At 43.1% G+C, this 144179-nt stretch overlaps 1 protein-coding gene across 1 annotated transcript; it reads right to left on the bottom strand.

Annotated features, from left to right (window-relative positions):
- Window positions 1-27894: 27894 nt before the first annotated feature.
- Window positions 27895-137977, bottom strand: PLEK (pleckstrin). Its single transcript, XM_030196380.1, has 9 exons — window positions 137892-137977; window positions 84570-84725; window positions 81420-81601; window positions 74900-74991; window positions 55477-55661; window positions 52851-52955; window positions 52093-52176; window positions 35754-35823; window positions 27895-28964 (listed from the first exon to the last, which is right to left on the bottom strand). Exons 1-9 carry the CDS (start codon window positions 137937-137939, stop codon window positions 28825-28827), a joined length of 1062 nt encoding a protein of 353 aa, XP_030052240.1. The 5' UTR covers window positions 137940-137977; the 3' UTR covers window positions 27895-28824.
- Window positions 137978-144179: the final 6202 nt, after the last annotated feature.

The following is a 144179-nucleotide window of genomic DNA, read 5'->3' as shown; positions in this document are numbered from 1 at the left end:
GGCGCCCCGTTCGATTATGCCCCTCCACATCTTTTTCTATTTGCTTTCTTAGCCGCAGCAGCACACTGAGCATAGGGTTTCAACGTATTATCAACAAAGACACCTAGATCCCTTTCTTGGTCAGTGACTCCTAATGTGGAACCTTGCATGACGTAGCTATAATTCGGATTCCTCTTTCCCACATGCATCACTTTGCAGTTGCTCACATTAAACGTTATCTGCCATTTAGATGCCCAGTCTTGTAAGGTCCTCTTGTAATTTTTCACAATCCTCCCGCGATTTAATGACTTTGAATAACTTTGTGTAATCAGCAAATTTAATTACCTCACTAGTTACTCCCATTTCTAGGTCATTTATAAATATGTTAAAAAACAGCAGTCCCAGCACAGACCCCTGGGTAACCCCACATTTTTTAGCACCATATATAGAATTTAGTCCTATATGTCTAACTAAGAAAGTGTGGACCAATATTCCAACATACAATGAGATAGATGCAGGACTGGAGTGGCTGTCTTAGGAACCAGTTGGTAACTGTACATTTAATGGGGATAAACTTCAGGAAATCACTAAAAAACAACCTGTTCAAAAAGGCATACCCTACCGACCCAACATAACTGCCTACACTCTGCAACACAGCAAAATCAAAGCTCGTAATGGACACTATATAACCTCTCCTCTCTTCAATCCCCATTGTGCCTGAACCTTAATCAACCACAACATCACCATGTATTTACATAGTAACATAGTAACATAGTAGATGACGGCAGAAAAAGACCTGCACGGTCCATCCAGTCTGCCCAAGAAGATAAATTCATATGTGCTACTTTTTTATTTGTACTGTCCTCTTCAGTGTTTCTCTACTGGACTTGGCGAACGCCTTTACGGTACTATGTAAGCCACATTGAGCCTGCAAATAGGTGGGAAAATGTGGGATACAAATGTAACAACTAAATAAATAAACTACCCTTCTCCATTGAGAATACTGACCATTTAACCGTACTGTTTTCTATCTTTTAACCAGTTTTTAATCCACAATAGGACACTACCTCCTATCCCATGACTCTCCAATTTCCTATGGAGTCTTTCATGAGGTACTTTGTCAGATGCCTTCTGAAAATCCAGATACACAATATCAACTGGCTCACCTTTATCCACATGTCTGTTCACCCCTTCAAAGAAATGTAATAGATTGGTGAGGCACAATTTCCCTTCACTAAATCCATGTTGGCTTTGTCTCAATAATCCATGCTTTTGAATACGCTCTGTAATTTTGTTCTTTATAATAGTCTCTACCATTTTGCCCAGCTCCGACATCAGACTCACCAGTCTATAATTTCATGGATCTCCTTTGGAACCTTTTAAAAAAAATCGGCGTTACATTGGCCACCCTCCAATCTTCCGCTACCACGCTCGATTTTAAGGATAAATTGCATATTGCTAACAATAGCTCCGCTAGCTCATTTTTCAGTTCTATCAGTACTGTGGGATGAATACCATCCGGTCCAGGAGATTTGCTACTCTTCAATTTGTTAAATTGCCCCATTACATCTTCTAGGTTTATAGAGATTTCATTCAGTTTCTCCGACTCGTCAGCTTCAAATACTATTTCTGGCATCGGTATCTCTCCCAAATCTTTCTCGGTGAAGACCGAAGCAAATAATTCATTTAATCTCTCTGCTATGACTTTGTTCTCCCTGATCACCTCTTTTACTCATCTAGCGGTCCAACTGATTCTTTTCCCGGCTTCCTGCTTTTAATATACCTAAAAAAAAAAAATTTACTATGTATTTTTGCCTCAACCGCAATCTTTCTTTCTACGTCCCTCTTAGCCTTCCTTATCAGTGCTTTGCATTTGACTTGACATTCCTTATGCTGTTGCTTATTATTTTCAGTCAGTTCCTTCTTCCATTTTCTGAAGGATTTTCTTTTAGCTCTGATAGCTTCCTTCACCTCACTTTTTAACCATGCTGGCTGTCGCTTGGTCTTTCGCCCTCCTTTTTTAATATATAGAATATGTTTGGCCTGGGCTTCCAGGATGGTATTTTTGAACAGCATCCATGCCTGATGTAAATTTTTTGACCCTCGCAGCCGCTCCTCTAAGTTTTTTTTCACCGTTCTTCTCATTTTATCATAGTTTCCTTTTTTTTTCAGTGAAATGCTAATGTGATTGATTTCCTATGTATACCTGCTTCAAAGCTATTATCAAATTCGATCATATTATGATTACTGTTATCAAACGGCCCCAGCACCATTACCTCCCGCACCAGATCATGCACTCCACTAAGGACTAGGTGTAGAATTTTTCCTTCTCTCGTCGGCTCCTGTACCAGCTGCTCCATAATGCAGTCCTTGATTTCGTCAAGGAAGTTTACCTCCCTGGCATGCCCAGATGTTACATTTACCCAGTCAATATCGAGTAATTGAAATCACCCATTATTATTGTGTTGTCCAGTTTGTTTGCGTCCCTATTTTCCTTTAACATTTCTGCATCCGTCTGTTCATCCTGGCCAGGTGGATGATAGTACACTCCTATCACTATCCTTTTCCCCTTTACACATGGAATTTCAATCCATAGTGATTCCAAGATGTGTTTTGTTTCCTGCAGAATTTTCAAACTATTTGATTCAAGGCTCTCCTTGCAATGCTACCCCTTTACCAATTCGGTCCACCCTATCACTACGATATAATTTGTACCCCAGTATGACAGTGTCCCACTGGTTATCCTCCTTCCACCAGGTCTCAGAGATGCCTACTATATCTAACTTTTCATTTAGTGCAATATATTCTAACTCTCCCATCTTATTTTTTAGGTTTCTGGCATTCGCATATAGGCATTTCAAACTATGTTTGTTGTTCCTATTTACATCATGCTCAGTACTTGACAGTATTAATTTGCAATCTTTTGTTTGATTTTTATTTTTATTTAAGGACACCTGATCTACTATGGTCTCTTTTGCAACTTCACTATCAGGATACCCTATCTTCCCTGTTTTGGTGATATCTTTGAAAGATACCTTATCCCGAACCATGTGCTTTTGAGCAACTGTCGGCCTTCCCCCAGTTTCTAGTTTAAAAGCTGCTTTATCTCCTTTTTAAATGCCGATGCCAGCAGCCTGGTCCCACCCTGGTTAAGGTGGAGCCTATCCTTTCGGAATAGGCTCTCCCTTCCCCAGAATGTTGCCTAGTTCCTATCAAATCTAAAACCCTCCTCCCTGCACCATCGTCTCATCCACGCATTGAGACTCCGGAGCTCTGCCTGTCTCTTGGGCCCTGCGCGTGGAATGGGTAGCACTTCAGAAAATGCTACCCTAGAGGTTCTGGATTTGAGCTTTCTACCTAAGAGCCTAAATTTGGCTTCCAGAACCTTTCTCCCACATTTTCCTATGTCATTGGTACCCACATGTACTAAGACAGCCGGCTCCGCCCCAGCAGTATCTAAAATCCTATCTAGGTGACGCGTGAGGTCCGCCACCTTCGCACCAGGCAGGCAAGTCACCAGGCGATCCTCATGTCCACCAGTCACCCAGCTATCTATATGCCTAATGATCGAATCACCAACTACAATAGCTGTCCTAACCCTTCCCTCCTGGACACACTTGGAGTCATATCCTCAGTGCGAGAGGATAGTACATCCCCTGGTGGGCAAGTTCTGGCTATAAGAGTACTTTCTACTTCACCAGGGTGATGCTCTCCTTCTAGGAGACCTCCTTCCTCCAAGGTAGCACAGGGGCTACCAGACTGGAGGTGGGACTTCTCTACAAAGTCCCTGTAGGTCTCCTCTATGTACCTCTCTGTCTCCCTCAGCTCCACCAAGTCTGCTACTCTAGCTTCAAGAGAATGGACACGTTGTCTGAGACCTAGGAGCTCTTTGCATTGGGCACACACATATAACTGCTCACAAACTGGGAGAAAATCATACATGTGACACTCAATGCAAAAGACTGGATAGCACCCCTCTTGCTGCTGGACTGCTGATTCCATCTCAGTATTTTTGAGTTTTTCAATCATTTAAAACTTGCTAAAGTATTAAGGATATTAACCTAATATAAAAATGTCTTTTAGTTTACATGGTATATTGTGTGATTTATTTAGTGTTTCTTTCTTAGATGATAATGAAATGTATTTAAAACTCTGTAAGAGCACTCCTTGCTTGTTATCTTAGTTACAATAACTGACTATAAATGAAGAGTTGTCCTAGGAGTGGGAAGACTAAATTAGATCCTGCAGTGCCTGCTAGAGGCTATCTGTTAATGCTGTGGTACAAAGTTGAAGTTTAAAAACTTAGGGGAAAAGACTATGGAGATTAGTTGATAAAAGTAGCTTTTTTATATATTTTTTATTTTGCCTATCACTAACCTACAATTCCTCCTTTAAACCCCAATCTTTAAGTTCCCAAAGCACAAAGCAAAATAGTGTTCACTTACCAGAGAAATGTCCTTTTTGTCTCTGAACTTCTCAGAAAGAAAGTTCAGTGGGACCTTTCCTCTTTATATAGTTTTGAATCTAAAGAAAAATGAGGGGTCTTTGTATCACTCCATGGTACAACCACACCTCGAATACTGTGTGCAATTCTGGTCACCGCATTTCAAAAAAGATACAGTGGATTTAGAAAAGGTACAGAGAAGGGCAATGAAAATGAAAAAGGGGATGGGACGACTTCCCTATGAGGAAAGGCTGAAACGGCTAGGGCTCTTCAGCTTGGAGAGAAGGTGGTTAAGGGGAGATATGATAGAGGTCTGTAAAATAATGAGTGGAGTGGAACGGGTAGACATGAATCGCTTGTTTACTCTTTCCAAAAATACTAGGACTAGGGGCTATGCAAAGAAGCTACAAAGTAGTAATTTTAAAACAAATTGGAGGAAATATTTCTTCACTCAACGTGTAATTAAACTGTGGAATTCGTTGCCAGAGAATGTAGTAAAAGCAGTCAGCGGGTTTAAAAAGGTTTGGATATCTTCCATAAGCCATTATTAAGATGGACTTGGGGAAAATCCTCTGCTTATTTCTAGGTTAAACAACATATAATGTATTGTACTTTTTTAGGATTTTGCTAAGTAATTGTAGCCTGGATTGGCCACTGTTGGAAACTGGATGCTGGGCTTGATGGACCTTCGATCTGTCCCACTATGGCAACACTTATGTTCTTATGCTCTAGATAGTGCCTTTTGCAAGATATGATGGATACTTGCTCTTTGACACTCCAGGGGTCATTGAACAGATATTGAGTCACTTTATTTGAGCTAAGTACTCCTATAAGTAGCTTTGACTGATAGTCTCTCATTTGAACATATTTGGTGACTGTGTGATTCTCAATGTGTGCCTTTGGGGCCCTTTTACTAAGCTGTGGCAAAAAATGGCCTTAGTATGCTCTTGCACGGGTTTTTCCCATGTGGTATGGCAGATTTTCCATTTTTTGTATTAATGGCCATTTACTAATTGGAGGAGTAGTCTAATGGTTAGTACAGTGAGCTGAGAACCCGGGTAACTGGGTTTAATTCCCACTGCAGCTCCTTGTGACCCTGGGCAAGTCACTTAACCATCCGTTGTCCCAGGTACAAAAAACCCCTTAAGATTGTGAGCCCACAAGGGACAAAGAGAGTGTCTGTACATAATATATGTAAACCACTTTGATTGTACCCAGAGAAAGACTGTATATCAAATTCATGAGCCCCTAATGTGCCATTAGTGCACAACCATTAAAAAAATATATTACTGTATGAGCACTTACTGCTGCATGCTTAGTAGGCAGTAAGGGTTCATGTGGTAATTTTGTGCTAACCAATTAGCATGCGGTAATGTAGCTGCACTAACTGATTAGCACAGGAATGCCCACTGGCATGCCCCCTACCAAAAAATTGATAATAATTAGCACATAGATTAGTGTGCACTATATTGGCATTTACCATAGAATGCCTGAGTGCGTACTATGGTATGATTTTTAAGCTGCGTTAGATGCAAGTTAGCATGAAACGCAGCTTAGTAAAAGGGCGTCTTTATTAGGAGAGGAGTCTTTGTTTTGCTCTTTTTAATTTTGACATCCTTTTTCTTTATGTTGGATTGGGATAGGACAAACAGCTGTTATTGCCCGGGAATTATTTATTCCTGACAATGTAATAATTTATAGCAGTAATGAAAAAATTATTCGACTTTATAGGGTACAATATGGTGTTCTCTTTTTGAACTGAAATGGTGACCTATGTGCCTGACTCAGACATCAATGAAAATGAGATTAAAAAAAATGTTCAACACAGGTAGTTAAGATTTAAGATATAAATAAGATCTGACTGGGGGGACACGAGACAAGATGGAGTTAGAGCGGTTGTGCGTACCTGAGCTCCTGACCCTCCACAAACGCGTCTGATAAAGCAGAGCTTTTCCCTGGATTTTTCATGAGGAAAAAAAAAGGGAAACCAGGGTACAATCCTCCTCTAACCCTGGAGGAAAACCTACTCTCCGACAGATGATTCTGGAGACGTTCGGCGTTCATACACTGGAAATGCCGACGCCCACTTTGATTGGATCTGCGCTATCGCTGGTGGATCACAGCACAGAGGGGGCTTCGTTAAGCCCTCCCTCTAACACAGCTGCCCCGCGACCTGGAAGCAGTTCGGTGCTGGCAGAGGAGCAGCGCTGTGAGTCGCCTGAAGTGGAGTTGATCTCCCAAGCAGCTGGAGGAGGACCCGCCGCTACCTCGACCCCAGAAGTGGTGACAACAGTGCCGTAGCGAGGGTGCCTGACACCCGGGGCGGGTCGCCGCTGCGCACCCCCCCCCCCCCCGGATGCAGCACGGGCACGGCGCACCCCCCTTCCGGAGCGCACCCCCCTGAAACGCACCCTCCCCCCCTGAAACGCACCCTTACCTTGCAGCGGGAGGGCTGATCCGCCCCCAGTGCACGTCACTGGGAGCTGCGTCGGCTCTGCTGCTTCCCTGCTTTCTCTGCCCCGGAACAGGAAGTAACCTGTTCCGGGGCAGAAAGAGCAGGGAACCAGCGAGCTGACACCCCCCCCCCCCAGTGGCGTGCACCCGGGGCGGACCGCCCCACCGCCCCCCTTCCTACGCCACTACGCCATGGAAATCGGGGGAAACAGAAAACCTGCTGTGGTGACCATGGATGCCCTGTGGGATGCTATACAGAGACTGAACTCTTCTCTTCTTCAGGTAACAAATTCATTTAAGGAAGAAGTTTCTGATTTGAAACAATCCCAACAATCTATGTCTGGGAGAATTCAAGAACAAGAGGGGAAAACTGAATCACTAGAAGGAGAACTTAAAAAATTACGGAGTTTTGCAGTGACAGTTATTAAGGAGAAGGATATTCTGGCTAGGAAGCTGGAATATTTAGATAACCATGGGAGGAGAAATAATTTAAGATTTCTCAATTTTTCTAAATCACCTCTGATTCCTGCTATAGAAATGTTGAAAAGGTACTTTGGAGAAATATTGGGAGTTTCAATGGAGGGTTTTCCACCCATTGTTAGAGCCCAATATATATCTGGAATTAGAACTCCAACCGTGGAACCTCAACCTGAATTAAATCTAACTGAATTTTTGGAAAGCTCTTTAGAGGTAGTAACAGAACGAACAACTCTTCTGGTAACTTTTGCACTGGAACCAGACAGAAATAATATTTTTGATTATATTTCAGACATATGAATGCAATGTTCTTTGGTGCCAAGGTCCAAATATTTCCTGATTTAACTAAAGACACACAAAAAAGAAGACGTGAATTCTTGGGGTTAAAACCAAGAATACTCGTTTTGGGTGGTACATATATATTAACATTTGCATGTAAATGTTTAGTGTCTTTAAATTTGATAAATCATGTGTTCTTTGATCCGAAGAAATTGCAGGAATTTATAATATCCAAGGAAGATGAATGCTCATACAGGTTAAAAATATGCTGGACAAATTGGCTGCGAGTGTTGGCATCTCCCTGCTCTAACTAATTTGATTTATAAGTTTTTGATTTTGGATATTTCCTTGTATCTTGACTCATTATTGTGGACTAAGTTAGAGGCCAATTTTCCTAACCTTGTTTAAGGGAATAAGTATTTCTTTTTATGTTATGTTCCAGTTATTTCATTGCATTTATGGTAAATGAATGTAATATTGAAAATGTATAAATTGAAAAAAAAGATATAAATAAGACCTTAAGATTCGAATAAATGGTGCAAAAAGCATATGTTAATACTCTTTGGGGCCCTTTGACTAAAGCTTAGCATGCGCTAAATGCTGTGCATCCTATTTTATAACTGTGAGCCATGTGGCACTTATTGCAAGCAAATGTACGTTAGCACACCTTAAGCTTTAGTAAACAGGCCCCTTTATTTCTATTTTTTTAGCTGCCCCAAGTTGATAGGACTGAGACTTCCTCTAAGAGATTTAAAACTGCCCCTCAAAAAACCTATTATTTTACCCAAGCTTTCCCCTCAGTTCATCCTTAGTTTTCATTCTTCCATCTTTCCGTGTTGACAGCTGTGCTTCTCCTCCATAGCAACGTCTTCCTGTTTCACTGTCTTCCATTCTCGCACCTTCCCTTTTGTGCATTAAGTAAATGCAATTGACTCCTGTTTCTAAGGCACGGTAGGCTTAACGTGGGTCTACCATGAGCTAAAAGGACACTACCATGGGAAGCAATGAGACATCCCGTGGTAGTTTCCCACTCAGTGTGCGCTAATCCCGCACTGGAAAATATTTTTCTAGCACAGGAGGCATGCCTGTGTTAATTGGGTAGTGTGGACACATTACCGTGTGCTACCCAATTAGCACGGGAACCCTTACTGACTCCTAAATAGTTGGCAGTAAGGGCTCCCATGGTAAAGGCCACACGCTAATGGGAAAATTAGTGCATGGTCATTACAAATATGGCAAGGCAGCCATTTTACTGCCACGCTAAAGGTGGCCATAGCACGCAGAAAACCCATGTGCTGACACCAGCGCCAGCCACTTTTTAGCATGGCTTGGTAAAGGAACCCCTTAATTTGTATTATAGGCCTTTTCATGTGTCATCCCTTCTTTTCCCCTTTGTATTTTACTTTTTATATTACTGTATTGTAGACTGCATAGATAATTATGTTTTATTTATGCTATATCAAATAAAATTTAAATGTGAAATGACATGTGACATACAGATGAATGGCCTTTTGGACTAAAAGAGAACAATGGAGAGCATGAAATGCTGTGGTAGCCAAAGTTAAGTGACAGAAATGTGGATCTGTGTGAGTATCCATAAGAGTGGTGGGAAGGACATTTTTGGCTTTAATTTGCTGTGCAGGGCCAGATTTATGTATAAGCAAATAAGCTACAGCTTAGGGCCTCACATTATAATAAGGCTGCCATCTGGATCCAGATTCATAGGACAGGGTTGATCCAGTCTTGGGTTTACCCCAATGCCTGCTGGGATGTGTAGTCTTGCTTTTCTTAGGGAAAGCAATGGGGAAATCAGAACTACAAGTCCTGCATGCAACAGGGTAAACACAGGACTGGATCAATCCTATCCTGCGAATCTGAATCCAGTTGGCAGCCTTACATTATACTAAATACTGTACGTAGGGTTGAGATACCTGGATCAGTCAGATAAATGTAAAAAAATAACTAAGGTACTCAAACAATGGTTCTTAAAGTAAAGTCTCTGTGATAACCGCCGTTAAGATCGAGCGGGAACTTATCCAGTGATCCTGAAGCAGATGCGGATTTGAAACGCGGGCCATCGTTGATCACGGTCTGAATCATCAGAGGAATGCAGAGAGAGCATAGACACAGAGACCGGCTATTCACTGAGCTAAGTGTTGAGTTCTTGTTTAGCCAATCTAAACTTAGAGGTTTTGGGCTGATGATGAGGAAGTCCAACTCCTTATAGACTTTTTAATAGTCACGGGGTTTCTCGAGGCCTTTTCCTCTTTACAAGTACTTACTTTAAGAACCATTGTTTGAGTACCTTAGTTATGACATTTATTAGCCTTACATTATATCCAGTTGGCAGCCTTACACTTCACTGGCATGGAAAAATATTAAACCGAAAATTTATTTCCTATTTAATTGTGTGTGTGTGTGGGGGGGGGGGGGGGGCTTCTTAAATGTTACAGCTTAGGGGGCCACATTACAGAAAAATCTGGCCCTGTTGGTGTGGCAAGAGTCTTTATTTTGAAAAGAGAAGCTGTTGGTGAGAAACCTTCCCATTTCCTTGCATGCTATCAGTAGGAATGGTTTGGCTATCACACTTGGGAAGTCCTACATTGTTCAGTCAGAAACTACCAAATGGCACATGCAGGAGTAGGCAGATGAGTGCACCAGGTCCTTCTGAGCCACCTTTTTGTTTACATGACTGGCTGGTCTGGATATTCAAGGGCCCAGTCAGGACAGCAGACCCTCCTATTCACACCATGAAAATGACTGATCAGTCAAAATCAGTGAACTCATTTCCCACCAACTGACAATTAGAAATGACTTTTAGTTGCTAAGGAAATGTATTTTGACTTTTAGTTGCTAAGGAAATGTATTTTGAGGTTTGAGTTAAGTAGTATTTCACCTATTTCACATTGAAAAGGTTAAATATAGATTCTAGGACTACAGACAAAAGAGGGAAAATGCTTTATATGTATTAAACCTATTAGCTATAAAGATGCTAAGTATAGAAATGCCTCATCTTATATTTTGTTTCATTTGCAGCTCTTGCTTTACTTTTGACAATTTACTCAGGTTACAAATGTTTCTAAAAAAAAAATGAGGCACTGATTCAACAAAGTGGAACAGCCTACACAAATGGGGTCAGTGGTTACACTTGACTTCTCATATCCACTGTGATGCTGATAAAGAGATGACAACTAAGATTAAGTACTACAAATGAACCTTTGACCATCAGTTACAACCGCCCATGTTGCAACATTTCTACAAAACTCAGTGAAGGAGTCATAAGGCCAAGAGATAAAGCTATGTACAGAACTGATGACTTGTTGCTAAGGAGTTGCTGACATGTACAGTGGCATCTAAAAAGTGTGCTTTTGTATTTCATTTCTTCTATCTAAAACAGAAGTTAAAATGCAATATACTAGGAGTTTGTTTCAGTGATCTAACATAAGGTACTCTATACTTTCAATATGAATATTCTTTTAGGTTTTTAGTAAGTCCAAAGAGGTAGGAAAGGACCAGAATTTCATCTGATACAGCTGGTAAAGTAACATTTCTTTGTTGTGTTAATTTTGGATTCGTAGATTTTTGCAAATTCTTTATAATGAAACAAAGAATTAGTTAAAGTGGTTTTACACCATTGATATCCAATGTGCTTCAGTTGTCTTTTGAGAAGCCACAGGCAGGGATGATACCAAGGTGCTGTGTGTGCATAGATGGTAAATATCCTAAATGGCTCATGGCTGTTATTACTGCAAGAGGAGCTTCCAATAAGCATTGACTCAAGGAGTGTGAAGACATTTTGGTTTATTATTCTGTATTGCTTTGGTATTGCAGCCTGCTCACTTGATCACCACAGACTGCTCATAAGTACATAAGTAATGCCATACTGGGAAAAGACCAAAGGCCCATCGAGCCCAGCATCCTCTCCCCGACAGCGGCCAATCCAGGTCAAGGGCACCTGACAAGCTTCCCAAACGTACAAACATTCTATATATGTTATTCTCGAAATTGTGGATTTTTCCCAAGTCCATTTAGTAGCGGTGTATGGACTTGTCCTTTAGGAAACCGTCCAACCCCTTTTTAAACTCTGCCAAGCTATCCGCCCTCACCACATTCTCCGGTAACGAATTCCAGAGTTTAATTACGCATTGGGTGAAGAAATATTTTCTCCTATTTGTTTTAAATGTACTACACTGTAGTTTCATCGCATGCCCCCTAATCCTAGTATTTTTGGAAAGCGTGAACAGACGCTTCACATCCACCTGTTCCACTCCACTCATTATTTTATATACCTCTATCATGTCTCCCCTCAGCCATCTCTTCTCCAAGCTGAAAAGCCCTAGCCTCCTTAGTCTTTCTTCATAGGGAAGCTGTCTCATCCCCGCTATCATTTTCGTTGCCCTTCGCTGCACCTTTTCCAATTCCACTATATCTTTCTTGAGATGCGGTGTCCAGAATTGGACACAATATTCAAGGTGCGGTCGCACCATGGAGTGATACAATGGCATTATAACATCCTCACACCTGTTTTCTATACCTTTCCTAATAATACCCAACATTCTATTCGCTTTCCTAGCCGCAGCAGCACACTGAGCAGAAGGTTTCAGTGTATTATCAACGACGACACCCAGATCCCTTTCTTGGTCCGTAACTCCTAATGTGGAACCTTGCATGACGTAGCTATAATTCGGGTTCTTTTTTCCCACATGCATCACCTTGCACTTGCTCACATTAAACGTCATCTGCCATTTAGCTCAAAGACTAAAATACTACAGATTCTTTTAGATTCGTATTGGGTAAATGAAACTCTTTATTTGCACTTTAATTGGAGAGTGTATAAGTCATTACTGTTACTGCATCACAATGATTAAGAAATACACACGCTAATCGAATACATTACTAAAGGAAGGCTATAGAAAGTAAAATAAGAAAGATATATATATATACATCATCACTGGTTAGGGATTACATCATTCAGGCCCTTATCTCATCAGCTGGGGGGCCTGTTGCAGCGAAATCCCGAAGTCTCAAGACCAGGAACAAGTCTTTTCTGCACGATGCATCTATCCACAGAATGAGCCCCAAGGCTCTGCTGCAAAAGCCCCCTTTTTATTAAGCTAAAACTTATCCAAGAATGTACATGAGGTTTCATTCATATGCTCTCAGTTCAGGTAAACAAACCACTGGCCAGGTGGCTTATCTCCCAAACCTCAAACATACCCCGCATCCCTCCTGCACAAGCTGGCTTCAGAGGCATTCCAACCTGTTCTTGAGAGGTGCCTTACCTCATACATTGTTCTTGGGTGTACTTATGTCGCCAAACCTGAGCAATTATCCGGTTCTTCTAAAGTTTGCACCTTGAGAGGTGAAATTTTGCTTTGTTCATCAGCCACTGCGTTGTAAAGGCGTTCTAGAGTATTACCTCTGCAATAACATGAAAAACAGTAACAGTAATGACTTATGCACTCTTCAATTAAAGTGCAAATATAGAGTTTTATTTATCCAATACGAATCTAAAAGAATCTGTAGTATTTTAGTCTTTGAGCAGTCTGTGGTGATCAAGTGAGCAGGCTGCAATACCGAAGCAATACATATTCTTAAATAGTTTTTAGCTGTTTTTATAATTGTTCTGTCCTCATCTATCATCAACTCCTCAGGGGAAAACTTGTCACCAGATAAATTTACTTCTGCATTTTTGACTAAGCCCCCTTCCCCCAACCTTATCCATAAGTACATAAGTATTGCCATACTGGGAAAGACCAAAGGTCCATCAAGCCTGGCATCCTGTTTCCAACAGAGGCCAATCCAGGTCACAAATACCCGGCAAGATCCCAAAAATGTACAAAACATTTTATACTGCTTTTCTCAGAAATAGTGGATTTTCCCCAAGTTCATTTAATAATGGTCTATGGACTTTTCCTTTAGGAAGCCGTCCAAACCTTTTTTAAACTCCGCTAAGCTAACCACCTTACCTCTCCTTTTTCCTCTGCTTCAATCCTCACCCCAGGGGATCTAAATCCATTTGAAAAGCCCTGGCCTGATAATATTGGTGGTACTGATCTTTTGGCATTTAACCTTCCTTCAGCTCTTCTGGTTAAGAAAACATTACACAACATCAGACCCACCACTTCAACTCATTAAACAGTTTGAAAACTATTTGCTTCCTTTTCTCCAATTTATGATCCATTCCAGACTGGATCAGGGATATATGCCTGACTTCTGAAAACAGGCTAGGATCCACCTATATCTGAAAAATACCAAGAGTGGTCCAGCTATTTGTTCTAATCATCAGCCAATTTCTCACCTCCCTTTTACTCTAAATTGACTCAGAAGAGAATTGAATCCCAGCCCTTAACCTTCCTTGAGAAACAAATGCTCTACATCCTCAGCAACTGCTTTTGTCCTAAATACTGCACTAAGACAACCTTACTAGGAATAACTAATTAAATCAAGATGAAACTTGACAAAGGGGAAGCGGTTTTGTTAATATCACTCAATTTGTCTGTCACTTTTGATCTTACAGCTCATAACTTTCTCCTTTGACTTCAAGTGAGCTTGGCCTACAAGGAATAGTCTTAAAATGGTTTCTCAAATTTCTGGAATAATGCTTTAGCTGCTGTTCAGCTATTAACAGGAGCATGGAAATCTGCATGGCAGCAGAAGAACATTAATAATAAAAAATTCCCCCCCCTAATGCCCATGTAGGGGAGTAGCTTAATGGTTAGGGAAGCCTGCTGATAATCAGTGCAGAGATCCAAAGGTTGACAGTTCATCCAACAGGGATAGGAATATATCTACTGTGACTTCCCTTACTCCATCCATTGCTTATTTATAAATCCCATCTTCCAGCTTCCCCTCCTACTTCAGTTCCCTTGTGATTCCCTACACCCCCTCCACTGTCTCCGCTCTGCTGACCAGAATCTACTTACCCTCCCTCCTAGAAGTGTAGCTAGGTGAGTCGCCAGGGGAATAGCCGCTCCTCCAAGCAGACTTCCAATGGTGCCTATTTTTCATGCAATCTGTCATGTTTAAAATATACGCTGGCGTCATTGGCAGTCCGCTCTCCGCTCCTCCCGCGCCATCAACCTGGCTACGTTTCTGATCCCCCCACCCTTCGTTCTGCATCTGAAAACCTCAAGGAACTCCACTTTCTGAAACCATCTGCTGCTCTATATCAGAAACCAACTAACCCTCACTTAATTAAAAAAAATGCTTAAGACTCACCTTTTCTCAGAAGGTTTTTCCTCTATCTTTACCTAGCACTATACCTCTCTCTCTCTCTCGCTTTTCTATTATCTTTCTCCTATTCTCTCTCCTCTGAGCTTCTTTTTAAAATGCAAACTGCTGTGTTGTCTCTGCCATGGCTTATGACATTTGCTCTGATAGTTTGCGTCCAGCATTTTCTGATTAGTGCTACGTGATCAGTGAATTGACACCACACATACAAGTAGGACTTCTCGTTTTGCATTCACTACTTGGTGTATTTATTGACCCCTGATGCAGACGCTTTTTTAGCGTCAAAACACGGCCAGTGTCGGGTCATTATCATTGATATAATAAAGACTGTTGGACTCACGTCTCCAGTGGTGAATCATCTTTTAGTCTCTACTTTTGCCTTCTGTGATTCGTCATCGTAGAGAACTTCTCCTGTTCTATATTTTTGATTAACAGTATATCAAGTGCTATAGTTAAATAAATAAACTGATCGATCGGAACACCTTTCTGTAACCTGAACATGGACTTCCCTTCCTCTTTGGAAATCGGAGTTGGGCATCCATCTTTTGGCCCCCCATAAGCTCTTATCAATCATAAACCTATTGCCCTATATGTTCATGGTTAACAAATCCCTACGATAGCTTCTCTTTGGATACTTGGAGTGACTATTAATAATAAGCTTTAGGACACCCATATCTAAAACTGTAAAAAACTGTTTTTATTTACTAAAAATAATTTGTTCCATTTAGCTGCAGTATACTCACTCTCATGTTAGTTGTAATTAATCTGGACTATTGTAATTCACAGATTAGGCGATCACAAATAGTGCCAAATACACCTTTGAATTTGATTGTAGGTGCTTGAAGATATGACCACATTAAAAGAAGAACATTGGTTACCAATTCTCTATAGGATCTTCATCAAGATTCTAATATTAACTCATCACAGTTATTACTGTAGATAGATTATCAACTTTTTTGGCTACTGTATTTATCCTGTGGTGTCTATCACATTTATTATGATCCAATAACAAACCTACCCATGATTCCCACTTACCCTAGGGTGAGAAAGGAATCAACTAGGCCAGTGGTTCCCAAACCTGGTCCTGGAGGTACCCCAGCCAGTCAGGTTTTCAAGATACCCACAATGAACATTCATGAGAGAGATTTGCATGCAGTGCTTTTTTTTTTTTTTTACAGGAGGTGCATTCCCCCCCCCCCCCCCCCCCCCCCCCGGTACCTTAACATCCTGTCTGCTGCAGTCTTCACCTGGGCAGTAGCAGCGCCACTCAAAGGCTGCCTGCAACCTGCACCGGGACGTCTTCCCTGAACAGCCCCACCCCTCAGTCCCCCTGTACTGTACAAATATAAGGAGATGCAAATTTTAAAAAACTGACATATTTCAATCACTATACTAGGTTAACAAATACAAATAAAACAAAAAAATGGAAAATATGATAATATTTTATTGGACAGGAAGGCAAGGATGGAGGGCTGTTGTGGGAGAAGAGGGCGAGCAGGTCGAGCTGGGGTTGGAAGCGGAACTTCTGTTGGGTGATGGCGAGTGAGAATATTGGGGGTGCTCGAGCACCAACGGAGTCAGCGCCTATGGGCAGAGTATTGACCCATCCAGCATGGTGAAGCTAACTGAAGACCATTTGGCACCCATTCCTTTTGTTTATTCCTTATCACCTCTCTTAAACTACTCTTCCCTTTGGTTCTTCTCTTTACTCCCTTCTGGTTTATGCCCTTCTTTGTAGCTGTATCTATTATGGGTTTATGGTTAGATTCTATATATGAAGCCTATAAAATTGGTGCTGAAAAAAAAAATAATGCTCAACACTGTTCTATAAACCGTACTTAAAGTTAGGTGTAGTTTATACAAAAGCGCTTAGGCCCAGGAATCATGCCTAACTTTAGGCTCGGCCATTTGCACCAGCTGAAACATGGTGCAAATCTTCACGTCTAAATTAGGTGCAGATCCCCCTTATCCTATAATTACATGTATAAATTCTAAGAACACCCTAGATCCACCTATGACCCTCCCATTTCTGCACCCTCTTTTCGGACTCAAGTAAAATTTAGGCGCAGATCTGGTGCCTAAACTTATGTGTGTAACTGCTAATTAAATCGAATTACTGCTAACAATTGTTAGGATGCCAATTATCAGTGCTAACTGGCTCATTATTCAATTAAGTTGTGCGCGCAAATTGGGCATGTGCCCATATTTATGCGGGCAACTCAAACCGCCATATATAGAATCCAGGGGTTACTGTTTATTATACCTTCCATAGGCCAATGAAATTTTCATTTTCCTTGTTTTGATTTTAAAACTAAATTGTAAACCACATCAAATAAAGCTGAAAGACATGAAACCGTTAAGTTAAGGGATTACGCATTACTGCCCAAGGCAGGGAGATATATTAAGGGAAATAAACCAAAGCAAATAAAAATTAAGACCATAAGGGCTAGATTCTATATATGGCACCTAAAAACTCTGCACAGAATAAATTTCCACCTAAGCGTATTCTGTAAGCAGCACCTATATTTAGGCATGGTACATAGAATATGCTTAGTTGATATCACAGGGCTTAAAACTATGCGCATCTATTTACACCAAGGGAAACATGGTGTAAATGCCAGCGTGTAGATTTAGTTGCACAGGGACATGTTCTATAACAGTGTGTGTAAATTTTGGAATGCCCACAAAATGCTAATTTCCCCACCCATAACCATACCCCTTTTTGACTGCACACATTAGAATTTAGGTGCAGTACATTACGGAATATGCTTAGCGAGTTTTTTTTTGCATAAATTCCAATTATTGCCATTAGTGCTCATACAAATATAACAAAAATAAAATTATTGGTCATTAAAACCTATCAATGCTGATTAGCTTGTTAAGCCAATTAAGTTATACATGTTGTTATAGCATACACTTGGATTTCAGCGCAGAACACTAGGCACGCTATATAAAGGCTTAGCTAATGTTTTTTTTTAATGCTGTAAATTTAACACTTGGTTCAGAGATGGATACAATTAATTCATATTTCCAGGGCTAGTGGTAGTCTATGTTACTGTGTCAATGTGGAAAAAGACTTGGAGTTCATGGGTGCAGGCAGGGGTCTTGGACTTGAGTCACCCAGGAACCCAAGGTTCAGAGGCCATGCTGGCATAGCACCATAGAGTAACACCAGCCCCAGTAATGTGCATTAACTTTCTCTGACCTAGGAGTTAAATTTCCAGTGTTAAAAAAGGGCTAAGCTCTGGGGTAGTTTACTCAGGCACTCCTGAATCAGAAGGATTCTTCCCTAGGACCCTCTCATCCACTTACTAATTACTCACACCTAATTACCCCCAACCATCCATTAACCCACTCGTACCCATCTGCCTATATCATTCTCATTCATTAACTACCCCTATCTTAACTACATTCACCTACTTAAAAGCTGCTCCCCCACCCACTCACAAACTATTACATCCACCTATTCCCATCGATCCACTAACCCACCCATACTTACTCAATAGCCAGACCACCCAACTATCCCCAAATATCTAACTCCCCACATCTACTCTCTACCTAATCCCTATCCTAACTGAAGCAGTTAAGTAGGTAGTGACAGAGTGGGTTGGTTGGTAGGTGGGTGAGGAGTGTTAGTGGGTAAATAAATGGGGTGGTCCTGGAGCAGAGACTCCTGGCTTAGGGTTCCTCAGCTGGACCAGAAAGCCTTCAATTTCTTTAATTCAGTGGTTAGAGATGTTGGCTAAACTTAGTTAAAATTCTACAGGTTTTAACTTCCAATGTAAACAGGTGATCTAAGCTTAGCACACAATTTTACTTATATTTTAATGTGCATTTATAATTAGCTCACATTTCGTTTTAACTCGTGCTGTATTTGTGTACCCCTTGCTTGCTGCCATGTGGACTAAATTTTATTGCAAATTTTTACTCATGTTTTATTACAGTGGCCTCTTTGTGTCTATGCCTCTGACAGGTTCCAGGTTTTTAGTTTTGTTTTCAGGACATGTGAAAAGGGAGTGTCCTGATCTTGGAGCAGTCCATCACTGGATTCACATCCCAGAACCCCCACAGCATATTCATTTATTTCCAGTTCTTTCCCTTAATCAGTCATCATACACATTCTTCTCCATGGAATTAGTAGCATGGAATCTTGCTACTCTTTGGGATTCTGCCAGGTACTTGTGATCTGGACTGGTCATTGTTGGAAGCAGGATATTGGACTAGATGGACCACCAGTCTGCCCCAGTATGGCTAGTCTTATGTTCTTTATTAGTACTATAAAGAGACAGACAGATTACTGGTGCTGCTACAATCAGGAGGACAGGGAGAAAAATAGTAGAAGTTTTCTTTTCAAAACTAGATCTCTGTGACTTACTGTCTGTGTCTTGATGCAGTCAATGGGACTTCAAGGCTTTGACTAAGAGACTTGCTCTTTCTGTGTGTGTCTGTGTGTGTCAAGCCTCAGTGTCCTGAGATACTGTAGCTTTGGTCAGTGCCAGGGGTATTTCTAAATAATGCATCTATATATAGGAACCTACTTTTCTTTATAGCAGTGGTTTTTCAATCAGTGTGTCACCAAGAGCTGAGAGGTGTGTCACCAAAAATGTGACAGACAGCTTCTCTTGCTTACTTTAACAATCGTGTGCCTGCGGGCTGGGGAGAACAGAGCAGGGAGTCAGGGACTTGAAATCCACATAACTGGGGTTTTTTTTCCTGCTTCACCATTAATCAAAATGCTCACTGCTACCACCAGCCCTAACTGGAAACCTTGCAAGTCTAGCAGTCACCACCTTTCTTTGCATCATGTTCAGCAATAATGATATATAAGGGATTTTGCTTTTGTTCAGCCATGGACTGTAGTGGTCAATGTGTCACAGATGTGAACATTGTCTTTCAGATGTGTCACAGTAGACGAAAGGCTGAGAACCACTGCTTGGTAGAATAGTAGCATAACTGGGTATATACATGCGTATATGCTTAGATGAACCATCGAGCTGGCATAAGTATGTGTGCCTAAGAGCTGAAGATACGTGTAACTTTTAATATTTTATAAGCTACTAGTAAAAAAAGGCCTGTTTCTGACACAAATGAAACGGGCGCTAGCAAGGTTTTCCTCGGAGTGTGTATGTTTGAGAGAGTGTATGTGAGAGTGACTGTGTGTGAGAGAGAGAGTGAGTGTGTGAGTGTGTGTGTGTGTGTGTGTGAGAGAGAGAGAGAGTGAGTCTGGGTGCGAGTGTGTCTGTGAGAGAGAGTGTGTGTGTGTGTGAGAATGAGAGTGTGTGCAAGTGCGTATGTGAGACAGTGTGAGAGAGAGAGAGAGAGTGTGTTTCACACAGATACAGTATGTGCGAGAGAGAGAGAGTGTGTGTGAGACACAGACTCTCTGTGAGACTGAGTGTATGAGACCAAGAGAGTGTGTGAGTGACTGTGTGACACATAGAGAGTGAATGTGATACAGTGTGAGACATAGAGTGTGTGAGATAGTGTGTGAGAGTGAGGGAGAGAAAGACATTGACTGTGAGAGAGAGAGTATGTGTGTGACAGAGATACCTCCCCCCTCTCTGGTGTCAGGCCCTCCTCCCTCCCTCTCTCTGGTGTCAGCTCCCCCCCCCCCCCCCCCCCATTCTCTTTCTGGTGTCTGAGCGTTACTGTGCAGGACGCTGAGCTGTGGCTGTGCTTCAAGGAACTGACCAATCCTATTTAATAGAATGCACCTCCAACATTCTGAAGCCGAGAAACCTCGTGTGGTTGGTCACTTCTGCTTGTGACGAACCCGGAAGTATGTGATGTCAATTCAGGAGATGGATATAGAGAGCAGGAATGCCTCACTCATGCAGTCAACTTCAGAATGTTGGAGGTGTATCCTATTATATAGGATATGTGTCCCACCCATGCTTCATCTAGAGTCCACCTATGTGCATGTCCGTTTGTAAAATACACATTTTCGCAGATATACACATAGTAGTAGTAGTAATAGTGCATATCTGGCATGTATGCACACGTGTTAGTATTCTGAACATTTGTGTGCATAATTGGCCCAAAAATGTTAGCACTTGTTTTATAGAATTACTTCTACAGTGCCCAGGGGCAGATATTAGCAGGCAGTCTACTACCAAGATTATCTTCTCACAAATTTGTTTTTTGTTACATTTGTACCCCACGCTTTCCCACTCATGGCAGGCTCAATGCAGCTTACATGGGGCATTGAAGGGTTAAGTGACTTGCCCAGAATCACAAGGAGCTGCCTGTGCCTGAAGTGGAAATTGAACTCAGTTCCTCAGTACCAAAGTCCACCACCCTAACCACTAGGCCACTCTTGTTTGCTACTGTAATGACATTGCATTATTTTTAAACTAATTTTTATTGTAGAATATTCCCTAGACTAAGTTTTCCCTTAATCTGGAAGAAAAACCACAGAGAGTGTGAGAGTATTGCAAGGATGTGTTTGTTCATCTCAACATTTCTCATCAGCATTTTCTGTGACAATCATTTTGGAGCCAGCACTTCCGGCTCCTCACCCTTGCTGCCATGCTCATTAGTATTTTAGCTGATTGACCGCTGACAGGAAAGTCTGAGACTTAAGATATAGGCTACTTTTATACATTGTGTTTTCCACTGATAATTCTGAGGTCACTGGTTTATTATATCTCTATGATTCACTTATTCTCTCCAAAAACATTCTCTGTAGCACCAAAGATATAACTATGTGATCAGTCATCCCACATGAGGCCAGAAAGAAAGCCATAATGCATGGTGACTATAAAAGGATTAGACAAATGTAGATGGTATCCTATTTTCCCCTTATTTTTCCAAAAGCTGGAAAAGTATTGAAACCAGAAATGACCCTACAGCCAGACTTTGATTTGTCATTTGGTTTTGCTCTCACACCTTTTTCAGTAGTAGCTCAAGGTGCATTACATTCTGCAGGTTCACTAGGTATTTCCCTGTCTCTGGAGGGCTCATAATCTAATTTGGTACCTGAGACAATGGTGGTTAAGTGACTAGCCCAAGATGACAAGGAACAGCACTGGGATGTGAACCAGGCATCCCTGGATGTCAAATATTGTGCTCTAACCACTAGGCTACTCCTCTATGCTGCAAATTAGTTATAGGAAAATTCAGAAGAATCTTGGTGGTTTTGAAGAACTTTCCTGAGTTAGTGTATTCCTAGAGGTGATTGAAAAAAAAATAGTCTGGTTTGTTTGGAGGGCTGATGTTTTGCTTTGGAACCCAGGGCCGCCGAGAGGGGGGGGGGGGGCAAAATTCTCTCGCCTTCTCCTGCTCCCAGGCTGCTGGCGCCACAGTCCCATCTCCACCTGCCTACCCTCAGCTCACTTCTGTCTGTCGTCCGACACCCTGCATTAAAAAATATCTCTAAAGCAGCAGTGCAGTGCCTTCTGTGCCAAAGTGGCAGATTGCCTCGGGCGGGCCTTCCCTCACTGTGTCCCGCCCTCCTCTGATGTAACTTCCTATTTCCACGAGGGCGGGACACAGTAAGGGAAGGCCCGCCCGAGGCGATCTGCCACTTTCGTACAGAAGGTGCTGCGCCTGCTGTTTTAGAGATTTTTTTAATGTAAATGAAGGGTGTCAGATGGCAGGCAGAAGGGAGCAGAGGGTAGGTAGGTGGAGACTGGGAACTGCGGTGCTGGCGGCCTGGGAGCAGGAGGGGGAAGCAAAAGAAGTAGCGATTGAGGGGTGGGGGCGATCCTTGGGGGGCCATGGTGGTGGCGATCCTGGGGGGGGGGGGGGGGTGGCCTTGCCACAGGCCCGGCTCAGTCTCTAGGCGGCCCTGTTGGAACCAGCATCAGTTAGCCAGCATAGAGACCTGTGTTTTGGACAAGATGTTAACAAGTAGAATCTATTTTCATAGAAGGGTGAAGCTTAATGATCTTTGAAAGGGTGAACTTCTATTCCTATCAGCCAGCGAACCAGTCATCTGATGGACTCAGTAAGTAGGATCACACTGAATTCATTGTAACCATACTAAACTGGGTGAAGGGGGAAGTCATACAGTCATACCAAACTGGGCTGATTTGGTGACTCAGATAGCAAGTGTTACACATAAATATGTTGAAAATACCCAGTTTGATTCCTGGGTTAGGGTTGCTATTCTCCAAGCCACAGGGAGAGTGTCAAATATAATCCCTGGGCCTAAAGAGCTAAGGGTAGATGTTACTCATAGGAAAGTTTACTCCTGCTTAATGGAATCAACTTCTCTCTGAGTAGTGGCATATATGACAGTACTCATGTTTTCATAAATTAGTAAAATCTTGAGGGTAGATATTCAGTGTGGTTTAAGCAAGTAAGAGAATCTCCTGTCCACTTAAACCATACTGAACTATTCAGCCACTTATATTCAGCAACACCTGATTGAGCAGTTCCATTGAATATTGGCTCTGACCTCTGTAGCACTTTAGTTGTCCTGAATCATTGTCATCAAGATCTTTTTTTTGCTGTAAGTACAATTACAGAGGAAGGGGGAGAGGCAGGAGCAGAGGGCGCAGTCGAGGGAGGGGCTTTTACCCTCATGGTCAGTGGTAGAGGATATTCCAGTGTGTAATTTATCTAAAGAATCCTTAACATCCACTAAAATAAATGTACTTAAGAAAGGATTATCTTTTGTGCCAACCTCTGCTTCTGACTCCTTCCAAACTCGAATTGACCTCTTTACATTTTTAAGGAAATTGAAAATGAAGCACTTTTTTCCTAACACAGATGCTCCATCATGTGATCTTTCTATAGTAAAGAATGAATCTAAATGGGTTCCTCCTGGACCACCCGATCTTTTGATTGTCGCATTTAACACACTTGTTTTACACAATATAGATGAGTTAGAAACAAGTAGTTTGAAGCGTCCCTACTACACTCTAAATAAAGACAAATATCAAGCCCTCCACCATTTGTCTAACAATTCTGAAATTGTAATTAAGCCAGCAGATAAAGGTGGGGGAATTGTGGTTTTAGTTAGGAACAAATATGTGAATGAGGTGCTGAGGCAGGTCACTAACCATTCTTTCTATAAACCCTTGGAGAGGGACCCAACAGAGAAATTAAAGAGTGAAATTACTGAAATGGTAGAGTGTGCTGCCCAAATGGGATAACTGACCCCAAAAGAGTGAAGTTATCTTATAGTAGAACATTTGGTGGTTCCAACCATATATGTCTTGCTTAAGATACATAAGTCCACCACAGATCCTCCTGGTAGACCAATCATTTCAGGTAATGGATCTGTATTAGAACCTTTTACACCAAAGATTGAGTCGTTTATTCGTGATTCATCTCATATGATCTCGCTGTTGGATAGTTTTGATGGTGACCTCACTGACTTAATTGTAGCAACAATGGACATTGAATCCTTATATATCAATATCCCTCAGCTTGAAGCATTGCTTGTTGTTGAGAAGATACTAGCTTTACATACTACACATCAATGGATACCTGATAGACTCATTGTGACGTTTGCTACCATTGCTCTTACTGAAAATTATTTTTATTTTGATGCTGGCTTTTAACAAAAAAATAAGGGCAGAATTTGAAAAGCTATATATGGTACTCAACTTTGGGTCGAGGACATATGCCAGCTGAAACCTGGTATAAATCCTGATGCGCAAATTGGGATAAGGGATTTAGGTTTGTTAGGAACTGGGCAACATTCTTGGAAAGGGGGAGCCTCTTCTGAAAGGATGGACTCCACCTTAACTGGGATGGAACCAGGCTGCTGGCACTAACATTTAAAAAGGGAGATAGAGCAGCTTTTAAACTAAAATGGGAGAGAAAGCCAATAGAAGCAGGCAAACACAGCGAAGGTGACACCAAGATGATGCTCAACAGACTTAAAGAGTTCATTTCAGAAGCTTTATTTAAAGTATAATGGACGACACAAATCATGTTTCAGCCACAGAGACCTGTTTTAGGAGTTCCTAAACAATACAGAAAACATATACATAAAAACTATTATAGAAACAGACTATAAAAATATAAACATTAATAAATATAAAACGACAGCAAATACAGAGGAATGATGACACAGGATACAGAAATCATATATAAACCAAACAGTGTGTAGAACAAACACATCCACCCATAGCATTCCTCACCTTAGATGGGTGAGGGAGAAAAAGCTGATTGTCTGTCAGTGAACTAAGAGTACAGGAGGGCATATAAGGAGTGACAAGAGACGGTAAGTATGAGGGAGTAGCGGAGTAAAGAACTGAATATTCCCAGTTAATGGCTAGGAGATAACCTGCTATATCGTGCAATATAGCCAGCTATCCCCGAATATTCAGTGCATCACTGGCTATTCTAAGTGACCATATTGGGCTGAGTAAATAGCTGGAATATCTTTGGCTAGTTTACACGTAACCAGCCAGTGTTGAACATTGGTTTGGCTGGTTAAGTTGAAACCGGACAAAATTAAACCGGATATTCAATGCCAGTCACCAGAAATGGCCCGGCATTGAACATCTAGGCTCAGCACTGACCATGGGAGGCAGCTCGGCTACCTCCCACGGTCTGAATATCAGCCCCTGAGTGTTTAGAAAACTATAAAATAGTCCTTGGACCCAGAAACATAGCCACAGGCAGGCCTGGGCCCGGCCATTTTTGGCTTAGACCCATCCAGCAGCTGGATACACCTCTGTAGCTGGCAAGGAGTGGAGTAGTGGCCTAGTGGTTAGGGTGATGGACTTTGGTCCTGAGGAACTGAGTTCAATTCCTGGCCCAGGCAGCTCCTTGTGACTCTGGGCAAGTCACTTAACCCTCCATTGCCCCATGTAAGCTGCATTGAACCTGCCATGAGTGGGAAAGCACGGGGTACAAATGTAACAAAAAAGCATGCCAGCTTTAGAAGTGTGGAGCCCAACCTGATCATCTAAAGTGCAGTTGTTAGCTACCACCATGAACATGCTCAGTTCTCTGGCAGGCTCTGGATTTCTTTTTGCTGGCAGGGCTTGGGGATCCCTGCTAGCTAAGGTAAATTTAATTTGAGAGGGGCAGGAGGGAAGAAGAAGGAAAAGACAGAGGAGTGGGGCATGTAGTCCCCTCCCCCCCAATGGTCATCATAGCACCCTCAAGAATATTGTTCTGGCTACGCAATGGCTTGGGCTTTGAAGGGAAGTCCCTGACTCTGGAAGTGAGAGTGCATAGAAATAGTGAAAGCCGAAAGATGGCTGGGGGAAATAAATATTTATGTGCACCATTGGGCAAGCACTCAAAGAGAGGAGTGGAGAAATAGCCTAATGGCTAGTGCAGCAGGCTTTGATCCTGGCAACTTGGGTTCAAGTCCTACTGCAGCTCCTTGTGACCTTGGGCAAGTCACTTAACCCTCCATTGCCCCAGGTGCAAAAAGCTTAGATTGTGAGCCCCCTAGGGACAAAGAAAGTACCTGTATATAATGTGTACAGCACTGCATATGTCTAGTAGTGCTATAGAAATTATTATTAGTAGTAGAGTTACAGTCATTAATTCACAGTTCTTTGTGCAATGTTATGAAACCCATATTTTTGGTGTAATGTTCTATAGTTATATGATTATTGTAAATAATTGCAATGTCTATGGCATGAAGCTGTGTATCAAATTCAATCAATCAAATAAACAAGTATTCATAGCAGGTTTATTTCATTTAAATGAAACAAAAACCTTGTGAGTAGCTTTAAAACTTAAAATACAGTAATCAAACACATTTAGGCAGATATCAAAACACTTTTTGGCAAATAATATTCTATTATTGTTGCCTTTACAGTCTCTATATCACGATGGAATCATTTTCTCAATGGGGTTAGGATGTACGGGTTCTCAGTCTCAGTAGAACAAAACAAAATAACATAAAAACAAACAAACAAAACAAGCCAGGAATGGACCAGTCTCAGTTTTTAGCTATTCCTGGAGTACCCCTTAGCCAATCAGGTTTTCAGGATATCCACAATGAATATACATGAGAGAGATTTGCATGTCTCAGTGGCATGTAAATTTTACTGTGGATATCTTGAAAGCCACACAGGCTAGACGATATTATGTACAGCTGGATCTTAGCCAAAAGTCCAAGAAAAAATAGAAGTGAAAAGAAGTTTAAATATGGAATAATATTCAGTGTGGCAGAGGCACATAAGTAGGAGAGTTCTTAATATGTTAAGGCTATCAGATGATACTGCCTGATAAAAATTCCCAGGATATCATTGTTTACTGCAGTGATTCCCAACAGTCTTGGGTTTTCAAGGCATCCACAATGAATATAAGTGATTATTTATGGGCCACGGAGGCAGTACATGAAAATCTATCTCATGTCTCTTTGCTTAATGTTGCAATAATTCAATAATTCATGAAGAATTGAACAAGAAACATATCAGTACTTGACTTTTTTGAAAACAAGTTCAAGCTATTTGAAAAAAATACATATTTATACAAAATAAATTAATACAAAATTCACCTTTTGGAGGTTTTTTAGACCAGTGATAAGATTGGAGACCAGTATGTGCTGGCACTAAAGACATACTCGCTGCCAAGCCGTGACTTTTGAGGTCTTTTTCCTCCAATTAGTTAGAATGTTCAAGAGTATTGGAACATAATATTGAATGAAAATGAATACACAAGAGATTTGAAAATATAATCGTTTTTTTCACCTTATTGATTTACTATAAACATTTAGGTTTTTTTTCCTCAAATAGAGTCTTAGTATAAGTTTTGAACATTAGTTTTGAACATTACCTGAATGTAACACAACTTGAGCTACTACTGAAAAAGGTGTGAGCAAAGTCTAAATAAATAAACAACAATAATAAATTAGTGCAAGGCCATTAATGCAAAAAATGGGAATTGGAAAAATAGCCTTAACACATGGGAAAGATCTGATAAGGGCACACTAAGGCCACATTTTATCGCAGCTTACTAAAAGAACCCGTTAATCACTTAGGTGCTACCTTATAGACTAGTGCCTAGTGCATGTACACGGAAACCAGAAAAAGAAGGAGGTCCAATACTTCCACAAACAAAACAAGAACATCAAAACACACAAGAGTGGAAGAATGCCAGACTGGTCTTTTTGGATCTGGCGTTCTTCCACTCTTGTGTGTTTTGACATTAGTGCATATACACGTCACAGCTGATTATTGGCACCAAGAACACCTGCAAGTGATGTGCACTTCTAGGTACCCATTCAAAGAACTGCCCTGCAAGTTTTCAAAGAATCTCCAATTAGTGAGAAACTAAACACCTATACCCTCGTTTACCGATAAGTTTTAAGCAGTTGATGGGTGTTAAAGCACTATTGCAATTTAAAGCACTTTAAATAACGGAGGCTCCATTATTCTCAGTGAGGCCTTATTTTACTAAGAATACAGTTAACTCACATTAATATGTGTTAATGTGCATTAATGCATGTAGTAAAGGAGGGCCCGTTCCTTTTCAGTTTATGAACACCTAAAACCAGAAGCCTTAATTTTAAGGTTCCTTTTTCTGTTTCTTTATGTACAGACGAGATGTACAGCGTGTAACACTCATTGCTTATGCAAGAATAACAGGCTCAGACAATAGCTGCTAAGTGAAAACAGCAAAGTCATGTTTTATTCATTAGTTCTCTCCAGTGCAGAAAAAGAAGGGGGTTGATTAAAAAAAAAAAAAAAAGCGATTTAACTAGCCAGAAATGGCTCCTAGCCGGTTAAATCACTTGTTTGGGGCTAATGGGTCATATTCAGTGGCATTTAACCAGATAATACTGCTGAAAATGTCTGGCTATTTTGGGGGGTGTTTATCACTTGGCCGCCGGTGAAGTGCCAATATTCAGCACTTAACCAGCCAAGGGAGCTCAGACATGGCGCCGACATTCAATTTCCACGGATAGCGCCGGCAGCAGTCAGCAAAATACTGACTGCTGACAGTTGAATATCGGACCCGGAAATAACTCCTACATACAGACAGGCATGATCTGATAGAGGGAGAAATGGTAAGCTGAAGTAATTTAGTTTCTATTTCCCGGTCTTAGAAACAACTTGAATTGCTTTGATCCACTCTGTCCGCTCAGCTGCTGCAGCAGCCTGAAGGTAATAGTGAATTTCATTTGCTGTAATAATTTCAAACAGGTTGCCTCCAACTTCAGATTTTCTGGCTGAAAAAAATAAATAAAAGAAAATGAGGATGTTTTTAAGTTTTTCTCTGCCATCCATCTATACTTTGTTTCTTTCAAAATCTACAAGCTGCAAATCCAGACTGGCAGACTCCCAGCAAGAATACAGTATATTGTGATTTAGAATACCTGTGGTTGGCAGTCAACTTATGGGTTGGGGTGTTTAATAAAATGCATATTTTCGGCATCACTGCACAGATTGGCAGCAGAACTGAATATAAGTGTAGTACAGTGACCACTGCTGGCTATCCATATACTTCCTAATCCTATAAGAGATGCTAAAAATTATGTGCACAATTTAACTGAATAATGAGCTAATTACAGACCCTCTCAGCTGATCTTCGCTGTACTCTGCATGGCTTCTGTGTGTCTGACGTCCTGCAAGTCAGACGCACAGACACACAGAAGCCCTGCAGAGTACAGCAAAGATCAGCTGAAAGGAGCGCATTTGTGTGGGCCGCGCACGCCGGAGTCAGAACAGAAGACAGCACTTCTGCTGGCGGGGGTTCGGGTGGAAGGGGCCCAGTGACGGGTGGGACTATGGCGCCGGGCCCCCTTGGAGGCCCGGGCCCCGGGAATTTTCTCCCCCCTTTCCCCCCCTCTCGGCGGCCCTGATTATTGGCACTGATTAGATTTAATTGGCATTTAAATATGTAAATTTAGGCACAGGATCCACGCTTAAACGTTACGTGCAATCTGAAAAAGGGGGTGTGGAAATGGGCGGGTCATGAGCGTAACAAGGGTGTTCCTAAAATTTACGCACATTGTTATAGAATAACGGGGATGCACAGCTAATTAAAGTGCATACATTTGTACCTCATTTCAGTTGGTGCAAATGGCCATGCCTAAATTTAGATGTGACTCCTGGGCGTAAGCGCTATTTTATAAAATGTACCTAACTTTAAGCATGGCTGACAGAATAGTGCTTTTTTTCGGTGCCGATTGGTGCCATATATAGAATCTAGCCCATAGCATCAATATTCATTCACTTTAGAGTACATGTGGAGGGGCATAATCGAACGAAAACGTCTATCTCCATGGGCGTTTATCTCCAAGAACGGGTCCGTGAAGGGGTGGACCGAACCGTATTTTCGCAAAAGATAGACGTCCATGTTTTATTCGACAATTTGTGAGCTGGGCGTTTTTGTCTTTCAGCGATAATGGAAAATGAAAGCGCCCAGCTCAAAAACGAATAAATCCAAGGCATTTGTTCATGGGAGGGGCCAGGATTCGTAGTGCACTGGTCCCCCTCACATGCCAGGACACCAACCGGGCACCCTAGGAGGCACTTTTACAAAAAAAAAAAAAAAAAAAGGTAAAAGAGCTCCCAGGTGCATAGCACCCTTCCCTTGTGTGTTGAGCCCCCCAAATCCCCCTCAAAACCCACTGCCCACAAGTCTACACCATTACTATAGGCCTAAGGGGTGAAGGGGGGCACCTACATTGGGTACAGTGGGTTTGGGGGGGGTTGGACGACTAAGCATTAAGCAGCACAATTGTAACAGGTAGGGGGGGGAAGGGCCTGGGTCCACCTGCCTGAAGTCCACTGCACCCCCTAACAACTGCTCCAGGGACCTGCATACTGCTGCCAGGGAGGTGGGTATGACATTTGAGGGTGAAAATAAAAAGTTGTGAAACATCATTTTTTGTGGTGGGAGGGGGTTAGTGACCACTGGGGGAGTGAGGGGAGGTCATGCCCGATTCCCTCTGGGGGTAATCTGGTCATTTAGGGCACTTTTTGGGGCCTTATTCGTGAAAAAACAGGGTCCAGGAAAAGTGCCCTAAATTCTAGCTACAAACGAATAGTTTTTTTCCATTATCGGCGAAAGGCGCCCATCTCTCCTTGGCCGATAACCACGCCCCAGTTCCACCTTCGCCACGCCTCCGACACGCCCCCGTCAACTTTGTACGCTTCCGCGATGGAGTGCAGTTGAAAACGTCCAAAATCGCCTTTCCATTATACCGATTTATTCGTTTTTGTGAGATAAACGTCTATCTCCCGATTTGGGTCGCAATATAGGCGTTTTTCTTTTTCAATTATAAGCTGGATAGCCTGTTGTTTTCTCTCTCTTCTAGGTCCCTCAGTCAGTTTCAATCCTACTTTCCTTTTTCACCGTAAGTTTGGTCCCTGTTCCTATCCTTTCTCCTCTCATCCTTTGATTCTCTTTTTCCCTTCTCTGTTTGATCCTGGGTCAACTTTATCACTTCTCTACCCCTACCATATTCTTGCTCTCTCCATCATGGTTCCATTCTCCATCCTCTTCCTCCTCACCAGTTTATCCAAAGTGTCCTTGCTTCTCTCTCCTCATTCTACCTCGCTTATGATTGTCTCCACTATCCCTGACCTCCACCTCCAGCTTGAGCTATTCTTATTTCTCTCTCTTCTCACGTCATCCCATTCCAGGTGCTCAGGTATCCTTGCTCCTCCTAATCCCAGGTCCATTTCTCTTTACTCTATCTGCACTTTGCTATCTCTGGCCAGCAGGAGGAGTGAGGTATTTTTATCTGATGTGTAGCCACAGGTGGAACCAGATGGCAGGGGCCCACCCACTTTAGGCTCAGGCCCACCCAGCAGCAGTGCACCCTTATCAGAGCTGACGTTGGAGGGGGCGGGCAAACAGGGCAACTGCCCTGGGCCCCACTACTACAGGGAGCCTCCATGGTCTGGCATCTTTCCCTTCTGCTCCCAGCCCAACATTTCTCTCCCTCCCCAGGTCTACTTTAACAGGTGTTTTTGTTTAGAGGGGTCACCAGCAGCGGCAGACAACCCTCTCTGATATGACATCCTGTTTCCATAGGGGTAGAATGTAGCAGGTCAGCCATAGGCTGTGTAAGTGAATCACTGCCTCTGCCAGTGACCCGTCTAAACAAAGCAAATGCGTGTAAAACAGCTCATTAATATGTAAATACTAAAATACAGCTTGCAGTGAGCACTAGGTGCACACCGTAAGCCATGTTATAGTTAGTAAAATAATTCCAGCTAAAAACTGGGATCATTTTACTGCCAGGGAGTTGCAGCCCAATGCTCCCAGACCAAAGGTTAAAGGGGCCACCACCCAGAAGAAATTACAATGGCCAGAGCACCCTCCACCAAGATTATAATCCCCTCTAGAAACCTCCTCCAACCAAATCCCTTAACCTGAATGGCACCCGTAGCAGCCACCTACACCTAGAGGTTTCCCCTCCTCCAGCTGAGCCTGCCCCAAGGCTTCCCAACCCTTCCAAAGGCCCTCCAATGGTGCACCTTAGATATTCCATAGTGATTAGTGATCTGGGCAGGAGCAATCCACAGTTGCTCCTGCACTTGCCAGCACCATCATCCTAGCTGTAGTCTTGTTTCTGTAAAAGGGCCTGGCCACTAGACATCAGAGAATATCTGAGAGGAATGCCTGGGGAGAAGGCCAATGGGGGGGAGGGGCTGTGGGAGGGATAGGGGAAAACCTCAAGGTGGGGGTGGCTGCTAGAGGTGGCCCTTTGGTTTGGAAGCAGTTTGGTTGGGGTGCACTATGGAAGAGGGCCTTAATTTAGGGGGGGGGTGTTAGAAGGGATTATTGTCTTGAAGGTGAGGCACTCTAGCTACAGTGTCCTTCAGGGGTTGCCCCTTTAACAGGTGGCTTGCAAGCACCATTATTCATTTACCACAGAAGTCAGCAACCTGCATTACTGAGATATAGCAGGTTGGTGACTGCTGAGTTAAATCAAGGAGCAGTAAAAAGTTATAACTGAAGCAAACTTACCAGGGCGAAAAATAAAGGGATCCTTTTACTAAGCAGTGGTAAGCACTAATGTGTTCTTACCACAGGTTAAAAAGCACTGCTGTGGGGCGCGCTAAGGTGTCCCATGGTAGTTTTTTGATCGGTGTGTGCTACTCATGTGCTAAAAAATAGATTTTCATTTTTAGCACTAGGGGCGTATCTGGGACGGAGAGTAGGCATGTTCTGCACTAATCAGTTAGCATAGCTGCATTGCTGCACACTAACCAATTAGCATGTGGTTAGTATGTGAGTCCTTACCTCCAACAAAATGGGTGGCAGTAAGGGCTCACACACTAATGGGGAAATTAGCATGTGGCCATTAATAGAAAAAATGGAAAATGGGACCATTTTACCACCATGCTAAAAGTGGCCTTAGCGTGTGGATACCGCAGGCCACTTTTTAACATGGTTTGGGAAAAAAGGGCTCCAAAGTCAGTATATATTGAAAAAATCATTCTAGAAGCTTTTGAGGATTCAGTTACTAGGGATGTGCATTCGTTTGAAATGACATGTCATTTTGTGTCATTTTTACAAATCAAAATGACAGGAAAACACCCTGAAATTTTGGATTATTTGCTCTTTGTAATTAGTGTACATTCTTCCAAAAGATAGTAAGGGGCATTTTCGATATGACGTCTAAATCCAATTTGATTGAAAATATCCAAAAATCAAGAGGAGAACAAAGCATTTTTTGAACTAGAAAAACGCCTATCTTTTTGTTTTGAAAATGGCCATTTCATAGATTTTTGTAAACGTTTTGTGCTCAGTGTGTTTCTTTTGTGACCATTTTCGAAAAAGAAACGTTGAAAAGAAAAATACCCAAAAACAAGCCATTGGGGTGTATGGGCAGGCCAGCATTCTTAGTAGACTGGCTACATAGACATTCCATCAGAACAGTGGGGCACCTCAGGGGGGCTCTGCAGTGGACTTCACATAAAAGGTCCCAGGTACACATCTCACCACTACCCCCTTATATTATATGGGGAGCCCTCCATAACCCATCAGTACACCACTACAATAGCCCTTATGGCTAAAGGTGTCACCTATATGTGAGTACTGTAGGTTTTTGGTGGGGTTTGGAGGGCTCACACTTTCCACAGTTAGAGTGGATTATGGGCCTAGGTCCCCTTCTCTACAGTGCACTGCACCGATCAGGCTACTGCAAGTACCTGCTGCTACTCTAACAGGATTGGCCATAACATCTGACACTGTCATAGAGGCTGGTATGTACTGTTTATTTCACATCTTGGGGGGGGGAGGGTCTGTGACCACTGGTAGAGTAAGGGGAAGTCATGCTTTAATCCCTCCAATGGTCATCTCACCATTTATGGTAACTTTTTGTGAATTAGTTGAGATGGAAACTGCAGCACCCTTGAATGGCTGGCAAGGATGCCCAAGCCGCACCAGTTGAAGAGATCCATTGCTGAAACCCTCTCCCAAGCAGTGCAGCCTGAGCAGTGAAGAAGTTGGTAGAGTGCTTTCCAGTCACTGATGCTTGTACTCCTTGTGAATGCTCAGTTTATGCACAAACTGAGCATGTGCAATGAGTGCTGGTGTTGGTGGCTGGAAATCACACCATTGACTTCACCACTGTTGAGGCTGCACTGAGGGGTGGGGGCAGTTTCGGGCAGCAGATCTCTTCGGATGGCGGGGCTTGGGCATCCCTGTTAGCAAAGGTAAGATTTCTTACATTAGGGGGAAGGGGAGAGCAGAGAGGAAATGCGTGGCTCTTCCAGTCCACCCCTGGGACCCCCCTAAAATTGGGCTGCTGACTTGCCCCTGACTTGAACAAAGTGAAAATTCCTGTAAGCAACACAGGAAACTATACAAAACAAAAAATTTGGGCCTCACATCCCTATCAGTTACCCACTAGTGTGGTGGTTTTGATATTTATCCTCCTTTCATCTCTCTCTCTGTGTCTTCCATTCTCTTCCCTCTCTTATACACTTCCTCCATCCTGTCTTTATTTCTTCCCTTGTATCATTCTCTTCTTTACTTGTTCCATTTTATCATTCTGGATTTTAGCTGGTGAATTCCAAATATCTTCATTTGAAGCAAGCAAGCAAGCAGTTAACAACCTGGATAACTTTCCTCTATAAATAAACTCTTAAGTCAGGTATGTGATCTAGAATGTACCACAAAAATCCACAAAACATTTACAAATGAACAATAACACACGTTCTTTCAGTAATCCAAATAAGATTTCTGACTTTGTGTTGCTGACTTTAGGTTTTACATTGACTCTGTTCTTTACATCTCTTTTGCATTCTGTCTTCCTTCTTCTCATTTTCCTAACACTGTTTTACTGTTTCATTATCCATTTCATTCTTAATACTCTTATTTGAGTCTGGTTAGTTGTTCTTCCTCTTTTTGTGCCATCCTCTTTGGTCTACTTTCTCTTCTTCATCAAGTTCTTTTTTTTAAGTTTGTCTCTTTCTTTCTAACCTCTACATGCCCTTTTTCCTTCCTGAATTTTGTGTCTTCTTCCCAATCTATTTCCACATTTCCTCCAGTCAATTTATCTTCTCCTAGCCGATCTCTGTATCTTCCTCAACTTCCCTGTCTCCAGCTTTTTCCAAATCTTGCATCTCTCTCCTATGTCTCCTCCCCCTTAATCATCTTTCCCTGTTCGGTTTCTTCCTTTCCTCCTTTTTGTGTGTTCTCCTCTATGAGCATTTTTGACTGACTTTGTATTAACTGAAAGCCATTAGCCATGGGGCACATGGACTGTCTCTGCTGTTCTTGTAAGAGTATTGGAAATACCTGGTGGCTTTTGCTAGGTAAATACAAACTGACACATACAATCTGAATTCTCCAGAGAGGTCTACTGGTTCAGGAGCTTACTGTGGCTTAGTTACCTGGCTATCCGAGCATGCAGATGGCTAGAAAATGTCCCTTCTTCTGTATTGATCTTCTTTTTTTGGCACCATGTATATCAAATGTTAACACAAACAGAGTAACACAAGCCTTTTGGTACAGAAAATGCCATAATCATGTTTGCAAAGTTTTCACTTACCATCTGGTGTATCTTCTATAGCAGTCACCACACAGCCTCGCAAATGAATGGCACCAAGTGGATCCTCTCCCTGTAGGAGGCCCAAATAAAGATAATACTGATTGGTCAAAAGTCCAGAACATCTATTTCAACAGTATGACTGGTCTAAATTTATTGAAAAATGTGCTTATTTTGAAACTCTATTTGTGTTTTGGACGTCTGAAAACCAACATTTTGACATCCAAATGAGAGGCATTTCTTAAAATGCTGCGAGGCTTCACTGAGGCATGTGTAAATTTGTTTAGTGTGATTGAGGAAGATTAGTTAAATAGTGGATGTTAAGACATATATTGACAGAGATGATATTGGTAGTTTATCATTTTTATGGTCAGTTTATGTTTATATGTGATATTCAAGAATGGGCTAAAAGCAACAACCTTTGCCTGAATTCAAGTAAAACTGAGCATCTATTGGTCCCTAACAGAAGTGGGAACATCCTGACATCAAAATCTCTTTTGGGAAATATGAACTTCCCCTCAAATCACAAGTCAGGAACCCTGGAATGCAGCTCGATTCAACAAGTACTCTGATCCCCCCTAATCCAAGCAATCTTCAAAAGCAGCTTCTATCACTTGCAACAACTATGCTGCCTGTTTCCTTACATTGAGAAGGCAAGCCTTGTCTCAGTTGTACATGCCATGATAACATCAAGACTGGTTTACTGTAATGCACTCTACACTGGTCTGACTACAAAGGGTCTGCACCAGCTCCAATTCATTCAGAATGCTGCAGCTAGACTAGTAGAAGGCTATAAGCGACATGACCACATCACACCGTTTTTGTAAAATTTTCACTGGCTACCAGTATAATACAGGACCAAATTAAAACTCTGTTTGACCTTTAAGGCCCTTAAAGGAAATGGCCCAGAGCACTTGAAAAACAGGATCTCCCTCTACACACCTCCAAGTTCACTAAGGTCTTCCCAGTCCCAACTACACCCTATCCAAAGGACATCACATGATGTGATACCCGCAAGCGAGCCTTCTCCGGAATAGCCCCCATACTCTGGAATGCACTCCCTTGAAAGCCTTTGCTTAACACAAGACTATCTGTATTTCAGGAAGCAGGTGAAAGCTTGATTCTTCAACCCGGCCTTTCATGGAAGAAATAAATTACACTGGCTGCACACACTATAGCAGGACATGTTTACCTGCTCCTAAGGTCCTCTCAACCTAAGATAATGTTCAAACACCTTTCTGACCTCATTTGCAACTTTCTTTAAATTAATCCTCTTATTTTCTAAATTCTGTTACTCCATCTTATCTATCTATATGTTCCATTTTTGCTTATACTCTAGGCCAGTGATGGCGAACCTATGGCACGCGTGCCAGAGAGGGCACGCAGAGCCCTCTCCCTTGGCACGCACGCCGTCGCCATCGCTGGTCCGCCCACTCTCCCTCCTAGTTTGGCCTTCCTCCCACCCTCCCTCCAACCCAACGAGCAACAGCCCGCATGCCCGTCCTCCCTCCCTCCTTCCCTCCCTCCCAGCACCAGGAACCCCCTCCTCCTAAAATTTAAAAAGCGTACCTCCTCAGTCGGGGTTAAGGCGGCGTGCATTGGCAGCGAAGCGCCTTCGGCCTTCCCTGTCTCTCAAGCTCTGGTCCCGCGGGACCAGAGCTTGAGAGACAGGGAAGGCCGAAGGCGCGTCGAGCGAAGCACAGGCTGGGAGGGAGGGAGGGAGGATGGATGGGCGGACGGCCTGATGCTCGTTGGGTTGGAGGGAGGGCGGGAGGCCGGCCTGATGCTGTCTGTGTGCTGCTGGGTGGGAGGGAGGCCTGATGGTGGGTGCTGGGTGGGAGGGAGGCCTGATGGTGCGTGCTGGGTGGGAGGGAGACCTGATGGTGGGTGCTGGGTGGGAGGGAAGCCTGATAGTGGGTGCTGGGTGGGAGGGAGGCCTGGTTCTGGGTGCTGCCGGGTGCTGGGAGGTAGGGCAGGGGGGAGAGGAGGGTTGCTGGACATTTGTGGCTGGAGGGGAGAGGATGGTTGCTGGACATGGACGGAGGGCATGAAATGAAGAAGAAAGGAGGAAAGTAAAGAAATCAATGGAAAGGAAGCCCTGGAAACGGAGTTAAGAGAACAGATAGAGAGCAGCAGAATCAGCGACTAGAACCAATATGGATAGAAAAACAAAATCACCAGACAACAAAGGTAGGAAAAATCATTTTATTTTCATTTTAGTGTTTGGAATATGTCGAATTGGAGAATTTACATCTGCTGTCTTATTTTGCACTGGGCATACTGGAGCTGTAACAGCTTACAGAAATGATTTATAATGGAAGAAAATCATGTTATTTTTTTCTCCTACACTAGTATAATATTTTCAATGATGTCTGTTTATATGCGCCATGGCTGGTGTAAGGGTTGTGGCTATCATAGGGGTGGAGTCATATGTGGTGACCCCACCCATAATGAGTACCGGCACTTTGCGATAAATAATTCAGTTTTGGGTTGCTGTTTGGGCACTCGGTCTCTAAAAGGTTCGCCATCACTGCTCTAGGCTGTCTATGAAAATGTTTTATTACATATTGTGTGGACACTGTAATGCAGCATACTATTCCATACTTTGTATTGTTGTTTGAATATTTTTACTGCCGTAATTGTCTGTTGCTTATGTTTGACTTATTCTTGGTGTATACTGCCTCAAGAGAATTCCTTCAAAAAGGCAGTAAATAAGTCCTATTAAATAAATAAATAATGTATTTTAGAAGGCAACGGATTCCTGTAGTTTATAATTTTTTTTTCAAAAGTCGTTCTATTAGCTATTTTTGCATGACTAGAGTTTTTAGATAAGTGTGTTTTTATGATATAATTTTGTGGTTTTTTGAGAGTGAAGAGGTAATACTTTTTATTACCAGAGCACATATATGTATTTTTATTTTGATAATCAATATTGCTGAAATTGTAAAAAACATTCCCCCTGTTTACTAAGCTGCACGACAATGCAGACACAGCTGTGTGGCTTAGTAAACAGGGAAGAAAGTTTTTATTCTATAGGCAACTCCTATTGTCATTTGATCATCACTAATGTTTTCCAAGGTTCTGCAACTGTCAGACCTATGAGTTCTTGTACCAAGTAGAGCGCTGCCGAGCCCGGTACTTGGACCAGGTTCTGCTTGGCGGCCGGACAACCCCGGGTTTCACTTGCGCTGACTGCTGTTCCCCAGAGGTTGAGCCCCTAGGTGCGGGCGGCCTGCAGGGCTTACGAGATGGAGCAGGAAGCGGGGTGATGAATGTGACAGCCAGACAGGCAGCAGGCAAGAGAGTGATCCAGGTACATACAGAGACAGTAGGCAGGCAGCAGGTCAAGAGAGTAATCCAGGTACAGGCAAGGTCAGGAGGCAGGCAGCAGACACAAGAGTAATCCAGGTACAGGCAGAGTCAGTAGGCAGGCAGCAGACACAAGAGTAATCCAGGTACAGGCAAGGTCAGTAGGCAGGCAGCAGACACAAGAGTAATCCAGGTACAGGCAAGGTCAGTAGGAAGGCAGCAGACATGAGAGTAATCCAGGTACAGGCAAGGTCAGTAGGCAGGCAGCAGAAATGAAAGTAATCCAGGTACAGCGTACAGGCAAGGTCAATAGGAAGGCAGCAGACACAAGAGTAATCCAGGTACAGGCAGAGTCAGCAACAAAGAACAAAGTAGTGGAGAAGCACTACTGAGCAAGTAACACCAACCAAAGTAGAAGCCGAAGCAAGGAGTCTAGGGAGAGCTCAGCTGATAAAGTGCTGGCGTCTGACATCAGCAGGGAGAAGGGGCACAGCCATAGGACAAGAGCAGGGGAAGGAGGAACCGGAAGACTAATAGGAGAGAAGCAAGGGAAGCCAGGCAGAGGAAGAGCAGACACAGATGGGTGGAAGCAAAGCAATCAAGGAGCCTGGAAGCCAGGCAGAGAGAGAGAGAGAGAGAGAGAGAGCAGAGCCAGGTGCATGGAAGCAAAGCAATCAAGGAGCCTGCAGCCAGAGAAGAACTACACACACGTCTGAGGGCTGTACCAGTCAAGTGTGCGTGTCGACGGGACCCTGTGCAGCCCGAGGACGCTGCTTGCATTGAGGTAGGGGACATGACAGTAATCTGATGTGTTATGTATTTTTACTTTTTCATTCTATTTTATTTTCTATGTATGTTTTGTATGTAATTAATATGTATTTTATGATGTTTTAATTAATTATTTATATTTAGGTATATGGGGTTTTTTAGACCCCTGATGCAGGTTGTAGCTGAAACTTGCCCAAGTCAAGTCTTTCTTCTTCAATAACATTAGGTGTAACATAGTAACATAGTAAATGACAGCAGATAAAAGACCTGAACGGTCCATCTAGTCTGCCCAACAGTCACACTCATTATGAATTCATGATTAAATCAACAATGAATGTGATATTATATTCTTTATCACGAGTCTTTCTTTTTGGTGTTTCTGGGACATAGACTGTAGAAGTCCGCCCGGCTCTATCCTTATGTTCCACCAACTGGAGTTGCCATCAAAGCTCACTCCAGCCTAACCAAATCTGTCTTGTCAATTGCGAGACCAAGACCATAAAAGTCTGTCCAGCACTGTCCTCGGTTCCAGCTACTGAATTTGTCATTGAAGCCCTTTCCAGCCTATCCTAAACTGGATTGCCATATACAGACACAGACTTATAAAGTCTGCCTGGCACTGGCCTTAGTTCTTCACAGCTAGAGTAGCCGTCCAAGTGTCACTCACACAACCACCCCCTGCTGCCATTTAAGGGTTTAAAAAAACTTGGTAGGGCATTCTAGGCATCGACCAACTTCTCTGTAAAAAAGAATTTCCTGATATCACTCCTAAGTCTACCACCCTGCAACTTCAGCTCATGTTCTCTAGTTTTAGTATTTCTCCTTCTCTGGAAGAGATTTGTTTCTATATTAATACCTTTTATTTAAATGTCTGTATCATATCTCCCCTGTCCCTTCTTTCCTCTAGGCTATATATATTCAGGTCTTCCAGTCTCTTCTCATATGTCTTATGGCACAGGCCCCTTATCATTTTTGTCACCTTCCTCTGGACCGCTTCTAGTCTTTTTACATCCTTAGCAAGATATGGCCTCCAAAACTGAACACAATACTCCAGGTGGGGCCTCACCAATGACTTGCACAAGGGCATCAACACCTCCTTTCTTCTATTGGTTACTCCTCTCTCAATGCAACCTAGCATCCTTCTGGCTACGGCCACTGCTTTGTCACACTGTTTTTTTGCTTTAAGGTCCTTAGACACCATCACTTCAAGGTCCCTCTCCCCGTCTGTGCATAGACTATCTCTGCTGGTGGTGTGTGCCCACTCTTATGACAAAAGAGTAATGAAGCTTGGTTCAGTTGTGTTGAGGCTTGTAAACTGCTAATAAGGTCCTCCCATTGAGTAATGTATTACATAAAATTAAACTTGAAACGTAAACATAAACATGTAGTTCCTGGTTGCCCTTCATAGACATAAACATGTAATTCCATATGGGTGACCAGGGCCTCCTACCATCTACATCAGGTCCTGGAACAGCTCCAGAGGCTGAAGAAGAAACTGCACACCTCTTGCAGCACCAGGTGTCCTGAGGACCATCACAGCTGTAACTAGGATCAAGCTACCTAAAAGTATAGCTTAGAAGCCTCAGAATCTTTGAATATTCCAGCACCTCACACTTCAAAGACTGTAAGTGTCAGTCTTCTTTAAAACACGTGAATGCTAGTTGTTACACTATTATTAGGAGAATGCCGAAAGGATATTCACAAGATTAAACTTGAATTCTCAACCAGGTCACCTCCACCTCTCCTTCCCTTAGTCCATTCTCTCAACCCTTCAACCCCTGCCTCCTTTTCTGAAATCACTGAAGAGGAAACTACACATCTTATTTCCTCCTCGAAACTAACTACCTGTTCCTCTGATCCTATTCCCACCCATCTACTTAATACTATCTCTCCTACTGTCATCCCTTTTATCTGTCATAGCCTCAATCTTTCACTGTTCACTGCGACTGTTCCTGATGCCTTTAAACATGCCGTGGTCACACCACTCCTTAAAAAACCTTCATTGGACCCTACCTGTCCTTCCAACTATTGCCCCATCTCCCTCCTCCCTTTCCTATCCAAGATACTTGAACATGCTGTTCACCGCCATTGCCTTGACTTTCTTTCATCTCAAGTTATTCTTGATCCACTTCAATCTGGCTTTCGCACCCTTCATTCAACTGAAACAGCGCTTGCTAAAGTCTCCAATGATCTGTTCCTGGTCAGATCCAAAGGTCTCTATTCTATCCTCATCCTTCTCGATCTATCTGCTGCTTTTGACACTGTTGATCACAGCCTACTCCTTGATAAACTGTCCTCACTTGGATTTCAGGGTTCTGTTCTTTACTGGTTTTCTTCTTATCTCTCCCAGTGTACCTTTAGTGTATACTCTAGTGGATCCTCCTCTACTTCTATCCCACTGTCAGTTGGTGTACCTCAGGGATCTGTCCTGGGACCTCTTCTTTTCTCCATCTATACTTCTTCCCTTGGTACTCTGATCTCATCCCATGGTTTTCAGTATCATCTTTATGCTGATGACTCCCAGATCTACCTCTCCACACCAGAAATCTCAGCCGAAATCCAGGTCAAAGTATCAGCCTGCCTGTCTGACATTGCTGCCTGGATGTCTCAGTGCCATCTGAAACTAAACATGACCAAGACTGAACTTCTTATCTTTCCACCTAAACCAACCTCTCCTCCTCCCCCATTCTCTATTTCTGTGGATAACACTCTCATCCTTCCTGTCTCATCAGCTCGTAACCTTGGGGTCATCTTCGACTCCTCCCTCTCCTTCTCTACACATATTCAGCAGACTGCTAAAGCCTGTCGTTTCTTTCTCTATAATATCACCAAAATTCGCCCTTCCCTTTCTGAGCACACTACTAGAACCCTCATCCACACTCTTATCACCTCTCGCTTAGACTATTGCAACTTGCTTCTCACAGGTCTCCCACTTAGCCATCTCTCTCCTCTTCAATCTGTTCAAAATTCTGCTGCACGACTAATATTCTGCCAGTGTCGTTATGCTCATATTAGCCCTCTCCTCAAGTCACTTCACTGGTTCCCTATCCGTTTCCGCATACAGTTCAAACTCCTCTTATTGACTTATAAGTGCATTCACTTTGCAGCTCCTCAGTACCTCTCCACTCTCATCTCTCCCTACATTCCTCCCCGGGAACTCCATTCACTGGGTAAATCTCTCGTATCTGCACCCTTCTCCTCCACTGCTAACTCCAGACTCCGTTCCTTTTATCTTGCTGCACCATATGCCTGGAATAGACTTCCTGAGCTGGTACGTCAAGCTCCATCTCTGGCTGTCTTCAAATCTAAGCTAAAAGCCCAACTTTTTGATGCTGCTTTTAACTTCTAACCCTTATTCACTTGTTCAGAACCCTTATTTTATCATCCTCACTTTAATATTCCCTTATCTCTTGTTTGTCCTGTTTGTCTGTCCTAATTAGATTGTAAGCTCTGTCGAGCAGGGACTGTCTCTTCATGTTCAAGTGTACAGCGCTGCGTACGTTTAGTAGTGTTTTAGATATGATAAGTAGTAGTGTTGCAGGAATTACCACTATTGTTAGCAGAATCTGTGGTACTTCAGGAGTCAAACACCACACACCAGAATGAGAGAGAAATCTTCTTTATTTGCCAGCAAACAAAGTAGGACATCAGCTCTAGCTCTCTCTGTGTCTTGTCCTTCTGTGTCTCTTCTTCTGAGCTCTCTCTCTGTGTCTCCTGTCTTCTCCTGTCTGTTGTCTCTCTCGTCTCAGCTCCTTCTCTTCTCAGCTCCTTCTCTTCTCAGCTCCTTCTCCCTTGTAAGCTGCTTCTGCTCTCCTTTATATAGAGTCCTACACCCTTCTAGCCCCCCTTTCTCACCAGATGGTAAAGAATAGATTGATTACCCTGTCTTGAACTAATTATTACTTACACATTACTTAAAAATATCAGTTACATAGGTTTGAGATATTTCCTAAACTGACCTATGACCTGGGGCCTCTCAAACTAGACAATGTGGCACCTATCTCCTGCATTTTATTATTATTCACATAATCAGATTCCCGGTTATAGCTTAAAATACTAACCGGACTCTGGCATTCATTAAGGGGTCAAGGGGCCAGTCTTGCTTAATGGCACACAGACATGATTTGTTATTACTTTCAGAAGACCAGTCCTACACTTAGCTATAATTCATCAAGGAGAAGAGAGTTGACTTTCACTGACCTCTTTCACCTAGCTAGGACTGTGGATAATTCAAACCAGATGATGACCTCTTAAACTGCAGACAAATCTCACTTGAAAGTCAGTGTTACGTCTGTGGCCGTGACCACCCTCAGACTTACCCTGTTTCTGGGAGTCAGTGGCTGTGCTGGCTTTTGCTTGTCTCTGTGTCTGTCTCTGTCTTAGTTTCTCTCTGGCTCTGTGTGCTGATTGCCCTACTGAACCTCACCTGTGTGGGCTATGCCTTTTCCAAGATGGCTGCCGCCGACTCCTCTATGCCAGTATCCAAGATGGCTCCCGCTGGGCTGACTTCTCTGTGTGTCAAGCCTCTGTTTGGATGCAAGGTGATTGCTGCAGCTTGTGCCCCTGGTGTGGAAGGGCTTTATTAATCACTTAGAGACTACAGCCCTGCCCTTTGCATTGTTCATTTAGGGCCCTGGTGTATAGAGTGCTCTGTACACTGTTTCAGTGTTGGCTCTGTGTGAGTTTCTATGTTTGACTAGATAGCTTAGGCACCGTGTGGCTTGTTAGCCTGTGTATAGCTTTGCTAGTGCTCTGTGTTTGTTTAGACTAGCCAGCTTAGGCACCGTGTGGCTTGTTAGCCTGTGTATAGCTTTGCTAGTGCTCAGTGTTTGTTTAGACTAGCCAGCTTAGGCACCGTGTGGCTTGTTAGCCTGTGTATAGCTTTGCTAGTGCTCTGTGTTTGTTTAGACTAGCCAGCTTAGGCACCGTGTGGCTTGTTAGACTGTGTATAGCTTTGCTAGTGCTCTGTGTTTGTTTAGACTAGCCAGCTTAGGCACCGTGTGGTTTGTTAGCCTGTGTATAGCTTTGCTAGTGCTCTGTGTTTGTTTAGACTAGCCAGCTTAGGCACCGTGTGGCTTGTTAGCCTGTGTATAGCTTTGCTAGTGCTCTGTGTTTGTTTCCAGTGCATGACTTGTTAGCTTGGGCACAGCTTTGTTGTTAGCTGGTGTATAGCTTTCAAGTCTCCTGAGTGTGCGCTGTGTATGTTTCTTGTGTATGACTGGTTTGCCTGGGTATAGCGTTTCTATTAGCCTAGGTACAGTTTACTAGTCATTTTGTTTAAACCTGCCGACTGCCAGAACCCGGACAGTCCCTGCCTGTCGGCCTTGCCTGCGCCTAGGTGCCAGGGGGCACTCCTGGATCTTCATTCCTGCTGTTCCTGCTTGCAAGTTCCAGTTCCGGGTTTTCCTGTAAGTCCTACCGGCTGCCAGAACCTTAGGGCTTAACCCTCGGGGAAAGGTGGTCAAGCGTAGGTGAAGCCTAGGTCCAGTGTGTTCCAGTCCAGCGGGTTTCACTCCTGTATGTTCCAGTCCTGTGGGGCCCTCCAGTGTGTTCCAGTCCAGGGGGCTCCACTCCAGTGCGCACCCGTCTGGTGCGTTCCAGTTCCGAGTGTTCCGGTGTAGAACTCCAGTCCGGGGTTCCGGTCCAGTTTTGTCTCATCTCTACCTTGGAGGTGATCTTGCCTGCCACTGCCGCTCCACGGTAGTGGCCCATGGGCTCACGAACCCAGTGCTCTCGGGGAAGAAGCCTGACAGTATGCCAAGGTCCTCGAGCACGCGACAGAATGCAAAGGCCATGAGCCCGGCAAGAACCCCCACCCAGCCGACCCAGCTGGGGTCCAGCTCCGTCATTGTTCTTGATCCTTCTATGACTCTTCGTCAGTATCGTGGGAAACTGTTGTCTCATCCTGTTTTGAAGAAGACCCCTGAAGCGGCAGCTGAGAGAAAACGAGTCCGGTGGCTTGGAATCACTGAAAGCCCAGTTTCAGATATGGACCCTTTCATCACGCTCTCAGAGTATCGCCGCAGCCTTGTCCTGAATCCAGCTTTGTGGGATACTCCGGAAGCTGTCGCTGAGAGGAGACGTCTTGGGAATTCCATGCTCTGGGCCCAGCAGGGGTCCAGTCCCGTTCAAGCAGCGCGCCTAGACAAGCCTCTGAATCCAGTCCGAGCAGCGCGTTCAGTCAAGCTTCAGAGTCCAGTCCGAGGGACGCTGCTGACCGAGCCTCCGATGCCAGTTCAAGTGGCACTTCCACTCAAGCCTCTGAGTCCAGTCCGAGGGATGCTCCTGACCGAGCCTCCGAGTCCAGTCCAGATGGCGCTTCGAACCGAGCCGCCTATCCCAGTTCAGGTGGCGCTTCCATTCGAGTCTCCGAGTCCAGTCCGAGGGATGCTTCTGACCGAGTCTCCGATTCCAGTCCAAGCAGCGCTTCAAGCCAAGTCTCTGCGTCCAGTTCAAGTGGCGCTGTCTACGGAGTCTCCTAGTACCAGTGTGGATCCCAGTTCCAACCCCATTTTTGAGCTGGATCCGTTTATGACGCTCCAGGAGTACCGGGTTGCCCTTTTGTCTGATCCAGCCTTGAAGGATACCCCTGAAGCTGCCGCAGAGAGAAAGCGTGTCTCCTGGCTTGGGTTTGAAGAAAACCCAGTTTCTGCTATGGATCCCTCTACCAAGCTGTTCTTTTACCGCTTCCAACTCCTCTCGGAGCCAACCCTACGGGATACTCCTGAAGCCCAAGCTGAAAGAAGGTGGCTTAGTAGTCCCGGACCGAGTTGGAGTTCCAGTCAAGATGCTGAGTCTGGAGCGAGTTGGAGTTCCAGTCAAGATGCTGAGTCTGGAGCGAGTTGCAGTTCCAGTCAAGATGCTGAGTCTGGATCGAGTGGTAGTTCCAGTCAAGATGCTGAGTCTGGATCGAGTTGCAGTTCCAGTCAAGATGCTGAGTCTGGATCGGGTTGCAGTTCCAGGCAAGATGCTGAGTCTGGATCGAGTGGGAGTTCCAGTCAAGATGCTGAGTCTGGATCGAGTTGCAGTTCCAGTCAAGATGCTGAGTCTGGATCGAGTTGGAGTTCCAGTCAAGATGCTGAGTCTGGATCGAGTTGGAGTTCCAGGCAAGATGCTGAGTCTGAATCGAGTTGGAGTTCCAGTCAAGAGGCTGAGTCTGGATCGAGTTGCGGTTCCAGGCAAGATGCTGAGTCTGGATCGAGTGGGAGTTCCAGTCAAGATGCTGAGTCTGGATCGAGTTGTAGTTCCAGTCAAGATGCTGAGTCTGGATCGAGTTGCGGTTCCAGTCAAGATGCTGAGTCTGGATCGAGTTGGAGTTCCAGGCAAGATGCTGAGTCTGGATCGAGTTGGAGTTCCAGTCAAGATGCTGAGTCTGGATCGAGTTGCAGTTCCAGTCAAGATGCTGAGTCTGGATCGAGTTGCGGTTCCAGTCAAGATGCTGAGCCTGGATCGAGTTGGAGTTCCAGTCAAGATGCTGAGTCTGGATCGAGTTGTAGTTCCAGTCAAGATGCTGAGTCTGGATCGAGTTGTGGTTCCAGTCAAGATGCTGAGCCTGGATCGAGTTGGAGTTCCAGTCAAGATGCTGAGTCTGGATCGAGTTGTAGTTCCAGTCAAGATGCTGAGTCTGGATCGAGTTGGAGTTCCAGGCAAGATGCTGAGTCTGGATCGAGTTGCAGTTCCAGTCAAGAGGCTGAGTCTGGGTCGAGTTGCAGTTCCAGTCAAGATGCTGAGTCTGGATCGAGTTGGAGTTCCAGGCAAGATGCTGAGTCTGGATCGAGTTGCAGTTCCAGTCAAGATGCTGAGTCTGGATCGAGTTGGGGTTCCAGTCAAGATGCTGAGTCTGGATCGAGTTGCAGTTCCAGTTACAATCAAGGGGTTGATTCCAGTCCGGGTCCAAATCCCGGCTCAGTTTTGGATGCCAACCCAGGTTTCAGTTCCAGATCTGCTTCTGTTCAGACTTCTAGTTCCTGTCAAGACTGGGATGCCACTTTGGGCCCCAGCCCAGCTTTTGATGTCAGCTGGGGTAGTGGCTTCAGCCTTGCTCTTGCCATTACACGGAATTGCCAAGAGGTCCAGGACATTGTGAGTTCCCTCTGGGAAGGGTTACTTTTGAATTTTGTTCCTCTTGATGCATCCATGTTCCTGAGGTTGCCCCGTGGTGATTCGAAGGAGCCTCCTGGTCACAGGTGCTACTTTTGTCTGCCAGTTTTGAACTTCCTTGTGACTTCCAGTCCAGTGATCTATGTCTGGCTTTTGAGACCCATCAGGAGGTTTCACCATAGTTACCCCTGGACACCTGAACTCCTCAGGGAGACCGAGAGGGGGGTCTTGAGGAGGGGGTACTGTTACGTCTGTGGCCGTGACCACCCTCAGACTTACCCTGTTTCTGGGAGTCAGTGGCTGTGCTGGCTTTTGCTTGTCTCTGTGTCTGTCTCTGTCTTAGTTTCTCTCTGGCTCTGTGTGCTGATTGCCCTACTGAACCTCACCTGTGTGGGCTATGCCTTTTCCAAGATGGCTGCCGCCGACTCCTCTATGCCAGTATCCAAGATGGCTCCCACTGGGCTGACTTCTCTGTGTGTCAAGCCTCTGTTTGGATGCAAGGTGATTGCTGCAGCTTGTGCCCCTGGTGTGGAAGGGCTTTATTAATCACTTAGAGACTACAGCCCTGCCCTTTGCATTGTTCATTTAGGGCCCTGGTGTATAGAGTGCTCTGTACACTGTTTCAGTGTTTGCTCTGTGTGAGTTTCTATGTTTGACTAGATAGCTTAGGCACCGTGTGGCTTGTTAGCCTGTGTATAGCTTTGCTAGTGCTCTGTGTTTGTTTAGACTAGCCAGCTTAGGCACCGTGTGGCTTGTTAGCCTGTGTATAGCTTTGCTAGTGCTCAGTGTTTGTTTAGACTAGCCAGCTTAGGCACCGTGTGGCTTGTTAGCCTGTGTATAGCTTTGCTAGTGCTCAGTGTTTGTTTAGACTAGCCAGCTTAGGCACCGTGTGGCTTGTTAGCCTGTGTATAGCTTTGCTAGTGCTCTGTGTTTGTTTAGACTAGCCAGCTTAGGCACCGTGTGGCTTGTTAGCCTGTGTATAGCTTTGCTAGTGCTCTGTGTTTGTTTAGACTAGCCAGCTTAGGCACCGTGTGGCTTGTTAGCCTGTGTATAGCTTTGCTAGTGCTCTGTGTTTGTTTCCAGTGCATGACTTGTTAGCTTGGGCACAGCTTTGTTGTTAGCTGGTGTATAGCTTTCAAGTCTCCTGAGTGTGCGCTGTGTATGTTTCTTGTGTATGACTGGTTTGCCTGGGTATAGCGTTTCTATTAGCCTAGGTACAGTTTACTAGTCATTTTGTTTAAACCTGCCGACTGCCAGAACCCGGACAGTCCCTGCCTGTCGGCCTTGCCTGCGCCTAGGTGCCAGGGGGCACTCCTGGATCTTCATTCCTGCTGTTCCTGCTTGCAAGTTCCAGTTCCGAGTTTTCCTGTAAGTCCTACCGGCTGCCAGAACCTTAGGGCTTAACCCTCGGGGAAAGGTGGTCAAGCGTAGGTGAAGCCTAGGTCCAGTGTGTTCCAGTCCAGCGGGTTTCACTCCTGTATGTTCCAGTCCTGTGGGGCCCTCCAGTGTGTTCCAGTCCAGGGGGCTCCACTCCAGTGCGCACCCGTCTGGTGCGTTCCAGTTCCGAGTGTTCCGGTGTAGAACTCCAGTCCGGGGTTCCGGTCCAGTTTTGTCTCATCTCTACCTTGGAGGTGATCTTGCCTGCCACTGCCGCTCCACGGTAGTGGCCCATGGGCTCACGAACCCAGTGCTCTCGGGGAAGAAGCCTGACAGTATGCCAAGGTCCTCGAGCACGCGACAGTCAGACAAAGATGTATCACTGAATTGAAAAGATATTCTACATAGAAATAGAACTTATTAATTAAACAGAATAAAACATATTTTAAAATAAGCAGAAATCAGAATTCCTTATAAGACAAAATCTAAATTATCAAAAATATCTATATCTAAACTATCTTCTTCTAAACAGCGTTCAGTCTAATCCTTTAAACTGCCTGTGAAACTGTCCAGTATGCCTTGCTCAGAATGGCATCCAGATGTGGTAAATAATACCTATGAACAATCCATCACTCAAAAAGGGACAAAGAAAGTTTCATTTCTCACTGACCTTTCTAACCTCTAGTCTAGCAAAAGCTAGACATTTGAGCAATCAAAACCAGATGGCATTCCATCACTTGCAGGACTGAACCAAAATTAAACAGAATTAACAAATTTGATTTCTTTGTCCAGGCTGCCTCAGTAGTATATTCTAACAAGGAGAAAACTCTTCAAGTAATTGTATCAACAGGGGAGAAACAACAAGTGGCAAATGCATAAGTACAGCGGGAAATACAAAATGTTACTCCAGGAACCATTCATTGATCAACATGGACACATGAATTGTTAAGAAGAGGTGAATGGAAGCCTAAGAATGAGTGATTGATAATTGCAGCCCAGGAAAGTGGATTATGGGCTAGATGGTTTACAGGAAGCACTGAAAAAACTGGTGCAACAGACATCTGTAGATTCTCTAAGAGCTAGAAACAATTACTCATCTTGTGGCTGGCTGCAAAGTGTTGATGGCAGAAACCTTTTATATAGAAAAGCACAACAAGGTGGTGTGTCTCATTTATTGCAAACTCTGTAAGTATTATAATATCAGTGTACTGGAAAAGCATTGGGATCATGACCCTAGCAGAGTTGTGGAAAATGAAGAGGTTATGATCACCTGGGACATCCCCATCCTGACTAATAAAAAGCTGGATACCAGAAAAATGGATATAGTGGTAAAAGAGAAAAACACCAGAACGGCATTGATTATAGAGGTGTCGGTCCCAAGTGATTACTCGTTGCATTGTGTGGAGAGAAGGTAGATCCTCAAGAACTAAGAAATGCAGTCTGAGACCAATCAGATGTGACAGAAAGATATGTAAATGTTTCTCATCATTTTGGGTGCTACAGGCTTGATCAAAAAGAACTTCCACGCGTACCTAGATAAGTTGCCCAAGATACATATTACATCTTATGAACTCCAGAAAGAAGCTCTCTTTGGCACAATGTAAGTACTATTGCGAGCGTTAGCAGTAAATTTGAGAGACTGAGATCATACTCCACATACCCTAGCTTATGAGTGAGGTTCATTCCTGTCATGTAACCCATTTGGAGAAATTGACAAAAGAGATAAAGAGACATTGTAAAAACCATTTTGATTGCTGCCTCTGCTATTGTTACTCTCCTAGTTATGTATTTAAAAAAACAGCTTTTGAGTAAACTCACCATTTATTTATTTATTTGTATACATAGGTTTTCCAAAGGTATTTTTGTGTAAGAAGTTTGTCTAAAATGATGTTGTTGCTCAATACAAAACATTTTTAATGTTTTCAATAAACTATGAATAAGATTTCACTGTAAGATTTCACTGGGAGGTTTTGGATCCAAGGTGGCAAGTGATTGATGTTGTTATGCAGTAGGCTCAAGGGTTTGAAATAGCTGAGTGCTATAGGAGACCGAATAGCCTGGCCACTGATATAAGTCTGATGCCCTTGGTTCCTTTTTTCCCTCCTTTTTTCTTTTTCTTTTTCTGTTGTTATTAGTCTCAACATCATAAGATCTATTGTTATCTGTTCGTTTTATAAGACCTACTTAAGCTGGCCTGGTTTAAAGGTCAACACCGGACCTATAATAAGCAATCAGAAGGGTTATCCCAACTTCAAGAGTCCTCAACCAAACCATCCAAAAAGGGGCAATTTTCAAACTGCCCATATTAGTACAGAATTTGGGGGTACAATATACTAATTTTTGACAGGACCCCCCCCCCCCCACACACACACACACACACACACACAGACATCTTCCCCTGCATTTCTTTTGTAAATATAAATGTGCTAGAAAGGTTAGTATGTCGATGGAAGTTTCCAATCTGTGTAATCCTCCCCCCCCCCCCCCCCCCAAACATGCATTATAGACCTCCTCCTACTGAAGCTAAAGTGTGTACGTTTGAGAATGGGCCATTTTCAAATAACCAATTCACATGGGAGGAGCATATTTTGCACAGGTAAATGGTTCTGAAAATTACCCTCATCTTGTATCTAGCAGTAGCTATGTTCTTCAATAGTGTGGGTAAGAGGAATAAATCCTTTTTGCTGTGCTTTTACTAAAAGCATGCCCCTAGTTGATCGGTGCAGTCTGGTCTTAGTTCTGCTTCGGAACTATTAAGATGAACTTGTATTTCCGCAGTGAATCTTACCCCAGCAGGATCATAATAATGCATGTATGCTGGATCATCCCTCAGAACAAACTTTCTGACTTTCCAGTTTTTCCTCCGATGCCCCTGTGAAAATAAGTAAAAAGGTAACCAGGTTTTCTTATGTATACATCTAAAGAAAAACAAATCAAACAGAGCTATATAGATTAACAAATCATTAGGCTTCAAATTTTTTAGGTTTGCATTGACCGTTGCTATAAATTGTCATGGAATACCAAGGCTATTCCAATGGTGTTTGAAGTCTTAGGCAAACTTTCAGCTGTACCCCCTCCCACCTAGGGGTGGCTCTAGACCCTCTTCCACAATGTGCAGCAGCTCTCCTTCCCTTCCGTACCTCCCCTTCCCAAGGTATCCGGCATGAATGAGCTGAAAAGCAGGCATTGAGAAATGCTGAGCTGCTCAATCATAGCACCTTTTTCTACTCTAGATGTGATTGAAATAGGTCTAACCAAGGACTTCCTTCTTTTTAGACTTGGACTTTTCTTCCTGTTCGGTTATCGCTGTTGGACATTCTGATTTTGGGCCCTCCCTAGTCCTCCCCAAAACATGCCCACAACAAGCACCCTTGCTATTTGGATGTACTGCAGTGCTGAACATTCCTTTTTTGCCTTTGTAAAATCCGGTTTGGGATGTTTCAAGCACATGGACATCCATTCGAGCATTTTGAGACATCCATAAGCTTCAAAAATAAGTGCCATATTGTTTCAATAAACATACATACATATAACAAACACACTGACCTGTTTTAACAAACATCCCTGTTTGACTACCGTGCCCCGGAATTCTTCCTTTTGGATTACATCCTCATCACTGGAATTTCCATCACAGAAGAATCCACTGTCTGGCTGTTTAAACATAAACAAGCGATCACAGTTACTAAACCATGGAGGGGTTTGCATGTTCTCATATAAATATGTTACTTTGAGGGCAAAACATTTTTCACATGTAAGCTGATGTTTCACAGTGTTAAAAATTCTACTTGAAAATTGCTCCCATTCAGTGCAGGTAAAAAGGGCATGGCTAGGTCATGGGAGGGAGAATATCAGGCTTATTTTCAAAAGAGAAGGATGCCCCTCTTTCGACAGAAATCGGAAGATGGGCGTCCTTCTCCCAGGGTCGCTCAAATCGGCATAATCAAAAGCCGATTTTGGGCGTCCCCAACTGCTTTCCGTTGCGGGGACAACCAAAGTTCCCGGGGGCGTGTCGGAGGCGTAGCGAAGGCGGGACTTGAACGTGCCTAACACATGGGCGTCCTCGACCCATAATAAAAAAAAAAGACGTCCCTGACGAGTACTTGGACGACTTTACTTGGTCTTTTTTTGGATACGACCAAGCCATGAAAAGGTGCCCGAACTGACCAGATGACCACTGGAGGGAATCGGGGATGACCTCCCCTTACTCCCCCAGTGGTCACTAACCCCCTCCCACCCTCAAAAAAATAGTTAAAAAATATTTTGTGCCAGCCTCTATGCCAGCCTCAAATGTCATACTCAGGTCCATCGCAGCAGTATGCAGGTCCCTGGAGCAGTTTTAGTGGGTGCAGTGCACTTTAGGCAGGCAGACCCAGGCCCATCCCCCCACTCCCCCGTTACACTTGTGGTGGTAAATATGAGCCCTGCAAAACCCACCACAAACCCACTGTACCCACATGTAGGTGCTCCCCTTCACCTGTAAGGGCTATGGTAGTGGTGTACAGTTGTGGGTAGTTGGTTTTGGGGGGGGGGGGGTTGGGGGGCTCAGCACACAAGGTAAGGGAGCTATGTACCTGGGAACAATTTCTGAAGTCCACTGCAGTGCCCCCTAGGGTGCCCGGTTGGTGTCCTGGCATGTGAGGGGGACCAGTGCACTATGAATGCTGGCTCCTCCCACAACCAAAGGGCTTGCATTTGGTCATTTCTGAGATGGGCATCCTTAGTTTCCATTATCACCAAAAATCAGAAACGACCAAGTCTAAGGACGACCATTTCTAGGGACGACTTAAATGTCAAGATTTGGGCGTTCCCGACTGTATTATCGAAACGAAAGATGGACGCCCATCTTCTTTCGATAATACGGGTTTCCCCACCCCTTCGCCGGGACATCCTGCGAGGACATCCTCAGGAAAACTTGGGCGCCCCTTTCGATTATGCCCCTCTATGTGTGTTGATTTCATTGTGCAGTCCCTGTGGGTACCTTAATGCATATATTTTGCATATATTCTGACGCTGGTGAAAAGTCCAAGGGGCCCTTTTACTAAGCCGCATAGGCGCCTGCATGTGCCCAACACTCATCAATTTTGAGTTACCACCTGGCTGCCATGTGGCCCTTGCGATAGTTTCATTTTTGACACACGTCTGCTAGGCGTGCCGGAAAATATTTTTATTTTCTGGCACATGGGCAGTAATCGGGCAGTAATCATCATTCTATGAATGTAGACCATTACCACCCGGCTACTGCATGAGACCTTACTGCTAAGTCAATGGCTGGCGGTAAGGTCTCAGACCGAAAATGGAAACGTGGCAATTTTCATTTTGCCGCACATCCATTTTCGGCAAAAATTTTAAAAAGCCATTTTTTACAGGTGCGCTGAAAAATGGTTCTGCACGTGCCCAAAACAAGCGTTTAAACTATCGCAGGCCATTTTCAGTGCGCCTTTGTTTTTTGCTGTACCTTTAGAAATATGTGCCTTCTTATGCATTTTTTAACACTGTGAAACATCAGCTTACATGTGAAAAATGTTTTGCCCTCAAAGTAACATATTTAGGCACATATTTCTATGTGGAGGAGTAGCCTAGTGGTTAGTGCAGTGAACTTTGCTCCTGGGGAACTGAGTTCAATTCCCACTGCAGCTCCTTGTGACTCTGGGCAAGTCACTTAACCCTCTATTGCCCCTGGTACAAAATAAGTACCTGAATATATGTAAACTGCTTTGAACGTAGTTGCAAAAACCTCAGGAAGGCAGTATATCAAGTCCCATTTGCTTTTCACCAGGCATGTACCTTTGTCTGCATTTTCTTGAAGAATTTCCTGGAGAGGGGGTTAGATCAGGGGAGGCTTTGATATGCGTGGTTTATTATTTTCAAAGCTACATATGTTTCATTGGGGAAAGTATCCAACAAAAAATAAAGTAGGCACAGATCTCTGTGGGTATTTTTTCCTTGGGCAATTACAAAGCAAATGTACATGTGTCCTTTTCTGTTTGAGAAATGGTGCAAAATCTGCTGGTCAAAGTAGCCACAAACTCTGCATCTCTCTGCACAGTTTTGAAAATTGAGCTCTATTGTAAAAGTGATTCTTGCTTTTGCAGTTTGTATGGTTGTGCCAGGCATGTTTATACCTTGATGATTAAACAGTAATGCAATGGGCTCCATTAATGTGAGTACTCACAAAGTAATAATATGAATCCGAACGGTCAAGGAAAGTGGTTTCTGCCAGTCCTTGGGCAGCATTCTTAGATATATCGTCTGCAGGCTGGAGATAACCTTCATTTAGCAAAGCAGATGATAGCATAAGACCTTCCTGGCGATTTCTAACAGAATTGCTTGACAGTAGCCAATCCACCACACAGGGACCTAATCACAAGAATATGCAGAAACATCCACACAATGATTTGAAGACAAACAAAAATTGATATGACAATTCAATGAGCATTTGCTAAAACATTTTCAGTGCTGATAATTGATTGATGAACTCTATGTTATTAACTTCCTCTACAATAGGCAAATAATCAAAAAACTTCAGACAGCTCAGAACACTACAGCTAGACTCATATTTGGTAAAACAAAATATGAAAGTGCTAAACCCCTACGAGAAAAGCTACACTGGCTCCCACTTAAAGAGCGCATCACGTTCAAAATATGTACCCTAGTTCATAAAATCATTCACAGAGAGGCCCCAGCCTACATGTCGGACCTACCACCTAGGAATGCTAAAAAATCATCCTGCACATTCCTTGATCTTCACTTCCCCAACTGCAAAGGGCTAAAATACAAGTTAATGCATGATTCAACCTTTTCCTATTTGAGTACACAATTCTGGAACACGCTGCCGCGCAACCTAAGAAGGATCTACGAACTAACCAACTTCCGCAAACTACTGAAGACCCATCTCTTTAACAAGGCATACCACGAAGATCAACAAATGTGAACTCCTACTCACATATCCAGAATTGTCTTACAATATTTGCTTGTTACACTACTATCATGTTTTATCATTATCATGTTACCCAAGATCCTTTTGCAATACCAAATGTCAATCTTCTTATATACTTTTCACTACTCATGATGTATTGTAAGCCACATTGAGCCTGCAAAGAGGTGGGAAAATGTGGGATACAAATGCAATAAATAAAATATTGGCGACGTACACTGCCCTGAAAAGCCAGAACACAGTAACTCAAATTTTTGTCAAAACTAAGCAAATTTGCCAGTTGTCCTGTAGTCACTGGGTATTTCTTAATATGGAAGCTATTTAACATTTGGATACATTTTCAAGCCTGTGACAAAACTCCAAAACACAGTCCCCCCCCTCCCCCAATACTCAGCAAGTGGTGGTGAGCAATTTGCTGCTCCCTGCTGGCATTATTCGTGGATATTCAGTGTTGGGCCCTGTCTGAGCTTCAGCATTGAATATCCAGAGCTTTTTTTAACCAGATAACATACAACCAGTTAAGTCAATAATCAGCCCTTGATCGCTTAAACCAAACCGCTTCAAGGTAGGACTGCTATTGATGTGGCTTAATTTAGGGGCCCTTTTACTAAGCTGTAGTAAAAAGTGGCCTGCGGTAGTGTGGGCACATGTTTTTGGTGTGCAATGGGACATTTTTGACCGCATCTGGGAAAAAGGGCATTTTTGTAATGGGCTGGGAAATGAATATGTGCTAAAATTAAAACTAGCATGTGTCTATTTACGGCCTAAGCCCTTACTACCACCCTTTGATCTAGCAGTAAGGGCTTATGCACTACATGCATGGTAACCGTTCGGTGCACACCAACTGCCAATTACCGCTGGAAACGCCACACGTAGTAGAAATTTTAAAAACTTTCTACTGCCAGAACGATCATGCACCAAATCGGAAATTACCACCAGGGGGGGCGCTAGCCTGGTGGTAGTCTCATTTTGGCATGCGCTGCACATGCGTAGGCCCTACTGCAACTTAGTAAAAGGGACCCTTAAGCAGTTTATTTATGCAATGAGGGGCTGAATATCGACATTTAACCCCAGTCTGCCCCTGGAACATCAGGTTAGTTGCTGTTGAATTCGGTGCTAAGTAGTCATTTTCAGTGAAGATCACTGGTTAAGTGCCGTTGAAAATGACCAGATAGCCGCAAACAATTTAACCAGTCAGCAGCCTTTTCTGGCCACTTAAATTTTTTAAGTATCGGCCAGAGTATCTCTTGATAAATGGGAGCTAAGTTAAGCCAGAAAACAGTACTGTATTAGTTTTGGTCAAGAATTATATCATGGGGATTTATTCAAAGAAATCAGATTTTTTTAAACTTTTCTTATATTTGCATTCTCAAAGGTTACTGTGTTTTGACTTTCAGGGCAGTACAGTAGTAGAAACAATAATAAATACAAGAAATAAAAACCACCCATTTCTCCTACACTTCTTGTGAGAGCTGATTCTACAAACTAGACCTCTGGTATCAAAATACTGAGTGAGTAATATCAGACCTAAAACAAATGGTGTTTTTTTTTAAATGCTGGTTGCTGCAGATTTTCTTATACCTGGATATTTTGTGCCAGGCCATTCTCGGATGCTGGCACTGAATATCTGGGTATGTGGTAGCTGCCAGAAGCTAGTGAGAAAACAAGAAGGCAAACAGTCTACTAGATCCAACGTGGAATAGAAAGAAAAGCAGACCTTGTGAAGAAAATCAGTCATTATTGGTTCATCAATACTCCCAGGATTCACACACAAGTGCCCAACATGACCATGTTTTACCAAAATTGGCTGCGTCAGAGGCAAAGAAAACCAGCTGGTGTAAAACTTTAAATTTCACCAACACTGGTAATATGTAAGCCTCCTCCTGGGTCAGTTTACAACCAAACTAATTTCATAGACAGAAAGGAATGAGAAATAATAGAGGAGAGGAATGTCATAGAGAGAGGATGGAGAGAGAAGTCTATGTTGTCCCCCATCATTGGAAGGTCACCATCATGCTGAACTTGTTGTACCTTGAAAGCTATGGAGAAGAGATGGGTGGATTTAAATCTTAGATAGGATAACCACAAAGAGCAGTGGTGCACCTAGTGTATTTGACACCCAGGGCTGATCATTTTTTAACACCCTCCTCCAAAATCCAGTACTAGGAATACTGAGAATACAAAATTCAACAAATGCAACTCAGGACCTACAGAGCAGTTCTACCATTTATTTATTTTATTTATTTGTTACATTTGTATCCCACATTTTCCCACATATTTGCAGGCTCAATGTGGCTTACATAATACCATAAAGGCATTCGCCAAGTCCGGTAGGGGACAAGTACAAAAGATGTTATAGTGGGATAGGGAGATAAGATTCAGTCAAGTTGGGTTAGGGTAGAATGCTGGCTTGACAACCCCATATCTCAACTGCTGATTTTCGACGGGCCCGATACGTTTCACCCATTACAGGGCTTCATCAGGAACCAATCAGTTGTTGCACAACATCAGGAGTATCGATTTCAAGCTGACTATACTTCTCTTGAAACCGGCCCATGAAAGATCAACAACTAAATTCAGTTATAGAATGTCCAAGAGATATAGAAACTAAAATAAAAAAGGAGTTAGTTTTAGGCCATTTGAAAAGAAAACATTTATGAATTTTAAACTCTCACCTCTGGGAGCAAATAAGAAGTCAGGGGAATTTAGATTAATACTAGTGTGCATGGTAAAAATGTCCATGCCATTTCTTCTGGCCTTTTCTGTCATTTCATTCATTTTGTTTGATAAAAATGAAAAAAGCAAACAAACAAAAAGGACTCTACTGATAACACCCTCGCCCTTCCCCCGCCTCTCCCATGTCCTCCCACCTACATCCCCAGATTCTGTTTATCACATTATAGTCTTTGAAGGGGACAGAACCTTTGAAATAGCCACTATGGAGGAGATTCTATATATGCTACTACTACTACTTATCATTTCTATAGCGCTACTAGACATACGCTGTACACTTGAACATGAAGAGAAAGTCCCTGCTCGACAGAGCTTACAATCTAATTAGGACAGAAAAACAGGACAAATAAGAGATAAGGGAAAGGGAAAGGGAAATTGGACTTGATATACCGCCTTTCTGAGGTTTTTTGCAACTACATATATGGTTTACATATATTCAGGTACTTATTTTGTACCAGGGGCAATGGAGGGCCAAGCGACCTGCCCAGAGTCACAAGGAGCTGCAGTGGGAATATTAAAGTGAGGATGATAAAATAAGGGTTCTGAACAAGTGAATAAGGGTTAGGAGTTAAAAGCAGCATCAAAAAGGTGGGTTTTTAGCTTAGATTTGAGAACGGCAGGAGATGGAGCTTGACGTAACCGGCTCAGGAAGTCTATTCCAGGCATATGGTGCAGCAAGATAAAAGGAACGGAGTCTGGAGTTAGCGGTGGAGGAGTAGGGTGCAGATAAGAAAGATTTACCCAGTGAATAGAGTACCTGGGGAGGAGTGTAGGGAGAGATGAGATTGGAGAGGTACTGAGGAGCTGCAGAGTGAATGCACTTATAAGTCAATAAGAGGAGTTTGAACTGTATGTGGAAACGGATAGGGAACCAGTGAAGTGACTTGAGGAGAGGGCTAATATGAGCATAGCGACATTGGTGGATTATTAGTCGTGCAGCAGAACTGTGAACAGATTGAAGAGGAGAGAGATGGCTAAGTGGGAGACCTGTGAGAAGCAAGTTGCAATAGTCTAAGCGAGAGGTGATAAGAGTATGGATGAGGGTTCTAGTAGTGTGCTCAGAAAGGAAAGGGCGAATTTTGCTGATATTATAGAAAAAGAAACGACAGGTTTTAGCAGTCTGCTGAATATGTGCAGAGAAGGAGAGGGAGGAGTCGAAGATGACCCCAAGGTTACGAGCTGATGAGACAGGAAGGATGAGAGTGTTATCCACAGAAATAGAGAATGGGGAAAGAGGAGAGGTTAGTTTAGGTGGAAACATAAGAAGCTCAGTCTTGGTCATGTTTAGTTTCAGATGGCGGTGAGACATCCAGGCAGCAATGTCAGACAGGCAGGCTGATACTTTAGCCTGGATTTCGGCTGAGATTTCTGGTGTGGAGAGGTAGATCTGGGAGTCGTCAGCATAAAGATGATACTGAAAACCATGGGATGAGATCAGAGTACCACGGGAAGAAGTATAGATGGAGAAAATAAGAGGTCCCAGGACAGATCCCTGAGGTACACCAACTGACAGTGGGATAGAAGTAGAGGAGGATCCACCAGAGTATACACTAAAAGTACACTGGGAGAGTTAAGAAGAAAACCAGGACAGAACAGAGCCCTGAAATCCAAGTTACCTGCTAGGCAGGTACTAAGTAATCCTATTTCAGTTACCTGTTATTTATTTACCAATTGCACCTTTTCTGTTCATTGTTCTAATTTTTCATGACAATAAACATTTTAGTTTATTGCCGCTGCTTGTCTAGACTAAGAATCCTGGTGGTTTGTATGTTGGGTCTACTACTTATCATTTACAATCTTTAGGTGCGCTACATAGAATGCAGGGGTATATGGCGCCTAAAAAGCAGCACTGAAATCAGTGCCAACTAAGCGTATCCTATAATCAGTGCCTAGATGTAGGTGCCGATTGTAGAACACACTTAGTTCATATACCATAAGCAGTAACTTCTACGAGTCACATAAGGGTGTACCTAGGAAAAGGCAGCATCTTAAACATTGCAGTGAGCACTAGAACATCAATACACCTATTGTAAAACTACAACCAGCCAGAATAGCACAGGTGCTGCACAGTCAATGCAAACAGAAGACCATGTCTTTTCATAGATACGAATAAACCCTAATTCACTATAGAATAAGTAACCACAAATTAAAAATAGAAATATTTAGACAAAAATTAAATTGAACCCCCAAGAAGCCAGACTTTGCATACAATGCAACATCACAGAAACAGGGATTGTGATGTATGTCCCCTAGTATTATGCAAAATATAAAGATAGCAGGTGCAAATTTAAAAAACTAGCAAATATCAATCACACTTTACAAATTAACACATATAAATAAAACAAACATGGAAATAAGATAATACCATTTATTGGACTAATACATTTAGCTTTCAGAGGCCAAAACTTCCTTCCTCAGGTCAATACAGTATAATGCGTTACAGTATCCTGTCCTGACCTGAGGAAGGGGATTTTGGACTCCGAAAGTTAGTCAAAATATATTAAAATTAGACCAATAAAAAGATGACCTTATTTCCATTTTCTGTTTATAAACATTTAATAAATCAGCTACAATACTACTTTATCCTAAAGAAAAAAATTGTTATATCTACCTTTTCTGTCGCTTGTTTCTGCTTTCTTCTTTTCTTCACTCTTTCCCTTCCATCCAGTGTCTACATTCCCTCTCTCTCTCTCTCTCTCTCTCTCTCTCTCTGCCCCTCCATCCAGCATCTGCTCTCTCTCCCCCTTCTATCCACCATCTGCCCTGTCTACCCTCTCTCTCCCCCTTCCAACCACTGTCTGCCGTCTCTCTCCCTTCCATTCAGCATCTGCCCTTTCTCTTCCTTCCATCCAAGGTCTACCCTCTCTCTCTCTCCTCTGCCCCTTCCATCCACCATCTGCCCTTTCTCTCTCATCCATCCAGGGTCTGCTCTCCCTCACTCTCCCTTCCATCCAAGATCTGGCCTCTCTCTCTCTGCTCCTTCCATCCACCATATACCCCTTTTCTTTCTTCCATCCAGGGTCTTCCCTCCCTCTCTCTCTCTGCCCCTTCTTCCATTCGCCGTCTGTCCTCTCTCACTCTTCCATCGATAGTCTGCCCTCTCTCTGTGCCTTTTCTTCCATCCACTATATGCTCTCTCCCCCCTTCCATGTTTGCCCTCTTTCTCTCCCTTCCAACCAGTGTCCCCACTCTCTCCTTTTACCTGATCCAACCCTTCCCTCCCCCAATATGCTGCTGCTCCTGCTCCAAACTAGCAGCAAAAACAAAAAAAAAAAGACTAAAAAAATATCAAGATCCCGGGGTCATACCTACCTATGACTGCTAGCTCTGCTCAGAAATTGTAAGTGCCATCAAAGGGGTGGGATCAGCAGCCACAGGTAGTGCAGACTCACAATCTTCCTGATTTTATTTGCTACCACTGCTGCTAGTCTGTGGTGTTAGCGGTTGAAGAAATGTGCAGGATCGGTCAGAGGAGAGGCTGGAGGAAGGCATGGGACTGCCAGCAGAGAGGCAGTAGCGGCAGCCCGAAGAGCAAGAGCAGAGCACCCTCTTTTGATTTGCACCCAAGCCAGACTGCCCCCACCGCCCCACCCTTGGTGCGCCACTGACAATAAGGAAAGATATTCCATAGAGCAAGAGGCAGAAAAAGGCACTTTGGCAGCCTCAAAGTGGGACTAGAAGACTGAGGAAATAGAAAGATGATGTTCCATCTCAGAACAGAAGGATCTGGAGGCAGTGGCATAGCCAGGAATTTTTGATAAGGGTTGCATCTGCATTTTCCTCCCTTCTCCCTCCCACCACATCTCTCTCATCCCTTCCCAGCCCCGCAAGGATCTGGCAATTTCTTCTCTTCCCACAACTCCTTCCACGCCCCCACCCCCACCCCCATGTACCTTAAAATCACTTCCAGTCTTCACCTGGGCAGGCCAGCAGCAGTGGTACTCACAGGCTGCCTGCAGCCTGCACCAGGGCTTTCTCTCTGAACCGTCCCACCCTTCAGAAAACAGGAAGTTGTGTCAGAAGGGATGAGATGGTTCGGAGAGAATATTTTAATAAGTGAAAGTACAGTGAAAAACACATAAGAAATATACTTAAATGAAAGTAAAATAGTTATTGCCTAATATAATACTTTTTGACTAAAAAGTAAAAGTACCAGAACTACAATGAATACAACTATTGTTAACATTTTTATCCCAACCACTTTATTACTGTGCAACTCAATCCACTTTGCTTTTAGTAAAACTAAATTTTTTGAAAATGACTGTCACTCATATGAGTGCATTTGTGAGTCATTAATCTAGCACAGCTAAAATCATATTCAACAACTGCACTAGCAGAAAGTGGATTCTTCAGTCTGATAAAAAAAAAAAATTCCTTCAAATCAGGCCAGGTTGCAATATTACTGATGTCTTCTGACTTGGTCTGCAGGTATTGCTCAAGAAAATTTCTGTCTGAAACACTTGACTTCTACATAGCAAAGAGTACTTTATCATCATTAGAAGTAGTGCTGTCTAATGCATCACTTGCATCTTCGTCTTTATCTTCGTTATCATCGTCCTGCTGTCTAATTACAAAGAAAGCTTCCACAAAGTTGGAATCATTGTCTGTTGTTGTTCTAACAATTTTTCATCTGATGGCAAACTTTGAATATCTTCAAGATCTGATGCAAGAACATCAAACGTGTGGGAACCCTATAGTCTTAAGGACAGACAAACAGTCTTCCTCTCTAGAAACTCTATCAATACAGTAGACAGTCACCCCAATGTAAAATTTTCCATGGAATGATCAGCACTTCGTTGCAATAGAAACATATGTCTGTTCACCAAGAATTGTACCAGATTCAGCTTCATCTCCACAAGTGGAGGAGTAGACTAGTGGTTAGTGCAGTGAACTCTGATCGTGGGGAATTGGGTTTGATTCCCACTGCAGCTCCTTGTGACTCTGGGCAAGTCACTTAACCCTCCATTGCCCCTGGTACAAAATAAGTACCTGAATATATGTAAACCACTTTGAATACAGTTGCAAAAACCTCAGAAAGGTGGTATATTAAGTCCCATTTCCCTTTCCCTATTTGAGATTCTACATGGAATGTTGTTACTATTGAGATTCTGTTGCTACTATTTGAGATTCTACATGGAATGTTGCTATTCCACTAGCAACATTCCATGTAGAAGTCTGCCCTTGCAGACCAGCAAAGTGGCTGCACAGGCTTCTGTTCTGTGAGTCTGATGTCCTGCACATACATGCAGGACGTCAGACTCACAGAAACAGAAGCCTGCGTGGCCGCATCGCTGATCTGCAAGGGCAGGGCTTCTACATGGAATGTCACTAGTGGAGGAGTAGCCTAGTGGTTAGTGCAGTGGACTCTGATCCTGAAGAACTGGGTTTGATTCCCACTGCAGCTCCTTGTGACTCTGGGCAAGTCACTTAACTCTCCAAATAAGTACCTGTATATACTATGTAAACCACTTTGAATGTAGTTACAAAAACCACAGAAAGGCAGTATATCAAACCCCATTCCCTTTTCCTTCCCCTTTCAAAGTGACCCAACTCATCACTGTTTTGTTTGGCTGGAGACCAGTAACCAGTTCAACAAACACAGGCAACTCCACTGTTCTTGCAGGCTATATTCACTGAAAAGCAAAATTCAAGATGAGTTGATCCACTATTTATGTGATGAGGTTTGCAATAGCAAAATCCTGTTCCCAGTTTTGCTGTTTCATTTGGTTTACTGAGGAATTGTCATTTCCATCTCACTTCCGCTTCTGCTTTTGCTTTTAAGTGTAAGCATTTGATGTAACTGAGTAAAAGTCATAAATATTGGTGACATTATTACTTCAGCAAAAGTAGCAAATGTTATCCCGTACTTCTTTACAAGTAAAAGTAAAAAAAACCTTTTTATTTAAGTACAATAGCTAGTTACACTGATTTTTGGAGATCTCTTCTCATGGTTTCTACCCCTCTGGGGTGTCCACTCTGTTGGCTATCTTCATGTCATCCACAAAAAGGCAAACTTTTCCTTTTAACCCTTCAGCAATGTCTCTCACAAATATGTTGTCTATTAGATTGTAAGCTCTTTGAGCAGGGACTGTCTTTCTTCTATGTTTGTGCAGCGCTGCGTATGCCTTGTAGCGCTATAGAAATGCTAAATAGTAGTAGTAGTAGTAGTCAGCCCCAGTACCAACCCCTGAGGCACTCCATTACTCACCTTCTTTCCTCCAAGTGGATTTCATTTACCACCACACTCTGTCATCTGTCAGTCAACCAGTTTCCAATCCAGTTCACTACTTTAAGTCCTATGTTCGACCCTCTCATCTTATTCATGAGTCTTCTGTGAGGAAATGTATCAGAGGCTTTGCTGAAATCCAAGTTGATTAAATCTAGCACATGTCCTTTATCCCAGTGGCGTAGCAAGGGGGGGCGGGAGGGGCGGTCCACCCCGGGTGTCAGCTCAGGGGGGGGGGCTCCCTGCCAGCTCCCCCCCTCGGCGAATCGACACCCCCCCCCCCCCGACCAGCTCCCACACCCTACCTTTAAAAAGAATATTGGGAGGCGAGGCGCAGCGCCTGCCCTGCACGTAAAAGAAATGTGGACCGTCGGGTCTTCCCTCGCTCTATCTGTCCCGCCCTCCACTGACGCAACTTCCTATTTCCGCAAGGGAGGGACAGACAGAGCGAGAGAAGGGCCGACGGTCCACATTTCTTTTACGTGCAGGGCAGGTGCGAGGTGCTGCGCCTCGCCTCCCAATATTCTTTTTAAAGGTAGGGTGCGGGAGCTGGTCGGGGGGGGGGGTGTCATCATGTTGCACCCAGGGGGGTGCAACGGCGAACCTCCCCGCCCCGGGTGGCAGCCCCCCCTGCTAAGCCACTGCTTTATCCAATCAAAGAAATCAATCAGATTCATTTGGCAGGATTTTCCTTTCATTGGATTCTAGAAAGTTAACTATCTTTTCTTTCAGCAGCAACTCCATTATTTTTCCTACCACTGACATGACACTTACTAACCTGTAGTTTTTTTTGCTTTTGTGAAAAGGGACCACATCAGCTTGTCTCCAATCACGCAGAACCTCTCCCGTCTCTAAAGATCTATTAAATAAATCCTTTAAGTGGTTCTGCCAGGATTTATGTGAGCTCCCTCAGTATCCTGGGATGTATCTCATCCGGCCCCATAGCTTTGTCCACTTTCAGGTTTTCAAATTGTATATAAACGCTTTCTTCCATTAACGGTGCTATATCCCCTCCATTCCCAGATATACCCTCAGCAGCCGACCATGGTCCTTTTCCAGAATTTTCTTTCTGAACACCAAAAAGAAGTATTGATTTAGCATGTTCGCTTTATCCTCATCACTCTCCACATTGCTATTCTCAGCATCTTTCTGTCTTACAATTCTTTCCAAGCTTTTCTCCTTTCCTCAATATATCTGAAAAAGGTTTTATCACCTCTGTTCACATCTTTAGCCATTTTTTTCTTCCACTTGTGCTTTTGCTAGCTATATTTCCCTTTTCACCTCTTTGAGTTTAATCTGGTAATCTTTTCCATGAACCTCTTGGTGCGTTCTTCTGTATTTCTTGAATGAAGCCTCTTTTGCCCTTATTTTTGTGGCCACTTGATTGGAGAACCATATAGACTTCCTGTTTCTCTTGTTTTTATAGCAACTTTCAGCTTGGACCACTGTGCTTCCACTTCTCCTATGCCTACCCATGCTGTCAGCTCCTTCTTCAGGTATTTCCCCATTATGTCAAAATCAACATGTCTGAAATCCAGTTCTTTGAGATTTGTGCATCTGCCCTCTACGCTTTTGCTCTAATATCAAGCCATATTGTGTATGATTACTGTTGCCTAGGTGGGCACCCACCCGGACGTTGGAAACATTTCCTCCATTTGTGAGCACAAGATCTAGCGTCAATCCTTCCCTCATGGGTTCCATCACTATTTTTCTGAGCAAAGCGCTTTGACAGATATTCACGATCTCTCTGCTTCTTTCCAATTCTGCTGATGGGATGTTCCTATCTACATCAGGCAAGCTGAAATCTCCCAGCAATAGCACCTCCCCTTTCATTCCAAGCTTATAGATATCTTCAATCAGATCCTTGTCCAGTGCGCCCTTATGCAAATTTTTACCGCAACAGTACACACTGTTCCCTCTAAGCTAAGCTGGAGTCCTCCACCTACAGCCCTGCCAGTAGGGGGCAGGGGGGGGGAGGAGGAGGCTGTTTCACTATCACATTTTCAATTTTCAGAGACAGGCAAGTTCTGCAGGACTCCAGGGAACATGCTTGTCTCTAGAGATTGAAACAATATTGAAGCACCACCCTTAACTGACAGCAGTGCAGTTGGCAGACTCCCACTCAGTTTAGGGCAAGTCACTTAACCCTCCACTGCCCCTGGTACAAAATAAGTACCTGAATATATGTAAACCGCTTTGAATGTAGTTGCAAAAACCTCAGAAAGGCAGTATATCAAGTCCCATTTCCCTTTCCCTTCCCTTTAGAGGGAAGTGTGGCCATAAAAATGGTCATTTTGTATTAATGGCCATGTGCTAATGTTGCCGTTGTGCATGGCCATTAAAAGTTTTACTGCATGAGCACTTATCGCCACCCATATTGTACTCAGTAAGAGGTCATGTATTCCTGCACTAACCAATTAGCGCATAGGCGGTCGGTGGCCCAACTGTTTGGGGAGGCTAGAGGGGGCGGGGTTAGGGGTGGGGCCAGGGGTGGAGCTTACATCCATAATTGTCTGACAACACAGAAAAAAATAAGTAAAAATAAAATAGTCACAATTAATACCTTTTATTAAATTTAGATATTAGATATGTATCATATGTCAAAGAATAAAGTGGTTTGTTCAAAGCAACTGCAAAACACTATGCACAAATTTGTACAAAAACACACTCAGAACCTTACTGTACCCTAAATATTACACTGGGCAGACCCTAATACACAAATATACCACCCATACAGAAAATGCAGACCGTCAACAATATGAAACAAGGGATCATAATATCACAATTCTCATGTAGAGCCACAAAACACCCTTTTAGGGTGGATAGTGTTCACAATGAGCTCCTTTTATGAACGACTATATGTAGATCCTTCAAGAGGTAGTGTGTCATGATTTAGGCTCTACACCCTTTCTGATGTTTTGGTGCCACCTCAGTAAGGCCAACACACAATCTCTCTACTGCAAAACCCTATATACAAATTTGTACAAAAACACACTCATAACCTTACCAAACCATAACAGCACTAATTCCAAGGATAGGACGAGCTACAACCTTATGCGTGGAAAGGCAGCACTATAATTACACCGGACTCTAAAACCAGTACACAACCAAGTGAAACAAAAACAAAATAAAAAAGGCTGCAAATACTACACGCTAGCAGAATACTGCATCTTGATCACACATGAAAAACACAACAGATATGAAGGCAAAATACTGAATTCATCCTCTGCTGCCTCCCCTCTTCTCGCCTCCCTTTACTCCTACCCTCTCTTCTCCCAACCTACCTCTCCCTTTCCCTCCTCCTCCAGCCTACCTCTCCCCTTCCTCATTTTTCCTCCAGCCTGCCTCTCCCCTTCCTCATCCTTTTTTTCTCTACCTGCCTCCCTTCTGCCTTCCTATCCCAACCTGCGTCTCCCCTAACTCTTCCAGCCTCTCTCCCAGCCTGCCTCTCCCCTTCCTCATCCTTTCTGTCCTCCTCCAGCCTGCCTCTCCCCTTTATCACCCTCTCCCAGCCTGTCTCTCCCCTTCATCTCCAGCCTGCCTTCCTCCCTCTTCTTCATCCTATCTGAGCGTCTTCTACTCCCTCCCTTTTCATCCCTACTCTACCCCTTCTCAGTTTCCCCCTCCCTGGCCCCCCCCCCCCCCCCGTCAAGTATTTTACGTCATACATCCTTCCTTTGTGCCCCACCTACTTCTGGGCATGGTATCGCCTTGTCCCTTTCTGATTGGTTGGTTTCTGTGGGCCGTCGCTTCTGAGTGGTTGTAGTGTGCTGATAAGGAAATAGGTGTGTGCGCCGCGTGGGAAACACCTTTGAAAGTTTGACAGAGCCGGTAACTTGGGTTCCTTCCCGCGTCAATTCACTTCTGGTGCTCATCTTGACTAAGCATGAACTGCGTTACCGTGCCCGAACTGCTACCCGGCTCCCCCAGCAAGATACGGGGTCAGATCCAGGTGAGGTCAGGTCGGGGACCGGATGGTGCTGAGGAGCAGCTGTGAGGGGGGGGCGGGGCACGTGGATGGGTGACGTGCAGGTCGGACCACGGGGCCTCGTTCCCGCCTCCCTACAGTCTCTGCGCTGTAGTTTCGGGCATTGGCCAGAGCATGTAACAGCCCCAGGCACAGTTCCGCCTCCTGGATACCCGGGGTTCGCTGAGTTACTGCTCTTTCTTTGTGTTGATGCTGTGGTGGGTGCATCGTGCTCTGGATACCTTGGGGAGGCAGCGGAGGCTTATCGGGTCGGCTTGCGGCTGGGAAGGCTTAGCCTCCCCAAGCCTCTTATACCGGGCGCCTATGAATTAGCGTGCAGTAATGCAGCTGCACTAACTGATTAGCACATGAATGCCCACTCTCCACCTCCTGACACACCCCTCAAAAATGTAGAATATGTTTAGTGTGCCCTAACTTTGGTAGCATACTCTTGCAGTATGCTATTATAAGTTGCATTAGGCACACATTAGTGCTGAATGCAGCTTAGTAAAAGATCCCTTATTAAAGTAAAGTAAATATAGAACATTATCTAATGGAAAAAACACATTTTTATGTGGATCTCTTGCACACTATCCAGCTTATTTTCAAAGGAGATTGCTGGCCATCTTCCGACACAAATAGGGAGATGGCCGGTGATCTCCTAAAGCCGGCCAAATCGGTATAATCGAAAGTTGATTTTGGCCGGCGCCAACTGCTTTCCATCTCAGAGCTGGCCAAACTTCAAGAGGGCGATTCGGTAGGGTAGTGAAGGCGGGACGGGGTCTTGCTTTGAGATGGCCGGCTTCGCCCGATAATGGAAAAAAGAAAGTCGGCCTTGATGAGCATTTTGTCGGCTTCACTTGGTCCCTTTTTTTTCAGGACCAAGCTTCAAAAAGGTGCCCCAACTGACCAAATGACCACTGGAGGGAATCGGGGATCACCTTCCCTTACTCCCCCAGTGGTCACCAACCCCCTCCCACCCAAAAAAAAACCAACAATTTTTTTGCCAGCCTCTATGCCAGCCTCAAATGTCATACCCAGCTCCTTGACAGCAGTATGCAGGACTCTGGAGCAGTATTTAGTGGGTGCAGTGCACTTCAGGCAAGTGAACCCAGGGCCATCCCCCCCTTACCTGTTACATTTGTGGTGGTAAATGTTAAGCCCTCCAAAACCCCCCAAAACCCACTGTACCCACATGTAGGTGCTTCCTTCACCCCTAAGGGCTGTGGTAATGGTGTACAATTGTGGGGAATGGGTTTTGGGGGGGGATTTGGGGGGCTCAGCACCCAAGGTAAGGGAGGTATGTATGTTGGTGTCCTGGCATGTGAGGGGGACCAGTGCACTACAAATTCTGGCCCCTCCCACAACCAAATGCCTTGGATTTGGCCGGGTTTGAGATCGCTGGCCTTGGTTTCCATTATCGGCGAAAACCGATGCCGGCCATCTCAAACCCGTCCATCTCTGACATTTGGCCGGCCCCAACCGTATTATCGAAACGAAAGATGGCCACTCATCTTTTTCGATAATACGGTTGGCTCTGCCCCTCCCTGGGGCCATCCCCGGAGACGGGCGCCCTTAGAGATGGGCGCCACCGTTCAATTATGCCCCTCCACGCCCACTTCTATTGCGTCCCTAAAATAGGGGTTTTGTAGGTCCTGTGCTAATTTTTCCATTAGCATGCAGGAATGGCAAAAATATTAACGTGGGAGCAGTCACTGCCTCCTATTTAAGAGTGAAACATGCTTCCGCATTAAGTCAGTGTTATCCAGTTAGCACATGCTAATGTGAATGCACTAGATGGATAAGACTTTCACACCTATTTCCTGCCAATGGCACACCCCATCCTGAAAAATTAGTGCACGCTGACAGGCAAATTACCACAAAACACTTTAACGGTAAGACTTTTTTCCCCATGTTAAGCATGCATTAGCACTTAATGTGGTTAGGTAAAATGTTCTCTACATTTGGAAGAGCCCAGGTATTTGCAAGATCTTTTGGATAAGATGAACCACCAAGGTCATTACGTTCCTCCCAACAGGGTTATTTGGTTGTTCCTAGTGGACTGAATTTACAGTCCACATGCAAGTGGTCATTTGAAAATTGTGGGACCTAAGCTGTCAATAGTCTCCATCTGGAGTTAAAGTATATGCAATTATATGTGAAATTTAAAAAGCACTTAACAACATGGTTTTATAATAAGACGTTTGTAATTAGAATTAAAATTGGGGTAGGTAAGATTTGTAGGTTAATTGTAACTTACCCTGGGCTCATATAGTGAAACATGGCATCACATTAGTAAGTATGTACTTTCAAGGCCAAACTTAGTCTCTTTTATTTAATAATTTGGATTTTGGATTTAATTCAAGCCTTTTTGCAGTTGTAGATCAAGGTGAGTTACATTCAGGTACACACACTAGGTATTTTCCTGTCCCTGCAGAGCTTCCAATCTAAGTTTTTGCCTAAGGCAATTGAGAGTTAAGTGACTTGCCCAAAGTCACAAGGACCCAAAGCAAGATTTGAACTTGACTTCCTTGCTTCTCAGCCCACTGTTCTGACCACAAATTATGCTATTCCTTCATCTTACATTTCTTTTAATAAGTGTTCTGTTCTCTTCCAAAGCAGGCCACTGTCTAAGTACATAAGTACATAAGTAATGCCATACTGGGAAAAGACCAAGGGTCCATCGAGCCCAGCATCTTGTCCACGACAGCGGCCAATCCAGGCCAAGGGCACCTGGCAAGCTTCCCAAACGTACAAACATTCTATACATGTTATTCCTGGGATTTTGGATTTTTCCAAGTCCGTTTAGTAGCAGTTTATGGACTTGTCCTTTAGGAAACCGTCCAACCCCTTTTTAAACTCTGCTAAGCTAACCGCCTTCACCACATTTAGCCAATGGAAGTGTTGGAAAACTTACAATAATACCTTTCTTCCTATGTAAAAGCTTTCCTTTTTCTTCTTTTTGATATTGCTGCACTCTTCTCTAATTTGATTAAAGATAGCATCTAAGTTAGTGAAGGAAGGGGACATAACATGGCTACCATGGGCTAGCTTAGCATCTGAGGCTGGCTCTAGGATAATCAGTGCTCTGTCTGAAAACTGAAATTGTTTTCCCAACCCCTAGCCCTCGACAAGTGAGAAATACCAGCATCACTCATGCATTTTGTGCAGTCTGTTCAGTGATCTCTCAAATTTGGTAGGGATTGCATGGGGGGGGGGGGGGGCGCTTTGTAAAAGGGGCCCTCAATGAAGTTACATGGAAATACTTTCAAAACAATTAGGAGGAAATATTTTTTCACTCAAATAATAGTTAAACTCTGGAATTCATTGCCGGAGGATATGGTAACAGCAGGTAGCACACCTGGGTTTTAAAAAGGTTTGGACAAGTTCCTGGAGGAAAAGTCCATAGTCTGTTACTGAGATGGACATGGGGGAAGCCACTACTTGCCCTGGGATTGATAGCACAGAATGTTGCTACTATTTGGGTTTCTGCCAGGTACTTGGGACCTAGATTAGCCACTGTTGAAAACTGCATACTGGGTTAGATGGACCATTTGTCTGACCCACTATGGCTATTCTTATGTATGTTCTTATCTTTGATTCTACAGTGAAGTGCTATTACATTTGATATGTTGAGTAACTGGGTTAGGAACCAATAGGCTGCAAAGATGTCAATTCTACAGTGCAATGCTATGAACTATGGTTATAATTAATAGGGATTCTATAATATAGTGCTATGGTGCTATTAGACTTTTTAAATGAAAGTCAATCTGGGGTACAATCATCTTCTTTAATGTTATCTTTCATGTTTGTAACCTGGGTCTCACTTCTACAACAGCACCCTTGGGCATCAACTAGCTCTCAGGGTCAGGTACCCTTGAGCCAGGCCACAAACAAACAAGTCTTATCTCCTCTTAAGCTAAGCGCAGGCTGGAGCTTATCTTACTCTGGTAGGCCATAGGATTTTAAACCACTTTCAGTCTTTGTTCTTTTATTCCCCAAGGTCTCTTGTACAGATGGGCTCCATTCACACCAATAAACCACTCCACTCCAGGAGTTTTAAGAAACAACATCAACTTTACTTTACGTTGAAACAGGTCTTTTTAAAGCAATTTTAAACCCCTTTTTTAGTGCCATGCTGCAAATTGAGAGACATAGATCACACTAGTTTTCTATTTTTTATCTACAAGGACTGTTTTTTTTTTTTAGATGTTTTAGACTGTATTTTTCAGTCATTAAGAAAGGGGTTATTTAGTACTACAAATAGTGGACAGGATTCAAGATGGAGGACTCCTGCACAGATGTGTGAAGCTGTTGCTCTGCCATTTGTGACTAAAAAGCTGCTAAGTAAGTTTAATCCTCTGTTTTATCCTCCTCCATTTTACCCTATCATTCCAGAACTCCTCAGGAGTTGTATAACCTGCTGCTCCATTTTTTATAAGCATATAGAGCTCTTAATTCATGTCTTTATTTATGCAATTCCTTTAGGTCATCTTGGATGCTCAGTTTTACTGGTTACCTGGTTAGGTATGCTACTGTTGTTTTATTTGAGTATATGATTTATTAATTATATTGGGCACCTTTTACATTTTTATGGACCCTGGTTACTAAGCTGTGTTATAGGCATGTTAATGTTTTTAACGTATGTTAACCATGTACGCACGTTACCAGTGTATGCGCCTACAATATCCCTATAGGCACCTACACGGTTAGAATGCAAGCTAATTGTATGTGCGTTAAAAACGCTAACGCACCTTAATAAACAGGGCCTTATGTGTCTTATTTGTATATGTTCTTCACCCAACGCGTAATTAAACTCTGGAATTCGTTGCCGGAGAATGTGGTGAAGGCGGTTAGCTTGGCAGAGTTTAAAAAGAGGTTAGACGGTTTCCTAAAGGCCAAGTCCATAAACAAGTACTAAATGGACTTGGGAAAAATCCACAATTCCACGAATAACATGTATAGAATGTTTGTACGTTTGGGAAGCTTGCCAGGTGCCCTTGGCCTGGATTGGCCGCTGTCGTGGACAGGATGCTGGGCTCGATGGACCTTTGGTCTTTTCCCAGTGTGGCATTACTTACGTACTTATCTCTTTTTCAGTTGGTGTTTCTCATGGGATTACAGTGTTCCTCTGCTACAGCGGACTTTCTTTGTTAATCCTCAGCACTTTCACCATGAACACTCACCCTTGGGGCTGGGCTTCTCACTCCCTTAGCTCACTCCAACCCCCCAGTGATTCTGAAGGAGGGATCTCTCATCAGGTTAGTAATCCCCATTATAATGGAGGATTACATGCTATTCTCCTGATTGTCAACTGGAAGCCACATTGAAACGAAACTTGGGATACAAGAATGAATAAATAAACAAATAAAAATTCTCTATGAAATTGTGAATTGCATAACAAAAGTTATGACCCTTTTTCTCCATCCTTATACCTTGCTCTCATCAGGTTTGATTGGAAAAAATGACACGGGGGCAAATGGAGTGCCCAGCTTGACTGCAAATGCTTAAGTTATGTATTTATGGAATGTATTAAGAATTATTCTATACTGCAAATCTCAGCATTCTCTGTGGTTTCCATTGAAACATAGACATCATTACATATGAGTAACACAATTATTTCACTACATATATAGTCACACTAAAACTACAGTACAGCCGCATGTTTACAGTTCAAAACCTAAAATTCATAGTTAGGACAGTTGAAAAGACAAATGACCAAATACTGCCATTACCTGTAAAGCAATGATTAAACATTCTTTTGTCTTTTTCCAGCTTCAGTTCTTTTATTCCACTGTCAGGATCCTTCATCTTCATGTATAAAGCACTGTGCATGAAAAACAAACGTGGGATTTATGAAGCAGATATCGTTCTGTAGTGTAGGCAGTATGTTTCACTAAGAGGGGCATTTTTGATATGACGTTTAAGTCCAACTTTGTAAAATGTCCAAAATCCGAATAGGAAATAAGGCCATTTCGAAAAAAGAGAAAGCTCTATCTTTGGACACTTTGTTTTTTTGGTCCATTTTTGAAAAAAACCCCGAATAAGTGCAAAACAGAGAAAATCAAGCTATTGGGATGAAGGAGGAGCCAGCATTTTTAGTAGACTGATACCCTAGACTTCCCAGGAAAGCAATGGGGCACACTAGAGGGCACTTGTGTGCACTTCATGAAAATGTTCCCAGGTGTCCATCTCACCTTTGCTCCCTTATCTTGTACCCTGAGCCCTCCAAAACTCACCCAAAACAGACTGTCCCCCCACTGCACACCACTACAATAGCCCTTTTGGGTGAAGGGGCACCTATATGTGGGTACAGTAGAGTTTTGGTGACTTTGGGAAGGGTCACAGTTTCCACCACACGTGTGACAGGTAGAGGGAGATAAGGACCTGGGCCCCCCACTGTGTACTGCACCAATCACTACACTACTCCAGGGACCTGCATGCTGCTTGAATAGACCTGACTTTAACATCTGAGGCTGTCATAGAGGCTCATAAGACATATTTTTATTCACATTTTTGGGAGGGTGGGAGGAGGTCAGTGACCACTGGGGGGTACTGGGGTGTCTCCCCCGATTCCCTCCAGTGGTCATCTGATCATTTAGGGCACCTTTTTGTGCCTTATTCATTCTGAAAACAGGTCTAGACCAAAACATCTTGATTTTAGTCCTGAACATTTTTGTTTTTTTCCATTATGGCTGTAAAACGTCCGAATGTTAGGTACGCCCTAATCCCACCTTCGAAACATCCCAACACGTCCCCTTGTGATTTGGTCACACTGCAGACGAATTGCATAGCTAAACGTCTACAAGATAGGTTTTGAAAATACCAATTTGGACGTTTTGAGAAGAAAAAGGTCCAAATGGTGCTTTATGACATTTTTTGGATGTCTTTCTCTTTCGAAAATGAGACCCTAACCAGCTTATAATTGAAAAAGAAAAACGCCTATATTGCGACCCAAATTGGGAGATAGACGTTTATCTCACAAAAATGAATAAAGCGGTATAATCGAAAGCCGAATTTGGACGTTTTCAACTGCACTCCGTCGCGGATGCGGACAAAGTTGATGGGGGCGTGTCAAAGGCGTGGTGAAGGCGGAACTGGGGCGTGGTTACCGGGCGATCAGAGATAGGCGCCTTTCGCCGATAATGGAAAATAAATATGCGTTTTTAGCGAGAATTTAGGGCACTTTTCCTGGACCCTGTTTTTCCACGAATAGGGCCCCAAAAAGTGCCCTAAATGACCAGATGACCACTGGAGGGAGTCGGGGATGACCTCCCCTGACTCCCCCAGTGGTCACAAACCCCCTCCCACCACAAAATATGCCATTTCACAACTTTTTATTTTCACCCTCAAATGTCATACCCACCTCCCTGGCAGCAGTATGCAGGTCCCTGGAGCAGTTATTAGGGGGTGCAGTGGACTTCAGGCAGGTGGACCCAGGCCCATCCCCCCCCCCACCTGTTACACTTGTGCTGGTAAATGGGAGCCCTCCAAACCGCCCCCCAAACCCACTGTACCCACATGTAGGTGCCCCCCTTCACCCCTTAGGGCTATAGTAATGGTGTAGACTTGTGGGCAGTGGGTTTTGAGGGGGATTTGGGGGGGCTCAACACACAAGGGAAGGGTGCTATGCACCTGGGAGCTCTTTGACCTTTTTTCTTTGTTTTTGTAAAAGTGCCCCCTAGGGTGCCCGGTTGGTGTCCTGGCATGTGAGGGGGACCAGTGCACTACAACTCCTGGCCCCTCCCACGAACAAATGCCTTGAATTTATTTGTTTTTGAGCTGGGCACTTTCATTTTCCATTATCGCTGAAAAACAAAAATGCCCAGCTCACAAATTGTCGAATAAAACATGGACGTCTATTTTTTTCGAAAATACGGTTCGGTCCGCCCCTTCACGGACCCGTTCTCGGAGATAAACGCCCATGGAGATAGACATTTTCGTTCAATTATGCCCCTCTAAGGCTCCTAGCGACAAAGCATATAACCGGGTTTTCACTCACATAATTTTAGCAGGAGAAACTATCCTGGTAGTTTGTCTTGAAAGTGCTAAATAAGTACAAAAGGACTTGTGTTCCTTTAGACCAGTGTTTCCCAAGTCCAGTCCATGAGTACCCCTTGCCAGTCAGGTTTTCAGGATATCCACAATGAAAATGCATGAAAGAGATTTGCATATAATGGAGGCAGTGTATGCAAAACAAGTTCATACATATTCAATGTGGATATCCTGAAAACCTGACTGGCAAGGGTACTCCAGGACTGGATTTGGGAAACACTGCTTTAGCCTTTTTAAATCTGTGCATGGAGAACAGCAGCAGATATACGTCACAAGTGGACATCAAATGGTAGCATTTGTACAGCCCCCTGATTCATGAATCTAGCTATGATATCCTGCTGAAATACCTAAAACTTGTTCATACAAATTTGAGAAAAGAAACCTCCGTTTTCAAATCAGGGGAGAGAGTTCCATAAGGTTGATATTTAGTTAGCTAATATATTGTTAGCTATTGGTTAACAATCTAATATTCAGCCAGCCCAAGTAAGTAGTATAGGACTAAATTCAATATATGATGCCTGAAAAATCGGCACAAAAAAAAACTTTCCGCCTAGGCGTATTCTATAAAACGTGCCTAGATTTAGATGTGGTTTATAGAATACGCCTTGTAGCCATGCCTGTGTTTAACTCTTGGTGTGTCCATTTACGCCAAGTAAACCTTGGTGTAAATACCAGCGCCTAAGTATGTGTGGAGCAGGTGTATTCTATAATCCTGCGTGTAAATGTTTGGAATGCCCATGACCCACCCGTTCCATGTCCATGGCCAAGCCCCCTTGTTGGGAGTGCGCATTAGAATTTATGCGCACCACTTTACAGAATAAGCTTGGCAAGTTGTGTGTGTAAATTCTAATTAATGCCAATTAGTGTCAATAATTGTTAAGTGGCAATTATCATTGCTGATTGGCTTGTTAAGTAATTAAACTGCACACACAAGTCCAGAATGTGATTGGATTTGTGCGAGCAAGTTAGGTCACACTATATAGAATCCGGCGAATAGTGAGTAGATGCAAGATAGCAGTCCACGTGGACAGAACCTGGGCGGGACATGGGAGGGGCTGCCACTTATACACACACTGCTGCATTGAAGTGACTACAGTTGCACCAGGTCTACGGCTTGTGTAACTGTCTGCATGTGAATGTAATACACACCAATGCTGGGTAATTCTAGTATTCTATAATGGAATCTGGGTACCCAGATACCACTATAGAATAGACTCTCATCATGTGGTATTGGGACACTTGAATGTAGGTGCCTACCTGTAGAATTGCCTCCTAACTGGATAACATTACTCAGACAGTACTGAGTATCAGTACTAACTGTGCCCTCAGCATGCCTCTTCTCTCCCCTCCCCCCCCCCAATCTCTTTTGATTTCAAACCACTTTTTTTGCAAATATACAATTATGAGGTTCCCAACAAAATACCGCATAAAGGAATGTTTAATTGGTAAATAAACAATGCTGGGCTTAAGCTTAAGGATCTTTAACTATCTTCTTCCTCCTTCTCCTCAAACCCTTCCCATTTCAACTGGGATACCTTCAGAACTAGAGGACTCAGTCTCTAAAAGAATGAAAACACACGGCTCAGTTTTTTAAACTGCGCAGCCAGTGAAGCTGCAGCATTTAAATAAAATCTGTATATTTAGTGCTGCTAAGCAGTTAACATTGGTGTTATCCAAATAGTGCCATTATATACACCGCTGTCCAGATAAAGCTAGCACAGCAGTTTTGATTTCAGCAATTTTGCTATCTTTACCTTACAGTTATCCAGATAGTGCTTTAATTATCACTGCTGACCAGATACATTTTATCTTCGCCCAGGGGCAGACTGACAATGCTCTGGGCCCCAAGGCAGTAAGGGCCACTGGACTCCCCCAAGCATCTCCTGTGTCCCACATCTGTACACTGCCACCCCCCCCCCCCCCCACACACACACTCACACACTAGTGCACCCTCCCTGGTTCTACCTTGAAGAATCCTGGTGATCTAGTGGCCTCATCAGGGGCAGCAAAGATCCCTACACTTGCTCTGCCTGATGCCACCGTGTTTTCAAAATGGCTTCCGAGACTTTCTGTGGTATCCTTTTGTGAGACTGCTGCACGGAAGTCTCAGCAGCCATTTTGAAAATGCAGCAGCATCAGGCAGAAGAGCGGCAGTGGGCAGGAAAGAGTGGGGATCTTTCCTGCCCGCGAAGAGGTCACTAGACCACCAGGGCCCCTTTAAGGTGGGACTGGGGGGGGGGGGGAGGCTGTAGTTTGCAGGGGAGGGGAAGAGCCTCTGGGCCTCCCTAAACTGGTGACATCTGGATAATATATCATATATATTAAGGTACATATATCTCACTATGACTAGTAATAAACGTGTTTACCATACATTCATTCATACTACTAATAACTATTTTTGGATTCTGTTATAATTTTTGAAGGGTGCTCAGTTCGCACATCAGTCAAATAAATAAACGACTTGCTGAGTCAAGAACCATGACTGCACTACTTATGTTCTTTTAAACATGCAGACCTACCACTGCCGTCTGCACTTATCAATGATAATCCATCATATTGCCCAGTGGTATCCACAACCACACAATATTATTATTTATTATTTATTGTATTTGTACCCCACATTTTCCCACCTCTTTGCAGGCTCAATGTGGCTTACAGAGTATGGAAATGAAAACGTCGTTACATGATTTAAAAAAAACAGTCAATCATAAGCTGAGGTGAATAAAACCATGCAAATAATAATAATGATTAGCCTAGCCCAGGAAAAGCTAAATAGGTTAAATATGTTCAACAAATTCTATTGATAGCTTAAACTCTACATAAATCAGTTCTTATCAGAAACACACTGCGACTAAGCCAATCACTGTACTTTTCTTGCAACTATTCAATCAGTCAAGAAGAAAGGTCATGGAATGCCACTAGTACAAATAAACTGGTACACAGGAATTACTTAGTCCAGTTCTGGATAGCGCTACATGAAGGGAGAGCGCCATGTTTAGAGTCCAGGGCCATGATAAATAAGTTTATGGGATGTTCAACACTTAGTCCTCTGAGGAATCTTTGAAAGAAAGTGACACGGAGAGTCCCATTGGGAATTATATTTAAAAGCTAAGTGCTCTGTTGAAGTATCCTTTATACAGAGTTTTGAGTTGTCATTTTGGCAATATAAAATTGGAAATCAAGATGTGAGATAAGTGCACGATTGGATAAAAGATAAGAAAAGATATTTAACAAACAAGGAGGTTTTTAGACCAATGAGAAAAATGGGCACTAAGATTTTCTGCTTTTTGCCATGATCAGGACATTTGCGGTCTTTTTCCTCCTTATTATTTTTATATTTATCTTTATTTTCATTTTCACAGTGATTGAAGTGAAAACATATCTCCTTCTAGAAGGAAGTAGTTAGAACTAATTTAGCTTCAGCTTGATATTGAAACTTTAAGTGAAATTTGCTGAAGATTGCCTTGTTAAAGTATTTCAAATATCAGCCCCTACATTTATTTAAAGATTTTACATAGAAAAGAGATATATCAGAGGTCCAACTTTAATGCCTTACTGGCCTTCGTTATAATTAGTTGACTACTTTTCACTCCAAGTGTGTCTGACTGAATTTGTAGATACCCTAAATACAAATAGTTATAACCACTGGAGGCTTTTACAGTTCACAACAATTTTCTTAAGGTAAAGTCCATGCAAAAGTTTAGATTTCATTGTAAATATTCTTCTCTGATTCATACAAGTTTCGATATGTAACTTTGCTATATGTTTATCAGTAATCAGCTGGCTTTGATTCTTTAGCTCATCTGAACATTCCAGTAACTTTGAACATACAAAATTCTTCAGCCAAAAATAGTAAATAGGGGGGAAGTTATCAATGTGGGTGTCCGATAAGATGGATTATTTTACCACAAATTGCCCTATTTTAGCGCAGTTTCATTTTATGCAAAACGTCTGTGCTAAGATTGCATGATTTGAAGTAAAATACACCATCTTAACAGAGGCTCAAGTTGATAATTTCCCCCCTGGCGTGCTTTAAAATTTATAAGCTCAATTACACATGGCCTTTGCTGATTTTACACACATTATCACAGTTATGGAGCCATTTGCGGTTTTGTGCGTTACTCGCAAAGGCTGCTTTTTCCAAGCAGCTGCCAAGCAAACATTTCTAAAGAAAGGCAAAATGAACAAAAACATACAGACCCCAAGTTGATTGTTTCAGGTAGCCTAATAGATCTCCTGGTAGACTTCCGAGCAAACTTTTGACCTCCTTCGATGCACTTAATCGCTCTTTTGATATCTCGCACCCAGGCATCCCTCTCCTCCAGGTAGGATGCTTGGAAATAATGATCTTGCTGTTTTACTGTGCTGAGCTTGAAGACAAGCTAAAACAGAGTGGACATACCATGACACTGTAAGCAAACCACAGGCAATAGATCCAGTGCCCAGAAGGAATGCAGGGAATTACTTTATTTATTTAAATTTCTATGAAATGTCTGATTAAATTACAACAAACAAATTAAATTCTGTATAATCTTTAGTTTTACAGTAGAAAGATGAGACACTTTCATTTGCAAGTGCTTACACAGGGCGTCTTTTACTAAGGCACGTTCACGTTTTTAGCGCACACTAAAATTGTGGGTGCATTAAATGTTAGAGACGCCCATAGGAATGCCTTAGTAAAAGACCCTCAAAGTGTGGGGTAGATACGAGAGCAGACCAAAAACATCAAACGGTCAGAGCAGCGCAATATTTATTCTGAACAGACGAATAAAAACAATGCCCGATGTGGCCACATTTTGCCTAAAAGTAGGCTGCATCAGGGGCATGCAACTGTCAAACAAACATAATTCAAAATACAAATCAAATTTTTAAAAGTACAAATTATATAACAACAAATACAACTCAAAACATAAAAAGTTCATACATGAATAGAAGTTAAAAAAAAATTTGAATAACTGTTAATGACTATAAAGAGACAAAAAAAAAATGTACTTTCAAAAGTGCTTTTTGTAATAAAGAAAATATGTCAATGTGAACCTTAACAATGATATGACGAACAATCAAGTATAATAAAAACCAACTGAGTGTTATAAAGTGCAATAATGCGCCAAACGTGGATTTGTGCTTATATAAGAACCAATAAAGACTTACCTAGAGGGAAACAATAAAACACCCTTCCCTCTAGAGCTAACAAAATTGGTAAATATAAAAATATGCAAAAAAACAACATGATTGATGAAAATTCCTATAGAAACACAACTAATAATGACATGAATTGTGCCTTAATTGCTGGCAAAAAATACTCACAGCCAAAGCAGTCACAGCAATCTTCCACACAGGTTACTGGTAAAATGAAACCAAGCTTAGTGTAACAAGGTTATAGATACTCCGCCCAATATTTAAAACAAAAAGGCCGCTAAAACAGCACTTAAGTGGCTATCCAGCATTATTCAGTGCTGGATAGCCGGCAATCCAACATTGAATATCGCCAGATAGCGGCTTAAAGATAGCCGGTTATATTGTGCGATATAAACAGCTATCCCCCGATTTTTAAAACCCGACCTGCCAAATTTGGCAGCCATATTTGGCCGCCAAAATAGCTAGAATAACTTTGGCTGGTCTCACTTTAAGCGGCCAATGCTGAGTATCAGCGTGGCCAGTTAAAATTGGACCAGCCAAAACTAAAACCAGATATTCAATGCCAGTCACCGGAAACAGACTGGCATTGAATATCCGGGTTTAGCACGGATTGCGGGAGACAGCCCAGCTATCTCCTGCGGTCTGAATTTCGGGGCCACTGTGTTGGTGTCAAAGATTAAAAATGCAAGAGTGGAAGCCAAGATTCAACAGCCATTTTATTCTTAAAAACAGATACAGTCTTCGCATGCAGTATACAGGATGCACTTCACTAAGAATCTCAACACAGGCCGTGTTTCGGCGCATATGCCTTCATCAGGGGACCTCAAGAAAAGATAATAACAAATGTATAAAGGTCAAAACCTATATTTGGACACTTGCTAAAGTGGAGCCAAACTACGTACAAAAGGGAAGAAAAGAAAAATGAAAAAGAAGAAAAGTGTGATCTGTATAAATTAATAAAATAAAATAAACATAAATGTATGTGATCTATGGAAATACAAAAAAGTGATGTGCTAAGAGATTCAAGGGAAGAGCAGTGAACAAACCACAGTGAACATAAACTTGTCTGCCAATGCAGAAAGGGTAAAAGCAATGAAAAGTAATCTGTGTCGTCTGAATAAAATCTGTATGTGCAATTATAGTGTAAAAAGAACCATACATAAATAAGTAAAACAGCTACCTGTCAAAGTGACATAATGCACAATACTGCAAGCTGATATCATACATAAAACACAAGGCAATGAACTTATCTGTGAATTTAAAAAAGAGAACAGGCAGGAATGTGCTCAGGTGTATACCATATAAAAATATGTAATTAAGGTGAATAATAACCTAATAAAATATGAAACAATGAGAGTGCAATATGCTATATGAAGGTCTGAATAGTTTTTACTGTGAACTCAAAAGTAAAAACATAAACCAGTAAAAATATTGTAGAAAAGGATGCATCACAGCGCCAAATCAGCTCTTCCCTCAAGCTGTGGTAACTCAAAACCACACATTAGTAACTCCTGTGGTAAATGAATAATACAGCTTGCATTAAATTTTGTGAGCTGCATTATTTATGGAATAACAATGCTAGCTTTGAGTTTGTGCTATTTTCCTTCCCTGGGAGCACTAGGCCACAAGCATGCAGTCCAGTGCTCCCAAGCACCATCTTAAAGGGGTCAGAATTAAAATATTTTACTTCTTGGACCCACAACCAATCCTCTCCCCCCACCTTTCCAGCAAAGATCACTCCTTATCAGAGTCCCACACATAGACCTCTGGATTCTATATAGGTTGCCTAATGTTGGGTGCCAAAATCTGTATGCAGATCCAGGATTCATGCACAACTTAATGAGGAAATGAGCACCAATTGGCTAATTGGTACTTGATTGAAGTTATACGTGGATCTCCCCTGCACAATATTCTATAACTTGGCACCTAACTTTTCCCACACAAAACAAAAGAGGACATGGCCATGGGAGGGTCATAGATGGGTCATTGGTATTTCCAAAATTTAGGTGCCAATCTGCACTTAACTTTGGGTGCTAGACTTACATCTGTTTCTATCAGGTATAAGTCCAGCCTACAAAGTTAGGTGTGACCTGCTCGCTATGCCAGTATTCTATAAATATCAGGCACCCTTTATAGAATAGGGGCTCAGTGTGGATCTTTTCAGTGCTTAACTTTCGGCGCTATATACAGAATTCACCCCAAAGTACTTACCATCCTTTTAACAAAATCCTGACAGGGACTATGAATCGTACTTCCTTTCAATGGGATCATTCCTTTTGGACTGTTATCATTTTTCTTCTTGTAAAATTCTAACCCATCTTCCTGTAGGACCACCCACATTGGCTTCCATGTATTGAACATGCTACCCTGCAATAGACCAAATGTCAAGATTGATTATAGGGGTGTTTGCCAAGTCCATATTTTCCAAAAAGCAGCAATCAAGCCAGACAGAATAGTCAGAACAAATGTTTATGTAATTTGATTATTTAATAAAAAAAATGAATTATATTCCAGTTGGTTTTATTTATTACTTTATAGTTCATTATTATTATTGGATTTGGATTTTGCACACACATTTTTCAGTAGTAGCTCAAGGTGATTTATATATATATTTTTTTTGTTACATTTGTACCCCGCGCTTTCCCACTCATGGCAGGCTCAATGTGGCTTACATGGGGCAATGGAGGGTTAAGTGACTTGCCCAGAGTTGCAAGGAGCTGCCTGTGCCGGGAATCAAACTCAGTTCCTCAGGACCAAAGTCCACCACCCTAACCACTAGGCCACTCCTCCACTCAATGCCCCGCTATTCAGGTACACTGGGTATTACTCTGTCCCTGAAAGAGTCAATCTAATTTTGTTCCTGAGGCAATGACTTGCCCAAGATCACAAGGAGCAGCCCATTGGGTCAGTCCATTGGGCTAAAATTACATTCAGCCAGTTTACAAGAAAAAAATCAGCAATCTACCACCAGAAACAAAAATTAGACTGAGGAGTAAAAAGTCAAAAAGGAGAACAGAGGTAAGAAAATGTTAAGCAGGTGGCATGACCTTTCTGCACCAGAGCCACTGTAGAATCTGAGTTGAAACAGCCAGGTTTTGACAGCCTTTTTAAACTTTGAGAAAGAGGATTTCTGAAGAATATAGAGGGGCATTGAGTTCAGAGAGAGGGACCTAAGTAAGAGATGGATAAAGCATGGGAAATATCCAGACAAGGGCATTAATGTGTGTCAAGAAGAGTAGGAAAGCCTCGGAAGGGCAGAGATAGTGAGAAAGGATACAAGGCCTTGACAGATAAGAGGGTAAAATGGCATCTCCAAGTAGAAAATATGGTGAACCATAATAAGAATTCTGAATGTATTACATGCAGAAACAGGGAATGAGTGCTGTGAAATAAGAAGTGGAAGATGTGATCATAGAAATGGGCACCAAGTATGAGTTTAACAGCAGTGTATTGGATAAGTTGGAGTAATTTGAGAGAGGACAGAGGAAGACCATTATAAAGCATTAATCAAGGTAGGATATAACCAAGGCTAGAATCAGAGTCCAAAGGTGGTCGAATGTAAAGAAAAGCTTAAAAAAACAAATTTAGCATTAAGATTACACCCTAGATGTGGAGAGTGTCCTAAAGGGCCAGAGGAGTTCCATCAGTTGATGTAGGTGCATTTGTGAGCACAAGTGCAAGAAAGGAGATAGATTTACGTTCGGAAACATTAAGAAAGAGGTTATTATCTCGTAACCACTTACTAGCTACCTGAAGGCAGGTCTGAAGAAGGGAGATATCAGCAGAAGTGGAATTGATAGTTAAGAGAATTTGGATCTCATCTGCTTAGAGATATAGACTATATCCAAGTGACTGAATTAGAAGAGGGAAAGGAGTTAGAAAGACGTTAAGGAGGCTGGGGGTGAACAGAGAACCCTCAGGGATGCTGCAGGAGATAAAGTGCTTAGTAGAGAGAGAAATCTGAGGAGACCTGGAAAGAATGGTGGTTAGGTAGAAGGAGTGTCAGTTCAAAATGGTAACATGAAGCCCAAGATCATGTAAGTAACATTGCATAGTTGACCAGCTCAAAGACTGATGGTAGTTCTAGAGCAGTGTTTCCCAATCTTTTTGTGCCTGTGACCCCATGACTGCAGCCAAATACAAGTTACTGAATAATAGTGTACCTATGAAAAGTCCACCTAGGTTGAAGCCCCAAAAGTAAGTTTTGTGACCTCATTTGGGGTCCCAACCCACAGTATGGGAAGCTGTGGTCTAGAGAAACAAGATGAACAGAGTTGTTAATGGATGCTCAGGTTTCCTTGAGCATGGCAGTATCAAAGGCACAGATTAACAACTTGACTGAACAGTATCTTTTTTTCTTTTAGGACTACACTTGAAGATGTATCAAAGGCACAGATTAACACCAGCACTGGTCCAGCATTAATTGGCTCTTGCACCATTGTTAGGTTCTGAGCATTGGCTGAAAAAAATACATGGCTTGTTCACCTCAAATGGTATGCTGTGTTGAAAAAAATGTTGCAAGAACAATTAGTTATCTATCATAGTGTTTTCCAACTTCTTCAAGTCAAGTACCCCGTAAGTCAAACAAATTTCAATCGAGTACCCCCAAGCTCTAATAAGCAGAGATTTTGAAATGGACATTTTCAATGTTCAAAGGGCTCTAGTACATGAAACAAAGTGTGCATCAAAGATTAGCACAAACAGCATTTAAATGTAGTCAGATGTTATGGCCAGATGCATTAAACTTAATGATCCAGCAACATGGTTTTTAAACTAGTTCTAGCCGGTTTAGCGTGCAAGTAGTAAATCGGGACATGCACAAAAGGGTTCTCTGAGCCATTTTCCTGTCACAGTAGCAGCTAACAAAAACAGAATGCAAAGCTATTATAATAAGTTAATTACTATTATAATGTGCATGCAATGCGATGCACTACAGTTTCCGACCCCATACACAAAAACAGTCCCTACCTTTACCGTGGAAATTTTAACGGGAGGTCTGGACCTACTGGTTCTTCATTATCGCAAGTAGAAGAAGGGAAGAAACAAGGCAGAGAAGATGGAGCACAAAAAAAAAAGTACACCAGCTTACAAGCAGCGTCTTTGCGTGTATGAAAGCCGTGCCATGATTCTTTTCTCAAATGACATTTTAAACTGGCAAGAAATTGGGGGGGGGGGGGGGCAGTAAATGTAAAGCATAAAACTAATGGTGACTTACCAAAAATGCAAGGAAGACAAGGATCAAACAGCCTCTGCTGGTAGTCAGCATCTGCCATGCTTAGAAGCACAACAGAGAGGGACTAAACCAATTGGACAGTGTCAGCCTGGGATGTCCCGCCTAGTCACTACTGGAGGGGGACACCAGGAAGTTTGGATCCAATCAGCTCACAGCTATAGAGTGATGTCATCAGGGAAGCTCTGGAGGGAGGAGGAGTTGGGACAGCAGCCAGCCAATGAGAGTCCATCTTCAGGGAGATGGGCATTCCAGGATGTCAGCTGGCCAATAGAAGGAAGCAGCAGGAACAGCTGGGGGTGGAACCAAGCCCTGATGTTGATTCCTCAGAGCTCAGAGCCGAGAACAGCAGCGAACATATTCTAGGCTTTTTCCACTTTTTCCCAGCAGCGGGGAGGCAGGGAGCCCCAACACAGGTCTGTCCATCCAAAAAAAAACGCGCTTTTGTGCTTGCCTCCAAAAAAGGGCTACAGACCATAAATGAGGTAATTTTATAGAATGTTGCCTAGATTTATAAACCTCACCTAACATTAGGCACTGTTTATAGAATGCACATAGTGGCCGTTCCCATGACTAAAATTTAGGCGCAGCCATTTTTCACCAAGTAAAACCTGGTGTAAATGCCCACGTCGTAGTTAGGCGTGGATCAGGCATATTCTGTAACAGTGCGCATAATTTACAGGAATGTTCATGACCCCTTCCATGCTCCTGAGATAAAAGGAAAACCAGGAGGACTACACAGATTGAACAGGAGACTTTATTCTTAAAAGGACCCAACACAGCACTGTGTTTCGGTCAAGTACCTGCCTCAGAGGTCTTTTCAAAAAGTCCGAATGGAACCTTGCTCTGTTTAAATCAAAATGATACATGCAGTCTTTAGAAAGACACGGTAATTAAAAAACAAAAGGATCCAAATCCAAACACAAAAAGGTAATGAGAGATGCTATTCATTAGAGGTAACAATAGGAGTAGCATCTCACTTTACCCCTTTGTCTCATGAGGGGAAGCAGGACAGACAATGTGCAGAGAAAGCCTTAAGCTGGTGGGGGTTGGAGACCCCCGCCAGTCAAGGTATGTGGGGTTGCGGTGGGGCAGGGGTTGTGGCAGGGGGGGCAAGCCAAACTGTGTTCCCCCTCCCCCCACACACACACAGTTTGGGCTCCGGACTTCCCAAACGTTGAGGTCTGGCTACGCCGCTGGTCCACACCTAATGTTACACTAGTTTTCCTTAACAGCAATCAAGCTTGTAATTGCTATTATAGGATCTGCATCTACTGCGCTGTATCCCAGCGCCTAACTTTAGATGCCCTTTCTTGAATCTACTCTTTAATGTGCAGTAACTGCAAAAACTTAATGCCCTATTATGCATTAGCGCTGTCTCTTCATTTTCAAGTGTACAGCGCTGCGTACGTCTAGTAGTGCTACAGAAATGATAAGTAGTAGTAGTAGTAGCTGGCCTGGGAAATTCAGTTCAAAGCACTTCTCAGCACCTGCTGTAACCACATATATGCTTTTACATACCGGCCTCTAAATATAGATTTAAATTGAAGTGTCAATATTTTATTCAAAAGCAAAGAAAAGATGATTTGTGCAGCACAACGCGAATGCTCTTATTGCAAACTTTACAAAGTAACTTCACATGAAAGGAACCACAAAGAAAAGGGCACACTTAAAAAGCAACTTCCTAAAAACGGAACTTCCTTTTTTCACTTTGCTTTCATTTTTAGTCCTTTTATATATACATAAATGATTTATGTTGTGTAAAATGTAATGAATCCACTTATAATCCTGATAAAAGTACATAAATAGCACTCTTTAGATCTTACAGTTCACATTATTTGCATTAATGGAAGAAACTTAGAACCTAGAAAGTACAAATGAAAAATATACAGATCTTGTATCTCTATCGTAAATCTTTTGTTTTATGTAAGGGTCCTAAGGAAACCTTAATAAGCAGTGTGCCCGAATAGAAGGACTATGCTAGACAGTGTAGGCCAGAGGAAGGTACCATTGTTCCACAACACCGCCACTGGAGGTTACTGCAGTGGTTTATCAAGTTTTAAGTGGGGGATCACTAGCATTATTCTAATTTTTTTAGACTCAGAAGAAAGCTAAGACAGTTCAAGAGAAGAAAAATGTTTAATTACATTCTCTTCTGTAACAGATCTGCAGGGTGAACACCTTAATGATGGAACTTTGGGGTCCTTACAGAGAATATCTGCTAGTACACTGTTTATGCTTATATGTATTTCTAAAGCTGCTTTTTCCAACTAGTGGATCAAAGCGGTGTGCCAAATAATTAACTTCATAAAAAGTCATAGAAAAGAATGCCATCATAAGACAGAAAAAAAACTCCATGCACTAGACCAAACTACCATATAACAAAAGAAAAAAAAGCAACAACAAAAAAAAAACATTCAGCCAGACCTGCAAAATATCTCTACCCTAATCATGAACCAAATGCCAAAGTAAAAAAGTAAGGCTTAAGTGAAGATTTAAAATTAATAAACGATTCTTCACTGTGGATCAATTGGGGCAAGTCATTCCATAAACGAGGGGCCAAAAAATAAAATGCAGAATTTTGTGTAGATTCAAATTGGGCCTGTTTTGGGCCTGGTAAAACTAATCTATGTGAATCCAAAAACCTTAAATATCAATAAGGAGTATATGGAATTGTTACACAGGATAGACAGGAAAGAGAATTACTATAATAGAATCTTTGCATAAGCCATAGAACCTTAAACCTGATTGAAAAGAAAAAATTAAGAACCAATGCAGGTTACAAAACAATGAAGAAACAAAAACGACACACCCTACACAACAAACAAACTGCAGAATTCTGTAAAGTTTGCAGACATTTTACCTGTGAAGATGAAATATCAGCATATATTGAGATAATAATCAAGTCTGGATATAACAAAAGCATTGAATGAGATGTGCATAGTGAAAAAATCAACAAAATCCCAAATTGAACGGATACACACGAAGATAAAAATAATCAAATTTAATAACATTTAAAAACCGAAGGAATGAAAGTGCAGCATCCTTTTAGGGGAAAATGAGTTCATTTTTCCTTTTTGCACTTTTTTTCTTTTTATTTTTTTTGGGGGGGAGAGATTTTTCATATATTCCTTCTTACTGAATGAGAAAGAAAATGCCCAAGAACTAGATGAAAGCCTGAGGGCCCCCCGTTTACTAAGGTGTGCTAGTGTTTTTAGCGCAAGCTAAAAATTAGCCCACACTAACACTAGAGACACCTATAGGGATATATGGGTTTCTCTAGCATTAGTGCACATTAATTTTTAGCGCACGCTAAAAAATGCTAGCGTGCCTTAGTAAACAGGATGCTTAGTTACTCCAGGTTCTTGTTCCATTCAAAAAGGAGCCAGATAGCTGAATTTTTTGGAAGTTAGGGGCCTGGGGCTTTTTTAAGGCTAGAGGTTGTCCAGTGGTATTGGAAACCTGGAAGTTCACCCCTGTGTCTCTCAGGCTGAGGGATTTGGTGCTGGCATCACTAAGGAGTCTAGTTTAGTTTATTCAGATCTGCTATACCGCCTTTGCTAACTTGCAGATCAAAGTGGATTACAATCTAAAAGCCAAAGAATGGAAAATGAAAAGGAACTACAAAACTGAAACAGGAAAGAACAGTTATTCATACAAAATCATCCAAACCAGGTAGAAATAATAATGCAGGTATAGAGGATATGAGGCAAGGCATAGTGAAAGGGGAACAGAAAGTCAAAAGGTCAGAGAGTCAACACAATCAAAGATAGACCACAGTCAACCTAGGTGAGATCAAATGCAAGATGGAAAAGTCAAGTTTTTGAAGCAGTCTTAAATTTTGCCATTGATGATTCAGCTCAGATGGATAGATGCAAGGAATTCTATAAATAAGGAACATCAAACAAAAAGACATGGTGTCTTGTCATTTCCAATTGAGCCTGTTTTGGACCAGGGAATTAGATTGTAAGTTCTTTTGAGCAGGGACTGCCTCTTTGTGTCAGGTGTTCAGCGCTGCATGCGTCTGGTAGCGCTATACAAATGCTAATAATAATAATAACTAAGAGATGATTGTTCAAAAAAGGCAAGCGGGCTGGGGAATATGGAATCGTAAGAGATGATAAATAAAGAGGTAAGCTAGTTTGTGCATAGTAAACTTTGCATATACTTTTAGCTGCATTTGAGCAGGCCAATTTTCAATTACATCAACTGATCTCAGCAGATGGCTTTGACTACTGCCCTGCCCATGTTTTTACACTGGAAGGCAGAACACTGTATCCGGGCAGCATCTGTAATATTTCCCAGGCCCTCATTTTACAGTATCTCGTTGCGGCAGAGAGAAGGCCCCAGAGTGGCTGGACACTCACACACACACACAAATATAAAGAAGTCTCCCAGGTGGCTATATCTGACAGTTGTAAGCAGTGCGCCAGAACAAGTGATTCCAGCTTGATTGTATATCAGTGCTTATTTACATTATATGGATATTGACTGGTAATGTGAACAGACAGTGCAAACATACTGTACACTAAGGAGCATGTTTATTAAAATGCAAATCTTACAGTGTGGAAAGTGCAAAGCCCTTGTAGTAAATGTAGGGGGTGGGGCCAGCATCTGTCCTGCATTTATTATCCAGGGCAGACAGTTACCATACTGGCCCATGTTACATGTCTCAGCAATCAGCACAGATGTACCTGCACTATCTGCCAGGGCATGTAACAAAATGTTCTGCAGCACACAACCCAACCCTCCCCCACCCCGAGTACCCTTTCGTAGCAGAACCCTCCCAGATTACCCTCTAACAAGTCAGCCCCTCCAAAGATCTCTCATCAAGCCCTTCCTCAAGGACTACACCCCTAATCAAGCTCCCTCCTTAAGGACCAAACCTGACCCTCCCCCTAGGCCCCTCCCCTCACGACTTACCCCGGGGTTTTCCTGATACTCTAAGGGACTGGGCAGGGGCGGTCCCTCTATAATCCTGGCCTGAAGCCACTCCAGGCTCAAAATGACAACTATGACCCCTAGAGGTAGTCTCACGGTACTACCACTAGGGGTCAATCTGCCATACAAGGGTTAGCTATGCCCAGGTCTTCCAACCTTCACAATTTGACTTTAGAGTTGATACAAATTTTAGCTGGACTACTGTCCCTGTATTATAAAACAGAGCAAGAAAATATATGGGTTGATATTCAACTCGCAGAAGTCATAATTTTTATGAATGGTGGTTATTGCAGGCTTTTATTCCTGGATATTCAGTACTGGGCCACACCCAGATAATGGCACTGAACAGATGGGTATAATGCGGCCACTGACAATTATCTGGGTACCATATTATAGAGCAGATCTTAAGCACAGAACTCAAGTGTTATACATTTAGGGCTTCTTTTACAAAGCCGCGCTAACGATTCCTATGCAGCAAATGATAGGAAGCCCATAGGAATTGAATGGGCTTTCTCTCATTTGCCATACCGAGAATCGTTAGCGCAGTTTTGTAAAAGAGGCTCTTATTGTGCATAACATTAGGGGAACATTATTGCACAGCGTGCGTATTACACTGCCGACAGCAGTTTTTCCTCCTCAGTTATTCTTAGCATTCAGCATATCTCCATAAAACCAGGTCCTTTTGGTTTCCTGTGCCATTACATTTCATAAAAGCCTTTATGACACTGTGGGATTCAATGTTATTTAAGGCAATAAGGGTTGGTTATGACACAGCAAATTAAAATGAGCATGAGACTAAACATATATTTGATAACAATAATTCCACAGAATAAAAAAAATATACCCACCGCAAATTAGATGAAAGTACCATGTTAATATACATTATCCAGGGCCAGAAGGGGCCCTGTGCTTGCTAAAACTGAAGGCTGCATAGGTTGTTGGTAGGGTCTAGGGTCCCCTTGCAAATTTGTGTCCTGAGCCTCAGTATGTCTAACATCAGCCTGCAGTGAGAAGTCTATCTATAGCAGTATTTCCCAACTCCTTCAAGCCAGGTATCCCTAAGTCGAACAAACTTTAACCAAGTACCCCCGAGCTCCGAGCAGCAGAGATTTTAAAATAGACATTTTATTGTTAAAAACAATTAACTAACTAGGCAACATACATCACAAACATGGGTCACTGCAACTGGTATATAGACCACAACACAGTTGGCATGATCTGTTATATTTCGCTCTAATACAAACTGTTACAAACTGAGTAAAAATGAACAATAAGATTTAGATGGGGCCTATGCATTAAAACAGGAGAAAAGAAAGCGTTCTACAAAAGTTGCCCACAGTGACCAATCCAGTTCTCATCTTTTCTTTGGTGAAATGAAACAAGAAATCTGATTGGTCTCTATGGGCAGGTTCTCCACTTTTGTTTTGTTTTGGGTTTTTTTTTTTGTTTGTATTTTATAAATAGGTCCCAATGAACCAAGACACCTTTCTATGCATATACCAAATGAAAATTAAAAATAAACAGCACATAGCAGTAATGACCCAGAAGTAGAAACTGTCTTCAGAACATGCAAGGAATGCATCCACAGCCACTTAAACTGAAAGTGTGGACTGTCTTAAGATGTGGTGAAATATAGGCACATATGTTTGCTTTTACAGTTTTAATGGGAGATCTGGGCTTTTTGGTTGAAATAAGCATTCTGAAATCTCGGTTTCATGGTACTGATTTCCACAAGCAGGCCACTTTCCAGACAGAAGAGGTTTCTCATTATACATTTGAGAACTATTAGATAAGATGGTTTCACATAAAGTACGTTGAAGCAAAAAGAAGAAGCTCTTTAAGAGCCATTTTTGTTATCTGTGGGTATTCCAATTTCTGCATCTGCATAATTGTAAAACTGCTGAAGAAAGGAAATGAAATAATTGAAGAGGAGTCGTTCTGTTGGCTGTACCCATAAACATTTATAGTTGAACAACTCGCTTACTATGAGAGGAACAAGCAAGGTTCACACCCAACAAATCTTGTATAGATCAAATTTTCACACTGTGCAGATTATTAGAAAAGTTTTTGTGAGTATAAAATCCTAGTAGTTACAAACTTTGTGGATTTTGAAAACATATCTAACAGCATCGACAGTGATAACTGGTGGGGTATGATGAAATCATATGGAATACTTGCCAAGTTCATCAGAGTTATTGAAACTTTGTATGAGAACAGTGAATGTCGTGTTAGGGTTACACAAATTGATTTAAAATAGTAACTGGAATCAAGCAAGGCTGTATTCAGCTTAGATATGGTCTGGTTAACATGGAATGCAGTAGGAGTTAAAAATACAGGAATCACATGGCTTGAAAACATAGAGGACTTGGATTTAGCAGATGATGAGGTCTTGTTGGCGAGTTCTCTTCAGGCAGATCAGACAAAGGAAGATAGATTAATGCATTTTGGTGTACAGATTGGGTTAAATATATCTAGCAAAAATACAAAGTTTATGACCATAAACATAGCCGATTACATAGGAGTCAAGTTATAACAAGTTGAACTAGAAAAAGTGCCAGAATTCACCTATTTAGAAAGTCTGGTAACAGACAACAACACTAAAAAAAGACATTAAAATTAGAATTGGTAAAGTGGCATCAGTTATGAATGAATTGGGTAAAATCTGGGACAATAAGGAGTCCTTTTACAAAAAGGCGCACTGAAAAGTGGCTTGCAGTAGTGTAGGCACGGGTTTTGGGCGTGCGCAGAATCATTTTTCAGCGCGCCTGTAAAAAAGGCCTCTTTTTTGCTGAAAATGGACGTGCGGCAAAATCAAAATTGCTGCATGTCCATTTTGGGTCTCTGACCTTACTGCCAGTCATAGACCTAGCGGTAAAGAATTTGGGCAGTAAGGCCTTACATACGTCAGATGCCACTTGGCGTGCATCCGCTACGTGCATCTGAAAATAAAAATTATTTTTCAGATGCATGCCAAAAATGAAATTACTACAAAAGCCATGCGGTACTCAGGCGGTAAGTCCATTTTGGCACGCACTGGGCGCACATAGGCATCTGTAGCTTAGTATAAGGGGCCCTAAGAAACTAACAACTGAAACAAAGATACATGTGCATTAGAGCACTGTGATACCCATTCTGTTATACGGTACAGAAACCTGGCCAGTAACAAAAGAGACTAGATTATTTTATTTATTTATTATTTATTAGGATTTATTTACTGTCTTTTTGAAGGAATTCACTCAAAGCAGTGTACAGTAAGAATAGATCAGACACGAGCAATAGGCAATTATAGCAATAAAAATGTTCAAATAACAACACAAAGTATGGCAGTGTATACTACTTACAATGTCAATACAATATGTAATAGAACATTTTAATAGAAGGGTATAGCAAACATGGAACATATAGGTAGGATAGTAAGAAGAATTAGAAAGTAAGGTGCCTAATTTAAAGAAAACTGCACACGAGGTCAGAGAGATGGTTAAATATTATTGAAGAACAACAAAAACTGGCTGCAGTATATGCTAGAGTTATTGAGAGTAAACTGATACTACCAACCACAGGACTCTAGCGAAACATTCTTACATAAATTGTGCCTATGTCATGCTCTGGAGAAAAGCCCTCAGAAACCAGAGGCTTGAGGTTTTAAGCGTAGTTACGTTGTATGGTTTTTATACGTAACAGACGCTTGAGTTCTATCATAGGGCATTAAAAACTTCACAGTACGATTAAGTATGTTTTTTACTCTTAAAAAATATTCTAATCAGCTTCTATGAATCAAATTGAAAATTGACCCTGTCGGCAGCATCAAACTTTGTGAATATTGACAAGTTTGCACTTAGCTTAAATGGCCGTATGCAGCACTGTCTTTTATATGTTTGACGGGGGCAACCGTTTCACCCCAGAAAAAAGGTTTCTTCAGGAACAAAGTGCTGAATTAAGATGCTGAGGGTCTAAAAAGACAAAGATTAGTTGTTAAATATTTCAAAATTTGAAGTCAAATGTGTACATACCACAACAACCCGAATATTGCAGTGGAAGCGTTCGAATATTTAAAATGGTGCCTCAGCATCATAGAATGAACAGCTGGTTTAAATAAGTTCTTCATTTAACTGCTCAAAAAATCACGTAAATTGCCTGAAGCAGTCAATGATTTAACGTGTTAATAGAAAATGTACCAATCTATAGAGCTGTTCAAACCGTTTGGTTCAATTTATGTAAGAATGTTTCGCTAGAGTCCTGTGGTTGATAGTATCAGTTTACTCTCAATAACTCTAGCATATACTGCAGCCAGTTTTTGTTGTTCTTCAGTAAAGAGATAGCAGTATGTCCCACAACCCTTGGAACACAGCCTTCAGTTTTTCAAATGAGCAAGCAAAGATCTGCTCAGCTTCCCTTCAGATTTCAGCATTGAACAACATGGTTCAACAACCGACTCTGGATGGAATGAGATCACATTAAAGAATAAGAATATCATCAAAATAGAGTTAAACAGTGGTCTCCTGATTGAATACTGTAAAAAATAAAGAATTCCTAGGGGCCTTTGTGTAAACAAAGCTCCACAGTGATTCATTGATGATAAAGAATTTGTGGCGAAATGGAATAGAATACTCAACAAGTGTTCACTTGACCTCATGCTACTTATTATAGAAAGGAGTCAATCCTGCTTAAACTCATTAAAAGAAGAGCTTGATTCAGAATTAGCTAAACTTAAAAGTAACACAGCACTCACCGACTTTGAGAAACAACACCAAAATCTCAAGGAAAACATAGAAAAGTTTCGAGAAAATATCAAAAAATCAAAACTCAAAAAATTTGCAAGGGACGAAAAAGATTATGTTACTAACAATGTGTATCCCTGGATGCAAGCATATGAGTCTGAAATCGTACAGACAAGAAACAATTAAGATTCTATGATTCCTCTTCTTCCAGCAGCAGTGATGATTCAATAAACAATGGCGGGAGAGCAATCAGAAGAGGACGAATGAGTCAGAGAAACAGACCCTGGACTCAGTCCCAGAAAGAAAGCCAGTGGTAATCAATTTATCCAATAGAATTTTGACATCTACAGAAGAATCTATCATATCCAAAGGCCTCTCTTTCGTTCCTTCTCTCCAATTCAACGAGTTCCAAATCAGCATTGACCTAGAGAAATTCATAAGGAAATTACAACTCAAGTTGTTCTTCCAAGATCATGCTGAAATCAATGACAAAACCATCATCAAGCCAAAATCTATCTGGAAACCACTAGGTACGCTAGAGCCTGCATTACAAACCTTCAAATCAATGATCTTAAAAGATCTAGACAAGTCTAAAAGGAACAACAGACACAGTTTCCACAAACAACACAATCTCTCCAAATCAGAGCTGGAAGCTTTGAGGACATTGCAGAACGACGAGAATATCATCATAAAGAAACCTGACAAAGGAGGGCCTACAGTCCTTCAAAACCAGAGTGACTACTTGAATGAGGGTCTACAGCAGCTAAATGATACAAAATTTTATAAAAAGTTATTGTTGAATTCAACTAAAAGATTACAATCATTAATCACTAGAGTCACCAACAAAGAACTACATGAAGGCATCATTACAATAAGAGATAACAAATTTTTGAGCTGCAACAATCCAACTGTACCAGTAATGTATTTTTTACCAAAAATACACAAAAGACTCATCAATCCTCTGGGCAGACCGATTCTGTCCAGTAGAAATTCTGTTTTGGAACCTCTCTCTACATACGTAGATGTTTTTTTGAAATCTGAGGTTTCCAAAAGCCCATCTTACATTAAAGACAGCACACATTTTTTATGCAAGCTGAAGGAAGTTGACCTTGAACAAAGCCAACTATTAATGGTAACCCTTGATGTATGCTCACTTTACACTTCCATCCCACAAGAAGATGCTATCAGGCTTATTTTCAAAAGAGATCACCAGTGATCTCCTGAAACCGGCGAAATCAGTATAATCGAAAGCCGATTTTGGCTGGCTTCAACTGCTTTCCGTCGCAGAGCCCTAAGGGGTGAAGGGGGGCACCTACATGTGGGTACAGTGGATTTTGGGAGGTTTTGGAGGGCTCACATTTACCACCACAAGTGTAACAGGGGGGGGGGGATGGACCTGGGTCCACCTGCCTGAAGTGCATTGCACCCACTACAAACTGCTCCAGGGACCTGCATACTGTCAGGGAGCTGGGCTGGCATACAGGCTGGCAAAAAATGTTTTAATTTTTGTGTGTGTGTGTGGGAAGGGGTTGGTGACTACTGGGGAAGTAAGGGGAGGTGATCCCCGCTTCCCTCCGGTGGTCTTCTGATTAGATGGGGCACTTTTTTGGGACTTGGTCCTAAAAATAAATGGACCAAGTCCGGCCAGTGAAATGCTCGTTCGAGCTGGCCTTTTTTTTTCCATTATAAGGGGAAACCGGCCATCTTGTAACCACGTCCCGCCCCACCCTGCCCCCTTCCCGCCTTCGCTACCCTACCAACACGCCCCCTTGAAGGTTGGCTGGCGCTGCAACAAAAAAGCAATTTGGGCCAGCCAAAATCGGCTTTCGATAATACCGATTTGGCCGGGATCAAGAGATCGTCGGTGATCTCCCGATTTGTGTCAGAAGATCGCCGGCGATCTCTTTCGAAAATAAGCCTGTTGGGCACCTACAAAGAATGCATACACAGCACGTACCAAGGCAAGCTATGAACTAGAAACAAAGAGGTGCAGAAAGGCCAAGACAAACATGATATCAAACAGTTGAAAAATACCTCACAGAGCTGGATATCAATTGGTCAGAAGCAGTTGATGAAATACAAGATGCGTCTGTCTGCCTTAGGCACCGACTGGCTCAAGAAGACATAATCCAATATTCAGCCCATGGTGGGCAGAATTAGTCCCAGATGTTCAATGCTGGGCCATGTCTGGGCACTGGCATTGAATATCCAGCTAATTCTTTAGGTGCTAGCTACTGGAGTTTATCCAGGTCACAGCTAATATTCAGAGGAACTTTCCTCCACATATCCATTAGCAGCTCTAATAAAGAAATTGGAAGCTTTCCTATATGTTGGCCAAAAACTGCAAGATTTGTGTAAATCAGTACGGTAAAGGATATGTACAATAATTGGATTTCACCAATGCCCCCCCCCAACCTTTTCTCTGCCCCAAAACAATCTACTTTTTTATCACCATAACATTGGGCAGGTAAAGTTATTAAGAGTTTGATATACCACCTATGAGCAAAGCTTTCAGAGAGATTTATAGTAAATCAAAATTAAAGAAATGAGAAAGAGTAGATAGATGGAGGCATAGGTAAAGAAAGAAGAAACTTCATCATAAAATAGGAAAGAAGGGGAGGAAACAGGGAATGGGCATTCCAGTGTCCATGTCACATCCCATCATAACTTTTTAGAATAAATTCACATGGATTATTGAATTGGAAATGACGTATGTCAGTAAGAGATTTAAAATGATGCTGTTGGCGTGTGACGTACCAGCGCCATTTTGAAATGCATAAGTTGAAGAGCATAGTATGTGAACCATGAATTGGGTTTAAATAAATGTTTCTTTCTTGAATTTGAGCTAAGATTTTATTTCTCACAGAATGAGTGTGGTATGATACATGGAGGGGCATTTTCGATATGATGTCTAAGTCCAACTTTGGACATTTTGCTCAAAACATGGAGTGGCCTAGTGGTTAGGGTGGTGGACTTTGGTCCTGAGGAAATGAGTTCAATTTCCACTTCAGACACAGGCATCTCCTTGTGACTCTGGGCAAGTCACTTAACCCTCTGTTGCCCCGTGTAAGCCACATTGAGCCTGCCATGAGTAGGAAAGCACGGGGTACAAATGTAACAAAGATAAAATAATTCAAGTGGGGAATATAGCCATTTTCAAAACAGAAAAACATCCATCTTTTTTTTTCCAACAATGGCTATTTTCTAGATGTTTTTGTGCTCTGTGCGTTTATCTTTTGGTCTATTAAAAAAAAGAAGTCCAAGTGAAAAGCGCACAAAATCAAGCCATTGGAATATAGGAGGAGTGAGCATTCTTAGTAGACTGGTCACACAGACACAGGAGAGCAATAGAGCATCCTAGGGGGCACTGCACTGGACTTCAAATAAATGCTCCCAGGTACACATCTCATTATCTTATCTGCTGAACCCTCCAAAACCCACCCAAAACCCACTACCCCCTAGCCCTTATGGGTGAAGGGGGCACCTATATATGGGTACAGTGGGCTTTTGGTGAGTTTTGGAGGGCTCATAGTTTCCACCACAAGTGTAACAGGCAGGGGCGTATCTGCGTGGGGCGACAGGGGCCTGGGCCCCCGCAGATTTTGCCCTGGCCCCCCCTCCCGCCGCCAGCCCTCCCCCACTGCCATTTCTTACTTTTGTGCCGAGGTCCGCTTCCTCCTGCGCCTTTAAAAATATTTCTTCAGCTGGCGGGGGACCCCAACCCCTGCCAGCCAACCCGAGGTGACGTCTTTCAAGTTCTTCGTCCGCCGTGGCCAACATGCCTGAGTTGAGCGGCTGAATCCAGTTCAGAGTCTGACGTCGTGCGACGTTTGAACGTCGTGCGACGTCAGACTCTGAACTGGATTCAGCCGCTCAACTCCAGCACGTTGGCCACAGCGGACGAAGAACTTGAAACTTTCAAGTTGAAAGACGTCACCTCGGGTTGGCTGGCGGGGGACCAACTGAAGAAATATTTTTAAAGGCCCAGGAGGAAGTGGACCTCGGCGCAAAAGTAAGAAACGGCAGCGGGGGAGGGCTGGCGGCGGGGGGGGGGGTGGAGAGAGTCGTTGGTGGCGGTGGGGGGTCCGGTAATGGCGGCAGGGGGGGCTAAAATGTCCCCCCTCCCTCTGGCTCTGGCCCCCCCTACCGCCGGAGGCCAGATACGCCTCTGGTAACAGGTAGGGAGAGGTATGGGCCTGGGTCCACCTGCCTGCAGTGCACTGTACTCACCACTAAACTACCCAGGGACCTGCATACTGCTCTAATGAACCTGAGTATAACATCTGAGGCTGGCATAGAGGCTGGTAAGTAATGCTTTTAATCACATTTTTGGGGGGTCAGTGACCACTGGGGGAGTAAAGGGAGGTCATCCCTAATTCCCTTCAGTGGTCATCTGATCATTTATGGCACATTTTTTGTGCCTTATTCGTTATAAAAACTTGTCTAGCTCAAAACGTCTCAGTTTTAGTCCTGGATGGTTTGGTTTTGTTCCATTATGGCTGAAAAACATCCAAGTGTTAGGAAAGCTATAAGTCCACCCTTAGCACATCCCTAACACCCCCCCCCCCCCCTTCTGATTTGAATGCACTTCTGATGGACTTCATGGAAAAATGTCTAAAAATTGGTATCAAAAATACCAATTTGGACGTTTTTTGTGAGAAAAACATTCAAATGCAGATTTATGCCACTTTTTGGACATTTCTCTGTTTTGAAATGAGCCCCAAAGCGTAGTGCAGTTGGAAGCAGCACGGCCCCTGAGGAAGCTTTTACGAACGTAAAATGGTGGCCCCATTGAACATAAAAGATATGTGCTGAATTTTCCATGGAGCATAAAATACCACCACTAAAAGTTTGAAATTCTTTATTTAGGGGTCCTTTTACTAAGGTGCGCTGAAAATGGCCTGCAGTAGTGTAGACGCATGTTTTGGTGCGCACAGAATCAAAATATGCCTTTTAAAGTTTTTTTGCCAAAAATGGATGTGTGGCAAAATGAAAATTGCCATGCGTCCATTTTGGGTCTGAGACCATACCGCAAACCATTGACCTAGCGGTAAAGTCTCACACGGTAACCAGGCAATAATGACCTACGCATGTCAAATACCACTTGGTGCATGCCCAATACGCACGTCCGAAAAAGATTATTTTTTGGACGCGCATATAGGACACACACCAAAGATGAAGTTACTGCAAGAGCCATGCGGTAGCTGAGCGGTAACTCCATTTTGGCGCACGTGGGGTGCGCGTAGACGCTTACGCGGCTTAGTAAAAGGGCCCCTTAATGTTTGTAAGATATAGAATTTAAAGTTCACAAAAAGAGGGTGGCATAACATAAGAAGTGGAGTTTTTGAGAACAATGATGGAGACAGAAGTTCCAGTATTTTTAAGTTCTGGCATGACCCCCTTGAGTGGGCCTCTGAGGTCACTTTCTCCTTCAAGAAATGTATATAAGTAGCAAGGAACAACCTGAACTACAGGCCTCAGATTCAGAGAGAGCCAGACTCACAAAAAAGCTAAGAACTGTGGACCTGGCAGGGAAATGACTGCCAGAGGCTCCTCTTAAAAGTAGAAGCAGACTAGCCCACCAGGAAAAAGAGTGGGGTCAGGTACACACTCAGGGCAAGGTGGTCTTGGCAGCATGCTCTGGGCCAGGTAGCCCATGAGAGCATGCTCAGGGACAGGACAGGTGGCCCTTGGGAGCATGCTCAGGCAAGACAGAGAGCTTTTGAGGGCACAATCAGTGTCTGGGGCCTGGGGATGCAATTGGTGCTCAGGGCTTGACAGAGGTAATAGGCCCCTGGGCATGCAATCAGTGCTCAGAGCCGAGTGAAGCAGCAGAGTCTGGTCTGGCCAGGCCAGGCAGTCTCAGATCCTCTTTGGACATCCAGAGGACATAAGCCAGATGGTGTGAACTGAAGACATGGTGAGGATGGACCTCCACCTCTGTATGGTTTCTCCTACGCCCCCCCCCCCCCCCGGGGGATGGACAGAGGGACAGACTCAATAAAGGGGTAGGAAGATATAGTTAACACTGCTACTTTGATAAAAAGACTTAATGAAGGAACAGGGAGATATACTTGAAGCTGCCACATTGGTAGAGATTGACTGGCTCTAAGAGTACAGTTTAAAGGTTGCTTAATAGGTTGCTCATCGAATATCTTTCATCAGGAATGCTTAATTAGTTGCTTACCAAACAACGTCTCATAAAGTAAATGTCTTATTGGTTTCATATAAAAAGTAAGTTGTAAATCGTTAAACTGTTTCCTCAGCTCAGCCATCCTTGTTCACAGCAGCCTTTTTGGGTTTCCTGGTGGGAAAGGAGGGAAATCCCACCCACTTTGGGTTTCTCACGTGGAGGCACCAGGCGCCAAGCGTCCTAGGGACTGACAGAGTGTACTCAAAGGAGATTCCTGCCAGGTCAGCCTTGGACCCAGGGATATTCACAAAGGGTCATTACAATCAGTGCGTTTTTTTCTAGTGTAAAAGGTCCGGTACTCAAATGCCAGGCCACCTTTCAGGAGTGGGGTGATCACTGAGGGACCCACCCCACAATGGCCAGGCCCCCTGCAACCAGTCACAGAATCTATGACCAGGCAGAATTGGTGTGTAGGGCCTGAACTCTTTCATTCAAACTTGGGGACCATGGGTCAATTTTAGTAGACAATGGAAAAGGTGCCGGTACTCAGTACCCCCAAGTACCCCCTCAAAAAAAGCCCTGATTACAATAATATTACTGATCTGACTTCTTCCGAATTTCTTACTGCCTTTTGGTATTGTTCCCAATATACCACCACTGCCCCTCATCTCCATCACCATAATCACCCCTTTCCCTTGCTACAGGCCTCTATTCTTGGATTCATATACAGCAGGTCTCTCTATATGCTTCTCCAATCGACCTTAATTCTGGCCATTTTCTTTCTATAACTTAACCTTTTACTCTCTATACTCCCAAAAGTTGCCTTTCCTGTGCTCTTTCATCTGTTTCCTGTCTTTGATACTCTAAAACATGCCATATCTGTGATGTTCAGTTTTACTTCTTATTGCACAAACTGAGAAGCACAAGAAGTTCATTCACAGACCTCCTGATATACATGAAACATTTTTCCTTTTTCCTTTTAAAAGCAGTCATGCAGTGATGAAACACTTCTGTTCCACCCTGCCTGTAACTGAAGTTTAAATAGAGTACAAATGACTGAAGAATGGCCCCTTGTCAGGAAATACTGTGGCAAGTGAGGGCTGCACCGTGAAAATGCACTAAGAATTTACAGAACTCCACACATTTAATAAAACCTGGTTTTGGATGAAATTTCTGTAGTGTACAATACTGTTGTAGCTCTTTTTTTTTAATTCCTAGTTTCCAGAAATTGTTAAATGACAGATAATATGAAAGTAGACAAGTCATAATTATTGCACTTCCCCCTGCCCCAGGATGATAAGAGAGGAAGGTTTATCACATGTATGATGAGAAGTTAGGAGAAATCAGTTCCCAAATCCAGATATTATTAGGGGCTTAGGCAGACCTGCCATTTTGGGTGGTCCCAGAGTTAACCTGGGTGGGCCCTTCCCACCCCCACCCCTAGCCCTGTATATACATATAATATAGTGGGGGGTTTTTAATGACTCGATGTCTGCACGTATCTCTCTGAACCCCCTCCCCCAGTTCTACCTCAGAGCCGTTGCCCGTTGCAATTCCTATAGGCAATCTGTGCCGGCCCTGCAGGCTTCTCTCTACCACACCCCCGCCAATGAAACAAGAAGTGACATCATTGAGGGCAGGACATGATAGAGAGAAGCCTGAAGGCTGGCACAGGATGCCTATAGGCAGGGCCGGTCTTAGCAAGTGCGGGGCCCTATGCAGACCAATTTGGTGGGGCCCCATCCTAGCCCCACCCCCACCATTGCCCCGCCCCACCCTAGCTCCACCCCATTGATAAAATTATTCCATTTTTAGAACATTTTTTATTTATGAAATTTCAAATAAAGACAAATGAAGCTAAACTTGCACAAAAAACTGATTGAAATAATAAGTACAATGCTATCATGAAACCTCCCCTCCCCAGAAATTATTCAGTTCAAGTCCACTACAATTAGTAGTTCCAATTCTCATAACAAAGGAGAATAAAGGAAAAATATTAAGAAAAGATTCAGTACTTTCAAATTCCCCTATTACTCTGTAACCAATATATGCAATAAAATAAAAATGAAATGAAAAGATATACAATAAAATAAAGTGATATGTAAAATATAATGTACAATATAAAAACATATAGACCACCAAGGTATTAAAATTGTTTTAAAATATATACCACAACTCTCTGACTCAAGAAGACTCCGACTCTGTCATCCATAATTGTCTGACAACACACAGAAAAAAAATAAGTAGAAAAAAAAAGTCACAATTAATACCTTATACACCAATATACCAGCCATATGGAAAATGCAGATTATCAACAATATGAAGCTAGCAAGGGATCATAATATCACAATTCTCATGTAGAGCCACAAAACACCCTTTTAGAGATAGTGTGTCATGATTTAGGCTCTACACCCTTTCCGATGTTTGGTGCCACCTTAGTAAGGCCAACACACAATCTCTCCACTGCAAAACACTATACACAAATGTGTGCAAAAACACACTCATAACCTTAACAAACCATAAACAGCACTAATTCCAAGGACAGGATGAGCTACAACCTTATGCGTGGCGTGGAAAGGCAACTGTAATTACACCGGGCTCTAAAACACCAGTGCACAACCTAGTGAAAAAAAACAAACAAAAAGGGCTGCAAACTATACGCTAGCAGAATACTGCACCTTCCTTGATCACACCTGAAAAACACATGAATGCAAAATACCGAACTGGAAAGTTACCTCAAGAAGTCAGACTCAGTATGTAGCAATACTACAAAAATTAAAACTTACATGAAAAATATCACAGATGCACATTTCCAAAAACTAACATATTCCAATTAATAAATCCTGAATAAAATAGTTTTTTCTACCTTTGTTGTCTGGTGACTTTGTTTTTCTGATCATGCTGGCTCAGTATTCGATTGTGCTGCTATCTGTCCTCTTAACTCCATTTCCAGGGCTTCCATTCCATTTATTTCTTTACTTTCCGCCTTTCTTCTTCATTTCTTGCCCTACATCCGTAAGTAAAAGCTGGGTCCTCCGCAGACTTGACTGTCCAGTGGATCCAGCTTCTGCCTATTTTCTATATCCATGTGCACTTTTTCTCCTCTCTTCCTTTTCCCTCACCTCATCTCCTTCCTCACTCTTCCCTCGCCTCCATCCATGTCCAGCATTTCTTCTCTCTCCTCCATCCACCCATGTCCAGCGACCCTCCTGTCCCCCCTGCCATCCATCTATGTCCAGCAACCCCCCCTGTCCCCTCTGTCCTCCTCTGCCATCCACCTATGTCCAGAGACCCCCTCCCCTCCATCCACCCATGTCCAGCGACCCTCCTGTGCCCCTGCCATCCACCTATGTCCAGAGACCCCCCTCCCCTCCATCCACCCATGTCCAGCGACCCTCCTGTGCCCCCTGCCCTCCCCTGCCATCCACCTATGTCCAGAACCCCCCTGCCATCCACCCATGTCCAGCGACCCTCCTGTGCCCCCTGCCCTCCACCTATGTCCAGTACCCCCTCCCCTGCCATCCACCCATGTCCAGCGACCCTCCTGTCCCCCCTGCCATCCATGTCCAGCAACCCCCCCTGTCCCCTATGCCCTCCCCTGCCATCCACACATGTCCAGCGACCTTCCTGTCCCTCCTGCCATCCATGTCCAGCAACCCCCCCTGTCCCCTATGCCCTCCCCTGCCATCCACACATGTCCAGTGACCCTCCTGTCTCCCCTGCCATCCATGTCCAGCAACCCCCCCTGTCCCCTATGCCCTCCCCTGCCACCCACCCATGTCCAGCGCCCCTCCTGTCCTCCCTGCCCGCCCCTGCCATCCACCTATGTCCAGAAACCCCCTCCCCTGCCATCCACCCATGTCCAGCGACCCTCCTGTCCCCCCTGTCATCCATGTCCAGCAACCCCCCTGTCCCCTATGCCCTCCCCTGCCATCCACCCATGTCCAGCGACCCTCCTGTGCCTCCTACCCTCCCCTGCCATCCACCTATGTCCAGAAACCCCCTCCCCTGCCATCTACCCATGTCCAGCGACCCTCCTGTCCCCCCCACCATCCATATCCAGCAACCCCCCCTGTCCCCTATGCCCTCCCCTGCCATCCACCCATGTCCAGCGACCCTCCTGTGCCCCCTGCCCTCCCCTGCCATCCACCTATGTCCAGAAGGGAAGGCCGGCCAACGACGAAGCAAGTTTTCTTCTCTGAGACGCGAGGCACCGGCACCGCCGCTTGGAGGGTTTTTTTAAATGCTGGGTCGGGTCAGGTGAGGTGCGGGCGGCAGAAGAGGGTCGTTTGGCGGGTCGGGGGGGTCAGACGGGAGATGTCTCAGGTGGCTGGAGGGAGGGGGAGCAGCAGGAGAACGAGGAGACTTGCGTCGCGGGACATGGGTGGAGGGCAGGCGAGCGTGGTCGGCGAGGCAGAGGCGAGGCACGCCGCGCGGGGCCCCCTTAGGCGCGGGGCCCTATGCAGCCGCCTCGGTCGCCTCTGCCTAAGACCGGCCCTGCTTGGAATTTTCTAGTGTCAGATTATGTAGGAGACTATGAATGAGACAAATATCACTATGAATCTTTTATTCAAAGCTCCTTGTTAATAGCCTCCCAAATGTGAATTTCATACACAGGACGAGGCTCTAGTCATACTTACTTATCAAGCTACCTACATAAATAGTTAAAAAAATTGATAAGTACATAAGTACATAAGTAGTGCCATACTGGGAAAGACCAAAGGTCCATCTAGCCCAGCATCCTGTCACCGACAGTGGCCAATCCAGGTCAAGGGCACCTGGCACGCTCCCCAAACGTAAAAACATTCCAGACAAGTTATACCTAAAAATGCGGAATTTTTCCAAGTCCATTTAATAGCGGTCTATGGACTTGTCCTTTAGGAATCTATCTAACCCCTTTTTAAACTCCGTCAAGCTAACCGCCCGTACCACGTTCTCCGGCAACGAATTCCAGAGTCTAATTACACGTTGGGTGAAGAAAACTTTTCTCCGATTCGATTTAAATTTACCACACTGTAGCTTCAACTCATGCCCTCTAGTCCTAGTATTTTTGGATAGCGTGAACAGTCGCTTCACATCCACCCGATCCATTCCACTCATTATTTTATACACTTCTATCATATCTCCCCTCAGCCGTCTCTTCTCCAAGCTGAAAAGCCCTAGCCTTCTCAGCCTCTCTTCATAGGAAAGTCGTCCCATCCCCACTATCATTTTCGTCGCCCTTCGCTGTACCTTTTCCAATTCTACTATATCTTTTTTGAGATACGGAGACCAGTACTGAACACAATACTCCAGGTGCGGTCGCACCATGGAGCGATACAACGGCATTATAACATCCGTACACCTGGACTCCATACCCTTCCTAATAACACCCAACATTCTATTCGCTTTCCTAGCCGCAGCAGCACACTGAGCAGAAGGTTTCAGCGTATCATCGACGACGACACCCAGATCCCTTTCTTGATCCGTAACTCCTAACGCGGAACCTTGCAAGACGTAGCTATAATTCGGGTTCCTCTTACCCACATGCATCACTTTGCACTTGTCAACATTGAACTTCATCTGCCACCTGCACGCCCATTCTCCCAGTCTCGCAAGGTCCTCCTGTAATCGTTCACATTCCTCCTGCGACTTGACGACCCTGAATAATTTTGTGTCATCGGCGAATTTAATTACCTCACTAGTTATTCCCATCTCTAGGTCATTTATAAATACATTTAAAAGCAACGGACCCAGCACAGACCCCTGCGGGACCCCACTAACTACCCTCCTCCACTGAGAATACTGGCCACGCAATCCTACTCTCTGCTTCCTATCTTTCAACCAGTTCTTAATCCATAATAATACCCTACCTCCGATTCCATGACTCTGCAATTTCTTCAGGAGTCTTTCCAAAGGTTTAATGGTATACCACCAAGCATTTATTTTTTGATAAACAATGTTGCTCTAAATCAGGGGTGTACAAGTTCAGTGCCTGAGGGCCTCAGACACAGGTTTTCAGGATATCCCTAAAGCATATACATGATTGCAGCCCTTGAGGACTAAACATGTGCACCCCTGCTATAAGTAAACCCTATAATTTGTTACCCTATCAACGGGATGGTACTAACAGTCCTCCCCCTTTTCATATTTTTCTGCATGGTGCCTATGATTGATGTCTGTAGTGCTGCAGGAAGGTGGTTTCCATATACTGAGCTATGATATTGTCACCGCAGCAATCTCACTCCTGAAATGACATTTGAAGGGCACTTCTGTAGCAGTCCACCTATACATAGGCACAGACCGCCCCCTCCCCCCCCCCCCCCCCCCCAATATTCAAAACCATTTATCTGGCCAGGAACAGCACCTGATCGGTTAAATGGTACTTAGTCAGCTGTCTGGCAATATTCAGCAGGAGATAGCTGGCTGTCTCCTGCTAAGTTTGGCGGCCACCAAAATACCAGGTATATCTTTGGCTGGTTTAAACATAACTGGTCAGTGCTGAATATTAGCTTGGCTGGTTATGTTTAAACTGGCCAAAAATAAGCCAGATATTCAATACTGGTCACCAGAAATGGCCTGGAATTGAATATTTGAGCTCAGAACTGACCGCAGGAGGCAGCCCAGCTGAATATCAGCTCCAGAGAGGGCATTGATGGGCAAAGAATATATGGCTGCCTAGAATGGACGTGCCACACCAGCTCTGGAATTGCAGTCTGTACTGGCCCCAACCTCAGAACCCTTGACATGGCAGTCCCGGTGAGATAGGATCCGTGGCATATCCGGATCGACATTGGTTGCCGAGAGTCGAATACAGCTGGTGTAAGTGTGTGTGCCTATGTTCCAGAGATACGTACTTAACTCCTAGGGTTGTAGTTATCAATGTGGGGCACACAAATATTTTGATCAAGATCATTTCCATTTGATAGTGCAACCTTTGATTTTGAGTACGTTGGATTATTGTAATATTATGTATTTAAGTGTTCCAAAACTACTTCTTAAGCAATTGCAGACCATCCAGAATTCTCCACCTCGTTTGATTTACTTCTTGAAAAAGTCTGTCAGTGTATCTCAGTTTTTCATAGAGTCATTGGTTACCGGTGTATGCTATAGTTCAATTTAAATTTTATTGTCTCATTTTTAAAGTAATCCGTGGATTAGCCCCATTGTATCTTTTAGGTCATTTTACTTTGGTTTTAAAATCTACAGCTACCAGATCAATAGCCTTATTTACTTTTCCTTCTGTGAAAATATTCAAATTATTAGACACCCTTTTTCTTTTCAAGCAGCACGTCTTTGTAAATACGTTCAGACTTTTCTACTTGCCTCTTCAAGCTATTTTTCAATTTCGGAAAGATATAACAACGCATTTATTTCAGAAATTTGTTCTGCAATCTAGTAAATAATAAAGATTAGTAATTTTTTTGTTTTCTTTTAAGTGAATATGTACATTTTTGTTAACTATTGTTTGTAACTTCCTGGACATGTCCAGCTTCTTGTGTACTGAGATGCACTTTGAACCACAAGGTATAAGCGGAATGCAAACTACATCGTTGAGGTTAATGCTATTTTAGCACAGGTTCCATTTTATGCAAAGAGATCTAATTTCTAACAACTGAGGTTAACAAAAAAGACATGTCTTAAAGGTAGTTTCCTTCTTCATGGTGTATATGTTACACATGTATAAGTTATACAGACTCTGCCCATGTATACACCCACCTGCAAACCAGAGATATGCAAGTACTTACAAAATACCACCTAGGTGGCCCATTGGCCATATATATGCATATATGCCAGCATTCGTTTGATATTTTTTATTGTATTTTGAAATAATTACCAAGAAAATCTTTGTGGAAATTACAGCACAGAATGTAACAGAGGCAGAAAGTAAAAGAAATACCTCAAATACATAAGAAAATATGAATTGTGCATATTAGCCCACCACAAGGAGAATCCAAGTGAAGCAATTCTAGAAGAAGACGGAATACTTTAATGACTAATACAAGAAAGGTGTAAGATCTTCACTATTAATCTATTAGTCCTGATATGATGAGATACCACACGCTGGAGATCAAGAAGACACAGTTCCTTTCCCCTCTAAGAAGAACTGTAACTGGGAGGGCGCAAAGTAAACATATTTCACATTGTTTAAGAAAATTAAACATTTACAGGGATAGCGTAGTTGAAATGTAGTACCAAGTGCCAAAACCTATGAACAATATATGAGGAAATTTTTGGCCCCTTTTACAAAGCAGCGGTAAGCCCAACACGGGCTTACCGCTCGCTAAAAAGGAAGTACCGCCGGGCTACTGCAGTAGCCCGACAGTACTTCCCACCCTCAGTGCGCCATATCAGGCGCTACAAAAATATACACAGATCTCTAGGCGCGCTATATAGAATCCGGGGGTAAGCTCTGACTGTGAATATTCAACAGGAGATAACCAGCTATCTCCCACTGAATATTCACAGATAGCTGGTTCCTGGCCAGTTAGATAGCTCTGAAGATCGGGTGGCCTGTATTTAGCTATCCAGATAGCACGCTGAATATCTCTACCATCTGGATAGTGTCAATGCTGGATTCTCTTCAGCCACAGCAGCCAGCATTTACAAAGAAATCACTGACCACCTCAGCTGAATATTGACCAGTGTATTTTTCTGCCAAGTGAGTGTATGAGAGCCATATCTTTTATCCCAAGAAACCAAAATTAGATTGATGCTGTGGCAAATACGGTTGACAAGCACAGAAGAACAAGGATCCTTCGCGCAGGTAAAACCAGGCAAACACAGCGAAGAAGACAATGAAGATAATGACAAAACATCCAACGGACGCATTTTTTTTTGTGTACTTCAGTGTACCTATGCTGTTCAATTGAGACGAGTTAGGCTGTGTGAGTGTTTGTTTCTTTCTTATCAGTTCACTATTCACAGATGCTCTAGTATTTTTCAGAAATCGCAAAACTTACAAACTACAGGGACTCCAGAAACAGGTCTCTGCGGCCAAAACACGATTCATGTCGAGTCTGGTATTTTTTGTGAAATAAACTTTTAATGTAAACTCTTTGGAGTCCGTTGGATATTTTGTAATCTTCATTGTCTCCTTTGCTGTGTTTGTTTGCGTGGCAAATACGGTGCCATGCTATGATGCCACTTGAATTGTTAGTAAGCAGAGCTCCTGTGTTACCTGCAAAGGGCTCTCCAAAACATATTTTATATAACTACACGGACGAAATTAAAACAGGATCAAAAAGAGAATAAAGTAAGACAGATATGACTGGGAAAAGAATGATATTAGCAATCTGTAGTATTGGCATACTGGAGAGACAGTAAAAACTTGCATGCAGTCAGTAACAGAACATGTAACTAGTTCACGGGGTGCCATAAAAACCTCATTCCAAAAATAAAAACTCAGTCTAAAAATAGTAAAGTAAAAATTAACACCTCCAGCTATAGTGCTATATTCAATTTACACAACTGGCAGTCGCAAAGGGGAGAACAAAAATGTTTGGGTGAACAAAAATAACAGAATACACTGCCTTAAAAGGGAGGTGAACACTAATAGGCAGATACTGAAGCACTGTGGGCTTCTCTGCTCTGAGCTGCAGAATGCATGACCTCTATGATCCCTTTTTCAATGCACAGTATGTTGGTTCCCCACAGAAAAAGGCAGCAAACTGCATTGAGGGCCTGTGGGCTGTGACATCCGTTTAAACTGGTGTCAAGAAGTCAAAAACGTCTGACCACACTTCAGTCACAAACAGGTCTCATTAGCATACAAGATTCAAGAAACCTTACTAGCCACTCAATCATATCCCCCCTCAGCCATCTCTTTTCCAAACCGAAGAGCCCAAGCCTCTTTAGCCTTTCCTTATATGGGAGGAGTTCCATCCCCCTTTATCATTAGACTTCTTTTATTTATTTTTATTTTATTTGTTACATTTGTATCCCACATTTTCCCACCTATTTGCAGGCTCAATGTGGCTTACATAGTGCCGGAGAGGCATTAGACGACTCCGGTGTGAACAAATACAATGTGATTTGTGGTAAGATAGGAGTTCATGTGGCAGAAGCCACAATAGGAATCGTAGAGTGGAAAAGTTGTGTTATGTTCATTACGTGCTTTAGTTTTCTTGTGTAGCCGAGATCAGGCATTTAAGTTGGATCGGTTTAAACAAGGTGGTTTTTAGTGTTTTCCGGAAGTAAAGGTGGTCGTACGTCGTTTTCAAAGCTTTTGGTAGTGGTTAGGGTGGTGGACTCTGGTCCTGGGGAACTGAGTTCAATTCCCACTTCAGGCACAGGCAGCTCCTTGTGACTCTGGGCAAGTCACTTAACCCTCCATTGCCCCATGTAAGCCGCATTGAGCCTGCCATGAGTGGGAAAGCACGGGGTACAAATGTAATAAAAATAAAATAGATACTATTGGAGATTCTACATGGAATGTTGCTACTATTGGAGATTCTACATGGAACATTGCTATTCCACTAGCAACATTCCATGTAGAAGGGCTGCGTAGGCTTCTGTTTCTGTGAGTCTGACGTCCTGCACGTATGTGCAGGACGTCAGACTCACAGAAGCAGAAGCCTGCGCGGCCACATTGGTGGAATAGCAACATTCCATGTAGAATCTCAAATAGTAGCAACAGTGGAGGAGTGGCCTAGTGGTTAGGGTGGTGGACTTTGGTCCTGAGGAACTGAGTTTGATTCCCACTTCAGGCACAGGCAGCTCCTTGGGACTCTGGGCAAGTCACTTAACCCTCCATTGCCCCATGTAAGCCGCATTGAGCCTGCCATGAGTGGGAAAGCACGGGGTACAAATGTAATAAAAATAAAATAGATACTATTGGAGATTCTACATGGAATGTTGCTACTATTGGAGATTCTACATGGAACGTTGCTATTCCACTAGCAACATTCCATGTAGAAGGGCTGCGTAGGCTTCTGTTTCTGTGAGTCTGACGTCCTGCACGTATGTGGAGGACGTCAGACTCACAGAAGCAGAAGCCTGCGCGGCCACATTGGTGGAATAGCAACATTCCATGTAGAATCTCAAATAGTAGCAACAGTGGAGGAGTGGCCTAGTGGTTAGGGTGGTGGACTTTGGTCTTGAGGAACTGAGTTCAATTCCCACCCACTTCAGGCACAGGCAGCTCCTTGTGACTCTGGGTAAGTCACTTAACCCTCCATTGCCCCATGTAAGCCGCATTGAGTCTGCCATGAGTGGGAAAGTGTGGGGTACAAATGTAACAAAAAAAAAACCCCAAAATAAAATGTAGGAGAAGCTGCTGCCCACTCTCCTGATAAGAACTGTAAAATACAACAGCTTCTGTCGCAGGACTGGCTGTAAGTTTATTTTTCAAATTTATGGCTATTTGATGAGAGTCGGCATGTGAGGCTAAAGTGAGGCAGACTATAGTACTCCAGCGTGTGGTTCTTTTCTAATCTTTACCTCCCAATAGCAGGTGTATTGATGTTTTAGCATCCATTGTATTCATTTTCAAATATTGTTTTCTTTATAGATAGGGTTGTCACTGCCTGAGTCCTGACCCTAATGCTATATTAGTATGTAGGTTTGTTACAGAGATGCTCACCCCCTAATTTGAGTGCTCAAATTTCTGACTAGAGCAGAGGAGTGTGGTAGCCGTGTTAGTCCACTCTTAAGGTTATCAATAGAAATCAAACAAAATAAAACATGGAAAAGAAAATAAGATGATACCTTTTTTATTGGACATAACTTAATACATTTCTTGATTAGCTTTCGAAGGTCGCCCTTCTTCCTCAGATCGGAAATAAGCAAATGTGCTAGCTGACAATGTATATAAGTGAAAACATTCAAGCATTACTATGACAGTCTGACAGGGTGGGAGGAGGGGGGTGGGTAGGAAGTATGCATGGGGACATCAAAGCATATCATTGATATTCTAACAGGGTGGGTGTGGATAGGTGAGGGGAGGGTGATCAACAGAGACATACAGCTTTATGGTTTACAATAGGCTAGGAACCCCAGATCCTTGTTAAGTCCTTTCTGTTGGGTGTTAAAATATTCAATCATTCTGACTTCAAAGGTCTTACGTTCTTGTATGGTTTTAAAGTTACCTTTGAGGATTCTCACTGTGAAGTCACTGGTACAGTGTCCTGGTCCTGTAAAATGTTGACCAACAGGCGTGGGAACCCTGCTGGCACCAGTATTGTTCATATGATGTCTATGTAAATTGAATCTTGTTTTAAGCATCTGGCCTGTTTCTCCAATATAGCATCCTTCGACTAGAGCACAAATTTGCATATGGAAGTAATAGAATAAAGTCAGTTGTATGTGTAACTTAATTCAGTAATTGGTACTAATTAAGAAAAGGGATGGGATTTGATATACCACCTTTCTGTGGTTACAATCAAAGTGATTTTCATATTATATACAGTTACTTATTTTGTACCTGGGCCAATGGAGAGTTAAGTTTCTTGCCCAGAGTCACAAGGAACTGAAGTGGGAACTGAACCCAATTCCCTAGGATCAAAGGGCACTGCCCTAACCACTAAGCTACTCCTCCACTCTCAGTTAGCCGTTGTGCATATAACTGCCCTTAGCTGGCATTGTGTAAATTGCATACTCAAATTCCACAGCATGCAAATTCAATGGAGGTGTGGACGTGGGTAGGGCACAGGCCGGTCAGGGCATGTCAGGCACATATACACAGGGGTTATAGAATACTATCATTTGCATGTCTAGAAATAGTAAGGCATGAGCATTTACGCCAGCCATCGAGCTAAAGTACTTGTAGCTAAAGTTAGGTAAATAAATGTGGGCTTATGCTAGTTTCCTATAACAACAGTCGCGCATTCAACTGCCATTACAGAATTTGCCCTTAGCACACAATCCCCTGGTGCATAAATTTTGGCAATCTTATGGGAATTTACCACACAGTGTGTCAATGCAGGGTTTTTTTTGTTATTTCAAGTAGAGGAGTGTGGTAGCGACCTTCGAAAGCTAATCAAGAAATGTATTAAGTTATGTCCAATAAAAAAGGTATCATCTTATTTTCTTTGCCATGTTTTATTTTGTTTGATTTCTATTGATTTGTTATTTCACAAATTGTTTGATAATGGACAGGGCCGTCGAGAGACAAAGCCAGGCCTGGGGCAAACACCCTCCCCCCGGGCCTCTCCCCCCAGGCCTGCTTACTTGTCTCTTCTCCTGCTGTGCTTTGCTGCACAGGTCCTTCTTCATGCCGTGTCTAAACAGGAAGTACTTCACACAGGAGGCGGCACCCAGCAGGAGGAAGGGCCTGTGGCCGGCAGAGCAGAGTTAATGTGATAGCGTGATAACTCTGCTCTGCAGTGCACAGGAGCAGGAGAGCCATGCCAGCACCAGGCGGGCTCCCCTTGGAGGCCGGGCCCTGGGGAATTTTGCCCCCTTCCTTGGTGGCCCTGGTAATGGAGGAGAATTTGTGTTCCTGTAATTGAGGGAACACCAGAATCTGAGCATTGCGTTTTGGAGCATTTCTGTGGCTACGGAGTGCCTCTTTCTACTGTTTTTATTCATATTCTGTACAGTTTTGAGGTAATGGTGGATCTCAGACTTCACTACCATGTAGGAAACAGGATGAATATTCTGTTGAGGTTGAAAATAGTCAGTTATCTTTCTAGCTTAATGGCCCTTGGTGCTTTTTCTTGTGGTGTCTTCAAGTATGTTCTCTGATACATTTTGGAGTCCTCTCGGTAGGAATCAATAAAGAAAACTCTAGATGTCACACACATGTAAACATGCACAGAAGAAGCCACGCACTAATGAGAAAAAGTTCAAAATCACTTAGCAAACTGCAGTGTAGGAGTGTAGGAGGAACTGCTGGCATGCAAAGTCATTGTGAGTCAAAATGTTATGAAATATCTCTTGTCACCTACACACTCTTCATTCTCTGTTCTTGACTGATTGCTGTTCTGTCCATGAAGAGATAGAAACTACAGGACCTTAGCTATGCTATCCTCAACTCCTATCATAGCTACACAACCAATTTCTACACACCACCATAGGGGAAATAAGAGGCGATAAAAGGAACACTGAAGTCTCAATGGCTACACATAGGGACTTCATCACTGTATCACATACACCATAGCACTCCATACATGGCTTCCTCATTAATGGGTACAACACATAGAACATTGTCTTGCCAGAACCCAGGATGCAGTACACCATGGAGCTCATTTTCAAAAGAGAAAAACATCCAAAAAGTGGCATAAATCTGCATTTGGATGTTTTTCTCACAAAAACGTCCAAATTGTTTTTTTCAAAACCAATTTGTAGACGTTTTTCTATGAAGTCCATCAGAAGTGCATTCAAATCACAAGGGAGCATGTCAGGGGCGTGTTAAAAGGCAGGATTTGGACAATTTTCAGCCATAATGGAACAAAACAAAACCGTCCGGGACTAAAACTAAGACGTTTTGAGCAAGACCTGTTTTTATAATGAATAAGGCACAAAAGGGTGCCCTAAATGACCAGATGACCACTGACGGGAATCAGGGGTGACCCCCCCCAATACCTCCCCAGTGGTCACTGACCCCCCTACCACCCCCCCCCCCCCCCCCCCCCCCCCACAAATGTGAATACAAATATGATTTAGCAACTTCTATGACAGCTTCAGATGTTAGAGCCAGATCTATTAGAGCACCATGCAGGTCCCTGGAGTAGTGTAGTGGTCATTGCTGTGCAGTGCATCAGGAAGTGGGGGACTCTGATCCCTTTCTCCCTCTACCTGGCACATTTGTGGTGGAAACTGTGAGCCCTCCAAAACTCACCAGAAACCCACTATACCTACATATAGGTGTCCCCCTCACCCATAAGGGCTATTGTGTACAGCTGTGGACAGTGGGTTTTGGGGGGCTCAGCAAACAAGATAAGGGAGAAATGGTGAGATGTGTACCTGGAAGCATGTTTCTGAAGTCCACTAGAGTGCCCCATTTATCTCCTGGGATATCTGAGAGACCAGTCTACTAAAAATGCTGGCCCCTCCTACATCCCAATCGCTTGATTTTCAACGTTTTTCTCTTGGATATTTTTGTTTTCAAAATGGACCAAAAAAACAAAACATCCAAAGCACAAAACCTTGTTAGAAACGTTTTTTCTAAAACAAAAGATAGATGTTTTTCTTTTTGGAAAATGAACTTCTATCTTTTTCAGATTTTGGACGTTTTTGCAAAACGTCTGAAGTCGGACTTAGACATCATATCAAAAATGCCCCTCTATAACTATCATCAAACAGTGGGAAAGTGATCTGTATAATGGGCAGCACTGTATACAGGGATTCCTGACCAGAGTCATATCCATCACAGTGCTATATGTCAGGCAATAGACAGATTTGTTGATGCAGGAAGGTATACTGCCGCTCACTCCTTCCAATACTGTGTAAAAAAAAACCCCCAAAAATAACAACCTGGGAGTAGCAGGCAGAACCATCATAAGTACATAAGTACATAAGTAATGCCATACTGGGAAAAGACCAAGGGTCCATCGAGCCCAGCATCTTGTCCACGACAGCGGCCAATCCAGGCCAAGGGCACCTGGCAAGCTTCCCAAATGTACAAACATTCTATACATGTTATTCCTGGGATTTTGGATTTTTCCAAGTCCATTTAGTAGCGGTTTATGGACTTGTCCTTTAGGAAACCGTCCAACCCCTTTTTAAACTCTGCTAAGCTAACCGCCTTCACCACATTTTCCGGCAATGAATTCTAGAGTTTAATTACACGTTGGGTGAAGAAACATTTTCTCCGATTTGTTTTAAATTTACTACACTGTAGTTTAATCGCATGCCCCCTAGTCCTAGTATTTTTGGAAAGCGTGAACAGACGCTTCACATCCACCTGTTCCACTCCACTCATTATTTTATATACCTCTATCATGTCTCCCCTCAGCCGTCTCTTCTCCAAGCTGAATAGCCCTAGCCTCCTTAGTCTTTCTTCATAGGGAAGTCGTCCCATCCCCGCTATCATTTTAGTCGCCCTTCGCTGCACCTTTTCCAATTGTACTATATCTTTCATGAGATTTGGCGACCAGAATTGAACACAATACTCAAGGTGCGGTCGCACCATGAAGCAATACAACGGCATTATAACATCCTCACACCTGTTTTCCATACCTTTCCTAATAATACCCAACATTCTATTCGCTTTCCTAGCCGCAGCAGCACACTGAGCAGAAGGTTTCAGTGTGTTATCGACGACGACACCCAGATCCCTTTCTTGGTCCGTAACTCCTAACGTGGAACCCTCCCCTCCCATCTCCTCACAGCACTTAGAGAATTTTCAGTCCCCCCACCCCAAGGCATTGGAACTCTGTCAGCCTCACTCTCATCACCCAGAAAAGAAACAAATGTTTATGTTTTACACAAAACAATAAATATTCTTTATTCGATTTCACATGGTGAGGGGGGGGGGTCAATTCTATAAGGGACTCTTTTGCTAAAGCTTAGTGTGTGCTAAGTGCCACATGTCCCATTGCTAAACAATAGGATATGTAGCATTTAGAAGAGCACGCTAATATCTGTAAACATATGCTAAGTTTTGGAAATAGGGCCCTAAGTGAGCACCTCGTTTTTGGCATACTGATATAGTGCCTGGAGCACCTATTCTACAATGGCATGTGGGTGCCCAGACTCCATGATAGAATACTAGATTGAGTAGGCGTCAGCTTGTGTTCGATGCCAGCATTACCAGAGTGAGGATCTATTTTCTTGTGTGATTTCTAGTATAGATGGAGCTCTTTTCATTTAATGCTATTTTTATTGTGCACTGCCTTGGCCTCTATAACTTTAGCAGTATATCAAGAACAAACAAGCTGTAAACTATAAAATTTATATGCCAGAAGGTACACCAGCCATAGACTCAGTGTAACTATGAGCACATAATGCAGCGAGGGCGCATGTAACTTACCGACGGCCGTCCTGCATGGAAATACACAGAAAAGGAGTACTAAAGGGGAGAATTCTATATATGATGCTATAAAATTGGCAACCATACAAAGTGGAGGAATGATCAATCCCTATGTTTGCCAGCAAGAGAGAAACCAAGGAATAGGGTAAATTGGCTCTTCCAATGATAGTTAAAAAAAGTGATCTTTATCGGAACAACTAAAAAAACTCGACACAGTTCCTGTGTTTCGGCATCCAAATGCCTGCTTTAGGAGTCTCGTGATGTTCGTTGTTCAGAGATAGGCAAAATTTTCTGAGATCACATACAACTTTGAATGAATAAAGTAGATCCAAAGTCCATGAGAATGCATAAAAACAGCTATCAGCTAAACGCTTTTCTCTTGATAGAAGTTTTTATGCATTCTCGTGGACTTTGGATCCACTTTATTCATTCAGAGTTGTTGTGATCTCAAAAACTTTTGCCTATCTCTGAACAACGAACATCACGAGACTCCTAAAGCAGGCGTTTTGACGCCGAAACACAGCAGCTGTGTCAAGTCTTTTGAGTTGTTCCAATAAAGATCACCTTTTTGAACTATCGTCAACCTTGCTATAAAATTGGCGCCAAAAAAAGCGCTATTCTATAAACCGTGCTTAAAGTTAAGCACGGTTTATAGAATAGCGCTTACACCCAGGGGTCTCGTGTGAATTTAGGCTTGGCCATTAGCACCAACAAAAACATGGCACAAATATCCGCACCTAAATTTATACATGGATAATTATGTGCATAACTTAAAACCACACCCCCAAAATGCCAATGAACCTCCCATTTCTGTGTTCCCTTTTTTGGGCTGCAAGTAAAATTTAGGCATGGATCCCGTGCCTAAATTTACGCACATACATGTCAATTAATTCTAATTAGTGCCAATACTTACTCATTAAAATACCAATTATTGGTACTAATTAGCTTGTTACGTGATTAAACTGCACATGCAACTTGGGTACAGGCCCAAATTTTACACACGCAATTTTTAGCACTTTTTATAGAATTAGGGGGTGAGTGTATTAAGTGCACTATTAGCTATTTTATAAGGAAGTGCCTAAGTGCCTTAGGGATCCTTTTACCAAGCTGCGATGTTTTTGTAAAGATCTTTATGTATGTGAATTTGTAATCCACTTAGAATGTAATGAAAATGCAGAATATAAGATTTTATAAATAAATAAAGTACTAGCTCGTGTTTAACACAGCTTAAAGGGCTTATCGCAGGGCACGCTCAGGTGTCTGCAGAAAGTTCTGCATTAGCGTACGCACACCCATACTGCCTACAAAATAGGTGGTGGTAAATGTTTAGTGCTAATATTTTTTTAATGGCCGTGTTCTAATGGCAACATTGATTTTATGTATCCTGAAATAAACCAGGAGGTTGATTTTAGTACACATGATGGTTCCAATTAAATGAATGTTGGATACTATTAAATGTATATGTTTTGTACTGTACATGTAATCTTTGTTACGGCTATTTGTATATGAGAATGTGTTTGATTTGCTATATATACGTTTTATAATGATTATGGTTCCTATTATATATGCATGTATATGTATGTACATATCATGTTTCAAAAATTTTTATGTTTAATATAGACCCCTGACGCAGGTGCTGGGCACCGAAACACAGACCGTGTCGGGTCCATTTAAGTACTGTTTCATCAACGTATATCATTAAAGACTTGATCCCTTTTCTTTAGAGGCCCTTGCTGCTTTTTGTTTTGTTTGTTGGCTTTTGCTGTGCTTTGCTCCCGCTCTCTGTTATACTACATGTGCTAATGGCAACATTAGCCACAGCAGCGGCTTTACAAGAGATGGAATGTCCGCATTTACTTATGAGCACCGGCAGGGCGTGGAAATCCCCCTGATGAAGCCTGGGGGGTGAAACGGGTCCCTGTAGGGACCACCTCTGCTGCCTAAGCTAAGTGTTCTTCTGCTGTACATAATTAGAAGCTTGAATGACTTCAACAGTTTTTACATGCAAATGAAAAATTTATAAAAAAGAATACGTATAGCACAAAGACATGATTGTTTTGTGAAGAGAGCACAACAAGAGATACTCTGTGTTTTACAGGAGGTTTTCTGACCAATGAATGAAATTGTGAGCTGTATTTATGAAGTAGCTGGTACACTTGAAAGAACCAGTGATTATATCGTCGACCACAGCCAACTGTGGTCCTTTTCCTCCTATTTTTACTTTTTATTGTTTAACATCAAAGATATGTATTTTTCCAAAGCTAGAAATTTGCATTGTTTTGGCTCCTCAAATATACAATCCGAGCTTTTGTGGTGAGAAGTAAGAAATTGTTTTTCCACTTCTGGTTGTTTGGGTTTTGGTCCATTACAAGTACATTTTTTCTCTGTTTGTCGATTTTTACTGTTTGTAACATTAGTGTGTGGCCATTAATAAAAAAAATTTGAAACTCAGCCATTTTATTGCAGTGCTAAACATGGCCTTAGCATGTGGGAAAGACCCACGTATGGCAGCGCTAAGGCCATTTTTTGTGTTGCTTTGCAAAAGGGTCCCTTGATGTATAGCTGTATGCGGGGGGGGCATGCACATGACGAAGCATGAGAGGGACAAGGGACAAGGGTGTGTCTCCCACTTATATGCATAACTTACATGCATTCATTGCATGTTGCACTTCGGTGTGCTCATTTACACCTGCTATTGACCTAACTAATGTGTAAGATTCTACTTCTTGCTTTCAAAGCACTCAGAGTAGGTCTTCCAGATTATTTAGCAGCATTAACAATTCCGTAAATCTCATCTCAGGTACTTTGATATATTAATGATTACTTATAAGTTCTCCCAGGCCCAAAACAAGCACAATTAGAAAGTTCAATTAGCCACTAGGTCTTCGTGGTATCTCCTCTTTAAGGGGGGTCTTTTACTATGCTGCGTTAGTGTTTTTAGCTTGTGGTAGAAATCAGCTAGCGGTAAATGCCAAGATGCCCATAGGAATATAATGGGTGTCTCACGTTTATCGCCAGATGATTTCTACCGCGAGCTAAAAACGCTACCGCGGCTTAGTAAAAGACCTCCTAAAAAATTCAAATTGGAATTCAAAACCTGGCTTTTTGGTCAAGCATTTAATACCTGATTCACCCGTGTGTGAAGATCTTTCTCTCTGGAGTGGCGCTGCTTAAATGTTTTTTTCTTATTTAAGGGTACTTTTTCAAAGGTGTGCTGAAAAATGGCCTGCGGCAGTGTAGGTGCAGGTTTTGGGCACGTGCAGAATAATTTTTCAGTACACCTGTAAAAAGGCCTCTTTTTTTGCTGAAAATAGACGTGCGGTAAAATCAAACTTTCCGCGCATTCATTTTGGGTCTGAGACCTTACCACCAGCCATAGACCTAGTTGTAAAGAATTTGGGTGGTAATGACCTATGCGTGTCAGATGCCACTTGGCGTGCGTCCACTACCCGCGTCCGAAAATAAAAAATATTTTTCAGACGTGTGTAGCAGACGAGCGCCAAAAATGAAATTACTGCAAGAGCCACGTGGTAGTTGGGCGTTAACTCCATTTTGGCATGCAGAGCCGGTAGTGGGAGGCGGGGCTGGAGGTTGGGAGGTAGGGATAGTGCGGGGCAGACGTATACAGTCTGTGCCAGAGCCAGTGGTGGGAGGCGGGACTGGAGGTTGGGAGACAGGGAAAGTGCTGGGCAGACTTATACGGTCTGTGCCAGAGCCGGTGGTGGGAGGCGGGGATAGTGCTGGGCAGACTTATACGGTCTGTGCCCTGAAGAGCATAGGTACAAATCAAAGTAGGGTATACACAAAAAGTAGCACACATGAGTTGTCTTGTTGGGCAGACTGGATGGACCGTGCAGGTCTTTTTCCTGCCATCATCTACTATGTTACTATATTGGGCACGCGTAGACACTTACGCGGCTTAGTAAAAGGGCCCCTTAATTTTAACCCTACCTGATTGTTTTTTTATAGCATTTTCTACTGTATTATTTCTAGAAAGATGATTGCAGTCTATTTCTCTATGTGTGTATGAAGTTTGTTATCCTCTATGTATGTATGAGTTCTTTTGCTATCCTGTAAATACTGTAATTCTTTTCTGTTTTTCATGACTTTGTTTTTTACATTGTACACCACCTAGCTGTGCCTGTCAGTGATGGGCGATATAGTAAGACTAAATAAACTATAAACCATAAGCCCCAATGCAGCTTTAAAGTAGCATTCACTAATGGAATCTGGGGACTCAGATGCCATTACAGAATAGATGCCCTGCTACGGTGCTGCCGGCACTGGCCTCTTCGCTGTACTGCGTCCCGCCTTTGAGGAAACAGGAAGTTATGTAAAGAGGTGGGCCGCAGTAGGGAGAAGAGGCCGGTGGGAATTGCTGCTACTTCCATTGCTGCCTTTTGGAAATGAAAAAAATAAGTTAAACGTGGGGAAGGGGGTTGAGGAGGGAAGGGGAAGTGTCACTTCCTGGAGAGTGCCGCCTAAGGCCTCCAATTGGCTTAATGGTAGGACTGCCACTGTTTCGGAGAGTGATTATCAGAAGGATGTATTAATAAATAGAGTGGAGGGAAGTAGGCATGTTGGGTGGCATGTGAAATATTTGTACAGTACGAAAGATCTGAAAAAAAGTTGGTTTAGGTATACAGTGTGGGGAGAAATAACTGTCAAACCATACCTTTAAAAAAACTCTTTGCAGATATATTTCCTTATTCCACTTCAATAGAATCAGACAGAGTAGAAGGAAATAGCCTGAATCTCATGATTTTCCATGCGGGGGGAGAGTAGGTGAAGAAAGATTTACATGTTATTTTTCCAGCCATAGAAAATAATAGGAGCTTTGTGGCTGCAAATGCTTCAAGGAAGTGAATTAATCCTGCGCAAAACGGTGGGTGAGTAACCCATTTCTGGGGTGTAAAAACAGAAAATATATTCTAGATCCTGCATGGTCTGAATATCTTCTGTGCATTGTTCCAGCTAAGCTGAACAGGAATCCTCTAACTACAGTCCTGCCAGTGGTATTTCAGTATCAGATTTTCAATAGTGAGGGGTAGGATAGCTCTGCAGGACTCCAAGAAACCTGCCTGTCTCTAATGATTGAAAACAGGATATTGAAGCACCACCACCCCATCCCCCCCACCCCCCACTAACAGCAATGCAACTGGAAGACTCCTGCTCACCTTAGGAGGAACAGTGTGGTTGTATGGGGCCTATCCGGATAGCTTTTTTGTCTTTCTGAAACATCCTGAATATAGACCAACATCACCTTCATATATTTACTTTCTATATTCCTCTTCTACTCATGTGGAGAGTAATTTTATGACAGGTTACCTAATTTGAGTGCTCAAACAGATGACTATCAGGTGAATTTTCAAAAGATAAGGGCGCCCATCTTCCAACACAAATCTGGAGATGGGCGTCCTCAAATACTTTCCGTCACAGGGACGACCAAAGTTCACGGGGGCGTGTCGGCAGTGTACCGAAGGCAGGACGGGGTGTGCTTAACATATGGGCGTCCTCGACCGATAATGGAAAAAAAGAAGGGAGTCCCTCACGAGCATTTGGCCAACTTTACTTGGTCCCTTTTTTCACGCCCAAGTCTCGAAAAGGTGCCCGAACTGACCAGATGACCACTGGAGGGATTCGGGGATGACCTCCCCTTACTCCCCCAGTTTTCACCAACCCCTTCCCACTCAAAACAGAAAATTAAAAATCATTTTTTCCAGCCTCTATGCCAGCCTCAAATGTCATACCCAGCTCCATCACAGCAGTATGCAGGTCCCTGGAGCTGTGATGAACTAGGGCCGATACCGGGTGACCTGTATGGTCTGTGTCTCATATATGGCAATGTGGTTTAGGATGGGCTGGAAAGGGTTTAGACAGCAACTTTAGTGGCCGGAACATGAGGACAGTGCTGGACAGACTTTTACAGTCTAGGTCCCGCAAATGAGAAGATTAATAGGTTGGAGTGGGCTTAGAGGGCAACTCCAGCAGCTGGAACATAAGGATAGGGCCAGGCGGACTTCTATGGTCTATGTTAGGGTGGTGGACTCTGGTCCTGGGGAACTGAGTTCAATTCCCACTTCAGGCACAGGCAGCTCCTTGTGACTCTGGGCAAGTCACTTAACCCTCCATTGCCCCAGGTACAAATAAGTACCTGTATATATAAGCCACATTGAGCCTGCCATGAGTGGGAAAGCGTGGGGTACAAATGTAACAAAAAAGAAAAAAGACCATAATCAAGTATAGAATGTCACATTCATTGTTGATTTAATCATGAATTGATAATGAGTGTGACATTTGGGCAGGCTGGATGGACCGTTCAGGTCTTTAACTACCGTCACTTACTATGTTACACCTTACTCGTAAAACAGTTTATCACCTTTCTCACTTCTGCAGATGATGGCAGGTTGCATTCTAAGATAGGTTTCTTTTCTTTTCTTCTTTTTCAAATTTATTTACTAACACCGTGTGTTCAGGTTCATGGAAAAAAAGAATAGAAAAAAAATAACATAACAGGAGGTCTTCGACCAGTGATAGATTTTGAGGGCTTAATTTGATGGTTAGTGACTTGATTGACAAAAGCTTCTGAGGTCTTTTCCTCCTAATTAATAGATATTTTGATCAATATGCCATTATGAAAAGTAAATAAGGCACATGTTTCACCTTGTTTTGGTATATTTTTTTGCAAATATTGTGACACTCGGATTTATTATTTATTTGATTATATTACCAAGTATATAAATTGAGTCCTGCCATCGCCTAGGGCTCTGTTTACTAAGCCACGCTATAGGTGCGCTATTGTTTTTAGTGCACGCTAACGCTAGAGACACCCATACCCACAGAAATAGTAAACATGGCCCCTAGTGCTGAAAATCAGTGCTAAGCCCCTAACTTCTTTTCCCTGCTTGGGCTAGAAGCCATATACAATCTAAGGTTCCAATAAATGTCCTTAAATAATCTGGGGGATTGACTGGGTTATGACATTTGTGTATTTCTTGTTGTTCATTGAATCATATTTGTCTGACTATAGATCATATATTGAAAGCTATTTGTAACAGGAACAAATTATACCTGTATACTTATCAGTGTTGTACAGCACTGTGTACATGCAACACTGCTATAAAAATACTATCTATAATAAAGCCGCAGACAGGGGCGAACTGACCGTTTGGGCAACTGGGCAGTGCCTGAGGGCCCAGAGGCTCTGCCTGGATGCCCGCCATTCTCCCACTGATCTCCTCATTTCCACACACCAGGGTTTAAATCTTTTATTTACCTCCGTCGAAGCGGCCGCGTCAATGAAAGCCCTGCCCGTCTCTAGCCTTCCCTTTGTGAGTTCGTTCCCTCAGAGTCCCGCCATCTGATGTCATTTCCTCTTTCCGCGAGGGCGGTACTCGGAGGGAACGAACTCATGAAGGGAAGGCTAGAGACGGGCAGGGCTTTCAATGACACGGCCGATTCGACGGCGGTAATAAAAAAGATTTAAACCACGCAAGGTGGCACTGTGGCAGGAAGAAAAAGGGGGATATTGGGGGAGAAGAGGGCTGGCAGGTGGATATGAATGGGAGGGGAGGACGGGGTCGAAGGAGAATCACTGGATATACATGGGAGCAGGAGGGGAGGATGTGGGTGAAGGAGAATCGCTGGACATGGATGGGAGCGTGAGGGGAGGGCAGGGGAGAGAGGAGAATCGCTGGGTAAGGAGGGGTGCAGGGTTGAGAAGAGAATTGCTGGGTATGGATGGATGGATGGAGGGGGGCATGGGAGAGAAGAGAATTGCTGGGTATGGATGGATGGAGGAAGAAAGGGGAGAGAAGAGAATTTCTGGATATGGATGGATGGATGGAGGGCAGGGGAGAGGAGGGTTGCTGGACATGAATGGATGGAGGGGAGGGCAGGGGAGAGGAGAGTTGCTGGACATGGGTGGATGAAGGGGAGGGCAGGGGAGAGAGGAGGGCTGCTGGACATGGGTGAATGAAGGGGAGGTACAGGGTGACTGGGTAGGACAGATGATGGGGATGGATGGAGAATGGAGTGGGGTGGGGGATCAGATGCTGGATGGAAGGGAGAAGAGATGGGACAGATGCTGGATGGAGGGGGAAGGGAGGACAGATGCTGGATGAGGAGAGAGGGGACAGATGTCAGATGGAAAGAGGGAGAGGAGGGACAGACACTGGATGAGGGAGAGAGATGGGACATATGCCAAATGGAAATGGGAAGAGGAGTGACAAACACTGGATGAAGGGGAGAGAGGGGATAGAAGCTGGATGGAAGGGGGAGAGAGGATGCAGATGTTGGATGGAACTGGGGAGAGAGAGGGGCCTGAGTGGATGAAAGTGAAGAGAGAGAGGGGCCAAATGCTGGATGGAGGAGGGAGAAAAAGAGGAGAGACTCTGGATGAAAGTGAGGAGAGAGAAGGGTCAGATGCTGGATGGAAAGGGGGTGAGAGGGGGCAGACGCTGGATGGAAAGGGGGAAGAGAGGAGGCAGATGCTAGATGGAAAGGGGAGAGAGAGGGGGCAGATGCTGGATGGAGGAGGGAGAAAAAGAGGAGAGACTCTGGATGAAAGTGAGGAGAGAGAAGGGTCAGATGCTGGATGGAAAGGGGGTGAGAGGGGGCAGACGCTGGATGGAAAGGGGGAAGAGAGGAGGCAGATGCTAGATGGAAAGGGGAGAGAGAGGGGGCAGATGCTGGATGGAAAGGGGAGAGAGAGGGGATAGACGCTGGTGAGAGTTAAGAAGAGATCGAGGAAAGAAGAAACAAAAGACTGGGACCAACACAATTAGACAACAAAGGTAGGAAAAATGAATTTTATTTTTAGTTTAGTATAAAGTAGTGTGGTAGCTGTGTTAATAAAGAAAATGGAAATAAGATGATATCTTTATTGGACTAATTTTAATACATTTTTGCTAATGTTGGGAGACCCAGCCCTCCTTTCTCATGTCAGAACAGAATATCTTAATAGTACACTGTCCTGACCTGAGGAAAGAGGTTTTGGCCTCTGAAAGCTAACTAGAAAATATATTTGATCGAATAAATTGGTATCATCATATTTTCCATTTTTTTGTTTTATGTGTATTTGTTAACCTATAGTATAGTGATTTGAAATATGTCAGTTTTTGAAATTTGCATCTGCGGGCGAGGGAGTATCAGCAGCGCAGCGGGTAGGAAAACACTGGGATGGTGGGGGCGTTGGCTGCGGCGGTAGGGGGGCGTCGGGCAGTGGCTAGGCTGGTGGCCCAGACCACTCTCAGTCCGCCACTGGCTGCAGACATGTTATGGCCATTATTTGTTTGTGATACTGATTTTTAGATTAAATGGGTTCTGGTGGAAGGGTGTGAGGGTCTATGTTAAGCCTTCATTTCATTAACTAACACAATAAGGGAGCAAACTCGTTTGTTAAATTATCTCTGAATAAAATGAAATACTTTATAATTGCTTTTCTTTCACAAATGCATACACGTTCAACCGAGAATTCTGACTAATTCATAAATCTAATTTCCAAGTTCAAGTGCTTCCTGAAACCTCAGAAGTTTTCTGTATTTCCTTTTCTTCTTCCTGGGTTATTATTATTGTTTGCTTTGTTTATAATCTCAGCTAAGCTTTTTTTTTTTCGTACCAGTCTGAAATTATCTTGTTTCTTTCTCCACTTGATACCTCCCTTCATTCTCAGTCTTTATCCCAAAGCAAGCCTCATAAGTCACAAGGAGAGACAGCTGCAGATGTGAAAAATCTTCACTGTGCATTGGCAAGATACGAGAGGGTTTTCCAGTTATGTGTCTGCTAGTCCAGAGCTACATAAGAGCATAGACTGGATTTACTTAGCTGGAAAAATAAAAGAACAATGTGTGTCTCACCCAGTAATAGGAATATGTTTGGGACATTACACTTCTTTTGCTTGTTTTTGAATCAAAGGCTTGGCAAGTGATAGGAACCACCTAGTGATATATCATATTTGAGTACAAAGAAAGGAGGAACGCAAAAGGCTTGTCTGTGGCCAGTGTTCCCTCTTAAGCTGAGCAGGAATCCGCCATCTGCTTTGCTGCCAGTGGGGGGGGGGGGGGGGGGGGGGGGTGATGCTTCAAAATTCTGTTTTCAATCACTAAGGATAGGCAGGTTCCCTGGAGTCCCACAGAGTTTAGCTGTCCCTCATTATTGAAAATGTGCTAGTGAAACAGTACCCCCCCCTCTGGCAGGGGTATATATGGAGGACCCCCGCTCACCTTACAGGGAACAGTGTCTGTGGCTTGCATAATGCCCATGGAGAAAATTTAATCTAAAAAGCCATGGCAGCCTCTGGCCTAAAGTAAAGGCACATACTCCCTCATTCTATAACAGGTTGCTTAAATTTAGGGGCCTTAACGCATGTGCAAATTTATAGAATATTGCCATCTACTCGAGTAAGTGTTTGCTTATCTTTGCAAATGGCAGCTGAAGGCCAAACTATGATTCTATAATTATGCGCTCCAGTGACATAGCTACGGATGGGCCTGAGTAGGCACAGGCCCACCCATTCTTGGCTCAGGCCCACCCAGCGGTAGCACCCCACATCAACATCTCTCCTCCTCTGTGGTGTCCCAGCATCTGCCCGCCTATTGCTGAACCCTGCCCCTCCCCGGTGTACCTTACAGGCATCCCTGGCGCCTGCAGTGATTCCATATTGCTGCCTACGCCAGCCCTGCAGGCTTCCATCAGCCGTCCCGCCCTCACTTTTATTATTTCCTGTCTGGCAGGACCCGGCTGATGGAAGCCTGCAGAGCTGGCACAGGCAGCAATAATTGAATCACTACAGGTGCCAGGGACACCTGTAAGGTACACCACGGAGGGATGGGGTTCAGTGACTGGCTGTCAGATGGCAGGACGCTGCAGAGGAGGAGAGATATTGATGTGGGTAGGTGAAAAAATATATAATTTTTTTTATATCTTGGAGGGGGGGGGGGCAATGGAGGTCCGTGCTGTGCCGTGGAAGGGCCCATCTAAGTTAGCTCTGGGCCCATCCAAAATACTGGACTGGATACGCCACTGATGTGCTCAAATGGCATAGCGCATAATTGCTAGAGGGACATTCACAGGAGAGGAACATGGGCAGGTCCAACAATTACACGGGAAGCTTACTAAGAGGAGGATGTTCAAATGTCACCGTTTACATCCACGTACATAAATAGACACCATTGAACTTACCAAAAGTGGAACAGTGATCAATGCTCAAAGGAAATCGCATGCAAATGAGATACGCGGAAAGTCTATGTGCAGCTCGGTAGAGAAAGCCTAGCACAAGTGCAAAACAGTCTGGCAGAATGCGTCATTGTTCTGAGCATGCCCAATAAAAAAAAGCAGAATGGTAACAACTGTGCATCCAAAGTGCATGTCACAGGCGTGCACTGCAAAATTACACCATAAAGCACCGAAGTGTAGTAATATGCCACAAATCCACTTTAAAAGCCAGTACTTTCAGCATATCGGCCTCTTTGCTGTTCATAATAGTCAGCTGACGCATGCATAGACAGATGTCATATGCGTGCCTCAACTGACGTCATATGTGTTCATGAGGATTGATTTGTTGTTTGTTTATTGTTGCACGAAAATGCTGCATGTGGAACACACACATATGGTACATTTACAATACACAGGACATTTCCCACACATGCTCAGATACTTTTAAAAAATGCAAGCACACTGCTTTCTGACAGGCGGAACACACATATTTCCCACTCATGGCACATTTCCCACACATGTGCATGCAGAGACTATTACGAAATGCTTGCAGACTGCTCCACTGAGAAGTTGCCCTTTTGTAATGACAGCTAAGACCTGCCAGAAAATTTTGAACAATACAGGTAGGCGCTCCTTTCTGTGCATTGCTCAGAAACGTTTGTGCATCACACAGAATGCTCATTTTAATACAAATGAGCTTGTTTTTATAGAGTTGCATAGCGTTTTTGTTCACTGCTTTCAGCGAGTGGTAAAAGCAGTGAAGAGACCCTTTTAGGCTTATTTTTGAAAGAGAAGGGCGCCCATCTTTCGACACAAATTGGGAGATGGGCGTCCTTCTCCCAGGGTCGCCCAAATCGGCATAATCGAAAGCCGATTTTGGGCATCCTCAACTACTTTCTGTTGTGGGGACAACCAAAGTTCACGGGGGCATGTCGGAAGCGTAGCGAAGGCGGGACTGGGGCGTGCCTAACACATGGGCGTCCTCAACCAATAATGGAAAAAAAGAAGGGCGTCCCTGATGAGCACTTGGGCGACTTTACTTGGTCCATTTTTTGTTATGACCAAGCCTCAAAAAGGTGCCTGAACTGACCAGATGACCACCGGAGGGAATCGGGGATGACCTCCCCTTACTCTCCCAGGGGTCACTAACCCCCTCCTACCCTCAAAAAAAACCTTTTAAAATATTTTTTGCCAGCCTCTATGCCAGTCTCAAATGTCATACCCAGGTCCATGACAGCTGTATGCAGGTCCCTGTAGCAGTTGTAGTGGGTGCAGTGCACTTCAGGCAGGTGAACCCAGGCCCATCCCCCCCTACCTGTTACACTTATGGTGGTAAATGTGAGCCCTTCAAAACCCACCAGAAACCCACTGTACCCACATGTAGTTTGAGCCCTTTTGAGCTACTTTGTTTGAAGAATTGCGTTGCATAACTGCTTTATATGAACTGCTGAAATTTTTGAACCTTTTGTTTTGTTTTTTTTGTTTTGAATACTATGCTGTTGAACTGCTATGCTTCTTGAGAAATGCTGTGGTAGGAACTACCTTTGGAGGAGCAGTTGACACAAAGGAATTACAATAAAGTATAATGATCTGACCTTGTGGATTACCGTGTGCTCTTTGGCAGTGGATTACAGCACACAGCTCAGCTAAAGGGCCGAGGGACTCAAGAGTCTCCCAGTGCAGGAGACTTTTCCAAGAGTCTCCTGGTGGTGGAGACCTTACAGTTTTCATTATCGCCGAAAATCGGGGAGACCATCTCTAAGGACAACCATCTCTAAGGTCGACCTAAATTTCGCGATTTGGGCGTCCCCGACCGTATTATCGAAACAAAAGATGGATGCCCATCTTGTTTCGATAATACGGGTTTCCCCATCCCTTCGCCGGGACATCCTGCGAGGACGTCCGCAGGAAAACTTGGGTGCCCCTTTCGATTATGCCCCTCCTAGTGCATTAGGCTCAAAATAATGGCTAAAACCAATCTAAATGAAACGCAATCCCAGTTTGCTTTGAGCATCTCCCTCTTGCATGCATAAATGTCACATTGAGGTGCTCAGAGTTACACATAGATCTGTTGTAAACGTTGGCACTTTCGGGCACGATGATGCTGGATTATGCTAGTATTTCATAAGGGCTCTTATATAATAAGCTCACTACCTGCGCCATTATGATGCCTAAATACTCGTACCCTGTTACAGAATTGTCTTTATGCCAGGGGTTCTCAATCCAGTACTCAGGACACACCTAGCCAGTCAGGTTTTCAGGATACCCACAATGAATATGCATCAGATAAATTTGCATACCAACTTTTAAAACAAATAGGAGGAAATACTTTTTCACTCAATGAATAGTTAAGCTCTGGAACTCTATGCCAGAGGAGGTGGTAATAGCGGTTAGCGTATCTGGGTTTAAAAAAGGTTTGGACAAATTCCTGGAGGAAAAGTCCATAGTCTGCTATTGAGCCAGACATGGAAAGCAACCGATTGCCCTGGGATTTCTAGTATGGAGTGTTGTCATGATTTGGGTTTCTGCCAGGTACTTGTGACCTGGCTTGGCTACTGTTTGGAAAACAGGATACTGGGCTAGATGGACCATTGATCTGACCCAGTATGGCTACTGTTATGTTCTAACTTATATTCCACTTCGTTTTTAGCAGATCACAAAGTCACATTCATAATATAAAACAAAATAGACATACACAGAGCATGACACCATTACAAATAAAATCAGTCTGGCATTTAACTAAGCGGCACCAATTCCTTACTCATCCCCCCTGCTGTAAGCTTGCATAAACAGCAATATTTTAAGTTCCTTTTTAAATTCTTTAAAATCTGTGATGTTTCTAAGTCTTAAAGGTAATCTATTCCAGTAAACTGGGCCAGCAACATTAAAAAAAAAACCCTATGTCAATATTCATCAGACCGAATAATCTGATGGGATGGCCTATCAAGTAAGTTTTTGGTTCCTGATCTCAATTATCAATTTGTCTGATAAATATGCAATCTAGCTGCCAATATCTCTGAAACTTGCTGCTTTAAAATCTTAAATGCCAGACAAACGCCTATGTTTACTAGGCAGCGCTATGGGCGTGTTAGCGTTTTTAATGCGTGTAAATGGTTTACGTGTGTTAAACACTAACACGCCCATAGAAATGTATAGGCGCATTAGCGTTGAACACGCCTTAAATTTTACAATTTTTATCAACTTGCTCATTCATGAGGCTGGGACAAAGAGAGAATAAATACAATAGTAAGCCAATGACACCTCCCTTGACAAAGCTGGCGGGCGAAATGGGTCCCTGTCGGGAGTATCGGCACTAGGTGTTCAACAGCCGGACTGACATAGAAGCTAAGTGACTTTTTTTCACTCAGCATAAGTGGATTTTTTTGAAGTTGTCATGAATGAGCAAGTTGATAAAAATTTTAAAAATTATAAGAACTGCTAAAGGACGGAGGAGGTTTTTGGCCAGTGATGAATGGAGGTCCGGTGAGTGCTTTAAAGTTATTGGGCAAAAAGTAAGCTCTAACACCCAGACGGTTTGAGGTCTTTTAGTACATAAGTACATAAGTATTGTCATACTGGGAAAGACCAAAGGTCCAACAAGCACAGCATCCTATTTCAAACAGTGGCCAATCCAGGTCACAAATACCTGGCAAGATCCCAAAACAGTACAAAACATTTTATACTGCTTACCCCAGAAATAGTGGATTTTCCCCAAGTCCATTTAATAATGGTCTATGGACTTTTCCTTTAGGAAGCCGTCTAAACCTTTTTTAAACTCCGCTAAGCTAACCGCCTTTACCACGTTCTCTGGCAACGAATTCCAGAGTTTAATTACATGTTGAGTGAAGAAAATTTTTCTCAGATTCGTTTTAAATTTACTACATTGTAGCTTCATTGCATGCCCCCTAGTCCTAGTATTTTTGGAAAGCGTAAACAGACACTTCACATCTACCCGTTCAACTCCACTCATTATTTTATAGACCTCTATCATTTCTCCCCTCAGCCGCCTTTCCTCCTCTTTGTTCTTTTAGCTGTTGTCTTTTGTTCTCCTCCTAGCTTTGAAAAGTAAGAATGTCTACAGTTTAAAGATTACATGGTAAAAAGTGGCCTCAGCACGTGGGGCAATACCACGTGTCAACACTACCGCAGGCCACTTTTTACCACAGCTCTGTAAAAGGACCCCTAAGATTCTAAAATAAAAACTTATAGCAACACATCCCTACCCAGACTCCTCAATTTCTAACAAAAGCGTGAGAACCCCACTAAGACGATATCTAGCATTTGATCCCTGGGATCCCAGTAACTAGGCCAGATTAAGGCATAGGCAAACTAGGCATCCCACAAGTTCGGGGGGGGGGGGGGGGGGGGCCCACACAAAATATCTTAATGCAGTCCTGTTTTTACCCTTATTTCCACTCTGGAGTCCATATTTCTGTGAGTTAAGCACCACCCAACAACTTATGTTCCACAGGTGGAGGGGAAGGAAAGGCAATTGTGGTGCTTTGTTTTCTGCTGCCAATAGTGAGTTTATTTATTTAGATTTTGCTCACACTTTTTTCAGTAGTAGCTCAAGGTGAGTTAAATTCGGGTATACTGGGTATTTCTGGCCCTGCAGGGCTCATAAGCTATCTAAGTTTGTAGCTGAGACAATGGAGGGTTAAGTGACTTGCTTGAGATCTCAAGGAGCAGCAGTGGGATTTGAACTGGCCCTCTCTGGATATCAGGACCACGATCTAACCGCTAGGCCACTCCTGCATATAGATGATATCACATCATGGTGACATTGACTCTTCAGTGATGTGTCATTCCATTAGCATCACCACAATGTGATGTCGTAATTGTGTGCATAAGTTGCCTAGGGCTCAATACAGTGGCGTACCAAGGGGGGGCGGTGGGGGCTGTCCGCCCCGGGTGCACGCCGCTGGGGGGGTGCCGTGCGCCTGTCGGCTCTTCGTTTTCATGCTCCCTTTGCCCCAGAACAGGTTACTTCCTGTTCCGGGGCAGAGGGAGCATGAAAACGAAGAGCCGGCAGGCGCACTGCACCCCCCCCCCCCAGCGGCGTGCACCCGGGGAGGGGTTCTTGCGCTGGGGGATCGGGGGTTCTTTCGCCAGGGGATCGGGGTTCTTTCACCGGGGGGGGGGGGGCATCGGCAATCCGCCCCAGGTGTCAGCCCCCCTAGGAACGCCACTGGCTCAATACATTGTTAATTTATCCCTGTCAATAATGTTCAGTCATAAAGCTTAGCTCATGGTCTGTAAAGACATGTCAGACCCTTCATTGTAGCTCTGGTTTCAGTTTGGTTTTAGTATGACTAAGGATTCTTTCACCCCACTCAGAGGACGGTGGTTGAAAATTCCTATTGTAAAATCAGCACATTTACAAGGAAGGCATCCACAGAAGGAAGAGCCCAAGTTAAAAGCAGACTGCTCTACAATGGAGTTTGACTTTGGGGATCATGTTGTAACTTTCAAATTTCATTCCACACCCACGGTTTCCTCCCATCCTAGAGACCTTTCAGTTTTGTGGGTCTGAGCAGAGCCTACTTAATATGCTTATTTTGGTGAGGTGCTTTCCAAGGTGTAACCTCACAACCAAAGAGTGTGTCAAACCAACTTGTGACAAAATTACATTTCTTTCATTTTGTGAAACACTTTGTAGCTTTTCCTAGCAGAGGGTGCAAGCGCCAGCAAACATCACAAAACCTGTCTTTTTTTTTTTTTACTATTTTTCACAGTTGCATCTAGAAATGTTATTTAAATTCTTTAGCAAGAAAAAAATACAGAAATAAACATATTCTATTAATTAATTTTTATCACAAATGGTTATTTAGTTCTTTCACTTTTGCTCTTTTATCAAGGTTTTGCCACTGACTCAATCTGAGTCAATCTTTTGAATTTAATCTTTCAAGAGCATTTTGTCTTCTGTTTTCATAAGTGTGTTACTTCTTGCTAAGAGAAACAATACCATTAGAACTTTAAAGCCAAAAATAATCTTCATGGCTCATTATGGTTTCAAAATGATGAGAAATCATAACAAAGTAACCTATTTGTTTGGCAATGGGAAGCCTTTCACCCTGTCAAGGCCTAGCAAACATAATAGCACAATATATTTTTGCCCACTACAGATCACAGAAGTGTATGATATCTCTTTAATTCTGATAATATTATTTATTGTGTTATTAAACTGGGTATGCATTTATGTATTTTTTAGGCCCTCATGCAAGATCACTAAAATACATCTGCTGATCTATAAGAACATGATTCAAACAAAAACAACAAAAAAAATACCAAAAAAAAAATACAAATGAAAAAAATATGTTTCCTCATAGTAATATACAGCTTGTTAAATCTAGAAAGTAAACTCTGTATTGCCCACAAGGGCATCCAGGCTCAACTTACTCACCTTTTTAACAAGATAACCTTCTCTTATTTTCTGTGGTTCACGCTCCATGCTGCTTATTTTCTGTTAGGCAGCTGCTACCATCTGACAGCAACAGCACTGAGAGCAGTTTTCTTCTAATCTGTTGCTTTTTTCACTTCATGAGCTCCTCTTGGTCTGCCAATCACATGCAGCAGTCAAACCCACTTCCTCTATTTGGGGACTGAAAGCTGAAACTAGGGAAATCCAGAGTTCTGTATTGTGTTACTGGCAGTTTACCCAACAATAAAAAGTACGCTCTGACCACATGCCAGTGAAAATGGCATTTGTTATCATCTCTGAAAATATTGAATATCTAGAAAGAGATTTCTAAACAAGTGGCTACTTTCTCTCACCAGGATGTTTCCATGTTTACACTCAAAGTGCTGAGTTTTCATCTGTTAGGTTCTTTTGCTGCTGATGATACACGCCCAGAATTTTGGAAAACAATTCTTATCCAGGCTCTAGCAGTTCTCTAAGCGGATGCCTCCATTCATTGGGGTACCCCAATGCCTATTTGATATTGGCACCAGGGCACCCAGGTTCCACTATAGAATGCTAGTGTAATCTGGAATTGGGACACGCCTAACATTTGCTAAATTGGGACTGAGCCTCTATACTAATTACATCAACATTCAAATACACACACAGAGCTCTGAAAAAAGTGGTGCACGTTTATGTTTACTAAGAAGGAAAAAGCCTCGAGCAAACTCCTATATAACTTCAACATATAGTTGGAAGGGAGTTGGACTTCCTCATCATCGGCAAAAAAAACCTCTTGAGTGGGACTCTCAATTATATTTTACTATTGATCGAACTTTAAGCTATTGATTTATATAGCTTTCTGACTTAACTTTGTGGTCTTCGTCTCGATGTCTTTCTCCAGACTACGACTGTGATCAACAGCGGCCAGCGTCTCAGTAGCGACCACCGGCAAAACTGAGCGGAGAATCGGCCTGTGATCCTGAAGCAGAAGCAGTAATTCAAAACGCTGGCCGCCGTTGATCACAGGCAGAGGATTCAATGTATCATCAACGATGACGCCTAGATCCCTTTTCTGGTCGGTGACTCCTAATGTGGAACCTTGCATTACGTAACTATAATTCGGATTCCTCTTTCCTATGTGCATCACTTTGCACTTGCTCACATTAAACGCCATCTGCCATTTGGATGCCCAGTCTCCCAGTCCTGTAAGGTTCTCTTGTAACATAGTAACATAGTAAATGACAGCAGATTAACAACTTTGAATAACTTTGTGTCATCAGCAAATTTAATTACCTCACTAGTTCATTTATAAATATGTTAAAAAGCAGCGGTCCCAGCACAGACCCCTGGGGAACCACACTAACTACCCTTCTCCATTGAAAATACTGACCATTTAACCCTACTCTCTGTTTTCTATCTTTTAATCAGTTTTTAATCCACAAAAGACACTACCTCCTATCCCAGGACTCTCCAATTTCCTCTGGAGTCTTTCATAAGGTACTTTGTCAAATGCCTTTTTGAAAATCCATTACACTATCACCGGCTCACCTTTATCCACATGTTTGTTCCCCCCTTCAAAGAAATGTAACAGATTGGTGAGGCAAGATTTCCCTTCACTAAATCCATGTTGGCTTTGTCTCATTAATCCATGCTTTTGAATATGTTCTGTAATTTTGTTCTTTATAATAGTCTCTACCATTTTGCCAGGCACAGACATCAGGCTCACTGGCCTATAATTTCCCGGATCACCTCTGGAACCTTTTAAAAAAAATCGGTGTTACATTGGCCACCCTCCAATCTTCCGGTACCATGCTTGATTTTAAAGATAAAATACATATTACTAACAATAATTCTGCAAGTTCATTTTTCAGTTCTCTCAGTACACTGGGATGATTACCATCTGGTCCAGGCGATTTGCTACTCTTCAGTTTTTTTAATTGCACCATTACATCCTCCACATTTATCGAGATTTTATTCAGTTTCTCTGACTCGTTAGCTTTGAATGCCATTTCTGGCACCAGTATCTCTCCCAAATCTTCCTCGGTGAAGACTGAAGGAATTAATTCATTTAATCTCTCTGCTATGGCTTTGTCCTCCCTGAGTGCCCCTTTTACCCCTCGGTCATCTAGCAGTCCAACTGATTCTTTTGCCGGCTTCTTGCTTTTAATATACCCAAAACCCTTTTTACTATGTGTTTTTGCCTCCAACGCAATCTTTTTTTCTAAGTCCCTCTTTGCCTTCCTTATCAGTGCTTTGCATTTGACTTGCCATTCCTTATGCCATTTCTTATTATTTTCAGTTGGATCCTTCTTCCGTTTTCTGAAGGATTTTCTTTTAGCTCTAATAGCTTGCTTCACCTCACTTTTTAACCCTGCCGGCTGTCATTTGGTCTTCCTTTCTCCTTTTTTAATACACGGAATATATCTGGCCTGGACTTCCAGGATGGTGTTTTTGAACAACATCCACACATGATGTAATTTTTTGACCTTCGTAGCTGCTCCTCTAAGTATCTTTTTTCACCGTTCTTCTCATTTTATCATAGTCTCCTTTTTGAAAGTTAAATGCTAAAGTATTGGATTTCCTGTGTACTGTCCTCCTTGAATATATGCTTTTGTCAGATGGATGTTTTGTGTGGGGGTTAGGGCTGTGTTTCCAGAGTACAGGAGTCTTGGGTTTGATTCCCGATGTGGTGGTGTGTGGTAAATCTCTTTAATTTGCCCTGCTGTAGCACCTGCAAGGTGCTAGGTAGGTGTATACACCACACGGAAACCTTTTGTATTGGTGGCTGCTGGAGGGTGAGCAGAGGGTTTCCTTCCCCCCTCCTTCCTTTCTATGGCATCTCTAAGGAGGGTAGATGCATCCGCAGCCCTTGATTAGGGACAGAGGTTTTTATAGGAGTTCTCTGTTTGTGGTACATACTTTGGCAATGGAGGTTCTCCCGCATGTGCCGGATCATGTGCCGGATCAGTGTGGGGTTCTCCCTCTGGACACGCCGGTACCAGCGCCAGAATAATGCCACCTTCCTGTATGTTCCAAACCACCTGCAGCACATACGTTGGTACAGACAGGGTTTAGATGACAAGCCTTCTTGCCTTCCCATACACACATTATTATGTTTTCATACCAATTGTACAATGCTCATCATATCATCACTGATGGCAACAGGCAGATTGGGGGGTTGGGCACTGATGGTGGGGTGTTACATGGGCACAAGGTGGTATTTTATTTTTATTTTATTTTTGTTACATTTGTACCCCGCGCTTTCCCACTCATGGCAGGCTCAATGCGGCTTACATGGGGCAATGGAGGGTTAAGTGACTTGCCCAGAGTCATAAGGAGCTGCCTGTGCCTGAAGTGGGAATCAAACTCAGTTCCTCAATTCCCCAGGACCAAAGTCCACCACCCTAACCACTAGGCCACTCCTCCACTTATGTGAACTGAGGTAGCCATGGGGACAGGGTGTGGCATGTTAGCCTTTTTGTGCAGTATTGCAAGGAAGTGGGGATGGGCAGTGGGGTAAAGATGGTGTGCATATGGCCATATGACTATACTTTAAGGAGCTGCTGCTAAGTTCCTATCATTATGTAGGTGGGGGCCAGGATAAGGGGGAAAGGGATGTAGATCACAGCAGCCCATCATTATAGCTTGGCATGGTTGTTGGTGGGGGGCTTATAATTTAGGGACATTGGATGTATATTCTGATTTCTGTAATGCCTTTTTTCTCCTCAATTCTTTATTTCTCTATTGGCACATTTAGAAACATGATTACTGCTGAATGGGGAAATACTGCAACAAATTGCATTGATGGGACAGCAACAACATGTATTGTAACCTATATAAAGTACATGAATGGTGCTGTGATCTTAGGGGGCAATGCTGGACGCTTACCTTGCCAGGGTGTCTTTAATCTATCTCCAGGCTCTCAGGGAGACAGTTCTAGGGGGCAGGTGGTGGTAGTATTAAAATAGAAGCCTCCCGTGCTTCTGGCACAGGAGGACCACTTCCAAAATTTGAATTACAGCTCTCCCCATCAATTTCTCATCTATCTCAAAGACGTCCTTCCAATACCGCCACAAAATCCTAAACTCCCACCACACATGCAGATATGACCCCTGTTCTCCACATCGCCCACCAACGCCTCTCATTGCCCTTACTCATAGAAGAAGGGGTGTATCAATGGCTCAGTCTGGTTTAGGGAGTTTGTTGAATATTTCTTCAGCAAGGCACCAACAATAGATACAACAGTGGGTGCATTGCTGTTTGGTTATTTGAAATGGAACCATTAAAATTAAAAAAAAAACTGTGAAACTAGCAACTCTGTGGGTAAAAACTGTTATGATAATGTATTGCGATCAGTGAGTTTTGAATATACTGAAGTAGCAAATCCATCTTTAGTCATGGATATATTAGTGTCTAAAAACACTTGAACTATAATGTATATCAAATTGAATCACTGGATTATAAGAATTCAACCAGTGTAGCCTAGTGGTTAAAGCATCAGTCTTGACATCAGAGATGGACGGTTCAAATCCCACTGCTGCACCTTGTGATCTTGGGCAAGTCACTTAGTAACATAGTAAATGACGGTAGATAAAGACCTGTATGGTCCATCCAGTCTGCCCAACAAGATAAACTCATTTAACATGGAATGTGATACTTTATATGTTGTCAGCAAGCACCCCTCCGTGCTGTCCGCTCTGGTTTCGACACCTCTCCGTGCTGTCCGCTCTCCGCTCAACACCTTTCTGTGTGGTCTGCGCACAACTTAGCACCTCTCTGAGCTGTCCTTCTTCACCCACACAATTGGGGCTAATCCATCTCCTCAGCGGCACTATTCCTGCTCACTTGCAAAAAGTAATTCACAGTACTGTTTATTCTGCAAAGCACTTTATTCCAGAGCACCACCAGCGGGCAAATAGTATGTGCGCTGTATTACAGCTGCCGGTCTCTGAGCACTTTGCTTCCCTTCTTCCCCCCCCCCCCCCCCCCAACAATCCCCAACAGTTCCCAACCGTTCAGTCTTGGAACTCCAAAACAACTTGAAATAAACCTTTGAGTCAGTCAATTCCTCTACTCACTTTCTCCTACTGCCTAGGAGATAGAGGCATTTTCTCCACCCTCGCTTGTCAGACACCAACACTCTGACAACCTCCCACAAAAATGTCCAGACTGACCTTCTTCAGGTAATTAACCTTTGTCCTGAGCAGAAGAACTCCATTTGCTCCTGCTCAGCCTCCTTCATGACATTTTCACTCTTTTCCTCGAGCTCAATCTCCTCCCACTCCATGGAGTCTTCCCCCACCCTCTCTCCCAGGTGCTGCTCCTCCACTTGATTATCCTCCATCTCCCAATCACCTCTTGACTTTTCTGCCTGCTGGGAGTGGGAGTGCTGTTTCTCATGTTCCCCCCTCCCTTGCAAGTGCTGCTGGGTTCTGTAGTTCTCTTCCTTTCTTACAAGCCTCCTACCCCCTTTTCCCGGCAGAGAGTGCTCTTCATTTCTTGGCTGACTGCCCCTGTCAGCTCTTCTCTGCTTTCCCTCTACCTCCTCCTTACAATGTATACCTGAGTTTGATTTGTCCTTGCCTTTCTCAGGGCACAGACCGTAGACGTCTGCCCAGTACTGTTCTTGTACTAAGTTCTGAAGCTAACATCGAAGCCCCTTAAAATTTACACTCCACCTATCCCTATTCAGTCACGATCAGGGCGTAGACCGTAGAAGTCTGTCCAGCTTACATTTTGTTTCTAATTACCGGCGTTGCCACCCAATCTCCGCTAAGATTCCACAGAACCATTCCTTCTAAATAGGAGCCCTTCTACAAAGGTGCAGTGGGCCCGATGCGTAGGCTAGCATGTCCCCCTGGCGGTAATTCCAGATACTGCTGGGACAAATTATTTTTTCATTTCCTACTGCGCTCAGCATTTCCGGCATTAATCAGCAGTTGGTGTGCAATGACCGGTCACCGTGCGTGTAGTGCATGAGCCCTTACCACTAGATCAATGGGTGGCATTAACGGCTCAGGCCTTAAATAGGCACGCACTGGTTTCAATTTTACCGCAGGCCCTTTTCCCAGCCCACTGAAAGGAAGCCCTTTTCCCAGATGCGGTAAAAACTGGCCCAGCACGAGCCAAAAACATGCGCCCACACTACCGCAGGCCAAGTTTTGCCACAGCTTAGTAAAATGATCCCTTAACCCTCCATTGCCTCAGGTGCAAAATTACATTGTGAGCCCTCCAGGGACAGAGAAATACCCAGTGTACCTGAATGTAACTCACCTTGAGCTACTACTA

Source organism: Microcaecilia unicolor, chromosome 3 (assembly GCF_901765095.1).
Source record: "Microcaecilia unicolor chromosome 3, aMicUni1.1, whole genome shotgun sequence".
Lineage (NCBI taxonomy): Eukaryota > Metazoa > Chordata > Amphibia > Gymnophiona > Siphonopidae > Microcaecilia > Microcaecilia unicolor.
The sequence above is the reverse complement of the archived record's forward strand: the minus strand, read 5'-3'. Positions and strand labels throughout refer to the sequence as shown.

Coding starts and splice junctions, on each gene's coding strand:
- PLEK (XM_030196380.1), bottom strand. CDS start 137,939: ATGGAGCGTGAACCACAGAAAATAAGAGAAGGTTATCTTGTTAAAAAG. Junction 55,662..74,899: donor GTTTAATCATTGCTTTACAG/GTAATGGCAGTA, acceptor TCTTGTGATTAG/GTCCCTGTGTGGTGGATTGG. Junction 28,965..35,753: donor TATAGAAGATACACCAGATG/GTAAGTGAAAAC, acceptor TATTTTTTTCAG/CCAGAAAATCTGAAGTTGGA.